Below are 144,179 nucleotides of genomic sequence, written 5' to 3'. Positions count from 1 at the left end.
GTTTTTTATTCTCCTAGTGAAAAAACAAAAACAAAATATTTGATTTTTCACCAATACAGATATTAAATTTTAGAATTGGGTGGAAGCGATTCAAAGTTTTTTATTGGATTTCAGAATGAGTGAATCATTGAGTGATTCCAATCGAAAACGACATTAATGTACCTAGTTGAAAAAGTTTTTGAAAAAATATTGTTCAAATAAAACCAACTGTACCTAATCTTTAAATGTGTTTAAACAAAAAAGTCAGAGATAAAGGTAGTCTTGTCAATTGAGCCTAAATGACATGAATAATTAATTTTTTTTTAAGTTAACCTTTTTAAGTTAATACACTGCACATTTTTAATAAATGCATTAACAAGTATATGAGAGGTAAGACATAATCTGCTATTGCTTTTTTTCGTGATATAAAAAAATTGTTTTTAGATGAATTTTTTTTTAGAGGCGCCACTTGCAATCTTGCCCAGGGGCGCCGGTAGTGCTTAAACCGGCACTGCCTAGAAGGGTGTTTTAAACGATGCACAGAAAGCAAGTTAAATGAATTTAAGTAAAATTTGTAAGTATAGAAGGCCCATATCCATCCTCCTAGGTAAAATACTAAGTGGCCCAATATCTTAAAATGAGTGTTACATACATATTGTATTAAGAATCCTATTAATTTGATCCTTTTATCACAAACTACATAATTATTTTTTATACTTTTACTTTTGCACTTCACTCCTTCAAAATATTAATTTGTATGAAAATTTAATAATAAATAAAAGCAAGCAATTTAAGTTTTGCATGAAAATTCAATATTCCATGGTAAAAAATTTTTGATTCTCATACGATGTATAAAATATATATGCGGTTCAAAAAAATGCAAAAAATTTCCATTCGGTGCAATGGTACCATTTCAAAAGTGTTCTTTCTCGCTAAAAAAACACCCTTTGACCTGAAATTTTTTGATGGACATATTTTATTATTTTTACTTGCGGTATAGATACTATATATCCAAAAGCTATGTATTCGTACAAAAAAAAGTTGAAATAACATTTTTCCATGACATTACGATGGTAGACAATGCCAAAAAAGTGGGTCCCGGAAGTCCGTCTGTCTGTCTGTCAGTCTGTCTGTCTGTATAAGGAGCTACAGCCTAAACGGATGGACCGATTAATGTCAAACTTGGTATGTAGCGTTATTTGGCGACTCTCCAGAGGTGTTTTTGGAATTAATTTTTTTGAACCAAAAATAACGGTACTTGTCATATACCGATTTTAGTAAAATTGAAATATCTCGAAAACGGCTCTAACGATTTTGTTTAAAAAATTAAAATGTTAGTTTTAAGCTAAGGTCTATCTTTCAATGAAAATTTTTTTTTTTTGAAAATCATTATTAACGGTACCTGCCATAGAACCGTTTTTTTTCAAATCCGATTATCTCCGAAACCGCTTATTCTATTTCAAGGAAACTTTTTGTGAAGAAGCATTTGTATAATTTAAATTTTTGGATTTTTAAAAAAAATTTGAAAATTTTGTTTTGAAAAATCAAATTTTCGAAAACGGGACATTGAATTTTTTTGAAATTTTGTTTTTAGATGTTGATTAGTGATTTCTACAAAATGGCATACCAATTTTATTTTAAAATTTTTTTTCCAAAAAATTATTTATAAAAAATTAGTTTTATAAAAAACGGCTCTAACGATTTTGAAATTTTTTTTTCTAAAAATGCATGTTAATATATCAATCAAAACTGCATACTTGTTTTGGAGGGCAATTTAATTTCAGATTTTATTTTTTTTTTTTAAAACGAATTTTATTTTTTCCAAATTTCTATATAAAAATCTTAAAAATTTAAGCAACTTTAACTCTAAGAGCAAGTTCGTGCGACCCAGTCGTGCATTTTTACCGACTTCCAAAAAGGAGGAGGTATTCAATTCGTCTGTATTTTTTTTTTTTTTATGTTTGTTACCGCATAACTTTGGACAGAGTGACTCAATTTTGATAATGCTTTTGTATTGGAAAGCTAGTGGCTGCAATGTGGTCCCATTTTAATTTCGTTCAGTTTAAGCCATATGAACTATTAGAAAACCCAAAAAAAATCCGTTTTGAATCATGGAGTCGGTTTTGTTTTTTTTGATAAAAATGATTATATTTTCTATGGTACCGTAACATGGGGTTACTTTGCTCCGTTTTTTGCACTATTTTTAGAAAACCTCTTAAAAATGGTAGAGACATTTTTGTATCTATTTGTTTTTTTCTTTTAATTCATTGATAAGACATGAAATAATGCATTAATTCTAAAAAAAACATTCAAATAACAGTAAAAATATTTTGTTTTTTAAGTTGAAAAGTGGGGCAAAGTAGTCCAAGGGACGGGGTTACTTTGCTCCACCTGAAGTTTTTAACTATACTGCCTGTATTTAAAGAGCTTGAGCAAAGTTAGTATTGTATTTTAAAAGCCCTGGATCAAAGCTTCAAATCTGTCAGAAAAAAAATTTGTAGGTACACACACAACTCTTTTTTTACAAAAAAAACAAAACAGTCTCTTTTATTTCATCAATTGATTATAAATAAATACGAGTTTAAAGAAAAAAAACAGAAAACTTCATTAATTTAACTAAAATAAGTTTAAAATAAACATGAATAACAATTTACAAACGAAAAAATAGTTCACTTTTAAAAACAATAAAAACATACATAGAATTAAAAACACATTTAATTATAAAAATAAATTGCTCCTGGGGCAAAGTAACCCCAAAACAAACAAAAAACTGCTTAGTCACATAAAAAAAATGCAATAATTATTATTTAATAATTAAACAAACAAATGACAAGCGCAGAGTAATAACAAAATAATATCATAACTAGAATATTTGTTCTTACTTTGTAAATTATCACACAACTGGTTTTACACACCAAATTTTTCACCACAAAAAAAACACGAATTTCCTACCTCAAATTCACAGGTCAACTGCTCCTTAAAAACTGCCGGCAGATGGTCCGTTGCAACACGTGGCAGATGTATATATGTGTGTGTGTATATTACAGTAGCTTCGATAAAGAGAATCTAACATTTCTGAGCGTGAATCAAGAAACTAACTTTTTTCGTCAGTGGCGCAAAGTTACTCCCGCCGGGGCAAAGTAACCCCATGTTACGGTATATGAAACGTGCACACGAAATTTTATCAACCTATCACTTTTTTTCAAGGAGTACTTGGTAATATTTTTACTCTTGTTCTTTAATTATATAACTATTTACAAAAAGTGCAATAACTTATTACATGACGGTCCAGATATTTTAGTATTGACTTTATTCGATAGGTCGTTAAAAATTACCTCGAAATCATGTATTATCTTAATAAATATGTTTCATTAGCTATACTATGATATGCAACAATGCGAGTGAAACACAGAAAAGCTCTTGTATCAACCCTCTTGGATGGAATACAAGGTGGCTAAATATCTCAAAATAACTCTTATATTGAGTACTACCAATGATATAAATTTCATGCTTTTATCACAAAGTGCACGATTTAGATGCTAAGCCGCCTCATTAGTAGGAAATATTTATATTTTATTTTACACAATAATAATATAATATTCAAGCTTCCCAAATGCGTAACAATTTTTATTTTAATTCTTAGAGTTAGAAAAAAAAATGCATTTTTCTATTAGAGAATACAGCGGAGTAATATCGTTGTCCCCATCTTGACTATTTTGAGCCACTTAAAATTGGAAATGCGATGTTTTTAGTTAACATATAAATGAGGCATTTTTTCAGATGTCAAATATACCCTTAACTCAGTTTTGATTTTTGGCTCATACGCCCTTTTTGCTTAGTGCAGTATGGAGCCTGTGTGTAAACTCGGCTACAGGGTGTTGAAAAATAATGCGACTCGCACCGATGACTTCTAAGCAGAGACCAGAAATAACAGTCAAACTTTATTTTCAATCGGTTTCTTTCTGAGAGTTACCACAATACTTTAAATAGTTTCGGTTAAGGTTTGAGATTTATTTTAAAATCATCAATCAAATCAAAAATAAAGGTTATCGGTTGAGATTTACTTTTTATTTTTTTTTAAATATCTCTCAATGGTTGAGATTTTTACAAAAAAATAAATGGAAAAGGTCAACCTTTAACCGTTTTCGCTGAAAATAAATCAAAAATGGTCAATTCAAAGGCAAATGTCGAATATGTCAAGAATGTCTTTATATTGCAAAAATAAATATAAAAGGATTTTTTTCTAAGTTTATGTATTAAATAATTTATGAACTATTTAAATAGACTCTCAAAGTTCTTTAGACCCAAGATTATATCTCTTTTTGTTTAAAGTAAAATCTAAAGACGAAAATGTGTTTTCCACTGTGATTTGAGGCGCTGCGCTGGGACGACAAGCACAACCAATGCAATTTCGAATATTTCAGGAGACCGATGTTCTAAAATCTAGGTGAAAGCGTTCAGCTTCCAGAAGCGTTTTCGCCCACCCACTTCAAACGGCTATATCTCGGAATTTTGAAAAATTATGCCAAAAGGTAGCGGGGACTCTAACCTACATTTGGGTACAACTCCTATCCCTGTAGGTGCACGCGTTCTCAAACCGGAAGAACTTAAAGGTAAAAAAAAAGTTAAGCCCGATTCTGAAAAAATAGGCATGATGTGGCGGTTTAACATGGAAGATGATTTTTTTAAAAATCTGACAATGTGCAAAGCGTAGGCCCATGACACAAGCTATCATTTGGCACCGCTCCCAAAAATTGCTCTCAAGCGGTTTAGCTTCCAGAAGCCTTCAAAGATTCGGGGATTTTTCGAAAAAAAATTTTACCCCAACTTTCAAGCGCGATTTTCTCGGAATTTTGAAAAAAAATCCAAAAACTCGATTATACCACTATCGGGTAGCTGAGAATATAAGCTTTCATATGGCACCACTCCCATGTCTCTAGGAATTGATACATTTGCAGATGAGATTTATTTTTTTCTCTCAGCGAGAAATCTCACTGGTTGACCGAAAGATAAAAAAATACAAAATAAAGGTTTCTCTCAGACCTTGACCGAAAGTTTTCTTTTTTAAAAATAAAGGTTATTTTATGACCTTTATTGAAAATGGCGACAAATAAGAGTTATTAAGGAACCTTTCAAGAGATTGAGATTTATTTCTGATCTCTGCTTCTAAGAGACATAAACACACCAAAAAAAATGAAATATGCTTTCAAAAATTGTTATTTTTATTGAAATAATGTAGATACAAAAATCTATACGCAAACTGTATCTTTTATTTTTTAAACGAATATGATATGATTACTCTTCGGGTAGGCGACTGGTGGTTCATCCTTTGCTAGCCGAGATTATTTAAGAAATTCCTCGTCGTTGTTGGTGAACTGGTTATTAGGTTAACAAATATTTAATGGATAAGAACATTCCATTTTCGATTGTGACAATTCTTGATTGAACTTTAATTTCTTTTCTTGTTGGTACTTCTTGGGCTTTATAATAATTTCTTTTTTAATATTTCTTCAATTGTGATTTCATTGATATAACGTTTTTTGTCTATTTTCCTTTTAATCCAGTCAAATAAGGGTTTAACCTCGGAATGAATGTTAGTAGAAATTTTTTTTGCTCAATATCTTCCTTTTGCCATTCTATAACATATCTCAAAAGTCTAGAAAAATCTCATGTCCGCTTGTCGCGATTTCAAGGTCAAATCGCGAAATGGAGATTTTCAAAATTAGCAAAAATAGGCTATGGTATTATATACACATATGATACATGATTTCAAGGTATTTTTTAATGCTGATTCCAAAAAATCTAAAATCAAGACAATCTGACGTCTCTGGAAAAAGTTATACCTGTTTTTCATCTGTCAACTCATATTATTATAACAGTTGCAAACTTACTGCCGAAAAACCCTTAAAAGTTATGGTAGATGAACCAAATTTTGCATGAAGATTTTAGAATCCATCATTATTAAAAATCAAAACAATCCATTACAAAAAATATATATACCTACGAAATAATGGTATTTTTTTGATGGAGGGGCAAATTTTAGGATATGCACTAAAGAAGATTCTTGTTCATCTTAGGAATAAGTGCTAATAGGCTAATTTTTTCATTTTAATCTTTGTTTGGATATTCTTTAACTACCCTCAAAAATCTAAAAAAATCTCATGTCCGCAAGTCCTAATTTTCTTGGTTTGAAGATAAGGTGCAGATTTGAAAAAATTGAAAAACAACACTTCAGATATTTGTGTCAGATCAACATGAATAAGGTGCATTACTTTTCAGGGATGGTCAGGTTGACTTGTTTGTGAGTTTTGTTGGAATAAGTGTTAAAAAATACCTTAAAATCATTTCGCTTATGTTGGTATACATATACAAATTTAAACTTTTCTTATTAATTTTTTAAAATCTGCACCTTATTTTCAAACCAAGAAAATTAGGACTTGCGGACATGAGATTTTTTTAGATTTTTGAGGGTAGTTAAAGAATATCCAAACAAAGATTAAAATGAAAAAATTAGCCTATTAGCACTTATTCCTAAGATGAACAAGAATCTTCTTTAGTGCATATCCTAAAATTTGCCCCTCCATAAAAAAAATACCATTATTTCGTAGGTATATATATTTTTTGTAATGGATTGTTTTGATTTTTAATAATGATGGATTCTAAAATCTTCATGCAAAATTTGGTTCATCTACCATAACTTTTAAGGGTTTTTCGGCAGTAAGTTTGCAACTGTTATAATAATATGAGTTGACAGATGAAAAACAGGTATAACTTTTTCCAGAGACGTCAGATTGTCTTGATTTTAGATTTTTTGGAATCAGCATTAAAAAATACCTTGAAATCATGTATCATATGTGTATATAATACCATAGCCTATTTTTGCTAATTTTGAAAATCTCCATTTCGCGATTTGACCTTGAAATCGCGACAAGCGAACATGAGATTTTTCTAGACTTTTGAGATATGTTATAGAATGGCAAAAGGAAGATATTGAGCAAAAAAAATTTCTACTAACATTCATTCCGAGATTTACCCCTTTTTTCTCCTTATTTTACTGTATTATTTGTTTAATTTGCTGAAATATCAAAATAAAATATTTCAAACATCAAAATTTGTACACGAAATATTTCTTAGGACCGCGTTGTGAACTTAGATCAGGTCCTATAAATGTGATGAAATGCTCAGGTACTAACTTTTCGTTAGGACCGAGTACTAGTGCTGGGACCTGATCTAGCTAGACCGGGTACTAGGCTGACTTAGGATTCATGTTCATGTGAAGAAATTGGCCGTTAGATATGTGTGTTTTTCGCAGTTGGGGCTAAGCAGTTTAATATAACAACACCTTAGCCTTCTGGCAAAAACATTTATGAGCGTGGTACACTACTTTTTAATACAGTTTTTAAACTATTTTTATTAAAGTTCAAACTAAAAAGTTTAGAATGTTTTAGTCTATTCAATGGACAGATAAGAATGTAGTTTATTTAAAAAAATAAATAAATTATAATAGGGAAATTAATGGAATTGATTTTTCTTAAGAACATTTCCAAACATCCAATGCAAAAATTGGAATTCTTCAGTATTCTATTAAAAACAATAACGACTAAAAATTATAAGAACAGGGGTCTAATATCTAACAGAGCCACGATTGCCACACTGCGTAAAAATTTCGTGGCAATCATTAACGAAAAATACTTAAGAAAAATCCTCTATAGTATTTTTTTTATTTCTCGGAATGACTTTGGAAATTAGGATCAGGATTTCATTTATTTTGTTTACCGTTTGGTCTGCTAAATGAAAACTATCAAATCAATGAATGAAAACGAGTGAATTTGGTGCGTATACATCCATAAGCTTCTTCAAGAAGGCTGTTATACATGTGAGCTTAATTTTACCGTTTTTTTTAATTTTTAACACAAAATTATAATTATTTGCAAAGCCAATAATATGAACTTTTATTGTGCCAAATTTGAACTTTTTAAATTCAAAATTGCAAAAGTAATAGATTTTTAAAGCTCAGAATAAATAAAAAATAAATTCTCTCATTATTCAATTTCGCTTGTAAAACGAAAAAGGATGAAAATGGGAAATTTTTATTTTTGTTTCTTAATCTACAACAAAAAATAGAATACAAAACAGTCATTAACTCAGCGGAGGCAGCCGGAGCCAACATAGAAAACTCTAGTTGAAGACGAAATAATGAGAAAAAAATTCACCACACTCAATTTTTTTTTTTAATTTATTGTTCCATTTAATATAAACAATTCCTATAGTTTTGGAGAGAAGAGATTACAAGCTTTACAAAAATATATAGGGGGAAGTGGTCACCCTTCGTATACGGTCACCCTTCGTACAGTGAGCTTAAAACAAAAACTAAACGGTATTCAAACACGTGCTTACTAGTGTGCATAGACATAGTAGGCGCCGAGCTACTAGATAAATTTTGAATCCTAAGTGCAACGGATTCGGTCGCCACAAGACTTTTAGTGTTTTTTAGTGCTCTGAGTAATTTTTTTATGTACATTTGATGTCATGTTGTGTTTAAGTTAAGTATGTTTTTGGCTAAACAGTAATGAAGAATTGTTGTTTAAAGTGTTAAATTTGTGTTTTAATTATAAATATTGCAAAATCTCAGTACATTTTTTCAAAAATCGATTTTTCTGCATTATGCACAGCTTGGGGAGCATTCGTACAGTCAAACATGGGGCACATTCGTACGCATACGTATGCCCGCCAGTTAATTTTCTTGAGCAGATAACAATCAAAACACGGAGTTACAGTTTTATTGAAATGAAATTTAAACCTCTATAATAAGTTTTTCGCATTCTATAGTAAATTAAGGTTGGTATTTTTATATATGTAAATAATAATTTGTTTCAGAATCGTCGAATCGCGAAAAATTAAGTTTTTGTTTTGTTTTTGTTTTTTTCTGAGTCAAGTTCAATTAATAATTAAATTAATAAGTAATTAATTGTTTTAAAACTCATATTTGGCATTTGACAAATCAAAAGTTAGTCAAGTTAACGTTTTAAATATCCTGTACGAATGTACCCCACGGGTGGGGAAGATTCGTACAAAAATCTATAATCCCAATGAAATGGCTATAACTATTTAAGCCTTTGACTTAGAAGTGTCAAATTTTTTTGTAAAGTGTAATAATATACATATTACAAATAAAGTCCATTTTCTCGAAGCTGGAGTGAGTAAATAAATAACTAATAAAAAATAAGTAAAAACTGTACGAAGGGTGACCACTTCCCCCTAACATTAATAAAGTTTATTAAAAAACTAACGAAATATCTGAGTTCAAAATACCTCTTTTCAAAAATAGCAAAATATAAAATAACAAAATGCGGTGTTTAAAGGTTGTTTTAAGTACCTAGAATAAATACTATGTAGAAAAAAAATACTGTATCGCAAAGAGCTCTATTTCTATATAATAACCCCATCATTAGATTTTTGAAATTGCGAAATTCGTGAAAACCATTTTTGAGACGCTCAACCCCATTTCGTCCCATTGTGCGCCGCCCAAGGATTCTAGCTGTAAGGGCCTTAAGGCAATAAAACCGCAATTCTGTTATGAAAAAATTAACAACAAATAATACTGTTCATTGCAAAGATAAATCAATGGCAAGAAAAGGCAAATACGAAGTAAGAGAATTCAAAGGAAAAAATAATTCTTTAAAAATCAAATAATATGATAAAATGTCGTTTTTTATTATAAACTGCTTGTGCAAGTATTATTTCATTGTTTTTCATTAAAATAAAATAATTTAATTGACGAATGGTTAATGTTTCATAAATTAATTTATCAACAAGTCCAGCCACGTAAAAACAGAAAATAAAGAGGTTTTTAAGAAAAAAGTAGTTTTGGTTCTTTGTTAATTTCTCAAAAAAGACAAGATATTTTTGAATCTGGTTTTCTGTTTTTGTTTAAAAATAAATAATAACACCGAATTTTAAAAACTTAATTAGTACTTAATTACATAAAAAAATTACATTGAAAAAAATTAGTTTGAAATTTTTTTTCCATTTTTTATTTCAAAATTTTGATTTTAAAAATTAATTTTTCAAAAACTATGCCATAAAATGGCTTTGTTTACAATTTTTGTAAAAGATTTGGGTTTTGGCTTAACAAAAAGGTATATAATCAAAGGTATATAATCAAAATTTTAATTCGCATGAAAACTCAATGAAAAATAAAAACCAGCTCTTTGAGTTCATCATTAAAATTAAATATTCCATATTTTGGTTCTCATACTACATATGTATGCAGTTCAAAAAAATGCATAATTTTCCATGTGGTGCAATGGTACCATTTCAAAAGTATTCTTTCCCGCTAAAAAAAAAAAACACCCCTGAACCCGAAATATTTTGATGGACATATTTTATTATTTTTTTCTGTGGTATATGAAACGTCTTTACAAAAATTTTTCAGCCTACCACTTTTTTTCAAAGAGCGATTGGTAATATTCTGAATCTTGCTCTTTAAGTAAAAGACTATTCATATTTCATAAAGAGTCCAATAACTTTTTAGATAGATAGATATGTAGATAGATACAATTCTTTATTTCATAGGATTAAGGTTTTCAATATTATTCTTAAGAATAAGGACGTGGCAATGCTGCCGTCTGCCTGGTATGACATTTCAAAATAAAGAAAAAAAAAAATACATTGAAAAAGTAAAATAATATCTTTTAATTAAACATTTGGCTAATACACATAATTCAATAGTATAATGTTTATTAATTTAAGAATTTAAAGGGGAGCTTAACAATTTTGATGTGATTTGAAACACAAAATACAATTATTTTAAAATTCATACAAACTTAAAACATGTTACCAATTTTAAAGTGATTTGAAACACAAAAATAAATTTAATAATGAAACACCACATTTTTAAAGATTTTGAAGTACATAGTTTGATTTTAACAATTTTATCAATTTTAAAGTGATTTGAAGCACAAAATAGAAAGAAAATAAAACGAAAAATTTAAACTGCAATAGCTGGGTTAACTTTATATCCTCTCAAAAGAAACTATTCCGAAAATTCATTGCATGCTTACAATAGTTGTATAGGCTAGACCAACCTAGAGCACCGTTTAATATTTCGCGCAAACGAATTGGGGAAATAAAGCTCTCATCGAAATGTAACCGCCTTATCTCTTGGAGTATTGGATAAACAGCAATAAGGTGGAGTATGTCTTCAGCTTCTCGTCTATTACACAAACCACAAATTTGTGGCAGATCAGGGCGATGTGGCATACAATTCAGGTTGAGAATTTCTACCCGTGCTCTAAATATGTAGCTTATAGCTTCAGCAGGTAGATCATTTGTGAAATATTTGACTTCCGATTGTAAATGGTGATTGAGATTTTTGTATATATTTCTGGATGTTGTTGAAGATGCTCTGGCTTGATGTTGGATGCAGGTTTTTTCGTCAACCTTAGCAATGATTTTTTCAAACAAAGCTGGCCATTGTTCCACATTTGATTCCGACGGAAAAAAGTTCACTTCATTAGATACAGAAAGCTGGTTAATATAGAAAAAAAGTTAAAAAAAAACCATCTCCCCCTATAGGGTGGGTGAGATGGCGCATGAGTTTGTTTTACGTTTCTATTGCCAAATTCATTGCACAAATGGTTGAACGATGTAAAGGAGTCAAGCACCAATGCATACCGTATAATAGATTGCAACTAGTCGCCTTTTTTATAAAATTTGAACTTGGCTGAATTACTTAAAAAAACATTTTGAGGGTGATATGGCACATGCTAACACTATACTCAATTAAAAAATTCTAGTACGGAATGCGCCATTTCACCCGCAAAAAACTGCGCCATCTCACCTTTTTGCCCATAATTCATATTCGTAAGCACCCATAAAAAGCAGATAGAACTAGAGCTCAGATTTCACACGCAATGCATAACTTATACTCTCTTGAATGTATTGGTGTATCAAGGGCATCTATGATCCCAACGACTCACAAAATATAGGAACAAAAAAAAAGGGCGAAAAAAAAATTCGAAAAAAATCATCACATGATTTGCTTTGAAATTTTTTTTTATTTTTTGTATCACAGATAAAAAAACGAATACTGGCTACTTCGATTCAAAATATTTAAAGAAAGCTAAAAATATTTTTCATACATTTTTAGAGCAATAAATGTAAAAGATATTTAAAGTGCGCCATCTCCCCCGCCGCGCCATCTCACCCGCTTTTACCCTAATTCGGCGTTGATGTCGGCAATCTAAATAGGCGCTTGAAAAAATGCCTTTGAATTCCTTCAAATTCTTCGATAGGCAAATATCCAAACACTTGAGCACCATAGCACATACAGGTGTTGACTGTTGCCTGAAACACACGATATTTAGATGTAACATCCACTTGCTGGTTTGCAAAAAACTTAGGCCACATCAAGTTTAAAGCTAGTTTAGCTTCGGTACTTTTTTCATTAGCGTGCTTTAAAAATTTCAGATTACTTGTGAGTAAAACTCCAAGATACTTGAATTCCTGTACGATATCAATAGGCACATTGTTGAGAGACCATCATTCCTCAGGCATCCTTCTTCTTTGGCGTGCTTCAAAAACCATTATCTTCGTTTTAGTAGCATTTACCTTTTTACATGATGGTCCAGACATTTTGGTCCTATTAATTTTATTCGATCGGGCGTTATAAAATTCTTCGAAGTCATGTATCATATTAATAAAAATGTTTTATTACTTATACTATGATATGCTATAAATCAAGTGCAACACAGATAAACTCTTTTATCTACAAAAAGAGCTAGAATATGTTGAACCCAATCAATTTTCATCAAAAAAAGCAAGAAAATCAATCTTCTTTTTTTTCAATTACCTTTTATTCCACCTAAAATAAATTTTATATCATCTGAAAGCTTCAATCATATTTCTACAATGCTTGCAAAAAAGTAAGAATTTTTTAAAACCAACCATGATTACGGTACTTACTTCCCACACTGGTGTCAGATCTGCACAGGTGTTCTGAGGTATTTCTGAAGTTTTTTAATTTAACATTGTGAAGCCTGTAATAAATGTGCCGTTATGTGTGATATATCAAATGAAAGGTAATATTATCAGCATAATATTAGTAGTTAGTTAGTAGTATCTGCTCTAGATCAAAAGAAAGAACGTGTTGAAAAATAGAACTTTATTTTACCGTTATCTCAAAATTGTGAATAGGAAATGATTAAAATTTTAAACAAATATAGTCATTTCTATTATCTATCTACAGTATAAATTTCATTCATTTGCCTGTTGAAGAAAGAAAAAACAAAAATAGGTTAAAAATGGTCAAAAAACTTCGGACAAAAAAACTTGTTTTTCCCGTCATTCGGTCAAAAATAAAGTCATTTAAGAATACCAATTTTCTGCAGATGTATGCGCTAAAATTAAATGTTGGCTAAAATTAAAAACCCACCTAAAAATACCTTGAAAAAGTTGGGTTTTTCAAAAATTTATATTTCGAAATGCATAGACTCAAAACGAAATCCGTAATAAATCCCTTATCTTTTTTCTAAATGTCTTTTGAATGACATTTTTCAAATTGTCAAAAAAAATTTCCCCTACACTGAAAATAATAAATTTCGTAAAATTACGAAAATCGTTTCATACACTACAATTCCTTGGCCCAACGAAACTTTCGTTGGCTCAACGAAAATATGTAATTCTTCGTAATATGAAAACCTTCATCAAATAATGAAAATGTTTCATACACTTTTTCTACCTTTTTAGTGCCAAAAAATCCAATTTAATGAAAAGATTCATCACTTAACGAAAAATTTCACACTCATTTTAAAGAATAAAAATAAGAATTTTTTCCTTACTTTATCAAATTTTTAATTAAGTAACGAAAAAATTCAAATATAGTAATTTCTATTAGGTATCTATCTACAGTATAAATTTCATTCATTTGCCTGTTGAAGAAAGAAAAAACAAAAAACGGTTAAAAATGGTCAAAAAACTTCGGACAAAAAAACTTGTTTTTCCCGTCATTCGGTCAAAAATAAAATCATTTAAGAATACCAATTTTCTGCAGATGTATGCGCTAAAATTAAATGTTGACTAAAATTAAAAACCCACCTAAAAATATCTTGAAAAAGTTGGGTTTTTCAAAAATTTATATTTCGAAATGCATAGACTCAAAACGAAATCCGTAATAGATCCCTTATCTTTTTTCTAAATGTCTTTTGAATGACATTTTTCAAATTGTCAAAAAAAATTTCCCCTACACTGAAAATAATAAATTTCGTAAAATTACGAAAATCGTTTCATACACTACATATTCGTTGGCCCAACGAAACTTTCGTTGGCTCAACGAAAATATGTAATTCTTCGTAATATGAAAACCTTCATCAAATAATGAAAATGTTTCATACACTTTTTCTACCTTTTTAGTGCCGAAAAATCTAATTTAATGAAAAGATTCATCACTTAACGAAAAATTTCACACTCATTTTAAAGAATAAAAATAAGAATTTTTTCCTTACTTTATCAAATTTTTAATTAAGTAACGAAAAAATTCATTAACTTATGAAATTTAGCATTAACTAACGAAAATCTTCATCATTTTACGAAAATAAATAATTGGCTTATGAAAATTATTCATAGACTAATGAAATATTACATCGGCTTATGAAAGAATACATCTGTTTATGAAAATAAATAAGTGCTAACGAAAAAAAAACATAGACTAACGAAAAAATGCAAACAGAGCGCGCTGTACTTTCGTTTCTTGTGTGCATTTCTCCGGTAGTCGGAGTCACAGTTTAAATTCACAAGAGTCACTTTCATTTATCACGCGGAAAAAATAAAAAAAATGTGTGTACAAACAAAAAGAAAAACAAGAGGTGTTTTTATAAGGAAACGCTCAAAAAGCTGATCCTAACCAAGAGGAGTTAAAATATTTTTTTTTTAGCTAGAATTCGGGCCATTTACCTACTCGAGCATTTTATAGGTAAGATAAATTGTAAACTGACTCCTAATAATTTATGATTCTGTTTTATCTTTTCAAAAATATTAATAACTTCAACAACCGGAGACAAAAAAATGTAGGGAATCAATTGGAATTCCTGTCGAAAAAGACCACTTATTGGACTTCAAAAACAGGACATCTTTCCACACCTGTTTAAAGTGCAACCACGAGCGTCACCATGAGCAAGCTATCCAAGAAAAGTGGATGAGATAGAGGAAGTAAGTATCATTCGATTATTGCTTCCTATATGTTTTATAAAAAAAATATTTTGTCCTTAAAATATTATAACTTTATTTTGTTGTTTTTCTGTTTTCTTTCAGATTCCATAGATGGCATCCTAATGTGCCTAATGGATGGGTTCTTAGTTCCGGCCCAAAAAAAAAATGTTCCAAACAATAACGGATACGATAAAGTTCACTATATTATTCAAAATTTTCAATGTATTTAGGTAATTTATTTTTTGTATTCGATATATTTAATTTAGAATATCTTCTCCCATGATTAACTAGTATTCAACTATAGGTTATTTAATAACGTTTTTGTATATCCAATAGTTTATTTTTTATTGAATTTTTTGCCGCACTTCCAAAAATTTTCAGGTGGAACGGGAGAAAATAGAGTCACTTTTTCGTATATTCTGCCATGGTTCATCGATTTATAAGGGAGTTCTTATAAACACCGGTAAAAATTATTCTGAAATTATATTGCTACACGTTACAGCTCAACTTCAAAAACAATTAAAATAACGTTTTTTTTTTTGCATTTTATAACGATAATATTTAAGGATGTAAAAGTAACGACAAAACACATTGGTTGCGGCGTTGCTATATTTCGACCACATAGAGAAAATACCCTAAACATCTCTTTGGATATATCTGTATAAATTATCGAAAACACAACGATTTAATTGAACCTTGGCACTTCTCTTTTTATCGAGACAAAAGTAAACTCCAGATATATCTGGAGCTAATATTCTGACTTCTTCTCCATAATCGACGATAGTCATGATCTCGGATGGGGTCACAACTCTCCCACTCTACTGCTTCACACTACGGCTCCGCATGTGGGGTTCGCCGGGTTGACCTCAGGAAACGTCGGCAGGCTTCTCGATTTTGAATTGTTCCATGTCTAAGGCCAACTGAATGCAGTTGTCGTTGCATTTGTCTTCTCCATGAGTTCTTAGGCCTGCCTCTTCTTCGCGATTGCGTTGGAACGTCGTATGCAATCGCCTTTTGAACTGGGTTCTCTTTGCTTAAACGGTCATGCTGTATATTATCCAAGATGGTGTTTTTGACGTGAAGGCTTCCTCGGATTTTCTTGCTTCTGATTCGATCAAGCTTTGTTACTCCTGCTGTCATACGAAGCATCTTCATCTCAGCTGCTGTCAGTTTACTCTCATACGTTCTGTACATTGTCCAACATTGTGAACCGTATGTAAGTGCTGGGCGAACAACTGCAGTATAGAGCTTTCCTTTCAGTTTAGGGGGCATTTTTAGGTCACAGAAGATGGCAGAGTTTTCGCGCCACTTCATCCACCCTACACTTATTCAGTGGTTGATGTCGTCATCACAAGAAGCTTGGTTGTTGATCATAGATCCAAGATATTTGAACTTTTCGCACTTGGGAAGTACTGTTCCATTCAGTTAAATACCCACTTCCTTCCAGAACATCCACCCACACATCCAGTGCTCGTTGCAAGGATGTTGGATCTTCACTTATGATGGCTCCATCATCAGCAAAGAATAACTGATTCACTTTTGGATCCGTAACTTTTCCTTCAAGCAGAAAGTCAAGGACTGTAATAAAGAGCAAAGGACTCAGGACGCTTCTCTGGTGCACACCGACTTTGATTGGGAACTCTTGGGTGACTCCTGCGGGGCATTTTACCTTCGTTTTTACTTCCTCGTACATGTCCTTGATCATCCGCACGTATACTTCCGGAACCCCTCGCTGTCTCAGGGATACCCATATCAGATCTCGTGGTTGTCTATCGAATGCCTTTTCGAAATCAACCAACACAATATGCAAATCCCTTGAGGAATAACGGTGTTTTTTCATTCGGATTCTTAAACTCTGTATGGCATCTGTGGTTGATTTACCCGAGACAAACCCGCACTGGTCATCAGACAGCCGTATTATTTTTCGCAGTCGGCCATCCAAAATCCGTTTAACGATCTTCATGGTGTGTGACATCAGCTTAATCGATCGGTAGTTATCACAGTTTCGTGTACCCCCCTTTCCTTTGTAGATTGGGAGAAGGAAACTTTCTCTCCACTGATTTGGCATTTGGTCACCGCTAATGAGTTTGGAGATGAGAATCTTGAGCCATTTACACCCAATGTCTCCCATCTTCTTCCAGAACTCAGAGCTAATATTCTGACTATGGTAATGATACCGATTCGAGTATCACTTCGATTCGTATTATCTCATATCTCATACATCGGATTTGGTAATGAAACTGGAATCGCGTCGTTAATCGTATGTTTCGTTATTTTAGTTAGAAAGTTACGTTTAGAAAGAAAGTTACGTTTAGAAAGTTTACGTTACTAAAATGCGGGTATTCACTTCAGTAACGAGTAAGTTACTGAAGTGAATACCCGCATTTTAGTAACGAATACTTTGCTACAGCTCTAATCACAACTTTGGTTTTTTACGAATGCATAACTTGATAAATAAAATAGGAGGTACCTATACCGCCAGTAAAAATAGTATTATTTCATTTTTAGTTTGAATGCAATTGTGTAGCAAAACAAACTTTTTTTTTTCGATGAAACCGATACTCAATCGTTGTAGTGTGCGCGCTTTCATACATTTTCACACTGATTAAGAGACGACTAAACTGTCGGCCTATAGAAAGTTTGTAGTGTACGGGGGCTCTAATACTCATTTATAACATTATTTTATTTTTCACTATCATAATATCTTTTGTTTATTAAATAAATCATGATTTCATTTGTTTCCACGCGACAAATAGAGATTAGATATTACAATTATTGTGCCGTGTTGCATTTTATCTTTCTATATGCCTAAACACAAATAATATATGGTGGCAATTAAGAATACCTACCTTGCGTAACCATTGTTATTTGAAAAAAAGTGTCACAAACATGTTATTTTTATTTTAAGAGATGTGATCTTTGAAAGCAAAAGTTAGCTTGAGCAAAACAAAATGTAAAAATTATGTTTTGGAAAAAATCAATTTTCTCCGTATATCGTCGCGGTCGCCCGAGAATTGTTTTGTCGTAAACGCCAATTTTCGAATTCTGGGAAATCGCATTTTAAGGTTTGCTTTACTAAAAAAAAACACTGCAATGAAGTTTTTTCAATTTTTAATAGAATTTTTTGTGGAATATTTTCTTCCTATTTTTTTAGTCAAAACTCTCTTATTTGTTTTAGTTTTCAAATTATCATTGTTTATACCCTAAGTACGACAAAATGAAATCCAGTTATCTCAGTAACGGTAAACGATAGAAAAAATCTGATAACAGAATTGAAAAACGCACATTCTTAAGTATATTAGTACACATCCAGTTTAAAAAAGTGAACTTTGGCGTTTACGACAAAACAATACTCGGGCGACGATTATGTTTGTTACAAAGACTAGCGTATTTATTCTTAAACAAAAATATGAATAGTAGTTTTTGCGATAAGTTACGATAAAGCCAGAGATACACAGAAGGAGATGGGAAACTTCTGACGTCATACTGGGTTGCCTACAAGCTCGGCTTGATACTTTTGGCTAAGTGTGCGTGAGAAGATTGAGGCGTATGTAGGTATGCGTGCAAACACTGTGGTTACACTTTGTGTGTATTTCACATTTATTTACGCATACATAAGAAATCCAAATTTTTTTTCATGGCTTCATTATATCTACAACTAAAAACGACTTCTTGCAAATTTCCTATAGCATAGCCCGTAACAATAAAGAAACAATTTATATTGTATATTTAGTTCTATTTTTCATGCTACTCATATGCCTGTTTTAATAAACCCAAAAAAAGACATGCATGTCCTGACTAAACCCCTAGTCCTAGAAAAATGGTTAATACCTTTTTGAAAAGGGTGTTTAATGTGGACAATATTCTCATCAAAAAAATTTACATTAAGGCGATATTTAAGAAAATGGGCTTATAAGTCAACATACACCTATTTTAAATGGCGCCATCTAGCGTCAAAATAAAAATCTTAAAAAACTAAGGGATTTTTTTTTTTATTTTTAAGAAACAGTTTTTCCACTTAGGAACTTGATTAAAAAATAACGAACGTCCTAATAAACCTACATATAAACATATATTTTTTGATTATATAGCTGAATCTGAACGTGTAAGAGTGCGCACCATGATGATGTATAAGAGTGCCCGGGTTATAAGAGCAGTAAATGGATCCAATGCTATCCAAGACTTCAAAATAACTGGCATTTGTCCATATACCAGCAAGAAACAGATAGAAAAGGCAATTCCTACCAAAAATAAACCAAATACAAGTTTGACAATAAGCTAGGCAATGGAAGTAACTAGGAAGTGCTGAAATTTTCTCGAAACCATTAGTCGAAGACTAAATAGAATGTTCCTCATGCAAGGAGTGATGGCTCGAAAAGGCAATATTTATTATGTATGAGAGTATGTATAAGTATGCGCAAATGACCTATTGTGTTTTTTTGTTTTTACATAATGAATTAATACTTTTTTGTTATCAGTTTTCAGTTTTTTTGTTTACTTTGATTATAACCTAAAAAATAAATAAAAAAAAAGTAGTTGAATTCTGTTTGTTATTGTTTTATTTGGTGTTTTGTCTAACGTGCGCACTCTCGTACCACCTTACCCTATTTGAAAAAGTGTTTAGTTTATGATATTAGAGAGCAAAAACAAAGTAACCCCTTCAAGCAAACAGGTCCGACCTCGGTCCGAATCCGCTCCGCCTGAGGCGGAGCTGAGTCCGACTTCGGATCAGAAACTGGTCCGAAGGCTGCTCAAATTAGTATGGAAATTATAATCACCGCGAAGTCGATTGCATATGTATTGGTGTGGTGAAAATCTCCATTCCGAGAAAACGGTGCCGAAGGCGGACCTGAGCCGGAGCAGCGAAAACCTATCAGAAAGAGGAATAAGAAAGGCATGACATTTCGCATTTGCGACCAAAAAAAGAACAAGATTTATTTTTTTTTCACTGAAACTGTTTTATTTTTTATTTTATTTTGGCAAACGAAATTTTCACAATAAATTCAATATAAAATACAATACATTTTTTTTTCATTTTATTTCATTTGATGCTGCTGCTGTTGTTGGTGTTTTTTTAGATACCCAATCGCATGTTTCACCTTCTAGATTTTTCTTCATCATTAGAGATTACATCTACAACACAAGAAGAAACAACATTTTAACCCAAACACTTTGAGCGATATATAAAACATACCTTTTTTGTTTTCCATATTGTTTATAATTTAATAAAATAGTTTATAATTAATAAACTAACATTATACAAACAACGACACGAGACACGACGCGACCGAACACTTCAACAAAAAATAACAAAATGACGCTTTGGCTCTTGTTGGCCTTGTCTTTCTTTTCGTTTTCTCATTTTTCACCACGATTCTCGTTCGACTTTGTGTTCATACACAAAAAGTTGCAAGTGTGTGAGTGCAAGCCCGATTTTCGCGGTCTGAGGTCAGAGTTTCTTTGTTGAACTCAGTTTTCTTGCTTGAAGGGACTTGACACGTATCTGCCAAATTTTTCATTTGACTTAGTTTTTGGTTCCAGTGTTTTTTAGAAGAATTACAGATTTTTACATTTCAATACACTGTTTAACGAAAAAAACGAAATTTGAAAATACTTTTCTGGTGACCTACTACGTTTTGTGGACATATTGAATATATTCAAACAGCATACTTTATTTTTCAAAATATCTCCAAAATTTGGATTTAGGGACAAAAAAGTTTTTTTAAGCCAAAAAATGGTGGCGTTGACGAAAAAAACTCATAAAAGAAACTTTAAAGCGTGGCAACCCCAGCTTGTGGCAAGATTTTAAATGCCAACACTAGTTTATAATTTAAAGGAGGAATAATAAAACATTAATTTAGAACCTATTACAATTTTCAAAAAAAAAGATGGATGCAATTTTTACTTTAAACCTGGCAACCCAAGGGTTGCGGCAAGCTAAGAACAGGCAACCCTGTTTTTTTTTTGTAATCTTTCCATTATTTCCTTTGATATGATCATGATGGACATTTCATCAGAAAATAGGGTAAAGTTGCCTATTTGCGGCCGTCTCCAGTTTCCGGTCACCTTTCGGAAAATCGTTATAACTAGTGATTTCGTAGGCTTTATTCCAAAATTTCGCTCTTATGCTGTTCTTACATACAGGGTGTCCCACAGTCACCGCCCCAAATGAAAACCATGGATTCCTGGGCCCTTGTTCTGTAACTTTATCACTGGAGATAAACGTTTTTCAATGTCTCTAAAATCCATTTTTTTTCCATAAATAAAGCAAAATTTCATTCAAATTCAGAATGTATGAATTAAGAAATTATGATCTGGAACAAAATTTCTTTTATTTTGATGTGATTTAATGGATTTTAAAGCCATTCAAATATTTTATCGCCAGTGATAAAAGTTACAGAACATGGGCACTGAGGTCATTTTAAGTCGAAAAACTTAAGAGGTAATTTTCTCGTTTTCGTCCCGTTTTCGAGTTACCAAGGTTTTTATGATTTTGCTCTCTTGTCCTTTAACTGGCCTTATCTTTGCCAAACTACGTTTGATTTGAAAGATTTTACAACCAATCAAGAATTTATTACAGTTTTAGTTTGTCTCAAAACTTTTTTTTCTCCACAATTTTGCATCAAACACAATTTTCTTCGTTTTTTAAGTTGTTTTTTACACTTTCATATCATTTAAGTCAAAAAAACACGACTTAAAATGAACTCAGGAATCCACGGTTTTTATTTGGGGCGGTGACTGTGGGACACCCCGTATAAATGAAAAGCATAAGAGCAAAATTTTGAAATAAAGCCTACGAAATCACTAGTTATAACGATTTTCCGAAAGGTGGCCGGAAACTGGAGACGGCCGCAAATAGGCAACTCTACCCCATGGTATAAAAAGACAAGGTATGATCATTAGAGCCGCCATCTTACAAAATGGGGTAATAAGGTTTTGACGTTTGGCATTTGGCAAAGTCAAAAGCAACAACAATTTCCAAGACAAATTTGTTTACAACAACAATTTCAATGGGCTGGGCTGTCAAAACCTTAAGTAGCCATAAGTTTTGACAGTTCTCGATACTGAGTTTTTTCTAATGATCATACCTTCTCTTTTTATACCATGACTCTACCCTAAATACCTGCAAAATCGAGCGGTGGGATCTTAGACTATAATACCTACACAGAGAAAAATAGACCACATAAAATAGAACAAAAACAATAAGATTTCTCTATGGTTTTCATCCAAGAAGGAAACCTTATTAAAACAATCGGGTTTTCCTTATTGTTTTAAAATCTGCCATGAAAATATTGATCGCGATTTTTGTTGCAAAAAAAATGAACTTTTCACTCAATTTTAATAAGATTTTCTTAATAAGAAATCCTTATAGAAAAACCTTATTAATCGTTTCTTTTAATAAGATTTCCTTATAAAACATATGGGCCGTAAAACAATAAGGCAATCTGTTTGTTTTTAGGTGGTCATATTTTTCTCTGTGATACACAATTTTACATTAGTGATTTATTTGTGTTTAAGATCTTTTGTATCTTAGTTTAAAAAATAAAAGTTACTTCAATATTTCATGGTGCAAACTTCGGTAATAAAATAAGAGTTATCCATGGAACATTACTGCTCTTCGAGGTTATAGCCTCATTTAAACATTAAAACAATGTTGTAGCTACTAAAACAAAAGTTGAAGTTAAAAGAGAGTTTAGAACCCAATCGACATCTCGGCACACAAACAGACTTATGAACCAATCATTTTGCTGACTCAGCTAATTAAACATTAAACCTGTTAAAAAACTTTGAACAATCAAAAATTCTATAGGCTCAATTACACGCAGCAAATATGTTTAATTGCATTGAGGTTTAGTTTTGGAAATTTTGTTCTATAATGCCTATTTCAAACTTAAGTGAATAAGTTCTTGTTGCAAAAAACAAACAAAAGAGAAACAAACAAAATATTAAACTATTTAAGAAACAAAATATAGATTTCGATAGCAAAATCTTGATTTTTTCTTCTATTTTTTAACTAAATTGAATAAACAAACTTTTGAAATAATAACGATAAGAAATTATATACCATACCGTGCACTTTTATTTATTCTGTGACATTAGTCAGTAGTGATACGTACCTACTGTTCTAACTGTACCACTACCGTATACCCTTCTGGGGTGTGACGTGTGAGCTCCTAAGTCTCTAGAGTAGACATCGAAAATGCTTACAAAATAATGTCCCAGGTATTCTGTCAAAGTCAAAATATAAAAAATTCAAAATTAATGGCGTTTTTAATTGGCAATCCGGAATCGTTCTTCGATTCGAAATCTCAATTGAACAGTTTTTTTTTATTCCGAAGAATCTGAAGCCATAAATAAAAAATAAAAATTCTAAAATAATTTTTTAAACAATAAATTCAAAATAAAAATTTAGCAAGAAAAAACCTTTTTTTAAATCAAATTAATTATTATTAATGAAATGAATCCACTTTTTTTATTTAAGTGATTCATTTGTTTTTTTAAGGTTGTTTGTATCTTAATTAAAAAAATGAACGTTACTTAAACATTTCATGCGGAAAATTTCTGTAAAAAAAGAGTTATCTAAATCCATAGAATATACACTATGTAGCTGCTTTTCGAGGTTGAAGCCTTGTTAAACATTAAAAAAGTATTGAAATTACTAAGACAAAATTGCATTTAAAAGAGAAAACAGTTTGAAGGTGAGGCTACAACCCAATCAACATCTCAGCACACATACAGAGAATTAATCAATTTGCTGACTCAGCTAATTAAACAATAAAGCTGAAAAAAAATCGAACAGTCGAAAATTCTATAGGCTCAATGCTCAGCTAATATATGTACCTACATTGAGGTCTTATTTAGAAAATTGTTCTAGGTATTATTTATAATTGTTCTATTATTTATAATGCCTTTTCGCAACTTGAGTGTATAAGTTTAAAGCAAAACACCGATCAACAAATATATACAATGCTTAACGAAGAACCACTCTATATCAGGGTTGTCCTCTTGATTTCTCTTAGAGCAGTGCTTTTGTTAGGTAAAGGGCAAATTAATGCGATTTACGCTAGCTAGTACATAAATGTTCCAAAAAATAGTTCCTTGATTATAAGTACCTACACTAATATGAAATTTCAGTGATAAATTAATCAAACAAGAAAAAATTTTTAAATTATCAAAAACTTGATTACGTCCGGAGTAATGTGGTTTCTAAAACGAATCAGAGAAGAAATAAGAGGATCCGATGATGCCGAACCCTTGAAATTAGAGTTGGGCACTTTAGTTTATAAAAGACTACTGTATTAAAGAACTTAATTTAGTGAATAGGTAAATATGTAAATAAGAGCGAAAAACATACAAAAATATGCCTATATGTTCTCATGGACAAAATCTTGTAGCTAAGTATGATAGTGCAAGTAGGTATACCTACTCATTTCGGCAGCCCTGTCTGAACATTATTCTTTTGTAACGTTCATAAAACGAACAACGGCTGGAGTTGAAAAATATAAAAATTCACTAATTAGCTAACTAAGTTGTTTTAATGTCCTTTTATACGAGTATAATATGACAAAACTTAAATGTTTATAGAACCAAAGAATTTTTGTAGTTAATTATACTGGCGCAAAATTTTAAACGATTTAGCAAAATGCTAAAGCCATTTTGGTGATTTACCAAGTTAAAAATCGGTCTGCTTTTCGACTTTCAGTAACTTACCAAAATGACCTAAGCATTTTTCTAAATCGTTTAAAATTCTTCGCCACTACCTATGTTTTAAATTTAGTTAACAGTCGTATATTTCATTTCATTTGAGGAACAACTTTTATTATTTTTTTTTCTTGTTCTTTGCATTTCGCATGGCAGAAATAGATATATATCACTTTTAATCTGATGTATTGTCATTGTTATAGGGTAGGATGGTATAAGAGTGCGCGGTCGATAAGAGTGCGCAAAGCGATTTTTTACGATTTGAAAGGGAATACTAGACTGAATGCACTTATTTTGGAAAGATCTAAGTGAGTTTGATCTGCTGTCAAAAATTCATGCAAATGTGTTTGTAAACAGAGGTGCTAGTTAAGTTTAAGTTTTTCAGCTCTTTTTTCTAATGCTAAACAAATTAAATTTTCCGCTACAAAAATCAAAGTATGATATATTGAAAAGCCGATAAAAAGAAAACATTTGAGGAACACGGAAGATTGGTCATAAAGTGCATTGTGAAATACATATACTCTTCGATTATATGTCTGAACGTGTAAGAGTGCGCACCATGATGAAGTATAAGAGTGCGCGGGTTATAAGAGCAGTAAATGCTATCCAAGGCTTCAAAATAACTGGCATTTGTCCATATACCAGCAAGCAGCAGCTAGAAAAAGCAATTCCTACTAAAAGAAACCAATTACAAGTTTTGCAAAAATCAAGCGAATGGAAGTAACTAGGAAATGCTGAGATTTTTTCAAAACCATTAATCGAAGACTAAACAGAATGTTCCTCATGCAAAGAGTGATAGGTCGAAAATACTCTGTTTATTTAAAGATAGGCAGTTTTATTTGCGACTTTTGTCCAAACTTACACCTGTGCCCAGCTGCGCACTCTTACAAACACACTAAAATAGTATACAACAAAAAATCGCCCATGAAAGACACAGCCCGAAATGTTCATTGAGGCGCATGTTAAAATGTTGACATTAACTGTTTTCCTAAATACATATGTACATACAAAAAAGACACGAACCGCACAACAACACATTATGCTCTTTTTCGTTCTAAAAGCTTGAAAAAAGCACTAATCCTGAAAGCTCTTTCAGAAAAACAATAGAAAAAGGAGTAGCTTATGAAGGAAGTTTACCAGTGGTAACTCTTATGTATTGTGAATGGTGAATATTTTTAAAACACAACTTTGATGATTGAGTTTCATTCTGTGCAGGGCTGTCAGAAATCAACATTTATCATGAATTTCATGTTTTTTAGACTAAAATCATGTATTTACATATGTTTTCGTGTCCAAAATTATGTTTTTGTTTTTAATCCAAGAAAAAAAAGTATAACAATCATTTTGTAAACCAACAACCTTTTCGCTAGGTAAACTGTTTATTTTATTTATTTTCAACAAGTTATTTCATACCTCTAATATGAAATTAACCTTATAGGCATAATTATTACAACGAGCACTATTTGCAATGAGTACAATTTATAAACTTATTTATGTTTTATTTCTACTATCCAGTGTTATTCCTCTACGCGTCGACATTGACTGTCTACATTTCTACGTAGACAAGTGTAGAAAATGTCGACAATGTAAACAATGAAGTCGACAATGTAGAAAATGAATACAATTTGTTTCAATCTGTCATTCTTGATGGTAATTTCGCGTGGTTTATTTCAAATTATAAAACGTGTGTTTTTGATTTAAGTTCAATATCGCAATATTCAGTACTTTGTTGTTGAAATATATCTGCTTGAACTCAAAAATAATGGTTTGGTAAAACCATTTAATTGAAATCTAACAACAAATATGTAGAACAATTTAAAAATAAAAATGTATTAAATAAACTACAAAATCATATTATATTTAATTTTAATGCTTGCCATTCAATTGGGATAGGAACGCCTACAAACCATCCAAATCACCAACGGCATTTGAATGTGTGAATGTTAAGAAGGCAAAAAAAGATGAAAAGTTGAAATTAAATTGACTGTCTACATTGTATACATTGTCGACATTGACATGTAGGCAATGATGAATTATTGTCTACGTTGAATTGTCTGCCGTAGACAATCGTGTAGTCTACATTTGTTGTCTACATGGAACAATTCAATTCGTCTGTTTTTTTTTTATGTTTGTTACCTTATAACTTTGGACTGGGTGAACCAACATAATTCTTTTTGTATTCGAAAGCTGCTGCCTGCAGTGTGATCCCATTCCAATTTCGTTCAGTTTCGAAATCCGTTAGAAAACCAAAAATCTAATTTTCCGTTATTGAAGTCGGTTTTGTTTTTTTGATAAAATGGATAATATAGAATAAAATCGAAATTATTTTTTTTATTCCCCGCTCGTTACAATGCGGTTGTTCATGTTTTTACCTCTTTCTGTTTTTTTTTTTATAAATCATGTTTTTTAAACTCAAATCATGTTTTTTATCATTTTTTTTTATTTTTGAAATCCTATTGCATTGTTAACACTTTTTGACCTTTAATATAAAATAGCTCTCATAGAATAGTATAATATATACTTTTGAAGTTATCCTATTTTTGGTGCATTATAAACGAGTAAAATTTATCCGAATGATCATTTTTATCATACTCGTAATTCAATCAGTTTTTAAATTTTTTTTGATAGAAAGTTTAACAAGAATATTTATTAAAAATATAAGTTTTCCAAAGTGGGCACTTTTTTGTATCAGAGTTTCTTCCTCCGGCAAACAGTAAAACAGTTCCCAGTTAGAATAATACTCATCTATCCTATCCTTATCTTTTTAAGATTACTGCCAATGATAAGCCTTGAATGTCTTTGCGGCGCTATATGTCACAGCTACAGCCCTGGGTAGTAAAAAAAAATAACTATTTCTTAGAAACTCAATTTCTCTACATAAAATTTTTAGAGAATAAGAAACCACTCAAAAAGTTGCTTTGTTAGAATAAGAAATAATATTTCAACTAATAACTTTAACTTGTAAATGCAGAATGCATATATGAACCAAAACATTTGATTAGGTAACAGAAAACTTTACAAATTTAGAATGTATTTATGAAAATCAAAATTCGGTCAGTCTTTTCATTATCTACGTTCATGCAGTCACTTGCCTATACGATATGTAGTATACTTTTGGATTTATTTATTTGTACATACCTATGTACATTTATTTTGTTAAAGAACACAAACAAAATGTGAGGATAAGATAGTGAGGAGAACAGAGAACTCCAAAATATTGAGTAGAATATGCCAAGGCACTTCGCTTCACCCATCAGTAGCTTGTTTAACTCTGAAGAGAACGGTTGTTATTTTAGAGATTGAAAAGTCATTAAAATTTATCGATAGTTTGAGAATACTTTTTATTTTTTTTTATAAGGTGTGAGTAAAATATTTTTAATGATAAGATATTGTGAAATTAAATAAAAAACTTTTTCATTTTGTTCAGAGAATTTACAGTTCTAATACAAACAAAAAATACAAAGTCATGGCTGATAGAGACATAGCAACAAATCAACTGCAAGATTATAAGAAAAGTGCAGGTGATACTATTCCAACAGTAACAACAGGAGCTGGTGCACCAATCGGTATTAAGGATGCAAGTTTAACGGTGGGGCCAAGGGGACCAATACTTTTAGAAGATGTCCAATTTATTGATGAAATCGCACATTTTGACAGGGAACGAATTCCTGAAAGAGTAGTTCATGCAAAGGGAGCTGGAGCTTTTGGTTATTTTGAAGTAACACATGATATAACAAAATACTGCGCAGCAAAAGTATTTGAAAGTGTTAATAAACGAACTCCAATAGCCGTACGGTTTTCTACAGTAGGAGGAGAGAGTGGATCAGCTGATACTGTACGCGATCCAAGAGGGTTTGCAGTTAAGTTTTATACAGACGATGGAATTTGGGATCTTGTTGGCAACAACACACCGGTGTTCTTCGTAAGAGATCCAACTCTATTCCCAAGTTTTATACACACACAGAAGAGGAATCCGCGAACACATTTAAAAGATCCAGACATGGTTTGGGATTTCTTTTCTCTCCGACCTGAAACTTTGCATCAGTTCGCAATCCTCTTCTCGGATAGGGGTATTCCAGATGGTTATCGTCATATGAACGGGTACGGATCACATACTTTTAAATTAATAAATGCATGCAACGAGCCAGTATATTGCAAGTTTCATTATAAAACTGATCAGGGTATAAGAAACCTGGACACAAAACGAGCTGCAGAGCTAGCTTCGTCCGACCCAGATTATAGTATTCGCGATTTATACAATGCAATCGCCGCAGGAAATTATCCAAGTTGGACAATGTATATTCAAGTTATGACGTTTGAACAAGCAAAAACGTACAAATACAATCCCTTTGATGTAACCAAAGTGTGGTCCCACAAGGATTTCCCATTGATTCCCGTTGGAAAATTGGTGTTGAATCGCAATCCTACAAATTATTTTGCTGAAGTTGAACAAATTGCATTTGCTCCGTCTCATATGGTACCTGGTATTGAACCATCTCCAGATAAAATGCTTCAGGGAAGACTTTTCTCTTACGGAGATACTCATCGTTATCGACTAGGGGCAAACTATCTGCAATTACCTGTAAATTGTCCATATCGGGTACCAGTAAAGAACTATCAACGTGATGGTGCAATGTGCTTTACTGATAACCAAGATGGGGCTCCTAATTACTACCCGAACTCTTTTTCCGGCCCTCAAGAAAACCAACGTGCTAGAAACTTGCGTCCTAAGTACTCATTGACGGGTGATGTGGATCGTTATTATAGCGGTGACATGGATAATTACTCTCAAGTTACTAACTTTTGGCTGAACGTTCTTTCTTCTGATGAGAGGAAAAGATTAGTGGAAAATATTGCTGGAAGTTTAAGCGGTGCAAGCCCTTTTATTCAGACCAGGGCAGTTAAGAACTTCACTCAAGTACATCCAGATCTTGGATCACAACTTAGCAAAGCTCTTCAGTTATTGTGCTCTGCTAAGATGTAATAACAACGAGAAACGTGGATATATATAATCACAAATACATAATTATATTTTTAAATATATCACATAAATATTTTTTTTTCTCGAAGTAACTTTACATTACCATATTTCTATATTTCTATTTTGTATATATTATTAAAAAAGTATAATTTGGGAGGGAAACATATTTATATTTGGGAATTATATAAAAACGGATGTGGATTAAAAATAAACATTTTCATAAACAAGATGACTTGTGTCTATTTAGTATAATGTAGGTGTGTGCAGTACATGCACAGTTCGTTACTGAGAGAAACTTGTTCGTGGACTTAATTTTTTTTTTAAAACGATTTGTAATAAAAGTGTTCGAAGTATTGAAAGATTTAAAAACTCAGCTCCGAAGTAAAAATAAAAATTGTTCGTCATGAAATTATCTACAACATAAATGCCTGTTACATTTTTCTGTAAAATGAACCGTTTCGGGAGTAGATCGTAAAGAAGGTGACTAGATTGCACTCACATACGAAAAATACATATTTTTTGTTTATTGCTCCATTTTTGAAGTTTTTATCGAAGTATCTTATATTTTTATGGTCTTAACTTATCTTATTAAGTAAATACGGATTATCTAAAAAAGTAAAAATGTACTAGTGTACTGATTAAAACAAATTTTTTTTTGTTCAAAGTAATACCGAAAATATTGTTGGAAATGAAGAAAAAAAAATACTGTACAACTTTCAGCCCTTGATATTAACAGTGCCGGTTTAAGCACTACCGGCGCCCCTGGTCAAGAATTCAAGTGGCGCCTCTAAAAAAAAATCATTTTAAAACAATTTTTTTAAATCTCCAAAAAAACGCAATAGTAGATTTTGTCTTACCTCTCATACTTGTTAATGCATTTATGTAACAATGTGCATTTTATTAAAGTACATAAGCTTAACTTAAAAAAATTAAATATTTATGTTATTTAGGTGTTATATTGACAAGTTTACCTTTAACTCTGACTTTTTTGTTTAAACACATTTAAAGATTAGGCAAAGTTGGTTTTATTTGAACAATATTTTTTCAAAAACTTTTTCAACTAGGTACATTAATGTCGTTTTCGATTGGAAACACTCAATGATTCACTCATTCTGAAATCCAATAAAAAAGTTTGAATCGCTTCCACCATTGAATAACTACACCATTGAGTAATTATTCAATGATCTCCATACAATCGACGCACTGTGCGCCGTGGGACCCGTTTCGTAGTCGAGGTCGGACTCAGGCGGAGCCGATTCGGACTGAGGTCGGACTCGTTTGCTTGAAGGGAGAAATGGAGAAGTGGTCAATTTTTCAAGAATTGGAAGATGAGCTCGGGAGTAGTTCTCGCGTCTAGTTTGAAATAAATGAAAATTGTGGACGATAAGACTAATAAATACCGAAAGTTTAAGAGTGCGTACGTTGCACCTATTTGCAACTATTTAAATCTTCATTTATTTAATTCTTTGAAGTACAATATTTACAAATAACCCATTTCGTGAATACATATTAATTTTGTTTTGACACATAAATAAGACTGTACAGCTGAGAGCTGATTGATAATCTTTTCGGTACAGTTCTGTTCGGATTGGGGTCAAAATCCCGAAAACCAAAATCCCGAACGGGATCCCGGAAAATTTTTCGGGGTTTTGGTTTGGAAAACAATCCTTAGTGTGTAATTAAGGTGTTAACAAGTAAAACACAATATGGGTGTATGATTCCGTTTTGTTTGGGTTTTCGAGATTTAGGGTTTTCTGGATTTTGGGCTTTCTGGATTTTGGATTCGGGATTCTTTCCGTCTCCCTTCTGTTTCTTTATTCATTATTACAGTCTGGATACTCTGCATAAACTATTTTGTCGCGTCAGTCTATTCTTTTCCATATCCGGAACAAATAAAAAACAAACTCCATTTCCATTATTACCAGCTATGATTTAGTGATTTATATATAGGGTTGGAGGAATATAAGGATTGCTTTAGTCTTTCAAAATTGGGGTGTCTTGTTCTTCAAAGATAAACGAAGATTTTGAACACCGTTGTCCTTCGGGAAGCCAAACAAAGTAATCCAAAATTGGGGGGGGGGGGGGGGCGCCTTCATTCTTCAAAAAGTTTAGGACAAAAAATACGAGCGCCGCCGTTGGAAAAGTAAAATAGAAAAAAATTGGGGCGCCTTTGTGAAAGTAAAATAAAACATCGACTTTTGTAAAACTTCGGGCCGCCTTCGGCACCCCTCAATTTTTTCTGACTTGGGTATTATACTTGGCCCAAAACTATCATTCACTTATCACTATGATTATATTATTAAGAAGGCTAATCGAATTCTAGTATTCGTCAGACGGTTCTCTCGTGATATCCATGATCAATACGTCTTAAAACTTTTATGTATATCATTTGTTAGGCCTATACTCGAATATGTATGTGTTTTATGGTCACCATACTATTCAATACATATTAACAGAATAGAAGGTATTTATGTATTGGTTTTTTCACCACGATTTCTTCTTGGACTTTGTGTTCATACACAAAAAGTTGCAAGTGTGTGAGTGCCTTTTCTGAACTCCGTTTTCTTGCTTGAAGGGTAGGATCGTTTACATTTCAGCTCTTACGAAGCTAACATAAGAAGGCAAATAGCTTTATGTCCATCTTTCAGTAGAGTAAATTATGGATCATATATTTAGTATTTATTAACAAAGTTTTCATTGTTCATGTACATATAAGATTTATAACATCTTTTAAAGTTGCACAAGCTTAAATAATGTTAGAGTTTTTTTCATGATTACATTTCATAAACAATAGATAGAAAACAAAAGAAAAAGAAAAGGATGAAAGAAAAAGAAATTTTAGAAGTTATCTGCAAAATATTGAAATGCTCTTTTTGCGAAAGTATTTGTGTTGGAAGAGGAATTTGGTTCCATAGCTGAATCGCATGAACAAAAAATTGTCTCGAGGACTTCAGGTCACAAGGTATTTATGTTTGGGTAAAATCAATTGTAGCGTTCTGTTACTTATAGCAAAATTTATATTATCAAACAGATATATTGGTTGTTTGCGTTGTATAATTCTTTGTAATAATATCAAAGTACGATATTTTATAAGGGCTTATAAGGAGCAACCTGCTATTTTTATGGTGTGACCGGAAATATGATCATATCTTCTTACTTCGAATATATATCTTGTACAGCTATTATATGCTACACTAAGTTTCCTATATGCTTCAAAGTTCATGGAAAATAACTCACAGCTGTACAAAAACATTGGTAGAATAAATGACTTTACTAGTTGCAACTTAACATTTGTTCGAAGATACATACTTTGAGGTAGGGCTTAAGCCACGCAGTGCACCGTTTATTTTTGATACATACTATCTTATTGATATGAAAATCCCAATTTAAGTTATTATCAAAGTATACTCCAAATTTTTTTATATTTTGAACATATTCTATTCTAGTCTCATTTAGAAAAAGAAAAGGGACCGTTTCGTCAGATTTGCTTCTGTTTAAAATCATGGCTTTTGTTTTTGAAGGATTGAGATTCAGCTCATTGACTGCTGTTCACCGTCCAGGTAGTTATTTTTTGCAATTCCTGATTCATTTTTTCAGCGCTTAGAACCTTGTTCAATTTTGGAAACATTTTATAGATTTGAACATCATCCGCATATATAATGATATTCATAATCAGAAAAACATTCTTTTATATCATTAATAAAAAAAGAAAATAATAGGGTTCCCAAAACAAAGCCATGCGGAACACCTAAATTAACCTGTAAGCGATATGAAGTCTGATTGTTTGGTTCCATGAGATTCAGCATCGAAAAATACCCTAAGATTATGTGCCATGACCTAAGATTATTTTTTAAATGCCGCTTCGCTGTTTGCTATTGATATTGTTGATTTGGATGTTTAAGATTCACAATTCTTGCAGAGCCTAGTGAGCGTATTCCAAAATAAAGTGAACTTACTTTCTTAAATAAGAATGATAATAAATTAGAACAAAACGATACCATATGATTGAACTTTCTTCCACAACACGGAACGATAAAGTTTAAAACGGTTAAATGGTTGCCTTCTGACCGTCAAATGCGCTTTAAAACGCATACTTTAAGTGCATATTGTGGCAAGATGGGTCCACAAAAAATTCATAAACCAGACATTTTGGTAAAAGCCAAGGAAGAAAAAATAAGAATCATCGTATTAACTTTCGGGGATGGTTTTATAGGAAAAAATTTCATACATATTTGTTATTTAAGATTGATGTCCTTTCAAACAATATATCGTGGCCCTAGTATTGAAGTGCCGCATACGCCATTTTTACATTTTTGGAAAATCGTATTTTAATGTTCGGAACATTATTGCGAAAGAACTAACAGCTGGCATTTTTTGATTTTTCATCATGATATTAGGCCTGTTCCTTTGGGAGGTGGCAAAGTACTACTACGTATTTATCGCTTATAAGAAAACCTCGCTTAAAAGAAACTCGAACAAAAGCACCGTGTACTTTACCATATATTTTAATGTTGAATTATGTGTTTATAAGAAACACGTTTATAAGAAAAACACTGATAAAAGAAACATTTTTCAAACCACGAACTTTCTTGCTCACACATAAAGTTAGTTGGATTTAAGAAACTTTCAAAAAAATCACGAAACTAAAAAAACATGAACCCTTAAGAAAAATTCAAAGTGCAAATGTCATTTGAGCAGTGTTGCCAATAGATTTATCTGCATTTTGCAGATTTTTAACCCATTCCCAGAATTTTGAGAACTATAAATCTGCAGTGCAGATTTAATCTGCAGCTGAAACTTAACCTTTAAAAGACAAAAAAGGATAACATTCCAAAAACTCCAGTAAAATGTCAATTAAATTAAAGCCAAGGACGAACTAAAACATCATTTATTTTGCCAAAAACTACCTACAATTTTTCCTATTTAAATAATAGAATTGTCAAATCACCTGGAGTTTTTTCATAACGTTCAGTACATTTTTGATTTTATATTGGAAAAACCCCAACAATACAATAAAGCCACACTTCCAGGGAAGAAACTAATGATACAAATTTATCAATTCAAGCGAGGAAAATTACTCTCGAAGTAATTTTTTTAGTTGAAATCAGTTCGAAAACTTTTTCAAAGGGAGTCTCCCAAATTTTAAGAAATCTGCATTGCAGATTTTTTTCGTCATTTTTGCAGATTTTTCCAAATATTTTCATGGCAACACTGTTTGAGTTTGACATTATTTGAAGATGATTTCAGTTCAGTGTTCAATTTGTTATTTGTTGTGTTTGTGTTCTTTATATCCCTGCTGTGTTTGCCTTTGCTGAAAATGTTGCGAAATAATGGCTGTGTTCCTTTGGGCTCAGCAAAGTACTTTTTAGTGCATCTGAATCCATTCAAAGACATTTTTTCTATTGAAGAAATGGTGTTGAATACAACCAGAACTAATTAGCAGTAGATACTTCAGGCCAAAGGAACACAGCTAATATTTCACTTAAAACTAAATTGATACATAATCCTTGAATAAATTAAATCGGGAAAAAATAGAAAAGAAATCTGTGAAAAAAATATAAAATAGCTACATTCTATGTAGTAATATAATTGGATTGAATATTTACGCGAGGATAAGTTTGTGGTACTACTGGGTAGGTATATTTGTATAAGAAACTTGTTTCTTATATCCGTATAAGAAACTTGTTTCTTATATCCGTATAAGAAACTTGTTTCTTATATCCGTATAAGAAACTTGTTTCTTATATCCGTTCTAAGAATATAAGAAACACTCGGTTATAAGAAACAAATATTGTGCAATTTTGGAGTTTCTTATAAGCGTTATGTACTGTAGTAGTTTAGTAGCGATTTTCAATGGAACGCATTTTCAACGAATTCAATACAAATCGTATCTACTAGGGAAGAATAGTATGAACTAGCTTAACCAAAACATCTACTATTAGTAGACTACCACCTCCAATGGAACACTGCTATTATGGTAAAAAATTATCTTTTATATACATGTTATTGGACATCTGAAATTCGTTTTATTTTCAAAATATTTAAATTTGCTTTCAAAATGAGTTTGCCGTATACGCCATGAAAATCAGAAGTTTCTTTTAATTCTATACACGTACGTCAAAAAAAAAAACATAACGTACGTCAAAACAATTCTCAAAATTTTCATAAATTGCATGAAAAAATTGACGTAAATGCCAAAATTTGGCGTTTATGTCAAACAATGCGTGAATATCTCAGCAACGAAAAAAGATGGAAAAAAAAAGGGATAACAGATTTGAAAAGAGCACCCTCGAAAACATAAGATTGTATGCCTAGTTCAAAAAATGCAATTTGGCGTATACGGCACTCCAATACTAGGGCGAGGATATGTCTCATTTTAACGTCCATTTCCCCAGCCCGGACCTATCGCAATTTAAAAAAAAAAGTATTCCAAAGTTTTGTACAAGTTTTGTACAGTTTTGTACAACCAAAGCCGAGTTTTGTACAAGCTTACAACGAAAGTTATAGCCAATTGAAAGTACCGGGCTGGGGAAACGTTTCCTCAGCCCGGATATTTTTAAAAATTGTAAAAAATAAAATTATCTACGAATTTTGTACAGTTTTGTACAACAAAAATCGAGTTTTGTACAAGTTTACAACGAAAGTTATAGCCAATTGAAAGTACCGGGCTGGGGAAACGTTTCCTCAGCCCGGACATTTTTAAAAATTGTATCAAAATTAAAAAAAAAAAATTCTAAAATTATCTACGAGTTTTGTACAGTTTTGTACAACAAAAAGCGAGTTTTGTAGAAGCTTAGTTAAATAATTAGAGCTAATTTAAGTTTACACTGGGTACATATGTACGTACCAAGCCAGCGTTATCCAAAACTTATAAAACTTAAATGCAAATTCCATCAAAGAGTTATGTACAGTATTGTACAGATAAAATGGTACATCTAATTTAATTGCTGATATCAATATTAATTAAATTGATTCGTTCTTAATTAATAACAAAAATCTGCATTGTGTGTCCTTGAAAACTAATTAGAATATTACATACAGATTTCCCAAAAGTATACTATTAATTTTCACTCCTGAACTTATGAATAAACCTCCCAAAGGTATGCAACGCACTATTTCAAACCGGAAATATGTTACTTCCAAAGGTATGCAAGTTATTTAAAATTTTCAAGTTTTTTTGTTTTGCATGTAATGCCCTTTAAGAAGTAGGAAATAGCACTTGTAGTCGATACATAAATCAACTACCTACCATTTTGGGTTTTTTTTTTCAAATAAATAACGTCATGGCCTTTTTTCACTACAGCCCAAATTTTAAATTAAATTGGTAGATTTGACATTCGAAATGACATAATTTGCGAAATACATATGTATATGTATCAATAACAATTTTAATAGCCTGAGGAGTAAAATAAAATAAAAAAAAAAAAAAAAACAAACAATAGCTCAGGGAAATTAGTCAAAATATGGGCATGAAATCGCATTTTTCGCGGGACAAAATTTTTTTCATGAAATGTGTTCGGGTGGTTGTCCTTATCATAAAAGTCAATTTGTTGGCATAATTGGAGGTTGGGAACAGCCGCCATCTTGGAAAAGAGATTGGTATCGTTTTTATTGAATAGCTCCATTGTTATTTATTTTAACAAAAAATGACAAAGGTAAGATTTATTAACAATAAAATTATCTAAGAAATGATATACAAAACAATTCCGTGAGTTGATTAAATAAAATTTTATAGTTGGTCAAAGTGCGGCTTTGTATCGCAAGGTTGGGACAAAATGACATTTTTTCATATATCTGACGAACTTTTGATTTGTTTGGATAATTCTTCAAGAATGAATTGTAGTACTTATAATTACCTATAAAATGAGCCTACAATCGTTATTGTCACCATCGTATTGTAGAAGTAATCTAACTCCGAAACTCTCCATGTACTAGTCAAAAGTAAGAAAAAAGCTGTTTTTTTGCTAGTAGGCCGAGAAAATTTTGGGAGTAGAGGTATAACCAAAATATGTATAAGTATTTTGCAGCCATACGCGTGTTAATGTCGATTTTGAAGGTCTGACAACTCTAATTTTGTGCTTTATACGGTTTTTGGGGGGTTAAATAACGTAAGTTTTCCAGTTAATGGGAATCAGCTAAATTTATACTATTTGAAATTATAAACATACAAGCTGATGCTCTATTATTTTTTTTTTATACGTTAAACCATATAAAGCACAAAATTAGAGTTGTCAGATCTTTGAAATCGACATTAAGACGCGTCCGGCTGCAAAACTGCGTACTTATATTTTGGTTATACCTCTACTCCCAAAATTTTCTCGACTTTGGAAAATGCGTAAAGTATTTTGTTACACATATTAAAATAATTTACTCTTACATTATGGTTATTTGTAGAAATCAATCATTAATATTTTTTTTTTGTGAAGTTTGCAAATTAATCGGTGATTGGCATAAATTAATAAACACTTTTAAAAAATCAAATATTGCATCCAAAAACGAATAAATTCTCCAAAAACGAGACCTATTTAGCTATCGTTTACTTATTGACTATTATTGACGATTATTGAGAAAATAAAAAAAAACAATTTCAATTTCGGGAATCGAACCTCAGACACCCGAGGAAGAGGCAACTACTAAATCACCTAGACTAATACGACTTCTAAAGATACGAAAACTTTTATTTATATAAACTATTTAGGAAATATTGAATCAGAATTGACTTAAAATAGCTTTAAAGCTTCTCAAACTGTAAAACGATTATCATCGATTCGATTATCGTTTTCAAAATTACGGAATCCCTGTACTATGATGTTGTTTTGTTTGTTTGTTTTTTTTTTATTTTATTTTACTCCTCAGGCTATTAAAATTGTTATTGATACATATATTTCGCAAATTATGTCATTTCGAATGTCAAATCTACCAATTTAATTTAAAATTTGGGCTGTAGTGAAAAAAGGCCATGACGTTATTTATTTGAAAAAAAAAACCCAAAATGGTAGGTAGTTGATTTATGTATCGACTACAAGTGCTATTTCCTACTTCTTAAAGGGCATTACATGCAAAACAAAAAAACTTGAAAATTTTAAATAACTTGCATACCTTTGGAAGTAACATATTTCCGGTTTGAAATAGTGCGTTGCATACCTTTGGGAGGTTTATTCATAAGTTCAGGAGTGAAAATTAATAGTATACTTTTGGGAAATCTGTATGTAATATTCTAATTAGTTTTCAAGGACACACAATGCAGATTTTTGTTATTAATTAAGAACGAATCAATTTAATTAATATTGATATCAGCAATTAAATTAGATGTACCATTATATCTGTACAATACTGTACATAACTCTTTGATGGAATTTGCATTTAAGTTTTATAAGTTTTGGATAACGCTGGCTTGGTACGTATGTACCCAGTGTAAACTTAAATTAGCTCTAATTATTTAACTAAGCTTGTACAAAACTCGCTTTTTGTTGTACAAAACTGTACAAAACTCGTAGATAATTTTAGAATTTTTTTTTTTTTAATTTTGATACAATTTTAAAAAATGTCCGGGCTGAGGAAACGTTTCCCCAGCCCGGTACTTTCAATTGGCTATAACTTTCGTTGTAAGCTTGTACAAAACTCGTCTTTGGTTGTACAAAACTGTACAAAACTTGTACAAAACTTTGGCATACTTTTTTTTAAAATTTGCGATAGGTCCGGGCTGGGGAAATGGACGTCTCATTTTAAGCAGTTGGAGGTTTTTTGGGCATTCTCCTTTATAAACAACTATTTTATTGGCTGTAGCTGAAAGCGTGATGAACGGATTTCATTTGATGAAATTTCAGGAAATATCCTTCCTTATTGTTATTATTGGAAATATGTAAAATGATTTTAGAATAGAAATTTAACACCATACAAGCCCGCTTGCTATGATCGTGTTCAATTACCTTTCCAACTGGGTACACGTTTTTTTATCTATTCGGTTAAAATTTATTGGGGTGAGTACAATAACTAAGGCGGCAAGAATTGATAACGTTTTTTTTTGTAGAGGAGTTCAATACAATCATTTTTTACTCCCGTTTATGCGGGAGGGGCAATTTTCTAAAATATGACACAAAATAAAAAAAAAAATATTAAAAAACAACGGCAACACTAACAGTTATAAATGATTACTTTTTCAAAAGCCAGAATTGCACTTGGGGTGGGTGCGAGTTTGGGTACAGGCAAACTTTTTTCAGAATTTAATAGTTTTTCGAATTCAAAACAAACTTTGTACATACCCAACCTTGACCTCACCCCAAATCCTATGGTGTGCCCGAGCAGGGGAGTTGCAGGGGGGCAGCATACCCATCTCACTTTGAAACGCCTTGAACTTCATACTTATACCGCGTCTTTAGAAATTTTTAAGAATTGGTTTTCTTTCAAAATTTAAAAGTTTCTTCGAATCCAAAAGAAACTTTGTACATACCCAACCTTGACCCCACCCCAAATCCTATAGTTACCCATCTCACTTTGATACGCCTTGAACTTCATGCTTCTACCATTTTTATTTATTTTTAAGTATTTTTTTTTTAAATATCGCGTGATTCTTAGGACAAATTTAATGGCCTAAGCGAAGCAACGAAGTTGTCTGAGCGGGACAGAGGATACAAAAGGGAGTTTTAATCTTGAGAGCCTTCAAAGCGGGCCAGGCATGATACTTTAAAGTTAAAAAGCTGTTAATATTGGCGAAAATAGGCAAGAAAATGAAAATCTGATGAAAATGTAATTTTCTTAGCTTATTTCATCTATTAATTTCATATTTAATGTCACAGTCATGAAAAAAATTGTATTCAATGTGTTTTTTCAAATACAATCACAAATTGACTTTGAAATCGATTTTAGATTTTAGTCAACCCGTGACCACGACAAGAGTAACCCTGTCGAAACGTCGGGAAAATAGTTTTAATCGATTTAATTCGTTTTAAAATAACAAAATATAATCGCGGTAAGTCCGAAAAAATTTAAATTTTAACACTTGAAAACGATTATTTCCATTAATTGAAATAACTTGATTTATAAATTAGAATTAAGTGTGCAATTCTGGCTTTTGAAAAAGGTATCATTCATAACTGTAAGTGTTGCCATTGTTTTTTAATAATTTTTTTTATTAATTTTTTATAATATTTTAGAAAATTGCCCTTCCCGACTAAACGGGGGAGATAGACTCCCCCTTCCATAGTGAAAAATGCTTGTATTTGACTGTTCTACAAAATTCCGTTATTATTTTTCACCGCCTTAGTTATCGTACTCTTGCCAATTTTTCGATTTCTCAATGAACCTATTTCACCTGAACTTCACTTTACACAAGTTTTTTTTATTATATTAATATTAATTTTAAAACTGCCTATATTAAGTGCACCAAATTTATTGCTCTTTCTTTAAAATTTTTTGAAAATTGTTCTGAATTTTATTAAGATATTTATCTATTAATAGTCGGGGTATATTTTTCAAAGAACCATTTTTAAGAATATTCAAAGAAGTCTTAGTATAATGGTTAAATAAAATTTACATAAATAAAAATTAGAATTTAAAAAAAAAAAGTTTTTTTCACTAATTATCCTAAAATAGGATACTACATACATAAACATTATAGTAAACAAAATACAAAAAAGACCATTTCATGTCATTGCCGTGCTGTAATTCCATAGGTTCATAAATTTGGAACCAAATACGAACAAAATATTCACCAAGTTTCTAAAATAAAATAGTAGAAATAAATTCGGGGCAAATAAAGTATTGTTCTGAAAAAAATTAAACGAGTTTTCCTGATTTTTTTGTTTCTATTTGCTGTGATTTTTTTTCTTTCCTAAAAGTAGGTACTAACTATCAAAATAATTTTTTTCAAATTGAAATTTGGCGCGAGCCCTGCCTACTTATATGGAAATATGTAGTAGTAGTACCTACTTATATGTTTTAGACATAAGGTGTGTTTTTATTACGATCGGGTTAAACTGAACAAAAAAAGAAAGCAGTCTGAACAATAACACCTTAGCCTCTTAGGCTTAGCTAAGCAGAACGGCAGAGGCGTACGTTGAGTTGCCGTGGCCCCGGGGCAAGACTAAATTTTGGGGCTCCTTTAATATTTGGGGGCCCCTTTGATATAGAATATAAGAACAAAATAAGAAGATACGTATTCGTCCTACTTTTTTTTGGGGCCCCTTATGATCATATGTTGTTCGCTAAGATTATTCAAGTATGTAGGTAACATTATTGGGGCCCTAAGGCTATATATAATTTATTTTTTTGGGGCCCCTGAGCTAATAATTTTTTTAAATGAAATATGTTCATTATGCATTACACTGAAGAATATAATTTTTCACTCTTGTGTCCGAAGTGATTCATGTCAAATATCTTATCTTTTTACTTTCTGCATTGTCTCCAGTTGATGACCTGGCGTGTCGGGGCTTCAGCCCCCCAGGCCCCCCCCCCCCCCTCTGGCTACGTGCCTGAGGCCGAACAAATTTGTTATTCAGTTCCTCAATACCTATTGCACTTGAAAAAGATTGGTTTGCATAAGTGATTCCAGTCTGACGAACATTCCTCCAAAACTTAGAGCTTGACTCCTGAGGTCTAAACAAAGTAGAATAGAAATTCTTTTTGTTCTTTCTAATAAGATAATATGTTACTGCATTGCGGGCTATCATAAACTCATCAAAAATAACAGAACATCTATATCTTCTTCACCTAGCATATAAAGCATCACGGTTATTTATTAGGGTGGGTCAAAATACAATTTTTCGGATTTTCAAAAAGGCTCAGCGATTAAAAGGTGCTAAATGGTTGGGTTAGCTTATAAGTAAAATTTCATTTCATAATAGGCTAAGTGGCTCCGGATTGTGGTTTCATTTTTTGAAAAATTATTATTATCTCATTTCTTATACAAGCTAATTCAGGAGGATGTCCAAAAAAGCTTAAGCGTGTAGGTTAGGTCGGGACAAGAAAAAAATCGTGTTGGAGGGGGTTAATATTCGCCCCCGTTTAGCCAGGAGGGGCAATTTTCTAAAAAAATGATTTAATTAGGAAAACATATTAGGGGTATTCACGATCCGATGCAACTGGTCTTGTATCATTGCAAAAGTGCAAAAGTGTAAAATCTTGCAACACTACAACAACAAAATATACGGATTAAAATTTTACAACAGTCTTGCACTTTTGCTATACCCTAGACCTATTGCAAAATAAAAATACAATAGAGTAAAATTATTTTTGACAGATGGCAGCTCACCGTCGCGTCGCCCATGATAAACAGTTTGTCTTTTTTATTCTGTTTATTATGCTTGTTGGCTTGTCGGTACTCATGTCCCGTAATTTAGTTTCTTTTGATGTAAAATAATTTGTGAAAATTAATTAACCCCAACAAAACAAAGAATTAAATTATAAAGGTATAACTACATTGGCTCAAAAAGTGAAAAAGTACAAAAGTGAAAATTTTCAAATGCATTTTTGTGTAGTTTTTCGGGCTGGAAAATTAAAACTAATGATGCAGAAAGCTTATTTTTTGGTCCAAAAACAATTTGTATACTCTTTTTCACAAAACAATTGCGCTAGCCAGAAAAAAAATATTTTCACTTTTGTACTTTTTCAAAAAGTGGTGTATGTAGTTAAGCCTTAAAAATGAAAAAAAAGAAGAAGCAACAGTGGAGGAACAACCCTGTTAAAAAAAAACATCATGGATTTCATTCATGCTTCAATATTTACTATAGATAAGAAAAGGGGCGTTCACGATCTATTGTAACAAAATAAAATTTTACATTTTTACTAGGCCTGTTGCACCAGATCGTGAATACCCCTATTATTAAAAATCAACGGTTATACCTACAACAACATGTTATACCTTTTTGTTAAGCCCAAAATCTTTTTTTTAATTTGCTTTCAAATAAAGCTGTTTTATAAAACAGTTTTTGAAAAATAAATATTTAAAATCAAAATTTAGAAAAAAAAATTTTTAATCTGCGAACTAATTTTTTTTTTTTCAAAATTATATGTGATTAAGAACTATTTAAATTTTCAAAATTCAATGTTCTATTTGTTTTTGAGCAAAATCAGAAAACCGGATGCAAAAATGTTTTGTCGTTTTTGAGAAATAAAAAAAAACAAAACAAAACTACATTTTTCTAAGACTTCCTAATTAATTTCTAAAACATTATATATCTTTCTTTTATTATTTTTAAGGGGATACCACGTCTCCAAGGTAGAAAATCTTAAGTTTGAATATGTTTCTTTGCATTTACTACATTTCTACCAAGTTTTAAGATCCTAGGGTATTCAGAGAATACTTTTTAATAATTGATATTAATTCTAACAACCCCCCGAAAAAAAAAATTGAAATTGATCAAAAATTAAAAGTTGTCATGCTAACTTTATATAAAGTTAGCATGACAAGCCTTTGTTTACCGATTCTGACCAAACTAAGCGCGTGGCAATTTTTTTTGACTTCACGGCATAAACACGGCAATTATGCGGTAATTACTGAGCCAAAAAAAAATTAACTTTTCAAAAGTTGTCATGCTAAGTTTATACGGGTAACGAAATGGCTTTCATACGTTAATGAAGAACTTTATCAATTAACAATAACTGTCGTATTTTAATGAAGTTTTTCATAAAAATTTTTGACCGAGAAATTATGAATTTTTACATCACTTTACGAAATTTTTCCATCCATTAACGTAAAACTTAATTAAACACGGTGATATTTTTCGTTTGTCAATTATTTATGAAAGGAATTTTCGTTAGCTAACGAATTTTTTCGTAAATTTTATGAATATTTTAATTAAACTACGAAAAAATATTCGTTAGCTAACGAAACTTTTCGTTGTATTAATTATTTTTTTAGTAGATTATACTTACCTACATTCTTTTCGTGGAATTACGAATTTATTCGTTAACCTACGAAATTTTTCATTCATTTTCTTCCCTTAATTCTGGAATAAAAAAACCTGATATTCAGAAAAAGTGGAGCGGAGTGAAAATGTTTAACCATAAAAAAAAACAAATTTTGGGGCGGCTTAGCATCAAAATCGTGCACTTTGTGATAAAAGTATGAAATTTACATCATTTTAAGATATTGGGCTACCTTGTATTCCCTCCGAAAGGGTAAATACAAGAGTTTATCTGTGTTGCACTTGCTTTATTGCATATCATAGTTTAAGTAATAAAACATTTTTATTGACATTATACATGATTTCGAGGAATTTTTTAATACCAAAACGTCTTGACCATCATGTAAAAAGTTATTGGGCTCTTTATGAATAGTCTTTGAGTTAAAGAGCAAGAATCAGAATATTACCAATTGCTCTTTGAAAAAAAGTGGTAGGCTGATATAATTTTGGAAGGAAGTTTCATATACCATAGAAAAAAATAATAAAATATGTCCATCAAAATATTTCGGGTGTTTTTTTTTAGCGGGAAAGAACACTTTTGAAATGGTACCATTGCACCACATGGAAAATGTATCCATTTTTTTTAACTGCATATAGGAACTAAAGTTGTGGCGACATTAATTTGCTTAAGGTGCCAATAATTGGGTGGTTTACCCTATGTATCCATAGTTGAAGCTATGGCAGTCACGTAGTTGAGTTGTATCCCATTGAAACAGCATCAAAATTTATTTTTCAGGTGTCCAAATAATTTTTCGATGGTATTTCTTGTGCGTACATGTGCTGCATTATAACGCATTTCTGGCTTTTAAAATAATGCAGATATCCTGAATGGTGTTATCATTATTTTTAAAGCAGGGAACGCATAGTATCTTAAGGCCGTGTGTGAATTCGGTTAAATATTTAGCAGAGGATACATTTTTGACACTAGGTATTTAAGTGAAAAGATAAATTTTTAGCTATCAAAAATTTAGCCTGCTCTTTACCTGTTTGAATTGTGATACATTTTTGACGGGGCTATATAGTATAAGTCGAAAAACAAAAGAATTAATTTAGATAAAAACTTTATAATATGCGTACTTCCAACACGCGTTGTTCTGTGAATTTTATTTTTCATTCCCATGCACTACCAATTTTTATCATCATCAATAAAAATATTTAAAGAATATTATATTTCAATTGATATACCTACACTCATAATTTTGTATTTCTTTTACAATGTTCTTTCTTTATTTTGAGTTCTCTATTATTTGCTTAAAAAAATACACTAATCCTTCGTTCAAAAATGTATCCTATGAACATAAAAGTTTAACCTACTCTTAGAGCAGGATACATTTTCGACAGCTGAAAATTTATCTTTTCACATCAATAATGTCAAAAATGTATCCTTTGCTAAATATTTAACCCAATTCATAAAAAAACTTTCCATACAATCTAAAAACCTGTACGCTAATTGAGTAAAAATTTTTTCTGCACCTGTGTCTTGCTCCGAATTCCTGCCTTATTTCCACAGGATCAGATGGGAACACCATGAATTGGCCTGCTTCAGGCTTCAGAGTTCAGAGGCCTTTGTTGTATGCCCTCACAAATTTGAAAAGTTCAGCCCTATTCTCGTATCCGTTCGGAGAAATCTCCGATCGTAAAAAAATTGTTCATGGTAGGTATCCGAATCAGAACAAAAATTTAGTCGCATTCAGAGGCATGATTGTCACATAAATTTTTTTGTTTAAAGACACAAAATGTGCATCATTTTATCTACATACATCACGTATTTACGTATACAACTCCCAATAAAATAATGAACACAGCTTTTTTTTTGCATTTGATTTTCTTTATATACCTACGTATATTAGTTGCGTGGTTTTGTTTCAATTTTTTTGTTTTTTTTTTTACGAAAAGGTTCCGCAACTATTTTCTGTCGGGAGGAATCGGAGAGAAAATATCGCAATGAATCGCACAAAATTCAATTCTCGGCGACAATCGTAGAGAGAAAATCGCGAGCAACGCATGAATTTAAATCATCAACGAGAATCGAAGAGAGAAAATCGCAACGCGTTGATTGAGGAAAAATTTGTTTGAATTCAAGATTTTCGACGCACAATTCTTTTTTGGAAGTCTATTTGTCAGTTTGAAGCCTTGCCTCGATACAAAATTCGTACATTTCGTAGAAATCGGAGAAAATTTTGTTCCGATCGTTTACGAGAATAATGCTGTTTGTGTGAGAATAAGTTTTAATTAATCTCAAATTTCAGCTTAATCAGTTCAGGTGAAATAATGTCCCGTATGCAAAAAATAGTAAAACTAGCAATTAATAAGTATAAACTAGGTATTATATGCACAAAAAGAGGATAAAAAAGTTCATAATTTACAATTTTTCAAGTAAAAGCATTTACTATTTTTGTATGCATATCAACCAATGAAAATGGAACCTTCACGCCCTCTCCTACATAAAAGCAGAAACACAATCACGCTTTGCCAGACCCGTCGTCGCGTTACGTTGAGAAATCCTAAAAGCGCGCTTCTGTCACTTTGAACAGCTGATTGAAACATAAAATGTGCTGTCAAATAAAAAAAAAACACAGTCACTCACAAAATTATTGGGCCAAGTCTTTATCTTGATTTAAATGTGGAAAAAATGAAGAAGGATATTATAATGTGTTGAAAAATACATAACAATTTGTTAATTCTTTAATCCTATAGTTATAAAAGCAAAACCAATCAAAATAAATTCTCTTTTAAAGAGAACTAACAATAAAACTCAGTCTACCACATCATTAAATTATTGTTATTTTTTATACGTAAATTGTTTTGATTTAAAATATCTCGATGTCGTTTTTTTGTGCAAAATTTATATATAGAAACAGAAAAGCACACCTAGTATTGGAATATTTTTTTTTTTTTTTATTCACATTTGGCACAACAATTATGTGGGTGACTGTAATATTTATTTGATAAATGTCAGAAAGCGAGCAAAAGTTCAACCTAGTTGATCTTTTGCTCGCTACCTTACGTTTCCTTACGTTTGTCAAAAAAAAGCGTACGTAGAAAAAACGTCATTGTGTGAGGTTACACAGATTTCGTATAGTTGAACTTTTGGCAGTTGTCAAAATCGACGGCAAAGCGTGATTGTGTTTCTGCTTTAAAGATCAAGTTCTAGGTCCACAATTTGTTTTTATGGCTCAGACGATGTTGTTTTCAATGGCATCTAATTAAAAGAAATGAAATTGCATGCTATTTCTGAAGTTCAAACTCATTTGAGTTGTTGTTTTTTTCTCTTTTCAAAAACGATTTTTATATTTTTCTAAACATTTGTCGATAAAAAGTTTTAAAAAATAAGTAACTTGAACTCTAAGAGCTATTCAGAAGTGCATTTTATTTATTCTGTTTTTTTTTTTAAGTAAGTTTAAATGGTTATTGTTGAACTTAAACTGTGGTTTATCCAATGAAATTCAAATAGGATAAACTCGAGTTTTTTTAAGCAATTTAAACGTAAACAGTGTCTAGGAATACGCCCCAAAATGTTTAATAACCGACGTAAAACATAGAAATCGTTTTATAAAAAAACAACTCGTTCAAAAACGAACTCTTTTAAACTATCAAAAACTTTAAATAGAGTGTTTTCTTCTTGAAAATTTGGAAACCTATGTATAGTAATAAATATAACTTTTATTTTTTACAGTCGGTTTTATTTACTTAATATAAACAAACATACATTAAAGCTTTTAGATGTACTTACTTATTAAGTCTTAAGATAATTGAAAAATCCATACCTTACTTATAAATCTAGTTAACATTTTCACATGTAACATACTGTCTTAAAATAATCACAAAAAGATCAGGAGTAAAACATAAAAATTACTATACCTCTTGGTTTATTGTTTTCAATTAACATCCTCATGGTTTTTGGATTTCTTTCATTTCTACTGGTAGTTGGTATTCTCCTTTTGGCAGGTATTGTTTGTGCTTAGCAGCGGATCGAATCAAAATGTGCAAAAAGCATGTAACTAATGCTACTCCCGAAAACATTTGGAAGCTCCTTCGTCCTCCAAATCGTTTGTATACCTGTCCGCCGATAAGTGAGCCTATGGCAAATCCCAAGCCATCGTCCATTCCAGCAACTAATCCTTGAACTGTGGCTGACGTCCCAGGTGGTGCTATAGCAGAAGCATAGGCTACAATACAGGTGTAACAGAGCGCATAGGTGCAACCCTGCATTACCATTTCTATCGGTACTAGCCACCATGGATTTGCTATTAGAGATATCAGTCCAAGTCGAATGAAATACGTAAAAAAACATAAGCTCAAGCAGTGAACGTAACCGATCTTTTTCAGTATTTTTCCACTAAACAAAAATATGGGAATTTCTCCACAAAGACATTCAGCCGCAACAACACAACCTTCGATAAGCTTTATTTGATCCATGTAGCCAGTTTCTAGAGCGACATCTTCTAAATGCCAAAACATGAAATAAATAATAAAAGAATCTATAATTCCAGCGATAGTTGCGAAAACCAAAAATACTGCGATTGAATTCTGTGACAGCAAGCCCCAAACATCTCTGAAGATCGATTCCGAAGACGAGAAGTTTGGCAATTTTAGCTTTGTCACACTAAGAACATCGAACCCACTAAACACTAACATAACTACCAGAGCTGGAGTAAAACTTTTGACAGCATCCACAGTCCAAAAATCCACTACAATTCCAGCTAAAAGAGCCGTAAAACCAAACCCAATAGTTCCCCACACTCTTTGCCCTCCATACTGCATGTCATCTCCTTCAAGAACATCAAAGCAAATTGCATCACTTATTGAGTTTGTCACATTGAATCCAATTGTTCCAAGGCATAAGAGGATTACAAACATCCAAAATGTTGAGGTGTTGTAGAGACAATCGGGTGAGTTCGAAAGGTCAACTTTACAAACCGTCTGAATAGTATCAAATGTCAACAGATTGACTGCCTTGTGACAAACTTTGTTTATCAGTGTTTCATTATTAGTTGTTCGAATGATGTATAAAGGTGCCGCTGTTAAATCAATACCCTCAGCATCACATTGCAGACGGCGAGTGATCTTGCATTCTGCATTATTCACGAATACCTGAAATGGAAATAAAGAAACGTTTGCAATATTTAACCAATAATAACCAATAATAATAAAATTACGTCTGGGTCACATGAACGACAGTGGGTCAAAAAGTTCGCGGAATGAAGGGGGAATAGGGAAAATTATATCGAGTTTGTCATTGCCTTTTAAAAGCAATGTTGTTTAAGTGGCATTGTCGGTTTAAACAATGCAGACTCAATCGAAGATGATTCTCTCCGGAAAAATCATGGCTTCAAGATTTGGGATACGGAACCGAATTTTCTAATCGATTATAAGGAATAGAGTGTCAACATAACCAATGGATACTACAAAAGTAGTAAAGAGGCCATCAAAGTGGACAAACAAAAAGATACCCCCTTTTTCTCTAGAGCCCTTTTACAATAATTGATGCCTTACAGCAGGTATGTCAAACTTGCGGCCCACGACGAATAACTTTTCGGCCCTGTCCACATTTTTTTATAATTTTTTCCAGTGTTAAAGTACACAAAAATCTAATAAATATCCCTGTTTGAGTTTAAGTTTATAATTTAATTTTGTAAGATCACGTGGCTTAAATCGGTCTAAGAGCCGGCAGCATATTTTGGCAGTTTTGATATAACCGAAATTCGAATGTGCACATATCTAGATATGAACCACATTATGTCAACGGAAAAAGTCTGGCAGTGATCTTTTTCAGCTTTCCCTTGCCAGACGCATCCAAAGTGCAGCAAAAAATCAACTTTTGGCGTTTTGGTATAACCAAATAAATGATACACCAAAAAATCATAAAAAATCCCCTGATTTCGAAACTGTGGGTACCGCAAGTTTCTTTTTCAGCTTTCCCCCCGCCAGACCGCTTTAAAGCATTTTTAACTGCATTTTTCTAATAAAAAACCTAATTACTTATTTTCTGTTAGGTATAACCGTATGATGGTAACAAATTAATATTCTATGTCTATTCCAGGTCTAAAAAATATAATTTTTAGCCAGCTGTTTTTCAGCCTTCCCTCTGCCAGACGCATCCAAAGTGCAGTAAAAAATCAACTTTTGGCGTTTTGCTAGGTATTAACCGAATAAATGATACACCAAAAAATCATAAAAAATCCCTTGATTTCAAAAATGTGGGTACCAGAATTTTTTTTTTCAGCTTTCGGCCTCCCAGACCGCTTTGAAAAATTTTGAAATGCATTTTTCTAATAAAAAACCTAATAGCTTATTTTCTGTTGGGTATAACCGTATGATGGTAACAAATTAAAATTCTATGTCTATTCCTGGTTTAGAAAATATAACTTTAAGCCAGATATTTTTCAGCCTTTCCTCTGCCAGACGCCCTTAAAGGTTTCCCAAACAGGTTTTTCCATACAAAAAACACCTAGTTTCTGTTTTTTTCTTATAAAATTGAAATAATATTTTTTTGTTTAGAGTAACCATATGATGGCCAAATATTAACTTTCTCTGCCTTTTCCTGATTTAGAAAATGTAAGTTTAAGGGGTTATATCTAGTTGTAAGTGCAAAAAAACCTTTTTTTTTGTGGATTTTTTGTGAAGAGGCATTTAATTATATAAACATAAAGAAAACATATCAATATAGTAAATTTAATGTATTAAAAGAATTCGCTGTGTATTTAAAAAAATATTGGGTTCCGTTATTTTTGTAGTAGATCTTCTAGACGACCTCCAAAAAAAGGTGTCTGGCGGTGAGCAAAATTTCTCAAAAACGGCTGGAGTAATCGGCTTGAAATTTTTACAGAATTTTCTTAGATACTTTTGTCAGGTAATGAACGAAGGAAAAAGGTTTTTGACAATAATTCGATTTTTTAAGCCACTTTAAAGTGTAAATTTTCGTGAAAAACTACGAATTTTTTCTTTGGAAAGCCACCATTTTGTCAAAAATCAAAATTTTGACTATTAATTCGTTCATTACCTTCATTTATCTATCCTGAAAATGAATCTTTTGGTTTTTTTAATTTTAAGTGACTTGGATCAGAGATATCTTGCTCACCGCCAGACACCTTTTTTTTGGAGGTCGTCTAGAAGATCTACTACAAAAATAACGGAACCCAATATTTTTTTAAATACACAGCGAATTCTTTTAATACATTAAATTTACTATATTGATATGTTTTCTTTATGTTTATATAATTAAATGCCTCTTCACAAAAAATCCACAAAAAAGAAGGTTTTTTTGCACTTACAACTAGATATAACCCCTTAAACTTACATTTTCTAAATCAGGAAAAGGCAGAGAAAGTTAATATTTGGCCATCATATGGTTAGGTACTCTAAACAAAAAAATATTATTTCAATTTTATAAGAAAAAAAACAGAAACTATGTGTTTTTTTGTATGGAAAAACCTGTTTGGGAAACCTTTAAGAGCGTCTGGCAGAGGGGAGGCTGAAAAATATCTGGCTTAAACTTATATTTTCTAAACCAGGAATAGACATAGAATTTTAATTTGTTACCATCATACGAAAAAACAAATTCTGGTACCCACATTTTTGAAATCAGGGGATTTTTTATGATTTTTTGGTGTATCATTTATTCGGTTATACCAAAACGCCAAAAGTTGATTTTTTGCTGCACTTTGGATGCGTCTGGCAAGGGAAAGCTGAAAAAGATCACTGCCAGACTTTTTCCGTTGACATAATGTGGTGCATATCTAGATTATGTGCACATTCGAATTTCGGTAATATCAAAACTGCCAAAATATGCTGCCGGCTCTCGGTCTATATTTATTAAAATAAATTAGAAAGGGAATATTCTATTTAACCTACCAAACTATTCTGGGTCTTGGGAATTTTTTTAGTTTTTGATAATAAACATTTTTACAACAGCATGTTTTGTTATCTAGAATGATTGCATAGTTTATAATTCATGAATTTTATCTGAGTTAAACTTAAAACCGTAAGAAAAATTCATTAAATAACGAATATGTGAACAAGTTATGGCATTCAAATGCAACTAGCTTAGTATTTTTGTACACTTGAAAACTGCCATGCATAGCCGTATTTAGGGGAGGGGTTATGGGGTTTAACCCCCCCCCCCCCCTGAAATTTTTTTTTCAGAAAATCAAAAGATATAGTATAAACAAATACAAGTCTAATGAGTGTAGCACTAAATCTTTTGTGTGTGTATTTTAGTAATTTAATTACAGTAAAACCCGCTTAAGAGAAACCCTCTTAAGAGAAAAATCCGCTTATCTGAAACACTTTTGTCATCCCCAAAAATCTTTTTTCGTTTAAAAGAGGTTCGTTTAAGAGAAAAACCCGCTTAAGTGAAAGAGAAATTGTGACATTTTGCTGTTTCACTTAAGCGGGTTTGACTGTACCTATCTGAAAATCTACCTTACAATCTCTACCAATTTTGTATCGTTAAAGAAGCTGTCGATGAAGTTTTTATAAGGGAAAACAAAAAAGTTTTACAACGTTTGGTAAGGGATTTTTCAAAAAACTAGTTTTTAACTCTTTTATCATTTCTTTTAAGAACCCTTTAAATAACACAAGTATTTCTACAAGGTTTTTGGTGCCAAGACTAAACTATAGTTTTTCAAAGGGTTGTTGAACTCGAATCCGATGACAGAAATATTCGATCACATCTCGTTTTTTGAAATATTACCGTTAAGTCTATTTAAGTCTTTCCGACATCTTTGCTACTGTCCGAGATATCTTCAGTTGCTTGTTACCCACTTTTGTTCAATGTTAAGCTTAAATCCAGTGTATAAACGAAAATAAATGTATTAATTTATTCAGAGAGTGTAGTACCTATGTAAAACATTTCGTTGTATTTTTAGCTTTTTATTTAAAATTGTTTCAAACTAGAAAATTAAACAATTTAAGTTTATAGTTTAATTTCAACGTGAAGTACTTAGCTCATGCCAAACAACTTGGATTATTTAAAATTTTTGGTTTTAAGTATTCCCGATTTAACTTGAACTAAATTGATATAATAGAATATATCAAATTTTTGCTACAAAATTTCAGTGCGAGAAAAATTCCATTTTTCAATGTTATTATATATAAAACTTACGAACTAATTTTTTGTATAAAGCCTAAGAATAGTTCAAATTTATTTCTTTAAAAAAATTTTCTTGCTCGGTAACGCTCGCATTTTATATCAAACAACTTATCACTCTTTGTACCGACTAGAGATGCCGCCGAATATTTGGCTATTTTAAACTTTTAACTAAGAATTTCTCTCTTAAAAAATACTTAAAGAGGATATTGGCAAGTTTTTCGCTTCTACACAGTTCTAATGACCATTTGCTTTAGGGGAATTAAGAATCGACTGCAGTTATATAAAGTTGATACAAAGTATTGTGATTCCTAAAAAAAATTTTGTTCGGTCTGAGGTAACGGTACCCCCCTCCCCCGAAATGAAATCCTAGCTACGGCTATGCTGCCATGTACCTATGTAAAATCTTTTGCGAATTTAACAGTAGGTACCTGTCGATGTAAGCAGATATTTCAGTCATTAAGGGAATCCGTAACAAAAGTGTGAAAACAAAAAGTATTTACGACTTTTAGTATTAGGTAGGAAAGTCTGAACAGATAAAAGTATTAAAGGAAAAAAGTATGCGCGACAAAAGTTCGAAAAATGGAAAACTATTATTTTGACTGGGTTTTGATCTGGCAATAGTTACAAAGAGAATTGAGAATTTGCGAAAACAAATGTGGCGAGAGACAATTCTGATTGGTCAAAAAAGAATAAATAGACGAATTTATTGTTAGATAGGGCTGGGGTCTCAGAAAAAAAGAGAGTAATAGATGTTCATAAGGATAGGAGTAGGAGGTCTAAATTTAATTTTCAGTCTCGCAGCTGCGATGAGCGAGGCAAGGTTGAGTGTGCTCGATTATTTTTTTTAATTAGGGAGAGTGGAGTATTTGTTTGGAAGGTGGACGTCCCGCGGCCAATATATTGTTATTTATTTAGTTAGTTAAGTTAAAATGCAATTTTATGTTTATGTATTTTGTATATTATGTAGATGTAGGTTTGTAGGTACGTTGAATAACAAGGTATGTATGTTCTAAAAAGATAGTGCATGTAGGTCGGATTGGGGCAAGAAAAAATTCGTAGAGGAGAGGGAGAGTTCTATTCCCCTTCGTTTAGACGGGAGAGGTAAGTACTTTTCAAAATCATGGCTTAGCTTGGAAAAAACATTATTCAAAATCAACAGTTATACTCACAACGACGTGCTATCACTTCTTGCAAAGCCAATAATTTTTTAATTCATTTTGTTATAAAATAAAACTGTTTTCAGGAATGATTTTTGAAAAAAAAAACAGTTTTCCAAGAAGAACAAAGTTCTATGTAAGTTCTAATTTTGTTTTCAAAATAGAAAACCGAATCCAAAAATGTTTTGTCTTATTCGAAAAAGTTAAAAACAAAACTAGTGTTTTTATAAGAAAATCTTCTTTTTTTTTGGTTTATCTATCTGCATGGTGGATACCAATTAGCGATTTAAGAAAATACTGAATTTGTTATAGGGTGTTTTCATAAACGTCTGCCTAATTTAGGTCTGCGTTAGTCGAAAAAGTTTATTTTGCTCTTGATTCGATGATTTTATTGTTAAAAAATGTAAATATGTATTGTAAAAAAAATTGAAAGGCAAAGATATTAATTAGGGTGGTGCAAAAAATGTTACTTTTTTCATTTTTCGAAGAATTTAGATTTTAATGAAACAGAAAATTTCTAAATCCTGTTTTTTTATACAATGAGTTTAAATTAATTTTTTTTGTATTAGGGTGGCTCTAAAAATTTTTATCTTCTACAGTTGCTCGTGGAATTCGAAAAAATTCAACGTCGATATTATTTTTACCAAATTATCGATGAAAAAAATTTTTTTTCCATTAGGGTGGTTCATTTTTTTTTCATCGATAATTTGGTAAAAATAATATCGACGTTGAATTTTTTCGAATTCCACGAGCAACTGTAGAAGATAAAAATTTTTAGAGCCACCCTAATACAAAAAAAAATTAATTTAAACTCATTGTATAAAAAAACAGGATTTAGAAATTTTCTGTTTCATTAAAATCTAAATTCTTCGAAAAATGAAAAAAGTAACATTTTTTGCACCACCCTAATTAATATCTTTGCCTTTCAATTTTTTTTACAATACATATTTACATTTTTTAACAATAAAATCATCGAATCAAGAGCAAAATAAACTTTTTCGACTAACGCAGACCTAAATTAGGCAGACGTTTATGAAAACACCCTATAACAAATTCAGTATTTTCTTAAATCGCTAATTGGTATCCACCATGCAGATAGATAAACCAAAAAAAAAAAAAGATTTTCTTATAAAAACACTAGTTTTGTTTTTAACTTTTTCGAATAAGACAAAACATTTTTGGATTCGGTTTTCTATTTTGAAAACAAAATTAGAACTTACATAGAACTTTGTTCTTCTTGGAAAACTGTTTTTTTTTTCAAAAATCATTCCTGAAAACAGTTTTATTTTATAACAAAATGAATTAAAAAATTATTGGCTTTGCAAGAAGTGATAGCACGTCGTTGTGAGTATAACTGTTGATTTTGAATAATGTTTTTTCCAAGCTAAGCCATGTTTTTGAAAAGTACCTACCTCTCCCGTCTAAACGAAGGGGAATAGAACTCTCCCTCTCCTCTACGAATTTTTTCTTGCCCCAATCCGACCTACATGCACTATCTTTTTAGAACATACATACCTTGTTATTCAACGTACCTACAAACCTACATCTACATAATATACAAAATACATAAACATAAAATTGCATTTTAACTTAACTAACTAAATAAATAACAATATATTTGCCGCGGGACGTCCACCTTCCAAACAAATACTCCACTCTCCCTAATTAAAAAAAATAATCGAGCACACTCAACCTTGCCTCGCTCATCGCAGCTGCGAGACTGAAAATTAAATTTAGACCTCCTACTCCTATCCTTATGAACATCTATATACTCTCTTTTTTTCTGAGACCCCAGCCCTATCTAACAATAAATTCGTCTATTTATTCTTTTTTGACCAATCAGAATTGTGCCTCGCCACATTTTTTGTTTTCGCAAATTCTCAATTCTCTTTGTAACTATTGCCAGATCAAAACCCAGTCAAAATAATAGTTTTCCATTTTTCGAACTTTTGTCGCGCATACTTTTTTCCTTGAATACTTTTATTTGTTCAGACTTTCCTACCTAATACTAAAAGTCGTGAATACTTTTTGTTTTCACACTTTTGACGGGTTCCCATTGAGTTTGACATGTCTGCCTTACAGAAATGTGTGTTGGGTTTATTAAATCCCCCACCTTAAAACTTAGATTTGACCCGTCTTTTTTTTATACTTTACGCGCACTAAAGGGAGTTAAATAACCTTAATATGCTAAACACAGTGCGAGCTTCAGGAAAATAGGGAGGGATTGAAAAGGAGAAACCGATGCAGATTAGTTTTAAAGCTCTCGACATAAAAAGGGCAGGGAAAAACAGAGGCGGGTAATATATTCCACATTCGTGTCGTGCGGCTAAAGAAAGTTGGTACGTCCGAAGTTGGGCTCAAGGGTAAACTGATGAGCGCGAGTATTACGGTTAAATTGTTTCAGGGGAGGAATTCAACTAGCTATTTCATCTGAACATTGTTTATAAAAATAGCGATACAACAAGGAGAGACATGACACATTACGTCGGTTGTCTAGGGACGCAATTGTCTCAGTTATCGATCTATCATCTATCATTTTAAATGCATGTTTTTGTATTCTGTCCAAAAAACTCAAATACGTTATCGGAGCACCTGTTCAGATGTGACAATTGTGTTCAAGTTTTGGTCGAATGTAAGCTTTATAGATTACAGCTAGATCAGAAGATGACAAGAATTTCTTGCATCTTCGGAGAAACCTAAACTATCCATTTTTTCCACTTTCTGCCCATATCGACTTTTGATCAGGGGCTTCAAGAGAACAACATACTAAAATTTCAGACAACTTCACCGAGGGCCATTTGCCATACAATATGTGCGGGGTCCTTTACTTTTAAGCAATTAGCAGCTAAATTTGAAATGCACACCTGCAATTATTTTGCAAATTTACAGATTTGTCTTGAGATTTAACAAAATATCAGCGTTTTGCAGTTGTAAACCTACTCCTTACTACAATGTAATACGAGTGGGAACAAAATATAAAAAAGGGTATCTATACTTAGGAGCAAAAAAATGGAATCAAATTTTGCGTTCTGTAAAAACGATAATTGGTCGTGAAGTAATCGACATACATGAATGTTAATGGTACCATTGAAAAGCTTGAAACAAAAGCTTTAAGTCAATGCTAAGAACTCAAAAATCCGTTAGTTGGTTCCATCCATCCAACATAAATGAAGTATGTACGAAAAAAAAAAACTGAAATTAAAACACAAACTATCTGGAAAATTTAACATTTAAAAAAAATTAAGTGCAATTCATTGACAGACAACGCTAATACTATCGTTGGAAAAAAAAGACTGAAATTGAAACAGAGAGTATCTGGAAAATTTAACATTAAAGCCTGGTACGCTGCTCGCGCTAAATTTTAGCTCCCATACAAATTATCGAAAATTTTTAGCCGAGATAAAATGGATCCCATACAAGTTATCGATAACTTGTATGGGAATTTTATCTCAGCTAAAATTTAGCGCGAGCAGCGTACCAGGCTTAAGACAAAAATGAAGTGCAATTTATTGACAGATAGCGGTAACACTATGGTATGCATTTTTATGTTTTTACCAACAATTCAAAGTAAAAAATACAAGCTTTAAAATGAGACCATGAGACTTTGAATAAAAATATTTTATCCATGGCAATTTTTGTTTTTAATATAATATAATTTATTTGATTCCGTTTTTTTGCTCCTAAGTGTAGTTTTTAGTTTTAATTTTTCTTTAGCAAAACATTTCTTCTTTAAATAAAAAATATAGTACTTAATTTTAAACCCAAAATCTTGTTATGTTCATTAAATAATAAAATGCACGGCTGGGGTCGCACGTACTTGCTCTTGCAATTAAAACACTTTTATGTTAGTTTACTTGTAGATTTTAAGAGCTGCCCTTATATAAATTTAAAAAAATTTTTTTGTTGTTGGGGAAGAGCCGACATTTAGGGCAAAATTTTGTTAGATGAAAAAAATACTTTTTATTTGACTTTTTTTGAAAAAAAATAAAAATGCAGTTTTATTGCAATTGCTTTAAATATTACGTCTGCAAAGTTTAATCAAAGTCGTTAGTTTATCAAAATCGTTTTCTAGTTATTTGGTACAATTTAAAAAAATTGTATGGGAGGTACACTTTTTTGACTTTTTTGAGATAAACTAAAAATGCAATTTTATTGCAAATGCTTTCAATATTACGTCTACAAATTTTAATCAAAATCGTTAGAGCCGTTTTCGAGTTACTTGGTATATTTTGAAAAATTTGTATGGGAGGTATACACTTTTTTGACTTTTTTTGAGAAAAACTAAAAATGCAGTTTTATTGCAATTGCTTTCAGTATTACGTCTACAAATTTTAATCAAAATCGTTAGAGCCGTTTTCGAGTTATTTGGTATAATTTGAAAAAATTGTATGGGATGTACACTTTCTATGCGATATATAAAAAAAAAAACTTTCAGAATTCCATAAAAATCATCTGTACCAAATTTGAAGAAAATCCTTCCACCCGTTTAGACTGTAGAAAAGTGTACAGATGGACGCACAGACGCACGGACGGAATTGCGAGACCCACTTTTTTTGAAATTCTCCACCATCGTAATGTTGGTTTTGATTAAAACCTCAAATTTTTTTTCGACACGAAACCAATACTTGCACGTTTTCCTTCACTCTATTTAGGAGTACCTACTCTAAATTTTTACTCTTTTTTCTGGAGTGATAGGACATGATGAGTAATTTTTTTTCGTATTTGTGTGTGGTAACGAAACAAAAATAGCTCATTTCCTTGAAAAATAAAATGCACGACTGGGTCGCACGAACTTGCTCTTAGAGTTAAAGTTGCTTAAATTTTTAAGACTTTTTATATAGAAATTTGGAAAAAAAAATAAAATCTGTTTTTTAAAAAAATAAAATAAAATCTAAAATTAAATTGCACTTCAAAACAAGTATGCAGTTTTGATTAATATATTAACATGCATTTTAAGAAAAAAAATTTTCAAAATCCTTAGAGCTGTTTTTAAAAAAACTAATTTTTTATAAATAATTTTTTGGAAAAAAAGTTTTAAAATAAAATTGGTATGCCATTTTGTAGAAATCACTAATCAACATCTAAAAACAAAATTTCAAAAAAATTCAATGTCCCGTTTTCGAAAATTTGATTTTTCAAAAAAAAAATTCAAAATTTTTTTAAAAATTATTATTTAAATTAGACTGACAGACAGACGGACTTCCGGGACCCACTTTTTTTGCATTGTCTACCATCGTAATGTCATGGAAAAATGTTATCTCAACTTTTTTTTTTTGTACGAATGCATAACTTGATATATAGTACCTATATCACAAGTAATAATAGTGATAACAGACGTACGAATTAAAAAAAAATTCGCAGAAGTTAATATTTTTTTTCACTTCTAATGGACTATTATTTCGTGCTTCATGGAATATTTTGATTTCGAATAAGAGGGGTTACATGAAACTCCTCCCATACTCTCCCATACAAAACTATCTCAAAAGTTTAGCCGAACTAAAATATATTTCAGCCGAGATGTGCGCAGATTCAGTTAGAATATCACACATTCGTTTTCAACTATACAGTTTTTATCTGTCACAATTTAGTTTACGAAAAATTAGTCAACAAGTACGGAGAAAAAATGAAGAAAAGAAAGAAATAATTTTTATTTTTTAATAACTTTTTATATTTTTGATACATTTTATCCTTACATATGAAGCATAATAAGCGTTCGTTGATAAGTTTTACTTTTGGTTTATTTTTCATTTTGCGTCTGACCGATTTTTTCAGCCTAATTGACACACGCTCTTAATTTGATTTTATAATTGTAAAATAAATACCCCATCATATCCATAAAATGGGATTTTTTTATCTGGCATAGGACTTTTTTTTTTATTGATAAGAACACTGACTGAAAAATTCCTTTCAATTTCGGCTTTCAATTTCATTTTGGAAAAAGTGAAGAATTAACGAAAATAAAAGAAGAAATATATCTGGCGGAATCATGGACGTATTATATATGGACTGCTAGTTGCGTTATAAAAATGGATCCACCCAATACAAAACATTTTTGACGTTTCTTTCGGGGAAATTTTGTAAAGTAATGTTCTAGGGATGATTTTCAAAAATTCCCAATGTATAAACGGAAATTTCCGTTTTGTTTTTGTTTTAACTAATAAGGAATTTCTAAAATATATTTTTGACTTCTCTTCATTCCGACATAGAAAATGTGAAGGATACGAAATTATGATTTTTTAGCAGAAATTCCATAAATGTAAGCTCTGCTAAATTTTGGAGAAAATCTCGTATGTGAGCTAAACTTTAATTCGATCTGTGTACTAGACTTATAGATTGATACTACAGCCCAGTTCAAATTTCAAATTAAATATTTTTTTCTATACGATTTGACATTCGAAAATAAGATAATTTGCGAAATTATTTCATTTCGGCTCTAGTTAAGCTATTTAGTGAAAAATTTTAATTTTTCAAATTGATTTTGCGATACTATTACCGACGACCGACTGGTCCCTTGGTTTTGATCTCAAATATCTACAATTTGCAAATATATTTTTCCAAACAAAAAGTACTAACCCTTAACTAAATTCACCAATTTTCATAAAAGTACAAAAATAATAATTTTTTTCTCACTAACTCAATTTTTTGTAAAAAAGACTTAGAGGATATAATATATTATATCCGCTAAGGAAAAAGAGTAGGTATACAAATTGTTTTTTTTTTTTTTAATAAAAAAATAATCTTACTGCATAATTTTTTAAGTTTTCCATTCGGAAAAACTATAAAAAAAGTGGGTACGTTTGAAAATTTTTACTTCTGTACTTTTTCACTTTTTGAGAAATGCAGTTACTTTTTGCAAAAAGTAATGTGCAGTTGGTTTGTGGGAAAAAGAATTCAAATCGTTGCTTAAACCAAAATCGGCAATGATAAGATCAAAACAAATTTTCCACAACAATAAAATTTCCCCCTACCTCAACACTGCACCAAACTGCTCCTCTTCATATAACAACAGATGCCGCTTTCATTTCAACGAAATACCTGTCCTGATGTCACCACTTTCTTTGAGTTGAGTTTGACTCTCAACCAGATGGCTCTAAAAACTTTTCTCGTAAATGTCGCAAGGGGGGTACTTGTCTTTAGTGTAGATAGAATTACGTTGAACCATTTTTTTCGCAACTTTTGTATGAAAATGAAGAGCAACTGGCAGTCCATATATAATACGTCCATGGGCGGAATATAATATACCTAATAGAAAATATATTCATAAAGGTTGTTTTTGTTAATAACTAAAGAATTTGAAAGAAAAACTTTTCGCATTTTTCACTTTTCAAACAAAATTTGAAAATGTCAAACTTCAAATTCATAGGTGTGTGTACAAAACCGTGTGCAAATTGGTGTAAATCTGACTTAAAATGTGGAGTAAATCCGGAGTACTCCGTAGTACTAAAATTACTCCGGAGTAACTTTTTTTTTCACTTTTGTGGAGTGAAAAAAACCTTCAAAAGTGCAAAAATAAGTACTAAAAGGGTACTCTCATTGGAGTGAAGGAAAACGAAATAAATTTAATTTTTTAAATTGCTGGCTTACCTGAGTATCACACTCTCTGAGATCATTTAATGTCAAAGTTAAGTTGAATCGCTCTTTGGCACTTATTGAGTGATTTATAGAAGCTGGTACAAAATAAAAAGCAGCAAATGAAAGTGTCATACCAAGAATGAGAGACATAAATATACACTTTCGAAAATTCTGAAAACACAATATATGTAGGTTAGTTAAAAATTTAATTATTTAAGACAACTTACTGAAAAGTAATCTGCTAAAAATCCGACAACTGGTTTTGCAAGAACATACATGATTGGAAGAACAGATGTAATGTATCCCATTATTTCAGGTTCTATTCCAAGCTGTTTTCCATAAACCGATATTTGTGGAAGTATCGGTCCCATAGCTGTGAATAATTTTATATAAAAAAATAAATATATGTTATTAAAAAGTAGTATGTATGTATGAGTATGAGTTTTCAAAATATTATTTTTATGTTTATGTATAATATCTTCTGCCTCCGGATTGGCCTTGAAACTTGAAAATAAATTTTAAAACTTGTATTTTTAGAAAAAAAAATGTATCACCCTAACGCCTTTATTCTCTTGGATTTATGTAGAACTTTTAATATTCACTGAAAAAAAATTAAATTAAAAAAAAGACCAAATAGTACCAAAGTAGTAAAACACAATTTTAGAACTTTTTATGTTATTTCTTGGATTTTTTGTTTAAGTTTGCCCTTTTTTTTTAATTCTTTCCTATTCCAGAAGCCCTTACCCAATTTGAAAAAAAAATTTTCTACTTAATAGCCTAAAGGTAAAAAATTAAAGTTATTCTATGTTCGTGAAAAAAGTGCAAAAAATACAGTGTTCCTGCTAAGGAGACCGATTTTGGTAACTTTACGTTTTTAATTATTTTTTGAGTTTTTGGATGAAGACTTATGTTTTTTAGTTTAATAATATAGTAAATATTTCTAAATGTTTTTTTTTTATAAAAAAATGTGTTTAAGTTGTTAAAAAGGGGTGTCCATAATTGGCCCCATGTAAAGTAGTGGTTTTTTATTGGCAGGGGGTGCCAATAATGCGTGCTTTGGGACACCAATCATTGGCACTGCCAATAACACTGGTCAACAAGGTTTTTGCCACAAAAACCAAAATATACTTTTCTATATTTCAAAAAGGCCAATAAAATTTTTCTGACTTCAGATTCGAGTTCAGCATATCAAAAACTTCTAGAAAAGTATATCTTGGTTCTTGTGGCAGAAAAAAGTTCAATTTTGTTGACCAATGTAAATGTACCTTTAAGACTGCCAATAATTATACCCTGTACCCGCACAGTGTACCCGTTATAAGTTTCAGTTTGAAAAATTGAGAAAAAGAACTCAAACTGATTGTTAGATTTGCTAATAACATGGAACAGACGATTTGTACATATTTCAGGAACCGTTTTTAACGGATATCTGCATTATTATTCAGGTTTTCGAGGTATTGCAATTTTTTCAAAAACTGTTCTAATGATTTTACTTAAAAAAGAACATGTTATTGTAATGCTGCAAATGAGGCCGCACTTTTGAAATAAGAAACATATTTTTTGGACCGTTATTAACGGTACTTGCTATATAACCGATTTCTTAATGGCTGATTTTCTCGTAAACGACACACCCGATTTCAAGGAAAATGTTTATATAAAAAGGATTTATACTAATATTAAAATTAAGAAAACTTAGAAAATATTAATAAATCGTTTGAAAGTCAAAACTTTTTAAAGGTATGTTTTTGTAGCTTTAAACCAAATTGTATATTAATTATTTTTTTGTTTAATTTTTTGTTCACAAATTTTTAAAAATCTTTAACATTCCCAGGAACTTTTAACATAACAGCAAGTACATACGTGTGACCAGGCATTTTATTTATTATTTTTTGTATAAGTTTTTGTTATATTTAACTGTTTTTAACTAAACTTTGATGAGACATGAAAAGCACTTGTATTTCTTTCAATTTTAAGGATGCCAATAATTGTACCCTAGGGTGCCAACAATTGTACCTAGGTGCCAATGATTGTACCTTTTCGCATACTTTTCCTATTTTAATATTTTAATAATGGCCTTTGTTTATTTAATTTATAAAACATATCCCTAGCTCTTTAAATACGAGAGCAATTCGCAATTCAAAGTGACAAAATGCTTAGGGGTGCCAACCATTGTACCCGTAACGCTATTTAGCTCATAAAAGAGTTGTCCAAAGCTATTATATTATAGCTTGAAAAATTTTTTCAAGACCAATCCGGAGGCAGAAGATCTTAACCGATTTCGATTATATTTAAACCCTTCTTAGTCTTCACCATTCGCAACTTTTCTGCACTATTAGGATTTTAAATTCCAAAAAGTGTTTTTTTTTATCCACTTTAATGTACCTATATACATTATATCTATGCCGTATGACATTTCAATTTTTAATTGAAAAATTTTACTGGAGTAAAGTTGTTTATAAGCATAGTTTAAATAAAAATATATATATACAGGGTGTCCGGTAGAAAATGGATAAACCTGAAATACGAATATCTTCTAAACGGTTAAAGCAATCAATTTCATTCCAAGGAATTTTTTGTAGAACGTTTAAGCCCCTACAAGAATATATCTTGCTAATTTGAAAATAATGAAGTTTCAGTGAATTAGAAATTTTTTAAAAATATAAAATGTTTTTATATTTTTTTTAACTTTGACCTCGAATATTTTTAGAATGGTTAGATTAATGAAAAAAGTTAATAAGACCTTTTTTGTGGAGCAATCAATTACCAACAAGAATGTGTCTTGCGCGTTTGATCATTATAATTTTTCAATTTGTTACAAAATTAAGAACAAAAAACGAATTTTTAAAGATTTTCTCGATTTTTGGACCTCAAATATCTATTCAACGGTTAGATAAACGAAAAAAGTGTATAAGGCCTTTTTTGTAGAGCGTTCAATTTCCTACAAGAATATGAAAAGAAATTTGCTAAAAAGTCAATTAATAAAAAAATTATTTTTTTTTAGTAGAAGCTTGATGTAAAAATGGAAAATTGTAAAGCGGAGGACCTTCCCATTAATATAAAGAGCTCATATTTGGTATGTATATTCTAGAGGGGTCTAGCAATCGATTTTTCGGAGTACCAATTCAAAAAAAAGAATTTCGATTTTTTTGACCCACCCTACTGTATATATTATATTACCTACACAAAAATAAAAAAAAAAAACAGTTTGTAAATATAGGTACCTACATAATTAAAAAATTAATACAAAAACATACCAGCCATGAAGAAAAAGTAATGCGCCTTGATTGGCAAAAGTTTTCCATTTATTTTCACCATTATTATTGCTAAACAATTTTCCTTGAAGAATTTTCTCAAGTTTTCGTCCAATTAAAAATTTTTAATTTCTGAAGTCATAAGCTTATAGTAGGTAAGCTATATCAGTCTTAAGGTTTGATATCACAATTGAGTCCATTCGATGTACTGGAGGAGAGCACTATCGAGGCAAGCCCTTAGATTTTATTAACGAGTGACTACACTTCGTCTTGTATCACAACAAACTGCTTGAATGTTCGATAAGGTTTTCAAGACGGCAAAAATACACAAAATTTCTTGATAAAGCGTATACTAATCAGTATGACAGGCCATCTAGAAGTAAAAAAAAAGAAATGCAATATATTCGAGAAAGTAAATGATTTCAAATAATAAGAAGTATGTAACGCAAAGTATTTTTGTTATTAGGGTGTTTCTTATTAAAAAAAAAAATTGGTATTCGTATGCTCCCAGAGGCTCGTACGGGTGGCTGGTGAAAGCCGCTACCAAAAAAAAACTTTAATAACTTTTTTTCTACTTAATGAATCTGCTTATTTTTTTTATTTTACAGATTGGTTTTTAGATTTTACAAAAATGCATAATAGATAATGGATAATGTTTTCGCAGAATTGCTACGAAAGTTTTCCGATAAGCTCATATGCAGGATCTTACCATTCCGTTGGAACCTCAAATCGCTTGCCCTTACTGCATCCGACTTTTTCTTTTGAGCTTATTGTAAACAGGAAGGCCGCAAAGCAAAATTAACAAATTTGAATGAAATAAAACAATCCATTCGAGAAATATTTGTGGTTATTCCTGTCTAAAATCTTCAAAAAACCACTTTTTTTTAAGGCGCCTCACATGCATTAACGATCATTTTTGAAACTAATTAAGCTATATTTAATAAAATTGAATGTGCTTTAAATGAATAAAAGAAAAATAAATTCCATACACTAAAAAAAAGTTATTGGAATTTTTTAATGTAGCGATATTCATCAGCCACCCTGTATATAAAAAAATACTTTAAAAAATTCATTACCTATAAAACCAAATTATCATTTGATTTTAAGCCAAATATCAACACAATAATTTCATATTTCAATATCTCCTTGAAACTTATTGTGGTTAAAAAAGTTTACTTTTTATTGTTTGGAAAAAAAAAATATGAGCATTTCGTTCTAAAAAGGAAAAAAGAAAACAGGGTTTTGTTCACCTCAAAAACTAAAAAAAAACTAAAAATCCAATGCTGTTAAGAGCACCACAGGTTAGAAGAGGATATATGTATGTATATTTTTTTTTCTTTTATTTTCAACCATATGAGCCTCTCGGAGCACAAAAATTCGAAATTTTTAAAATAGGAACGCCCTTATGGATAGGGTACCCATACATATGTTGAACACAAATCTCTATTAAATAATTTTTATAAGCTTGTTGTTGTTGTATTTCTTAAAGGATCTAATTAAATAACGATTATTATCTTATCAACATGTTCAAGTGCCTATAATGATAAACCAATACGACAATAATTAACGGCCAGACTGCGGCCTATGGTAGGTACTTATCGATGTTTGGATACATAAAATATTATTTAGTTGGTAACAGATGTCATATAAGATTGTAATTAAGGCATCCGCACTGCAAAAGTAGATAAGCAAACATTTCTTATCATACGTGTAGGACTTCAAAGATATAAAGTTTTCTTTTACGATTAAATGTCATGTTTAAGCAAAACCTAATTTGTAAAGAAGTTAATCGAAAATTGATGAAGTCGGAAATAGAAATAGATAGATAGATAAAAACATTTATTTTTCAAATAGTTTTCCTAAAAAGTGTTCGTTATGTTAAAAACTAAATTAATTGTCAATAACTTTTTACGTTAAAGTGTTAAAACTCGGAAACTATACAGTTGGTCAATGGGCAGTGAAATTTCGCAGAATTGAAAATATTTTATTAAAAGTTTATAAATATCCAAAGTAACAGCTCAACTTCAAAAATTTGTGACCAACTGCGATGTTTGTTATTCTTTAAAACACGACTGATACGCGCTTCAAATTCCGATGGATATTTCTGAAAAAATTAAATGCTCTCACTCATTAGATGAGAAATTGGATATCGATGCTAAGACCAATCAAACAAAGATCAGTAATAATGTTTTGTTCTAGATACTCTCGAACCTGGTCGTTTATTACGCCTTTTTGGGCAACACCAAACAGCAACATACTTGGACTAAACCCCGTGCTCTTGTTTTCGATGTTATTAAGGGCGAATTCAATTTTATTTATATGTTTGGTCCAGTCACCAGGTTTCATCTCACTTTCTTTAGATAACATGGGTGTAATGCTTCTGTTAATGCGTTCGACTTGTCCGTTAGACTGAGGTGAGCTGGTAGCGATTTTAATATGCTGAATGCTATATTCCATGCAGAAAACTGAAAACTCTTCCGAAGTGAAACAACTTCCTCTATCAGAAACAATGCGCGTTGGTTAACTATAAACTGAAAAATAACCTTCCAAACATTTAATCACTTCCTTTGTACTAGTACTCTTAACTGCGTATAATTTTGTAAATTTAGAAAACCCATCGACAACTAAAAATATATGTTTTCTAGTATTTCGTACTGAAGAAGGCAACGGACCATAATGGTCAACATGAAGGGTCTCAAAATGTCTGTTTCCTTTTGGTATGCTATGCAAGATGCCTTCCTTTTTTCCAGTCGGTGGCGAGAAGTGAATACACTTTAAACAATTTTGTATGAAGTTTTTAATTTTTGCCTTCATACAAGGAAACCAGTAAGTCTTTTTAAGAAAGTTATAGCACTTCTCGACACCAACATGACATAGGGCATCGTGGTGCGTTTGGATAACATCTCTTTCCATTTGTAAAAGAACATAAAAGAGCACCCTTTTGTTAATCTTTCGATATACAAGTCCATTAATTAATTCGTAAGAGGAGCTTTCTCTTTTTTCCAGCACATCAACCAACCCCTTTATTGTTTTATCTCTTTGCTGGGATGCGGCAAGTGTATGCTCAAAAGAATTAGGCTCAATAATAAGAATGTTATGAGATCGGCTAAGAGCATTAACATGCTTCATTCTCTTGCCATCCCTATGCTGAATTATGTAGTCGTAATCTTGGAGCTCAAGAGCCCAAAGTGAGATTCTAGAATTAAGTATTTTTTTTATTGAGCGTTAGGGTCAATGATCCGCAATCAGTTATTATTTTGAATCTTACACCTGTAAGATAAATTCGGAATCTTCTGAGCGCGTAGATTATTGCCAGAGTTTCCAACTCAAAGGAGTGGTTTTTCGATTCTTGCGCTGTGGCGCGTTTTGAATAAAAGAATATGGGAAATACTAAAATTTAAAGATTTTATGAGCTTTTTTTCATTGAATTTTGTTTTTGGAATAAAATAATTTTTTCAAATTAATGCCATTTCTTTAAAAATCAATATTTAAGCTCCACACAAAATTTTAGGCCAATCGGTTAAAAACTGTAGGAGTTAGTTGGTCGCCCGATGGGAGCACAGGATTTTACTATCATCCTGAACTACGCCGCCATTTACAAAATTTCACCTCATTACAAATTTTCACATTAGTCTATTCTGTTACCTATTGATATACTTAAACAAACTCTAAGAAAATAATGTTTCTCCTTTGTTTTATACACTGATGAAAATGACACTCGATTTCGTGCCTTACAAGGTGTTATTACCCCTTAAATCTAAGAGCGAAAAGTATTTTTTTCCACGGAGTCTATCTAAGAGATCTTCTATCAAAGGAATCGGGAAATTGTCCTTCAGCGTTATTTTATTCAATTGACGAAAATCAATACAGAGTCGCAATTCACCTATTTTATTCTTGGTCAAGACAATTGGTGACGCATAGGGTGAGTTGCTCTCACGAATTATTTTTTTCTTTATCAAATCGTCTAGAATTGTTTGTAATTGTAATTTATGGGAATAAGGCAAACGCCTAGGCGCACAATTGAAAAAACTATTCACGTCAGTTAGCGTTAATTCCATTTCAAAATCTGATTTATCATCAAGAAAATTATCATTAATCTCAAAACTCAAATTATTAACTTTCATTTTTTCTTCGTAACTTAGATTTTCATTAATGTTTAAATGGACGGCTTCATCGCGACTATCACACACATCGATATTTAAAATTTCAGATATATCATCATTAAATTGTTTTTCTTTAAAATCGTTCTTAATGATAATAGCTATCATTTTTATCTTCGAGTTTAAGTTTTATATCGTTTTCATGCAAAAATTCTCTTCTTAAAACTATAATATTCTTCATGCTTTCATCTTTTACTACATGCAAACACATACTAACATAATCATTATTTAATTTAATCTTACAAAAAACCTTACCGAATATGATGAGTTTACTATTATTAATACCAACAAAATTATGTGCTGAACAATCTATAGGTGTCATCAAGAAAGTTGGAATATACTGCAGTTGAATAAAGTTGATAGTTGATCCAGTGTCAATCGTCTTCATTGCATCCATTTTGAGGGTGACAGGTCCACACTCGTCTCTCAGAAAAGCATATTCGAAAATTCCATGGAAATTGTTCAAAAATGAAGATGCTTGTGTTTCGATAGGTGGCTCTGCACTTTGAAGAGCCATGATTGAAGTGGATTGTGGACAATTTTTGGCAATGTGGTCCTTTTGTCCACAAACAAAGCAAGAACCTCTTTCTCGCCGCGGCTTCGGACAATTGGTAGATACATGTCCTTTCTCGTTGCAATTATAGCACTTGACGACAACGTGCGCTTTTGTTGCAAGTTTTGGCTGTGACAGTGGCAGAACTCTAGCATGGTTCGATGTTGATGGCTGTGACTCGAACTTAATTTTTCAAACTTTCTTAAAGTTTGTTTCAACTCTGCGATGCTGTTGGCGGTTAGTAAAATTTGCTTGTTATACATAGAATCCGGAATGCCTTTGATTATGTAGTGTATAACATCCTGCTCCTCGATGTCTGATGCTGAAGCTATTTCTTGCATGGTTAAAACATACTGCTGGAAGTTCTCTTCTTTGCGTTTTTTTCGATTTCGTAGGGCGTTATGTACATCCGTTGCGGTTGTGTACTGGCAAAACTCAATCAATAAAGCTTCCTTTAGTTCACACCATGAACGACAGGATGTGGATCTTAAAAACAGCTTGGCGGTACCTCTTAGTACCGAACATAAATGAAGCATTCTGAATCATTCAAATTGTAGATAAGTTTTGTCTCATCAAAACTCTTGGTCCATCTAGCAACTGGATAATTATCATCTCCAGAAAACGTTTGCAGGGAGTCCTCAATGTCTCGAAAAGAGTACGACGATCTGGTTTCATCTGCTGGTTTGTTTAATTCCGCCAACTTCTTTTGCAGCGAAATTATTTCTTCTTTTCGTCTTATCGCGTCTCGTAAATTCTCCAACTGCTGCTCTGAATTCTCCTCCTCGCCATCGGCATGGTTGTCGACTTCTTCAAGGCCACCAAGAACATTTGGAGGAAACAACTCTTCCATTCGATTTTCGTCTAATTGCGCAATCCCTTCTTGCAATCGAATCCTTAATGTTGCTTTCACTCCATTTGCGACCAAGCCCATATCCGACAACTTGTCCTTAAGACTTTGCACAGTTGCAATTCGTAGAAATTTTTCAGCACGTGCAACCGACATTTTACAAAAAAAATTTATTTCACACCTTAAACTTTTTTTTTTAGCTTCAAAATTAAATTATTAAATCGACACTACAATTTAAGAAATTTTAAAGAAATTGCGAGTGGATTAAATTAAATCCCGCTTCTGAATAGTTGCAAGAACTTTTACTTAAAAAAAGATTGAATAATAAAATTAATAAACGAGACGACTGACTTTCTTCAACAAGCGCTTTATTCAAACTTAACATCTATAACATCATTTCGGATAAGGAAAAGTACATTTCTTGCAAATATAAAAAAAAAGACAACGGTCATTTTAATCATACGATGAAAGCATATTATATTCTAACGTTAGATTTTATATAAAACATCGAATGCACAATATTTATGTATTAGTGCGTATACAGGATGTTCTGGAGTACAAAATAATCGTTAAGAATAGCACATTTTAATTAAATAAATTATGTGTTATCCTACAGTAGTAACGTTAACGATTTCGTTTTTTTTCGAGCAGTACGAAGTGAATTGAAAAAGAATAAGTCAACTCAGATGGGTTCTAAAAACTCACAAAATATCAATTCCCGGTTTCCCGATTTTTATTTTTCCATTGTCAAATAAAAAAAAAAGTATCAGAATATGTTCAGAAAACCACAACGCATAAAACATTAGTTGCACGCAGTGATCTGAAAGAAAAGCCTTAAAACGTTCCACTCTAATGCGCAGATATGCATTGCACGAAATAATTGCAAGTTAACATGTGGAATTTAATTTTTTAGTGACTATTTTCTCTTCCACTTACCATTTAAAATTATTCACGCCTCCTGTATAAAGATGTTTAGTTAGGTTTACTTATTGACTAACTCCATCATAAACACTGATTTTCTTGTTCATTTAATAAGAATTTTAGATTTGAAGGCTAACTAGAGTAGATCCAGCCCTTAGTAAAACATGTAATCATTAAACACGCAATATCAATATAAATATATGTATATTTTGCTGCATTTTACCCATACAAGTTATCAAAATTTTATTTTTAAACTTGTTGTTTATAACGGAGATTAAATTTCAATGTTTATATCTCACAACGTACTGCTTCGTTTATTTATTATATCAGTCCGGTTCTTTTTTAGAGGAATGAATATTAAAATACATAAATAGCAGTATAGATATAACACCGTCAAAAGTAAAAACAAAATACCAAGGTATTCAATTAAAATCGAAGTCAAAGGCAACTCATGATCGCGCTGTAACCCTGTAACTGAACTGAAAGGAAAATGGAATGCAACATGAAAGATAGTAAGTAAGAACAGAATAAAAGAAGCGTTGGACAACTTAACAGCTGGGATAGGAACCCACTACAAAGAGAAAGAAGAAAATAATGCTCTTAATTTTGATCTTGTCAATATCTTACCTATAAATTTATTTACATATTACTGCAACAAAAATATATGGATACTGCGAACGAGATAACTGGTTTAACAACATTAAATATTAGACGTGTTTTATTTTTTTTTGTGATCAAGATCAGATCATTGTATTTATAAGCAAAATACAATAACAAAGCGAAATCGTGCTTTTGTTGTAAAGCTATAAATACAATGATTTGATCTGGATCACAATAAAAATAAAACACGGCTATTTTTGAACATCAGAAATGATTTCGTAGTAAAGAACAAGATTGTAGACAAATCTTTGAGCTCACCAGCACAACATTTTACTACTCTTAAAGAATCTAAAAATGACCTCTGAAACACAATAAGTCCCACTTATAAAAGTTTAAAATGGTTCTCATTGTGCTTCAGCGTGCATTATTCAAGTAAAATATTTGTTATTAGAACTTACCCCCATTTAGGGGCAAGACCGTTTTTTGTTAGATGTTTTCTGAAAACTTTTTATCTTTCGCTCAATATTTTTTATTTTTTTTTTTTATAACAATGAGAGTTCCTACAATAAACAATTAACTTAATGAATAAAGACTTTATTTCAGTTTTAAAGTTGTTTTTTATTGATTTCTAAGACAGTCAAACACTAAAGTGGCGGTCTTGCCCCCACTCCCCTATATTTTAATTTTCTTACCTCAATATAGGCTGATTCAGAAGGAATATGTAGCGTTTTGGGTTGTTGATGAGCGAAATTAAAATATTATTTTTACCTATACCGTGCCATGGTAGTTGATGATTTTTTTTATTATTTAATTGGAAGACAAAAAGTGTTTAAACAAAAGGTTGTCAAATATTCTTCAGTAATCGTCCGAACTTTGTAGTGGCAAGGGCCATGGAGTCCATGATGGGTGTTTGTTCTTTTCTCTTGAATAATATACAAGTTTACCTCGTTAGTAGGTGCATACTATTTTTAAATATTTCTTAAAACTAAAAATCTAAAATTGGAAATAGAACAATTCCTATACAAGTACGTTTTTTCCTTAAATAAAAAGTGGACTTAGAACAAAATATGATGGGACTTAGAACAATCAAGAACACTCGGGCTCATTTTCAAAAGGCTACTTCCCTGTTTTTATTATTCTATGTCCCATTAAATTACATTATCTACGGAATGAATTTTTTTTAACAAAAACGGTTTTCTAATTCGGAAGGAGCACCCTCAAATTAGTAAAACTTCATCATTTACTCATTTTCGGTAAAAAGTGAATTTAGAACAATTTTACTTTACGCCGACCGACGACTTCACTGCACTGCGACCATGTCGAACAATTTTTAAATTATTTTTCTATTTTGTTTTTTTTTTGTGTTAGAAATTATGGACCGAAAATAAGCAAATTTTTAGAAAAACCATAAATTGTGAAATTTTGTGTAGTGTGGCATTGTAGTGAGCATTTTACATATTTTACATAGGCTGCTTTTTGCTGAAAGTTTAAAAGTGAACATTTTTAAACTCATTTTACGAACTTTTCAAGTTTTGATTCCCTTTTTTATTGGAAAATGATAGCTCATTAAAGAGTCGAAAATAAGAAATAAATACAAGAAATGGCGGAACGAAGTCCGCCGGGTCAGCTAGTATAACATAATTTAATAAATATTTCTGTGTTCATAAAAAAAAGGCCCAAATTTGTAAACGGATTCAAATTCAATGATTTTTAAAAAGAGGAGTCCTGGAGTTCCAGCGATTTGAAGGAGTCACTACGACTCTTAAGAGTCCCAAAGGTAACCCTGAGTGGTGTTTTATGCAGTTTAAACTTTGTAAAATTTCTTGATTGACTACCTCTCTTGAGTGTTTTGCTGTTTGCGGTTAGCAGTGAGGAACAAAAACAGCACTAATGCTAAAAAAAACAGCTATATTGGTATGGCTTAAAACATAGATTAATGTTTTGGCTACGACAAACATTATCCATGTTCACACCAATTTAAATCTTCTTGAAGATTCATATTTTTAAAGTATAAGTTAAACACTAGATATTTAGGTATGCTGTTGAATGCGAATTTAATGAATAAAAAATCAAAATACTCCAATAGGTATCTACCTACTTGTTTTAAATATGATGTTTTGTAACAATAATTACCTGTACGAAAGTTTTCTGTTTAAAATCCAATGATATAATTTTATCACATCAAGTACATTGAAAAACGCAATCGAAAACCAGTTTAAATCTTCACTAAACCTTGAAGTTGTTATAACGCATTTCGCCTGTATTAATTACTTGATTGTTAACAAATCTCAATGAATCTCCCTATGATTCATAAATAAAATCCCCCCGTTAGTAAGGTATGCCATGTTTAAAAACCCAAGTTAGTTTTATATCATACGTACATATATGCTATTGGTAGGTAGATATTAAGGTACGTGTTCTTCTAATTTCAAGCTGCATGTTAAGTATTTATAGATATTGATAATGAAGAAAACAAGATTTCATTCTTGATAATTAAGTATTAATCCCATAGACTATAAGAACGCGCAAATAATTCTCAGCTCAGTGGGAACCATTGATTTAAAATAAAACTCGTTTTATATGTATATCTCTCTTTATTCAAGCAGCCAAAACTTTTAAAAAGTATGTGTTGCTTCATATTCATCCTATAATTAGGCGAATACGTCCAAAGGTGCGAAGTGTTTTCTCATTTTCTGCTAAGATGACCGACTCGACGGTGACGACTGATGACACTATAATAATTTTTTAAATAATAGGCAGTCGCCATCGGCAGGGCCTTAAACTAAAAACCGAATTTAGTTCGTGACTTAAGTTGAATTCATTCAGTCAGTTGACGGACATCGTGCGGTAGAGATACATTCTGATTTGGTGTAGCTTTAGACTACATAGATTAAACAGAAGCGTGCTTAATGTTTTGTTAGGTTTTTCCGCATCGAATAGCGGTTTCTTGATAAGAACCTAAGCTGATATTCTTGTTGTGAGCGTGTATGTGTGTGTTGAGTTTTAACAATAGCAACAATTTCAAATACATTTTTAAACAAGTTCCACTGTCGTTCACATGAAAATGAAATCAAAATTGATTTGTTTCTACTGGCTGCATATATTTTGTATGAATTCTGTACTTTCGGATAAGTCATCAAATGATGGAAAGGGTAAGATAATTATAATGTCGTTATTGATATAGACGAGCTTAGGCATATTTTAGATAGTGGGCGTTATTTTTATTAGTTCAAAAATTAGAACCTGACTACTTTAAAATCACTAAACACTATGGAACAAGAAAATATTGTCATCTAAGATGGTTTTTATTTGCTATACCTAGTATTGGCGCATATTTGTGTCTGTGAAAGATCGAGCGGTATCAGTTGTCAATGTTGTTTTAATGTTCAGGTTTTTAAACTGATGATATTTTATATCATCTGCAGATGAGCTGCATGAATAAATAATGAAGTGACTCAAACCGCTTCCATTTCAACTTTAAACAATTTTAATTCTTTCTTGCAAACGGAACAAAGTAAAAAAAAAACCACTAGCAAGCTGTAAGATGTAAAATGTTCTTAGTAAGAAGAAAATTGAATTGGGATACAAAATTAAATCAATTATTTTGGCCAAACGAAGGCAAAAATTGTCAAAATCAGTTTTTCGAGAAATCTAAATCAAAAATGAATTTATTCTTGTTACCAAACGCAAACACCATTAGATAACAGTATTTTCTTCTTTCATAATTTTTAAAACGTGATTTAGAACTATTCAGGTTTTAATTTCTGTAATTATTTTTTTCTTTAAATAATTTTGAATTTAAAATTTCTTGACAAAGTATTTTCATGGCCTCTGTATATTAAAAAATATTTGGTGCGTCCCACCAAGGGAGATCTCTGAGGGCTCAGAGATTTTTCAAGTGAGACAAAAAATCTCAGCCGAGCGCTCACTTTTTTTCGGAGATTTCTGAGACGAAAATTTTTTGGATTCCCGTTTATTTTTCATTCGTGCTGTCAGACTCTGGAATTCTCTCCCATCAATAACAGTGGTCAACAAAATTTAACTTTTTTTTTTGCCACAAGAACCAAAATATACTTTTCTAGTAGTTTTTGGGATGCATCCGAATCTGAAGTCAGAAAAATTTTATTGGCCTCCGTTTTTTAAATATTGCCGTTATAAAATGCTAAAAATCGTCATTTTATTATAAACAAATTTTTTTGCATTTTATAACGGTAATATTTCAAGAACGAAGGCTAATAGAATTTTTCTGATTGCGGATTCGAGTTCAAATGATGGAAAGGGTAAGATAATTATAATGTCGTTATTGATATAGACGAGCTTAGGCATATTTTAGATAGTGGGCGTTATTTTTATTAGTTCAAAAATTAGAACCTGACTACTTTAAAATCACTAAACACTATGGAACAAGAAAATATTGTCATCTAAGATGGTTTTTATTTGCTATACCTAGTATTGGCGCATATTTGTGTCTGTGAAAGATCGAGCGGTATCAGTTGTCAATGTTGTTTTAATGTTCAGGTTTTTAAACTGATGATATTTTATATCATCTGCAGATGAGCTGCATGAATAAATAATGAAGTGACTCAAACCGCTTCCATTTCAACTTTAAACAATTTTAATTCTTTCTTGCAAACGGAACAAAGTAAAAAAAAAACCACTAGCAAGCTGTAAGATGTAAAATGTTCTTAGTAAGAAGAAAATTGAATTGGGATACAAAATTAAATCAATTATTTTGGCCAAACGAAGGCAAAAATTGTCAAAATCAGTTTTTCGAGAAATCTAAATCAAAAATGAATTTATTCTTGTTACCAAACGCAAACACCATTAGATAACAGTATTTTCTTCTTTCATAATTTTTAAAACGTGATTTAGAACTATTCAGGTTTTAATTTCTGTAATTATTTTTTTCTTTAAATAATTTTGAATTTAAAATTTCTTGACAAAGTATTTTCATGGCCTCTGTATATTAAAAAATATTTGGTGCGTCCCACCAAGGGAGATCTCTGAGGGCTCAGAGATTTTTCAAGTGAGACAAAAAATCTCAGCCGAGCGCTCACTTTTTTTCGGAGATTTCTGAGACGAAAATTTTTTGGATTCCCGTTTATTTTTCATTCGTGCTGTCAGACTCTGGAATTCTCTCCCATCAATAACAGTGGTCAACAAAATTTAACTTTTTTTTTTGCCACAAGAACCAAAATATACTTTTCTAGTAGTTTTTGGGATGCATCCGAATCTGAAGTCAGAAAAATTTTATTGGCCTCCGTTTTTTAAATATTGCCGTTATAAAATGCTAAAAATCGTCATTTTATTATAAACAAATTTTTTTGCATTTTATAACGGTAATATTTCAAGAACGAAGGCTAATAGAATTTTTCTGATTGCGGATTCGAGTTCAGCAACCCAAAAACCTTCAGAAAAGTATATTTTGGTTCTTGTGGCAAAAAATGTTTAATTTGGTTGGCCTATGTTGTTTCTAATTCAAAGACCGCTGCTTAAATTTTAAATATCTCGGGCTGTAAAAGAGATATCGAAAATATTTAAACTTTTTTGAAAGAATAAAACCAGTTCTTATAGGCACCGTTACAAATTAATTCATAATGAACTACCCCACATAAAAACATAGCCTCGAAAACAGCCAAAATGACGTTTTTTGACATTTTCTAACGGTAATATTTCAAAAACGGAGGCCAATAACAATTTTTTGACTTCAGAATCAAGTTCAGCACATCAAAAACTACTAGAAAAGTATATTTTGGTTGTTGTGGCAAAAACCTTGTTGACCAGTGTAATCAAATTAATTGTAAACGTTAAAAAGTTTACAACTGCAATTTTTCTTTATTTCTCATCCCTCCCAGTCCAACATTAGTCCTCATCCAACAATGATCCTATTCCTATTCCCAAATCCCAACTCCCACAAAGATTTGCTCATCGTAATTTATCTTTTTTTTTTTTTTTTCTTAATCAATGTTAACTTTACACTATATCTAAGTACTATAAAAGATAAAAGTACTATAAAAGATTACGTACTTGTACAAACTGTTATTGTAAATAAATAAACTTAAACTTAAAAAAAAAAAACAAGATATTAATTTCTCAGTTTTCCTTCTCTTTCTTTAACTTTTTTTTTCTTATTGTTTTGAGGTTTGTTTTTTGGTGGTGTGCAGCTATAAATGTGCTAAAAACATGAAAAATTTAATGAAAACTTGAAGAATATGTTATTATTTTAAGCTTGCTCGAAATAATTTTTTTCACAATTGAGTATTTCAAGAAAAGTTGGAGTTGTTTGAAGTGGCTTTAAAAAAAATTGGATTCATGTGAGAAACTTGTCCCACAAAATTATTTTGCTCTTTTTCAAAATGACATTGAGCTCACAGAGATTTTTTCTTGGTGGGACGCGCCTATTGACAACAGTATTTCATTACTTGCATCTATTGGGCGCCATAATCAATTTTATACATATAGGTAGCCTTAACAAGAAGCAAGTAGCTTCCAAGGATACCTTATTTGTTAAGTTAGGATAAGTAGTTTAGAAGCTTTAATACATAAAATGAGCACATGAGGGATGAGGCATTTCCTGTAGTCACGAATAAAAGCTTAATTTGAAGGCTGACCAGAAGATATATACAAATTCTACAACTCTTCTAATTTTCGCAAACAATTACGATGGTATTTGATATCATATCGTTTGATTTAGGAGTATACATTTTTTTTAATCAAAACAATTATAATTAGGTAATAAAAATATTAAATCTTAAATAGTTTCTTTTAAATGAAACTACTTCTTCAATTTAAGGATATTTTTATTCAGAACGAAAGACTAAAATAGAAATGATTTATGATTCTTGATTTTTATTTGGCGTTGGTTGTTATGATCTTGATGTCAGGGATTACAACTCTCGCTTTATTAGCCTCAGAAATTTGGAGCAAGCCTTTAGGTTTTTTGTTGTTTCCTTTCTGAGACAAACTGAACGCTGGTGAGTTTGCTTTTAATTGTATTGGAACGGTGTGCGGTATTTTCTTGGGAGATGGTAATTTGATCAAGCTTTGTTACTCTTTTTTTATCATACGAAGCAACTTCATCCTCTGATCATAGAACCATTGAATAATTATATAGAAGTGACATCGTGAATAAAATCCGCTATGAATGAGAATTGGCAGCACAGTCGCGTCACAAGATCGTGTATTGGGTTGTTAAAAATTACTTGAAGAAGAATTTCTGGTTGCTAAGTAACCAAAACTATAAAAAAAGGTGTTAATTTGAATATATTTCACAAATTGTAATCATTGTTTTTTTTTGTTTTTGTTCCGGAAAGTTCTAAGAATTACCAAAAAAAAAGTATGTGATTCGTGTACTTTAGTTTATACGGTTACAAAATTTTGTGTAGATTCTACGAAAATGTGGGATACATTTGAGGCAACACCAAAATTTTATTTAAATTTATTTCTTGATGTTCAGGCTCTAAATTTGATTGCATATTTAATTTTGACTCCATAAACTGCAAAACACCATGCACTCGGGCTGTTCAGTTGGAAAACCAAACATCAAAAAGCTCCCTGTTTGAACACATTTGTAAAAAATACTCGTAAACAGACACTTGTTGCCAGATAAAGCGAAAGTTTCTGCTGCAAAAACTTACTTTTTTTGAAAGATATTCATAATTGTTTTCTTTCTTTAAATAAAAACACTTTTTTCCCATCTGACACATCTCAAAATATATGCTTATCGAAGTTAGTACTTAACACGAACAAAGAAGCTTTGATTTGGACTCTCAAAAAAAATTTTAATTTACATGTTAAAAAAAATATGCAGTTAGAATAATTACATTTTCTCTCCTGAATGTGAACCTATCAAAAAAAATATTATAAGTTCTTTCTTTTCTTCAGTAAGGCCGTATGTGAATTGCGTTAAATAGTTAACACCGTGTAAAATTTTTGACACTATTGAGGTGAATAAAAAATTTTCACCTGTTAAAAATTTATAAGGCTCTGGGACCTGGTTAAATTTGAGTTCAATTTTTTTTGCAGATGGTTTTGTTTTGTTTTTTTTTTATTAAAAAGAGCCATACAGCTGAAATTTTTTTGTTCACCTCAATAGTGTCAAAAATTTAACACGATGTTAACTATTTAACGCAATTCTCTTTTAACCGGTAACTACAAATCTTACTCTCATTATTTGTTTTTTTTATTTATTAGTCTTCTGAGGATCTCTGACAACAGAAAATTGAAATTTATCATAAATTAACTGTCGATTCATTCATTCAGACTTATTACCTTTAATTTGGCATACTTGCTCCACATTTTTGGCATTTTTTTTTTTGATTTTTTCCACTAGTCGCCGCACCGGACAAGATTAAATTAAGAAGCTTTTTTCTCTTTATTTTTCTATTTAAGAAAATGTTTTTGTTTTGGTATTTTTAACCGACTTCCAAAAAAGAGGAGGTTATCATTTATCAATTCGTCTGTATTTTTGTATGTTTGTTACCTCATAACTTTGAACTGTGTAAACCATTTTTGATAATTCTGTCTTCGAAAGCTGGTTCCTGCAGTGTGGTCCCGTTTCAATTTTGTCCAGTTCTGATATAAAAGGATTATTTACTACCTACAGTGCGAAATAAGCGCTGATATAATTCTTTTTGGGAAATTCTCCGGAGATCTTTATATTGGCGCGATGAAAATATGAACACAAATAACACGGTGTTACAAAAATGAGGTTTCAAAATATACGCGGGCGGAGACCTATCAGGTTTTGTAGAGCTAGTCGCACTATTTACGAAACGGTATTTGAAAATACCCTAACCACGCCAAAATCTGGAGTTACGGGCAAAAAACGGTTTTTTTGGATCTTCACCCATTGGAAAAATTCTAGCTTCGACAATTTTTTAACCATTTTCTATTTTTTTTACAGTTTCTGATAGAAGATAAATATACCTTTTCAACAATGTATAAAACATGTAACTAAATTTATAAGCTGTCAAAGTTCGAAAATTCCATTTTTTTCGTCATTTGCCCAACTTCGGCATCAATTTAAAGTACCTATATGTTTTCAAAACAACATGTTATTTAAAAAATATATTCTAAAACTATATCTATTTTTCAATCAATCGAGGTATTTTTTATGAAAATCACTTCCAAATTGGCTTAGAAAAAAATTGAGAAAATTGAAAAATTATTTTATCAGATTTTTCTTTTTTCAAAATATTTTTTGTTTTTATTTGTTTTTATTTTTCAATTTTCTCAAAAACTAGAAGACATAGAAACATATAGTTTTCACTGTTCTTTAAGGAATCAATTGAGGCAGTTTTCTGTGTGAGTAATTTTTTTTACTAAAATTCACAGCCTGGACAAAAATGAGTTTTAAAAAAAATTTGTTCGCCTATTTTCAACTTTGAAATCGATTATTTCAAAAACCGTTGGTTATATTATATTGATTTAAAAATTAGAATCAAATGTACAATTTTTCCTTTCGGAAATGGTATCATTTATTACTGTAAGTGTTGCCGTTGTTTTTTAATAATTTTTTTTTATTTTGATAATTTTTTTTAGAAAAATGCCCTTTCCACCTAAACGGGGGGAGATAGACCCCCCTCCCAAGGAAAAAAATGTTTGTATTGAAACTAGAATTTTTTCAATGGGTGAAGGTCCAAAAAACCGTTTTTTGCCCGTAACTCTAGATTTTGGGGGTGTTAGGGGATTTTCAAATACCGTTTCGTATTCAGGGCGACTAGCTCTACAAAACCTGATAGGTCTCCGCCCGCGTATATTTTGAGTGTTACACCGTGTATCTAATTATATAATTGTCTGTGCTGGTATCTTATGCAAAGGAAACATTTTTAAGAGAAAGATTTTCTACTCAGAAGGCGTGGACCCTTTGATGTATTTTTGTATGATTTTCTAAATAATTGGTATCAATGAAATTTTAATTAATTATTATTATTGGCATGTTTTCAAACAACTTTAAAAATTTATAATTAAAAGAAAAATTATCAAGGAAACAATCCAAATTAATTGATAATTAAAAATCCAACATTAGAACTTGGTACACTTTTATATCTCAATGGTTTTTGTGCCATTGTAATTTAAACAGTTATGTTTTTGTTGTGCTTCGCCTTACAGGATTGTGTGATAGCCAAAAAATCCCGGAAAAAAACTTTTTAGTTATCAATCAAAACTACAATAAAAAAAATTCTGTTTATATTTTTATTTGGTCTACTTATATCTGTTTTTGTTTGGGTTTGTGTTTATTTTTTATTTGTTCACATACACTGTGGTGTATACGTGCTCTTTTTTAGTATTTATTTATTTAAAATTAATGTTATGTTAATAGCTGTGTTTTATTTTCCTCGAGATCCAGATCAGATCATTGTATTTATTTACGAAACAATATCTGATCTGCATCACGAGGAAAATAAAACACAGCTAATATTATCTGTTGAAATAATACATTATTTAAAAAAAAATAATATTGCTGAATGAAACGAGAACTTATACGAGCACATTAAAAAAAATTGTGTTTAAATGTGATAGGTATACGTGTTAATTTTGGTTTTTATTTATTTATTTTGCGGTGTGAAATTTTAACCCGCGGGATAAATTTTTTTTTCCGTGGGTAGGTGTTGAAATCTTCAAAAGATTCTATGAGAACCGAAAAACGCGTGCTCATGCTCATAGTTATCTGAGACTCTTACCGCACTAAAACATCCTCCTCGCAATTTATCCTTCTCGAAGTTAAGTTACATAACTTTCCAGTGAAAGTTCTTACTGATGATATTTAAAAATAGCTAAATAACATGTTTTTTTAATTAAATCATTTAAGTAATGGTTCAAATTTTGTAATCAAAAAAAAATATTTTATATGAAATAAATCAAATAAAATCTCTAAAACGTTTTAATTAACATAATTATATTAATCGATGCTGGTATTTTGAAATAAAGAATTTAAATTGAAAAATTTAAATGTACCAAATGGGAAGGATCGTCCTTCGCAAACGTGCGTCGTACTAAGTTTGTCTGGTCGAGAAGTTCTAGTAGGTATTGTTCTATTAGTATGTTCGACTAACAGTTTTCTATGCTTTTGGGCAAAGGTTTTTATTTCTTCGCGAACCGTGGGGATTGCTGGAAGATCTTCGTTTTATATACCGCGGCGCATTTACAAATTATATTTATAATTTATTTTCAAAAGTTTTTTATCTGTTTAAATTTGTACCGCGGGTACAACCCCAGATTTTAATACCATATATCCAGACAGGCTTAAGTACCTGCTTGTAAACTAATAATTTGTTTTCGATACTAAGTCTAGAATGTTGTCCGAGCAAACAGTATAAATTTCTCTTTATTTCATATTTAATTAATCACATTTATTTTTAAAATTGAGTAAAAATATAGTATTAGCACCGTTTACATCTATCCCAAATTCGTAAATAAACAAAAACATGGTGGGTATTTGTAAACATGCCATATTTGACAGTAATTTAAACAATTTGGGGAATATTTTTTATATTTATACAAAAGAATTGCCATCATTCCATATTTGCATTTGAAGATATTTTTCAAGTTGTTTCCTGAAAACATATTAAAATCAAAAGTCAAAAGAAAAAAAGCGTGAAATGGTTTAAAACTACCCACATTGACCCTAACCAAAATGTAAGTAGGTACCTATGATTACACTGGCCCACAATTTTCAACTTTTTAAAAATTTGTATTTGATTAAAAATCATATTCATTTATTTCTAAGAGCTCTATTTTATACACATTTTGGGGGTAATTTCGTACTAATTTTAAAGTTATTCTTTTTTAACTCTGTTTTTTTCGCCATTTTGTGGCTTGGCAAAAGGAATGGAGGAAGTGTAGGTAGGTCGGTAGGGTAGGAAAAGGATGAGGAAGGAAATCGGGAAAGGTGAAAGGAGGTGTTTGGAAAGGGAAGGAAGGAATGTTAAGTTCCAGTGACGTGATCTGCTTGCGTTGCGCGTCATTAAGCTCGCCGGATTGAGGGGGGGGGGGGAGGATCTTTCCCCCGAAACTTCACCTCACATGCAAACAAAAACATAGATCAATCCGAAAACCAAAAACAAGAAATAAAACCATTTTTGACAGATGTGAAAAATAAAAGTTTTTCTAATTTTTCGTTTTTAAAATTTTTTCATCCATTATTTAGTTCTAGCAAGCGTTACCGTTGAAAATTTTTGAAAGGTCACTAAAAAAGTCGCTTTCAGAAAAAAATGGTCGCTAATCTAAAAAATTGAAAAAAAAAAATCGCTTTTTTGTCGAAAAAAGTCGCTATATGAAAAAAAGGGCGCTAAACCGTTTTCATATGTTTTTACATAGAAAAATAAACACAAGTTGTCCTGAAACAAAGTTTTTATTAACAACAACAAAAATAACAAAATTAGAAACTAAAAAGTGGTTGTCTGTAAAAACCGGTTTATGGACGATGATTTTACGTGATAACGTCATAAGAAAACAGGTCGTGTGCTATTGTTAGTAAAATGATCTAAAAATTATTAATTTGCCAACTTTCTTGTTAAAAAAATTATAAGATATAATAAATCTTATAGTAAAGTACTTAAACTAAAGATTAAGACCTAACATATGTATAACTTAATGATTTGTGCAAAAACGGAATAACTTTTTGAATCCTATCATAATTTACAAGAATAAGCTAAATCAAATAGTCTTTTTTCTTTTCTCATTATATCAATTTTTTATATGAAAAACTTACAAAAAAATTACGTAATTAAAAAGTTCAATATTTTTTCTAAAGAATAAAGCCATACTTAGATTTTTACAGTGCGTAAAAGGTAAAAAATCAATTTTAATTTTATAAATTTTATACCATGTATGTGCGACATCTACAAAAAGAGCTAGAATTTTTTGGACCCAATCAGTTTTCATCAAAAAAAGCAAAAATATCAATAATTTTTATCTTCTTACGCCATTAAATAATTTTTTTTAAATTAAAATAAAAAAACTAGACCGACAACTCCACTCTTGCAGCATTATTTTATTTGTTTGAAAATGTTTGAAAATGTTTGAAAATGTTCACATATAATAGTTTAAGAAATCTTGATATCAAAATTAGGAAAAATTATGAAAAATCATTTTATTATTTATTTTTTTGAAAAACCAACGAATGTTTTCAAAACAATCCACCGATTTTTTTATCTGTCCCGGGTTTTGCCCCTAGAAATATGGTCACTAGATTATTATGAAAAATCATTTTATTATTTATTTTTTTGAAAAACCAACGAATGTTTTCAAAACAATCCACCGATTTTTTTATCTGTCCCGGGTTTTGCCCCTAGAAATATGGTCACTAGAGTGACCGCAAGAAATCGATTTTCGAACATTTTGTCGGGGGAACCCCACAAAATGTTCCGCCTTTGCAGATTTTTAGATAGTCATAATTTCAGCTCGATTGGTGCCGACACTCGCTCAAAGTATCAAAAATCACATAACTCAGATGCTAAACTTGTTTAGTTTCACTAATAAAAAAAAATATTGTCTTCAATTTAACAGGGCTATTCTGGGCAACCTCACTGATGCCTCACAAGTCACAATAACCTTATAATTCGAGTTGAACCCGATTTTGTGACTTTTTCGTATTCTAACGAAAACCTCACACTCACAAGAACCTCATAAGGTGAGGTGAGTTTGATTTTGTGAGGTTTGCTTACTACTGCAACTACTTTTTTGAAGTATATCTGAATCCGGGGTTGTGTTCTTGAATCCGATTTGTGAGAGTGGTATTGAAGAGTTCCTTATGGACATTTGGATGCGTTTGTAATTGAATGTCATGCTTGTCCTTTGTTTTCTAGATTGACCTGAGTTCGTTTGAACGATTCGTCTGGAATTCTCGGTCTCAGCAAAGCAGATAGTTCAAGTGTTTGTAGTCCTCCATCGCGACCAATGCGAACCAGACAATATCTTGGCCAGGACTCTTTTAAATGTTTCAAAAATAGTCATAGTCATTTTCGAATAGAATTTCATATTCCTTATGTTCTTCTTGGCGTTTCTTTGGACAATCTTGTTGTTGGATGGTGCCGCTTCAAGTAGAACACGCTGAGAAAGTATTATCACCATTGACCAGAGGATCGTGTTGACATCTCTGTACTAGATGGAAAGTGACTTATTTCGGTCGATAAATTTCGTTTTTATTTTATTCTGAAATTTTATGAGATTATTAAAATGTACCTAAGTAGATTAGAAAATTTACCTTTTCTCCATGTTTTAATTGTTTTTATTTTTCGAATTACAAAATGTTGTGCAATGTGCATATTGTTTTTTTTATCTGATTTGTTTTGATAAATCAGCTGGCTGTCAAAATTGGAAACTCACCTCTTCTTGTGGTGAATTTGCTGTGAGGTTTCTTATGAGGTTTTTCGCAGAATACCAAATTGTGACAACCTCATAAGAAACCTCACAAAAATAACCTCACAAAAAATTGTGACTTGTGAGCATCACAACTCCAGAATAGCCCTGTAAGTTTTCAGTAGGTACTTATGTACCTCAAAAAGAGCTGAAGTGCAAACTCGATTTAAAATGAAACTTTTTTTTTAACTGTTTTAATAAAAAAAAACGAAACATTTAACAGATTTACAAAAAAAAAAACAAAATACTTAATATCGTCTTATGCCTACTTTTCACGAGTCGATTTTAGCCGCACGATATGTCGTTCGACTATGATTTTTCTATAGGGATTGTCACTTTAGTCGCCTGCGAATTACGTTCACACGAGTCGAAAAGCTTCTCCACACGGCAAAAATCGACTCGTGAAAAGTCCCCATTACATTTCTAATACATAACTAATGAAGTTGTTACTAAAAAAAAATGTGTCAAGAGATTTACTTAAAGTAGTTTTGGAAGCATCAGGATACAAGTTTCGGCACTCACTGACTACTTGAAGTACGTATTGTTTTTGTTCCTCATCTTTAGTTAAAAGGTTATTAAAATTGGTTATTAATTGGACTCCTCTTTCTGCCATATCATTTACGACCTTAAGTGATTGCACTTTTTTAAAGCCGTCTTTAAAATGCGGGTTTCCGGGCAAAAGATTTGGAGTTGCTTTGAGAAAACTTGTGTCTATTCTCAATCGGCTGAAAACACTTAAAATTGTTAAAACTTCTTTTAATATTAAAACAAAAACGCAACAGAATTAATACTCACATTTTATTTTAAGTTAATTTATTTAACATACAAAGTAAAATCAGCAAAAAGCGCGAGTTTATTTTAATAAAATTATTGAACTACCAACGAAACGACTCGTGAAGCTTAAACTTCATTAAAAAAACAACAAATATGTATTTTACAACTGCATTTTATTTTTTTCTATAAAAAAAAAAAAACATAGCAGGTTCAACCCCCAATAGGTGCCCTTTTTGTTTTTTTTTAGTCAATTTTACTTTGTGCCTCTATTGTTGTTAAAATTATTATATATTATTATTGGTGATAAAATTATTATATATTATACGAGAAGCATTTCGATAAGATACCTTTCTATAACATAGAAAGTTTCATTTTAAATCGAGTTTGCACTTCAGCTCTTTTTGAGGTAAGTACTGAAAATTTAAATTGATGACAATATCTTTTTTTATTAGTAAAACTAAACAAGTTTAGCATCTAAGTTATGTGTAACAACACTACCTTTAATTTAATATATAAAAAGTGAAAATAAACCCCACTGTTTGGAAGCTAGAGCTAATTTTCTGCGAAAAACAGTGAAAAAACAGAGATTTTTCATACTTTGAGCGAGTGTCGGCACCATTTAGACTTATCCAATCAAGCTGAAATTTTGGGTATCTAAAAATCTGCAAAGGCGGAACATTTTATGGTGTTCCCCCGAAAAAAATTCGACAACAAATTTTTCCCTTGGAAATCCGCTGCCAATTTTGGATTCCCCAGATTTTTCTAGAAATATTTTTATCGAACGTAATGCATTTGAGTTCACTAAGCCTAAAAATCATACTGGTTCCTTTCTAGGAGCTCTAATTTTTCAGATTTTTTCATTTTTCCCGTTTTGGGGGTAATTTCATACTATTTTTTTTTTAAGTTTTTCTCATCACATGGGTTTTTTAAAGTTTTGCTAGAAAAATTTATTACAAACGTAATGTATTTCGGATCAGTAAGTAAAATAACAATCCAAAAAAAAAATTAAATAAAAAATAAAAAAAAAAAATTGTATGAATTTGTATGCTTTTTCATGTATGTATGAACAATTTAAAAACTAGAGCTGCTAGAAAAAAAATAATGCTGTGAGAAATGATCGTTTGATTCAATCTCAATCCAAAATAGAATTTAAAAAAAATAAAATTTTTAGTCTGACTAAGAAAAAAACTAAACCAACGACCAAAATTATCGTGTTTTGTACTCTCTAAATTACAATTGCTTAAATTTATAAAATCGAATATTTTAAGCCTTGTTTATTTATTAAATAATAAAATTTAATTTCATTCAATTACTGTACAAATGTGAAAGTTATCCACCAATTTATAAACGTTGAGCCGATTATGTGGTGGTGATGAAATCGCCGTCAAAAATTTGTCATTAAATACTAAGGCCTTAAATTTATGGACTAAAGCCTTGTGAGATAAAGTACGCAGCTTTATAGCCTTAAGCTTTATTATAACGAATTAAAAACTCTGACAGCTTTAAATCGGTGCTTTATATGGTTTTCGGAGGTTTAAACAACGCGAATTTTCCAATTAATTAGAGTAGGCAAAATTCACTCTATTTCAAATTCTAATAATCATTTTTAGCAAAAAAACAAAACCGACTTCCATGGATCCATAGTTTTATGGTTTTAAAAATAGTTCCTATGGTTAAAATGGAACGAAACTGAAATGGGACCACACTGCAGCCACCAGCTTTCCAATACAAAAAGAATTATCAAAATTGGTTCACTCAGTCCAAAGTTATGAGGTAACAAACATAAAAAAAAAAAAAAAAAAAATACAGACGAATTGAATACCTCCTCCTCCAGGAACTGATGCTCTGTCATTTTTACTAGCCTTGAAGACTTAAATATTGACGATGCGATCAATAGAACTCAAGACTTTGTTTAATTAAAATCGTAACGAGTCGTTTTCGAAAAAAGTATAGGTTTTCCATATTGGTTATGGCAAAGGTAGGAACCGTAAAAAAAATCAATTACCCCCCTAGGGAGTCACAAAAAATACCAACTTTGAATCTAATTGCCTTACTGATTTTTGCTTGACTTAAAATATTGCATTTTTCTCAACGCTTTTCTACTTTTTTTTAAATAGTTCATAAGGAAATTCACAATGCTGCGATATTTTAATTTTGTTTGATATCTTTTTCCTTAGGTGTGTATCAGTGAATTTTTTCTTTTTTATAAAACAAATTATCAAGGTTTTAGGACAAGCTCAACTCCCTTTTGGGTATTTTGTTAGTACAATTGATTGCCCGAAAAAAAAAAATAAAATTTGTATAAATATCGGTGTCACTTATATAATTTATTCAATTCTATTATAATATTATATATTCTTACCTATACCATTCGTTTCTAAAAAACGTTAATTCGAATTATGTCACTTTGTCTTTAAAAATATAAACAGATCCATTATGTCATCGTCTGAAGTTTATTTCAGGAGAAGAAAAGAAAGTCTCACATTCTCAAAATATTTTTTGTATGTTCGAATATATGAAAATAATTATAATATTTTAATGATGTGATTTTTTGTGATTAAGCCAATCTGAATTTCTTGTTTAACTGGAAAGAAAGAACAATGTTAATATACAAGAATAGAAATTTCATGGTTTGAGTACCTACTTTCCTTTTTGTTGTTTATTTGGTTTGTAAACAATTTGTTTTTATATTTCTAAGCATTAACATTTTTTCATACATTTTCGAAATAAATAAAAAAACATAGTAAATTATTATTTGTACTTACAAATTGCGATACAACAAATAAAAAAAAACCATAATATTACGATGATAGAGTGCGAACAAAATGGGTCTCGAAAGTCCGTTAATCTGTCCACATTTCAATCTGCTATTCGTTCAGGATATCTCTCGGTCTGTATAAGGAGCTACAGACTAAACGGATTGTTTTGTGTAGCGGATTTTGAAGGTAGAGAGGTTTTTGAAATAAATTTTTTTGTACCAAAAATAACGGAACCTGTCATCAAAGATTATAGAAAATTATCTTTGCTGTCATATGCCAATTTTGGAAAAGTTTAATTCTTTCAAGAACGTCTCTTACGATTTTGATTTAAAAATTCAGGTAATACACGGAGAAAGCAGACCACATAAAAATAAGTGTACCTATGCCACCCTAAATTAAGCGGATTTCTTAATGGTTTTTGCTAAGATGACTTCCGTCTTAAATTAAAGTGACAAATCATCTTAATTTCTGGAATGCGAAAGTTTAAAAGAAATCGACATTAATTTAAGCGGGAAATCATCTTATTATTATGTGGAAACATTTTAGGGTTCAGGTTACTAGGCGAGTGCCTTACCATCGTGCTATCTCACTGTTGGAAATAAATATGCTAAACTGCAACTTAAGCTAAGGTGTTACAATAATTTAAAATTTTTTTTTTTTTTTAATGAACATTCACATTAAAATGCAATGAAGTTCACCTTTAATTTAAGTGGATTTCACTTATTTTAAGCGAAGTCGTTTTGTTTAAAGGTGGTAGGATTTAAGCTGACTCATTTTATTTTAAGGTGCCCTTTTTTTTCTCCGTGTAGTTTTCAGACAAGGGCCCACTAACCACTTTGCACACATGATTTTGCAACTTTACAAAATAATACTTTCCTACAAAGTATTATGTTGTTGCAATTGTTTTATATTTTTTATAAAAATATCTTTAATTAACAAATGTATCTTTAATTAATAATACAGTATTTACCTAATAAAAAAAAAAATAAAAAAAATTGAATTCTCAAAGGTACATGTTGTTGTGCTTTTCGCTTCTGGAACAAACTTTTCCAAATTTTTACGGAGCTTTAACAGTTCCTTTGCGTTTCACGGATCATTGATATAGAAATTCATATGAATTTGGTCCATCAAAAGCGTCTTGTTTTTTAGTGCATTTTTTCATTTGTTGTCTATTCGTGGTAAATTTTGCATAGTATAGATAATTATGTTTTCGGTAATTTATAGTTTCCCGCGATTAATTCAGTCCTTCACAGATTTTTTAACAGACACACCGAAATTATAACTTGCAACAGAAGATGCACTATTTTCAATGTTAAGTTCCGCCGTTTTGCCCACTTTTTTACAAATCGGAGCCTTAAAAAGTCTGTCGGTCGTAAAATGCATTACCCTACCTTACCAACATTGAAAAAGAAAGTTTAAAAATACATTTTTCCCTCAGAAATTAACACTTTTTATACAAAAAATGCAGCCTCGAAGCATAATACCAACTATATAATTGACATTGACCATCATGAAGTTACATATATATAATATAATTATTAAATGACCATCAACTTCCTTATTTTATGTTTAACCGTTACAGATTACTCTCATCAGTTAGAAAAATTTTCATTTTGTCAAAATACTTTTTCTGACCATTGTACGTAAAATGTACGCTTTGGAACAGTTTGAGTTTCAATAATATACATAATTCGATTCTTAACTATTTCCAACTCAATTCCATGAAAAGAGTTTATCATTTGCAGCCCACTCTGAAAGTAACTTCGCGCCGAACCCTTCCGCAGACCCAGATTTATTAGAGGATGTCGAGGCATCCCACCAAAGGACTTTGCTACCTAACCCGGATAAAGTTATATTCACCGACACCAATCCTGCAAATGGTATAGTTGACGATCGAACCTGAGTACCCAGGAAGAGACTGCGCCGAAGTAAGCATTTACTGTCGTTTGGTCCTCAGAAAATCCAACTTTGCCTTCACCCCTGACGAAAAGCAGAACAGGGGCCAAACAACGGCACACGTTAAGGCCCAACTTTAATAGGCATATACGCGCATGGGCTTATGTCAAAAACATGAGGAGTGGCCATAATGAACCTACGCGCGCATAGCCCTCTGTCATTTTTGTTTTCCATAATTTTTTTTAAAAAACGCGTTGAATTACACAAAAATATTTTTAAAACTTTTTATTCAATTCACAATTCGTTTATCACATCTTTATTAAGTGAAAATTACTCGTAGTTTAATTTTTCCATCCCCCTTGCATCCATGTTGTTAACATTTTATTCTGAGAAACTTAACGAAAGGTAACGAAGCGCGCATATAAGTATATGGCTATCCCATAAGAATTGTGTATGGTCGATAACTCAAGCGGCCCATAGACAAGACACTTGTGCGCACATTTGTGTGCACACCGCACCACAGACGGCACACCAATCATGACACCGATACAAAAAAATCAAAAAGTGTGGTGTGTATGGGCCGCTTCACTCATGCCATTTTGACATAAGCCCATGCGCGCATATGCCTATTATAGTTGGGCCTTTAGTTAACGTATGGTCGCTATACAGGGTGTCCCGGAATGAGATAAAAGTATTTTGGGGGATGATTTTTGGGTATATTCTAAGAATAAAATTTTTCTATATAAACTCTCTATCTGCAAAATTGAACAAAAAAAGGCATTTACAAGTTTGTCACAAAACTCATAGATTTTAATATATTTAGGAAGACCTACACCCTGTAAAATCTTTAAAAAATGTGTTTTTTTGCTGGGTAAGAATTAAAAATTTATTTTTGTTGTTTAAGTTTATATTATGTTTCCACCTACTCTAAATCCGAGATTTAGCTAAGTAGATTTACCATACATCTCGAGATCTATTTTGAATCTACTTCACTAAATCTCAGATTTGGGTAAAGCTGCCCTAAATCTAGTATTTTCACCTACTTTCAATCCGAGATTTAGAATAAAACTCGATAATCATTCTGGTGGAAACGTAGTATTAAGAATGGGGTCCCGAAATCCCGGAAAATTATATAAAATGAAAAATTTGCGCAAATTTTTCATTTTTTATAATTTTTCAGGATTTTTAACTGTATAATTCCTTTAATATCTCTTTGAACATGATTTCAAATTCTTATAGTGCTTTTAGCAGTGTTGTGTTGATTGAGTAAAGTGGAAAAAAATCGTTGAACTAAAATCAATACAATTGTGAGTTTTAATATTAAAGTTATAATTGTATGTTTAAATTGTTATTTTATTTATATTTTATTTTATTTTTCAATTAAAGTTTCAGTGAACAGACAATTTATTTTGAAAAGTTTTTTATCTTTTCTGTTTTATTTTCGTAATTTTGGTTTTTCGGGATTCTGGATTTTCGGAATTTTGTATTTCCGGGATTCTGGAATTTCGGAGAGAATATGGATTTTTTTCGTGACGGCAGAGAGTCAACGAGTTGCCCGATTTTGTTGACCGTGTAATCATAATCATAGTAGAAATCATTGTTTTAATTATTAACGGAAAATGGGTTGATGCTTTGCACAATGTTATTACAAAAGTATAAAAAACACACCCATTTTTATTCTTGGGAAAACCTTTTTTTAAACCCTTAAAAACAACCCTTGTGAAATAATTGACTGTACCTGTCTACTGACTATCTTGTCCGCCAATAAATTTGGAACCTACATATAAATATAAATATATTTGATTGTTATGACCTTTTTTCGAACACACAAGCCGCATAAAAATAGGCAATAGGCATATACCAGGGGTCGAATTACGGCATACGTTCGTTAACGAATGGTTGCTATGTGTCCCTATCGTTTTCTAATAACCAAATAGAGACAGAAATAGTCAAAACGTTAACGTATGATTGTAATCGTGTGCCGTAATTCGAACCCTGCATTTTGTTATCGAGTAAAAAATAATAACACTGTGTTCGAAAATGGAACTTTTTTTTCCGACAGAGGGCTCTCATATCTACTAAAGATAATTCGAGTATGCTGAACACGATGGCGTACTTAGTTTTTCTGGATTAGGTCAAATAAGAAAGATTTTTGCTTTTGAAATTTTGTTTGCACATTCCAAAAATGAGGCTATAAAACACCATATATTTTCTAATTTTTGATTTTTTATCGATGTAAAATAATGAAAAATCTATTTTTTTGGAAGTATTATTCGTAAAAAAAAGGTATTTGAAAAAAAATCTGTCGAAAGACTATTTAAATCATTATTTTCATGAAAAAATTCATCGATTTTTCTTCAATTTTTCTAATATTTTTCGTATTACTTAAATTATAATGCAGCACTCGGTGGCAACGATTTGATCTTGAATTTCAGGATAAAATATGGAATTTTTCAACAAATCGTTACCGTTTATGTTAAAAGTAAGTTGCACTTTTTACCGTGAGATATTTAAAGTTTTTAACTTATTCTTTTTTATAATGAAAGTTGGATATTCAAGAGTATTTTTTGTGAGAGAATGAATCCTAAGGGTTTGAACCTTAAGAAAAAAAATATTCTAGAATATCAGGTAAGATCGGAAGGGGGCAAAACACCCATGGGCTCAAGTAGCTAAAAAAATAAATAAAAAATAGATGACCGTTAAAGGAGTCAAAACAGATAAGCGTGACAAACCCCCTTAAGTTAGAGATGGACTGACAAATATATTATGTGTTGTGTATGTAAGCTCATATAAATATGTTTTAATTTTTAAACAAATTGAAAGAATTTAAATTAAAATATTGATACCATGCCTGATTTTTTAATTAAATATCTACATCTACATATGTATAATATTCCAGAGTACTAACACATAAAAGGTGTCTACATAAAAATGTTGAGTTTTCGCATACATTTGTACCTTTATAGTTAAAAAATGTAAGAAAAATCGACGTTTTTTTCCATAAAATAATGATTTAAATAGCCATTCGACAGATTTTTTTTTAAATAACTTGTCTTACGTATAATACTTAAAAAAAAATAGATTTTCCATCATTTTACATAGATAAAAAATCAAAAATTAGAAAATATATGGTGTTTTATAGCCTAATTTTTGGCATGTACAAACAAAATTTTAAACGCAAAAATCTTTCTTATTTGACCTAATCCAAAAGAAACTAAGTACGCCATCTTGTTCAGCATACTGGCCTTAGGGCCAGTTTGTTCACAGTCGATTATCTTTTAATCAAGGATTATTCCATATAAAAATCCTTGCTTAAAAGATAATCGAGTGTGAACAAACCGGCCCTAAGTGTTTGTACAATGTCTGTCAGTCTGTCATTCTGTCAATCTGTCAGTCTGTCAGTCTGTCTGTCAGTTGTCAGTCTGTCAGTCTGTCAGTCTGTCAGTCTGTCAGTCTGTCAGTCTGTCAGTCTGTCAGTCTGTCAGTCTGTCAGTCTGTCAGTCTGTCAGTCTGTCAGTCTGTCAGTCTGTCAGTCTGTCAGTCTGTCAGTCTGTCAGTCTGTCAGTCTGTCAGTCTGTCAGTCTGTCAGTCTGTCAGTCTGTCAGTCTGTCAGTCTGTCAGTCTGTCAGTCTGTCAGTCTGTCAGTCTGTCAGTCTGTCAGTATGTCAGTATGTCAGTCTGTCAGCCTGTCAGTCTGTTAGTCTGTCAGTCTGCCCGTCTGTCAGTCTGTCAATCTGTCGGTCTGTCTGTCGGTCTACAGCCTAAACGGATGGACCGATTAATGGCAAACTTGGTATGTGGCCTTATTTGGCGACTCTCTAGAGCGGTTTTTTGAATTAATGTTGTTGGACCAAAAATAACGGTACTCATTATATAACGATTTTAGTAAAGTTGAAATTTCTCAAAAATGGTTCCAACAATTTTTTTAAAAAAATTCAAAGTAGTCAATAAATTATAAGATAAGGGGTCTCTTCTGATGAAAAAAAATTGAAAATCCTTATTAACGGTACCTGCCATAGAACCGTTTTTTAAATACGATTTTCTCCGAAACTACTAATTCGATTTCAACGAATTTTTTTGTAAAAAACTATTTATATTATGAATTTATACATTTTTTTTATAATTTTCGTATTATTAAAAAAAATTTGCAATGTTTTTTTTTTTTAAATCGAACTTTTTAAAACCGGTTACCTATTGATTTTTTTTTAAATTTTATTCTTATATTATTTATTCAAATTTTTTTTTTTTCAAAAAATGATTTAGGTATAAAAAAATGTTTTTTTTAAAAAAACTTCTGTAATGATTTTGAAAATTTTTTTCAACTTAAACCCTAAGAGCAAGTTCGTACGACCCAGTCGTGCTTTTCATTTTAGTACGCGTGATGGCCGATTTCACGAAGGTCTTTTAAGCATTTAACAGGCTTTTAAACCTTAAAATAGGATTTTTCGGTTTCACCAAGCACTTTTAATGTTATCAAGCTTTTAAACACCCCTATAAACTAAATGCCCATTTTTGACTCATTAAATTTTAAAAGTGTCATTGAAATGTCATCAGAAATCAGATGTATTAATGAAGTGAATATTGGCTGATTTTTTTGTTTTGTAACATTTTAAATTTAAAAAACAAATTTCGACTTTGCACTTGTTTTCAATATTTTAGTGATTTTTTTTATTTAGAATAAAAAATGTTTTTATATACCTAGGTAACACAACTAACTTTCCAAAAGCATCTATTCTATAGGTATATTTCTTATTACACTAAAGAAATGAAAAACCCACTTTCTTAAATTTTGTTTTGTTTTATTTTTTTTTTGAGAACTTATTTTAATAGAAATTTCCCTAAAATTTCCCCTTTTCAGATTGATGAAACCAAAAAGATTTAAGGGCCTGACAAAATTTAAAGAAATTTTTGTGTTTTCAGTGCTTGTTTATGAAATCGTACATGAGTGCCTAAAAAAATAAACTAGTATCCTATAATTTTGAATGACTTAATCAGCTCCCCATGCATTTTTTTTTTTTCAGTTCGTGTATGCATTGTTGAAGGCCGTGGCAATTACCGAAAAACTCCAATATTCTGTCCGACATTAGAAGCTCAAACTAATATGGAATGCGTTGTTGGGCTTGATCGATTAGATTGTGTGCGACGAATTCACAAAGGCACAGCTCATTTTGGAGTTTTTTCATCTGAGGACCTGGTAGCTGCAAGGTGGGCTAGTGTTGAGATTTTGGTCACAAGTGAACTGCGTTTTCATGATACTCCTTTTGAATACGAAGTTGTTGCGGTTGTTGATAATGAGGCTGACATTCACTCAGTTTATGATTTAAAGCAGTCAAAACTTTGCCACCCAGGGCACGCTCTTGAAAATCATTGGACGGAAGTTCTGGCAAATGTAGGTTTTCAAATTGAATAACAATTATTAACGTTTTAATAACAAATTCTTATATATTTTAGTACTTTGAATCACTTCTCGTACCAAAAACTTGTGATCCTAGCTTGTCCTTAACCGAAGATAGAATCCGAGCAAGTGCCAACTACTTTGGACCAAGTTGCAAAGCGGGTCCATGGGTTACAGATCCCGTTCAGGATAGAATGCTTAAAGGAAAGTATCCATCACTTTGTCAACTCTGCTATGATCCGTATCGTTGTGGAGTAGGAGACAAGCATTGGGGTCGTCGGGGTGCTCTGTACTGTTTAACTAGTGGAGGAGGTGATGTTGCATGGGCGAGACTTGATGATGTCAAAAGTCATTTTGGTTTTAGTGGACTTCAAGCTCAAGCTGATCAATCTGAGTATAGTTACCTCTGTCCTGATGGACATCTTCAGCCATTAAATGCATCAAAACCATGTGTATGGGTGTCAAAACCGTGGCCAGCAGTTGCTGCAAGACGAAGTCATGCTGCACAAGTTCGTCAACTTGTTTCCGGCCTATCTCATAATGATACAAAGGGCTGGAAGAATGCTTTACTTAGTTTGTTGGAGACTTACCATGTGAACATAAATCAATTGGACAACACCATTCCCATTGATGATTACCTAGATCAGGCGACAGCCTTTCAAAGTGCATATAGCTTTCCTGAGTGTAATCCTCCAAGGTCCATAGTTTTTTGCACCACATCAATTATCCAGCATATCAAGTGCTCATGGCTGCAAGAAGCTTCACAAGTCTACGGCATTCAACCAAATATTCAGTGCATTCGCTCAGACAGTCTTAATACATGTTTAGATGATACTATGTACCAAACAGCCGATGTTGTGCTTGTAGATCATGAAACCCGAGTAAGAGCACAAAGAGACTTTAAACTTAAGCCTCTTCTTTTCGAGTTTGCTGAAGATATGCACGAGCGCTATGCAACAATAGCTGTAATTCGCAAGAATTCTGGTTTCGATAAGTTCAAAGACATTTCAGGAGCTAAGGCTTGTTTTCCATCTTTTGAAGGACCAGCACATTTATCGGTTCTGGAAACTATAGCAAACGTAACTAAGCAACCAACACCAATTTCGGAATTCTTTTCAAGACAATCCTGCACTTGGGATCCGCGCATGAAAAACGACTGTACAGAAAGTTATAAGGGTGAAGAGGGTGCTCTTCGTTGTCTACAAGATGGTGGTGATGTTGCATTTGTTAGCTCATATACATTTAAAACTTTTTCAAATGGAACATTGAATTCAACCTGGACGAAGAACGTTGACCGTAAAGCTTTCAAAGTTTTATGTCCATTTGGCCCAAACGGAAAAGCAACTAAATTTGAATATTGTTATTTACATTGGACACCGCGAGGTAATATAATGGTTCACAATGCAACGATCACAAGAAGCAACGAGATTTATAATTCCTTCAGGGAAATGGATCGTTTATTTGGGAGGTTTTATAAATCTCAAACGACACCATTCACTATGTTTGGCCCATTTGATAAAAAAAATAATGTCATGTTTAGGGATAATACAGATGGACTTCGCGGTGCAACGGATTTGAAAGCAGACCGATCGGCACGAGTAATGGAAGATATTTTTGAGAAGTATGTTGCTGAAAAATATCCAGCTAATGGAGCGCCTAGAGTTATACTAGTATTAAGTTGGATTGCTATAGTCTCAGTAGTCATAAATTTGATTCTGTAGTTGATCGCATTGTACAACTTTTATCGCTATAGTATTGCTAGGAATGTTTGAGGACAAAAATTTTCCTAATCCTACACTTCATAGAAAAAATATTAATTGCTCTATGCTACACTTAATGAATTGTGATATTACTTGTAATAAATTTTGTTCAAGATAAAATAAACTTAATTGAATGTATTTTTTGTAAATCCAGTTATTGACGGCGTACTGAGTTTAAAATTTAAACTTACGCAGCCTAATTATTTATAAACCTTGTATAGACAGTGCAAAACACTATACACTCTTTATAAAGTCTTTAAACAGAAAATTGCTATTTATAAAATTTATACAACGTTGCATAGAGGTTGTATAATCTAAACGTTTTTAGGTTGTTTAGAGCCTGAATAAGAATATTTTTTACCCAAATGTCATTTGAACATCACATCAAAAAAAAAAAGAAAGCAGCAACCATTTGAAAATTTTTGGCATTTGATTAATTTGAAATGAATTATTTGCAATAACAAAAACAAAAAATAAGAAATTGGGCACGTTCAGGAAATATTAGGGACTAGATATTTAGGCAACGTCATTTTCTGAACGGAAATTTGCGCAGATTGACTTAATTAGTTTGGATATGATGTTATTGTCAAATTCAGAAATTTACTTAAGAATTTTTTAGATCGCATTGGACAGACACAAAATTTCACTTCACTTTAATAAATAAATAATATTAATTATAACCGATAATGCACTTTTTACTCGTTTTTGACAAAAATAGATTTAATTTTGCTAATGTAACTTTATAATTAAAAACAATTAGCTGTCATGTTGACAAAAAAAAACTTTCCTAAACGTTTAGGGAAAATTTTCTTGCCTAACTTTCCAGTCAGCTTTCCAGTAAAATTACCTAAATTGGAAAGATTTTTTCTGACAGTTGATCAGAGTACGAGAAATTACCTAAATATTTAGTCCCTAACTTTTTTGAACCTGCCCATTGTGTTTTTTGGAGATTTGCCCGCAGTGAATATATATGTGTTGTGTATTCTCTTTTGTAGTTTTTTTTTTAGAAATTGATTCATGTACCTATATCATTTTTATTGGTTCAATTTTTTTGGAACAATTTGTTATCAAGTGAGGAAATGTTTTGTTTTTTTTTAAGAGATTTTTCTTCCTTATAGGTATGACATCGAGAACTTTCGCTCACGTTTTTATTTTTTTGTTTTGTTTTAATTTTTTGTTTATTTTCGGAGCAATTGGAGTTATTTTATCGACAGATGGAGTTGTTTGTCGTGATTAAAAGTACTAATTTTCCAGTTTTAGTACTAATTTGGACACAAACCTAGCATAACTATAATGGATAGGAAAATGTTTTATAAATGAAAAGTTTTGTGACGTTGCATAATAAATAAGACTGGCGATATTGAACAGATACAGCCCTATTTATAAACTCATCAAAGACAGTGCATAGCATTATGTACTCTGTATAATGTCTTAAAACAAAAAATTGTCATTTATAATATTTATGCAACGTTTAATAGAGATTGTATAGGCTAAACGCGTTTTTAGGTTGTTTAGAGCCTGAATAAGAATATATTTTGCTTAAATGTCATTTGAACATCAAATTATTGTCAGAAAAATAAAACACAGCAATGATTTGTATATTTTTTTATTGACGAAATTCTTTCGCATCTTTCTTTTTTTATTTTATAAACAAAAGTGATAAATTTGCAATGAACTTAAATAATAAATAAGAAATTGTGTGTTTTTAGATAAATAATGAATTACAAATGGTGTGTTTTTGGAAATGTTTTCCTCATATTTCTTACGAGGACTTTGTATGCATTTTGTTATCTTTTCATAGAAATTATTAATGTTTAGTTTTTTTATTGTTCTAATCAACTAAAAACAAAACCAGGAATCGCGTTCTGTTTTAGAGGTATTCTTCCTTAGTTATGACATCGTACCTACGAAAACTTTTGCTTTTGTTTGTTTTTTTTTTAGTTTTGTTTTTTTTTTTTTTTTTTTTTTTTATTTTCAAACGAAATGTAGTTAATTTATCGACAGATGGAGTTGTTTGTCGTTATAAAAAATACTAACTTTCAATTTTTAGTACTTATTTTGACACAAACCTAGCATAATTATAATTGCTAAGAAAATGTTTAATAAATAGAAATTTATGTAACGTTGCATAGAAGCTACATAAAACTTTATGTATTGTTTAACTATTCAGCCGTTTAGAGCTGTTTAGCGAAATCTAATAAATAAGGCTGATAGTTTTCTTCTCTTGAATAGCTGATTTGTTTCAATCAAAACTTTCAAAAGCCAGGCCAGCATGAAATTTTGACTTCTTATAACAAAAAGTAAGTACCACATCACAACAAAAACACGAACGTCCTTAACCTTGTTTGGAGTAATTTTTTCTTAATGTTATTAGGTATGTTTGTGCCATCATCTTAATTAGTTACAAAAAATTCGAATATAATTATGATGAAAAATAGCACTTAAAGGGAAGTCTCTCACGAGACCAGTTACATTTCTGTTGGCGCCCCTTGAGTGAACAATATATCTGTACTCCTACATGTGCATCTTTACAACTCACACTAATATAAAAGTGCTTCACTGATTTGGATAAACACCCATTCCTGTACTTCTTAAGGCTTAACTACATACACCACTTTTTGAAAAAGTACAAAAGTGAAAATATTTTTTTTCTGCCTAGTGCAATTGTTTTGTGAAAAAGCGTATACAAATTGTTTTTTAGACCAAAAAATAAGCTTTCTGCATCATTTGTTTCAATTTTCTAGTGCGAAAACCTATATAAAAATGCGTTTGAAAATTTTCACTTTTGTACTTTTTCACTTTTTGAGCCAATGTAGTTGAGGCTTTATTCAATGGTTGTAAATCTTTTTTGCTTGTGGAGTGGACTTTTCATTTTTTTTACTTTTGACTGTCAGATCTGAAGCACACCGAATTGTGCTTTGTGCACATCGCTCTTTTTTGTTTTAATTCGTTTTTGTGTTTTATTTGGATTCGATAATCCATTTGTGTTTTGCAGATATAAATCTGCCATCATAAAACTTAAATATCATCCTAAATTCGCAAAAAAAAAGATTTACAACACTGGGGAAACGTTACCCCAGCCCGGACATTTCTCAAAATTAAAAAACAAAGTATGCCAAAGTTTTGTGTAAGTTTTGTACAGTTTTGTACAACTTAAGCCGAAAGTTATAGCTAATTGAAAGTTTCCCCAGCCCGGACAAAAGTAAAATTTTTTTTATTTGTAAAAAAAAGTACAAATTATTTTCAAAACAACAATCTAAATTTTCTGGATTTTGTATGTTTTCCAGTCGGAAAAACCCTCACAAAATGTTCACTTTTGTATTTTTCACTTATTCTTATACTTAAGGGGCCTCCGGACAAAAGTTCGAACTCAGATTCGAAGATTCGTATCTTCGAATAAAAATGAAATAGAAAAAACTCAGACCTAAGAACATGTTTGAACTTCGAACGAACATCTTTCGATTGTTAGGGGTACAAGAAAAAAAGAAATAGAAAGAAGAAAAGAAGTAGATACGCATACGTGTAGAGCTCGCACAACCATTTTTTTTTAAATCGTTTGCACGATTTACTCTTTTGTGAAGAAGAAGAAGCGGTGAAAGAAAAATTTTGTTTTTTTCTTGAAATAAAAAATTCTGTGGTGAAAAGATGACAATTGTGAGTTTTTTTCCCGCAAAAACAATGCGATGCACCTTGTTTTAACGTTATTGATTTGAAAAAAAAAAATGCAAAATGGTAGTTGATTCATGTATCGGTTGCAAGTTTCATAATGTAAAACAAACAAACTTTAAAATTTTAAATAACTTGCATACTGTTGTAAGTTATTTCAGCATTCGAAATGCTTGCATATTTTGGGAGATTTATTTAAATAAAGCGTTGCATACCTTTTGGAGATTTGTTCATAACTTCTGAATTCGTAGCATACTTTTGAGAAATGTGTATGTTATATTCTAATTAGATTTCAGAACACAAGCAATATAGATTTTTTTTTTATTATTTAAGAACGAATCAAACTTGTATCGACTTTTATTAATATCACCAATTACCCGTACCCGACAAATGTGTCTCTAGGGGAGCAGTAAAGCTGCAATATGCCGTCGACACAGTCAGAGATTGGACCGAAAAATGGCGTATCAAACTCAATGAAATAAAATCTTCACATATAAACTTTACAAATAAAAAGATAAACAATATTCCAATATTCATTAATAATCAAGCTGTACCTTACGCCAATACGGCCAAATACCTTGGAATGACTTTGGATGCAAAGCTAAAGTGGAAAGAGCACATCAAAAAGAAAAGAGAAGAACTAAACTTGAAATATAGAAAAATGTACTGATTACTTGGTAACAACTCTGATTTATCAACCCAAAACAAAATAATGCTGTATAATCAAGTACTAAAGCCTGTTTGGATCTATGGTATCCAATTATGGGGCTGTAAAAAGAAAACAAATACCGAAATCATCCAAAAATTCCAAAACAAAGTCCTTCGTTGAATAGTTAATGCACCTTGGTACATAAGAAATAGCGATCTACATCGTGACTTACAAATAGAAACGGTTACAGAAGTTGTTAAAAAATACGCTGTATCCCATAATCAGAGACTGCAATGTCATACCAATTCTGAAATGGTGTCCGTCTTGAATACTAGAAACCATGTTCGGGATTAAGAAGAACCAAGCCTCATGAGCTTATGGTCTAAAAAAACATTGGAAAGTATTAAAAATTTAAACTTCCTCCAAAGTGATTTTACAAAGTTAAGAAAACTCTGATGTCGATCTCTCAAGATTGGTCCTGATAAAGAGGTGGTTTTAGTGGTTAAGAGTCTCACACTACTTGGTGTCGAATACTGCCAAGTGTCTTTTGAAGATTTCCTCCCGTCAAAAAAAAAAAAAAAAAAAAAAAAAAAATAAAAAAAAAAACAATTACATTAGATGCAACATTTTATCAGTACAAAGCTGTAGTGCATATAAATTTTGTCAGTTTTGGATATAGCTGGCTAGGTACGTATGTACCCAGTGTAAACTAAAATTCTCCCCAGTCCGGTACTTTCACTTAGCTATAACTTTCATTGTAAGCTTGTACAAAACTCAGCTTTTAGTCCAGTCAAAATAGGCATTCAACCCAGACATAATTGGCATAGAGCATTTAAATGTTCATTATTGTAAAATGTCAAAAATCCCCAAACATCCCATGTGTGCAAAAAAGGTTATTCAAGTTTTAATGTCGAAAATGTATGTTTTTTATATATAACTTTGAAACGGGAGGAGCTATAAAAAAAAGTATATACCAGTCTTTGAAAAACTGGTATGGTAGATAATGTGCTCCTTTATATACATTACTACCTTTTTTGTGTTTTTGCGAAATTATACTTTCAAAAAGAAAAAAAATTTTTTTGATTTGTTCAAAAATCAAAAATTGCGAATTTTTGTACCTGACTTCTAAAATATGTTTTTTTTTACATATATTTTTAACCCACTTCATAGACTATATATTTATAATATTCCACAAAAAAAGCTTAAGATATGCTTTAGTAACACTTATCGTTTTAAAGGTAGTTCGCTCAAAAGAGTGGTATAGAAAATATCGTTTTTTGTCTATTTTCGTCAAATTGTCAGTGTTATCTAATAAAATTTTCATAGCATGCGTCGATTTGTTTGTGTATTTCTTACATGTTATAAAACATCATGGGCTATAAAATAAATTTAAAATATATTTCAAAAACTGCATTTTAGAAGAGTTAAGTATAAGAAACTGTTATTTTTGATTTTTGTCCAAATTAAAAATATTTTTTTTTCTAATTACGTCTCTGAGAAATAAAAACTGAATTGAATTATGTAAAAAACACATAATCTACACATGCTATGAAAATTTGGGATTGGGGACAAAATCCCGAAAACCGAAATCCCGAAAATCCAAAATCCCGAAAACCCAAAATCCCGAAAACCCAAAATCCCGAAAACCCAAAATCCCGAAAACCCAGAATCCCGAAAACCCAAAATCCCGAAAACCCAGAATCCCGAAAACCCAAAATTCCGAATGGGATCCCGAAAAATTATATAAAATGAAAAATTTGCGCAAATTTTTCATTTTATATAATTTTTCGGGATTTCGGTTTCGAAAACATTAGGTTTGTTGTTTGTTGTGAAATTAAGGTGTTATTACGTAAAAAACAATATAAGTTTATGATTCCGTTAATATCTCTTTTTTACATGATTTCAAGTTCTTTTTGTGATTTCAGCAGTGTTTTGTAATGATTGAGTTAAGTTGGAAAATTGTTGAACTAAAATCAAAAGAATTATGAGTTTTAATATTTAACTTATAATAATTGTATGTTTAAATTGTTTTTAATTGGTTTTAATTTTATGTTTTAGTTAAAATTTCAGTGAAACACAGTTTTGAAGAGTTTTTTATTTTTTTTTTTTCGGGATTTTGGCCTTTTTGGATTTTGGGTTTTCGGGATTTTGGTCTTTCTGGATTTTGGATTTCAGGATTCTGTCCGTCTCCCGAAAATTAGATTAGATAACACTGACAGTTTGACGAAAATAGACAAAAAAACTATATTTTCTATTTATACCACTCTTTTGAGCGCACTACCTTTAAAACGATAAGATTTACTAAACCATTATCTTGAGCTATTTTGTGGAAAACGGTATAGTCTATGAAAAAAAACTCATATTTTAGAAGCTAGGTACAAAAATTCGCAATTTTTGAATTTTTACCCAATCAAAAAAAGACAACTTTTCGATTTGACTCAGCGTTTATGAGTAATAGTCAAAATACCGTATTTTTCGACATTTGACACATTTTAAAATCACGATATTTTCTAAACGATATCTCGTAGAAAAAAATCTTTTTTTTAGGGAATTAAAAAACCTACAAGTCTTCGATATACTTTTTTTTAAAGCTCCTCCCTTCCAAAGTAATATATGGAAAACCTGCATTTTCGACATTAAAACTTGAATAACTTTTTATGTTCACATGGGATTTTTGACATTTTACTTTAATCGACATATAAATGTTCTGTACCAATTTTCAGCACTATGCGAATTATTTCTGGGTTTGCACTTTGTTATGTTTACTTTGTCTGGACTATTTGGTTGTACAAAACTTGTACAAAACTTTTGCATCCTTTTTTAAATTTTTCTATGCGATATGCACGTCACATCCATATATTTGTGCTGTTGGTTTACTCTAGAAATATTGGGACAGTAATTTTATGAACCAAGTAGTTAAATACAAAACCCACGCCACCTATTCACTCATGAGAAAAATACTCCAAAAATTTAGTAAATACAACAACCATAAGTTTCATATAAATATCAGTAAACTCACCACGAAACAACTGTTACACACCACTCCTTATCGCGCCTGCGTCGTTGTCATGAGTAAAATGTCAAAACATAAACAATTTACTGGCACAAATATACTAACACTTAATTGATTAGTGAAACTAGAAAAGAAAACAACGAACATTTATTTGCAATACATTTTTTTTTACAAAATGTCCAAAAATATTAATAGCAAACTACCTTTGAAAATGGTAAATAAAGATCTTTTATTCAATAGCACATTCAAACAAAAAGCACTCAGATCGAGTTTCTTTCAATCACTCACTTCTTGCACATTATTTGTTAGGTACCGACGGATCACTGAATTAGAAAAAAAAAACTAAAGTCTTATCTCTGTTCCCTCTTGTTCAAGATCGACAGAAATGAATTCGAAAAATATAATTTCCCTTCGAGCTACATTTTATACCTACTCGAGTTGAGTTGAAATGAGATTTTTTATTTGTTAGGACTTGTAAAATGGATTTTTAAATTCAACAAATTTCATTGTTAAATAAAAATAAAATGTAGGATCGCGAAATGCAAAAAATTTTACAGATGTATGTAAAATAGGTAGGTGTATCTGGGTGTATATTGACAGGACCATATAAAATACATATATGGAAGGATTTTATTATTATTTCTCATCTTACATCTAGGTACAGACAAGATACAAATTCTTTTATCTTTTGTGTTTTTTATTTGGTGCTCAATGTTCAATTCGCATTCTCATCTATTGTATGCGATAGGGAGGCTTAAACATCGATAGTCAGCTGTTTCGATAGTATCGATATTTTTCAAAAAAAACTATCGATAGTATCGATACTATCGATGGTTTTTTTTCAATAGAAATCTGCCTGGTACTCAGATCGAGCTTAATTTTAGCCTGGTACGCAGATCGAGCTTAATTCTAGTTCCCATACAAATTATCGAAAAAAAGTTTTCCGAGCTAAAATTTATTCTTTCCAAATTATCGATGATAATTTGTATGGGAGTTTTAGCCCGGCTAAAATATAGCTCGAACTGCGTAACAGACTTTATCAAAAACAAAAAAAAAATATTTAAAATTCAACCTACGTAACATCTGAAATTCAACAAATTTTAGTAACCCAATCACAAAATATTTCGAATTTTCAAACCACAATAAAGCCACTTTTCAATGCGAATAAATATACTTATATAGGTAATGATAAAAGCAAATTCGAAAATTAAAGCAAACTAAACAGAAACATGAACAAAAACAAAACACACGAGTATAAGTTAGGGTGTCCATTTGGGACCTTACTAAAAAGAGAACATTTTCCATTCGAACCTTTAAAAGAAAAGGACTTAGAAGAAAAAAAGGGAATACAAAGAACGTAACATAAGCATTACAAATTTATTTTTCATAAACAGTTACTTAAAAGTAGTGGATCTAGGACACAGGATTATACTCATCAAACAGGATTCACTTTAATTATGATTGAAAATTTGTTTTTTTTTTTTCAAGAAGAACGCCTCCATATTCTCAGTTAATGTAAATCCTTTTGAATGGATGCTTAACTTCTCTAGAGAAGTAAACTTTGGAATAACTTCACAAGTCTCTTTTTTGGAATATTTGGTTTTTAAAAAAACTTAACATAAACCCAAACCTCGCCTCCACGCGATATCTATTCGTGAGTGAAGTCGAGGAGGGTACTAATTAGTATATATTTGCATCAATATATTCTAAGTTGAAATTTTAAAATATGTAGATCGAAAACGAAAAACAGAACATCTCTTTTAAATTTAAATGCGATGAACACTTTACCTTTACTGTGAGTGGGCAGAGTAGAAACAAATTTTAAGGTGGGAGATAATCGTAACAATCTTGAAAAACTATGGACGAAAATGAAAAAGATACTTAAAAGAGGACTTTTGAAAAATAGAGAACAAAAAAAGAATTTTATGAAAAAAGAGAGTGTAAAAAAGATCAGAGTTGAAAAAGAGAACATGTTCTCTTTAAAAGAGATGTTCTGGAAACCCTAGTATAAGTATATGTAGCTTTCCTTAACTCCACTGAGTTTTTTTTAACTTTTTAAGATTTTGTGCTCCTTAGCGAAAAAAAAGGAAATTTATTTTCAACATCACTCTAGAAATAAGGTTAAATCTCGAGTATACTCCTCAGTGGAGTGAAGGAACACGACAAAAGACGCCACACAATTTTACTTTAGGTCAGAGACAGAATGTGTCGCTTTCCTTCTCTCCAATGAGAGTAGTTACCTTTTTAGAACTTATATTTGCACACTTAAGTACTTGACATTTGTTTTAGTATTTGTTAGGCAAGGTTTTTTTCATATAAAAAACAGTTTTAAAATCTACTCTCATTTTCGTTCCATCACTCCAGAAAAAAGGGTAAATCGGAAGTATAATCCTGAGTGGAGTGAAGGAAAATGATATTTTGATGAAAATCTGGTGGTGATAACAATAAAAAGTGTGATTGATAATGACATTTAGAACTAATAATTAATCTATAAGTTTTTCTAAGCTATCGATGTATCGATATTATCGATGTTTAAGCAACCCTAGATGCGATGCAAGAGACGTATTATACAGGGTGTCCCGAAATGAGATAAGATTTTGAGGGATGATTCTTGGGTATATTCTAAGAAAAAAATTGTTCTACAGTAACTCTCTATCTGAAAGGTTGATACCCTTTAGCGATGATTTAAGAAAACGCTTACTTTGGTATGCCTTTACTCATGTTATTGTTAATAACTCCGTTAATACTTATAGCAGCCTGGTACGCAGCTCGCGCTAAATTTTAGCCAAGATAAAATTCCCATACAAGTTATCGATAATTTGTATGGGACTCATTTTAGCTCGGCTAAAATTTTTCGATAATTTGTATGGGAGCTAAAATTTAGCGCGATCAGCGTACCAGGCTTATGATAAAAACTTGATTTTTAGAAAAAATGCTATTCTTTGTACCTGCATTAAAAAAAATGTTAATATCATTTTTAATTGCTCAGATAGTAATTTTTAAATGGAATTATTTTTTTCTTACCCATGATAATTTTTGGCTTCGGGCCGATTTTCTTCGATAAATGTTTTATAAACATAGTGTCTTATAAATTTGTTCTTATGAAGAAAACAATAATGAACAAAAATGTGCTGTACAAGTTTGCCAGAAAATTTATAGATTATAATATGATATTTGGGAAAACCTGCACCAGGTAAAATCTCTAAATCTTTTTTTTGCTGTAGTCAAAAATGGGTACGAATTAAAAATTTATTTTTGTAGTTTGAGCTTATTTCTGTTTAAGACCTATACTCTGTCCTTTACTGTGAGTGGGCAGAGTTGAAACAAATTTTAAGGTGGGAGATAATCGTAACAATCTTGAAAAACTATGGACGAAAATGAAAAAGATACTTAAAAGAGGACTTTTGAAAAATAGAGAACAAAAAAAGAATTTTATGAAAAAAGAGAGTGTAAAAAAGATCAGAGTTGAAAAAGAGAACATGTTCTCTTTAAAAGAGATGTTCTGGAAACCCTAGTATAAGTATATGTAGCTTTCCTTAACTCCACTGAGTTTTTTTTAACTTTTTAAGATTTTGTGTTCCTTAGCGAAAAAAAAGGAAATTTATTTTCAACATCACTCTAGAAATAAGGTTAAATCTCGAGTATACTCCTCAGTGGAGTGAAGGAACACGACAAAAGACGCCACACAATTTTACTTTAGGTCAGAGACAGAATGTGTCGCTTTCCTTCTCTCCAATGAGAGTAGTTACCTTTTTAGAACTTATATTTGCGCACTTAAGTACTTGACATTTGTTTTAGTATTTGTTAGGCAAGGTTTTTTTCATATAAAAAACAGTTTTAAAATCTACTCTCATTTTCGTTCCATCACTCCAGAAAAAGGGTAAATCGGAAGTATAATCCTGAGTGGAGTGAAGGAAAATGATATTTTGATGAAAATCTGGTGGTGATAAGAATAAAAAGTGTGATTGATAATGACATTTAGAACTAATAATCTATAAGTTTTTTTAAGCTATCGATGTATCGATATTATCGATGTTTAAGCAACCCTAGATGCGATGCAAGAGACGTATTATACAGGGTGTCCCGAAATGAGATAAGATTTTGAGGGATGATTCTTGGGTATATTCTAAGAAAAAAATTGTTCTACAGTAACTCTCTATCTGCAAGGTTGATACCCTTTAGCGATGATTTAACCACAATAACAAACAAAACAGAAATAAGCTCAAACTACAAAAATAAATTTTTAATTCGTACCCATTTTTGACTAAAGCAAAACACACATTTTTTAAAGATTTTACCTGGTGCAGGTTTTCCCAAATATCATAAAATCTATAAGTTTTCTGGCAAACTTGTAAAGAACATTTTTGTTCATTGTTGTTTTCTTCATAAGAATAAATTTATAAAACACTATCAGCCCTATTTATAAACTCATCATAGATAGTACACATTAGAGTTGGGCACTTTAGTTCATTTGAGTGATCGATCACTTTAGTTCAAATCACGCTAATGAACTAGTTCTGAACTAGTTCATTTTAGTTCAATTTATTTTAATCAGTCCGGTTTTGTTAGAATAAAAAACAAAATTTGTGTGTACAAATTGTATCCCAACTTATGTAAAATTGACGCATTCTACATAATAAAACAAATACAACCTAAAAATAACAGATATGTACATATTTTATTTTCTATAAAAATTCTCAATTTTGTTCATATGTATACCTACTTGTCGAGCTTTCTGGTTCCTGACAAAAGACTAGAAGAAGTACGTTTTGCTTTCATTAAATGGAAATCATAGTAATGCAAGGACCAAGATGCTACTTGCTTTTTGTTCTTGCTCAGAAACAAGAGTAAGGGGTGCTTGAAGAAGAAACGCTGATACTGGCACAAGCGACCTTTTGTTTTACATCTAAATCTTGAGGTAGAGCAGAAGAACTGATTTCGCTCAACTAAGAATTGGATGCGATTTCATATGCACTTTGGTTTCTGCACCCGTTTTTTAAACGTCTGTCGGGTTAAATGGGCGCTGTCGTCGTATAAGACAAGGACCAAATTTGAAAATTCCCTATACAGATGGGACTTCCTTTTACCCAAAAAAATATATAAAAAAAATGATAATGTAAGGTGAGCGCAAGCTATTTTGTAATGTCATATTACGACTGCTTTAGGTTGCTGTTTAGTTTGTTGAAACAAATCTTTTTCGCTATTTGCGAACTAAATTGAACTAAGTAAGTGAACTAAGTTCACTAGTTCACCAAGATGAACTAGTTCATTGAACTAGTTCGTTCGCGAACTACACAAGCCTAGTACACATCATTATGTACCTACTCTTTATAATGTCTTTAAATATATATAAGAATAAGAATATATTTTGCTTAAATGTCATTTGAACATCACATAATTTTCAGAAAAAGAAAACATAGCAATGATTTGTATATATATTTTCTTGTCATTGAAGAATTTATTTGTTGGATTCTATTTGCAATTAAAGCCTGGTACTCTGTTGGAGCTAAATTTTAGCCGAGATAAAATTCCCATACAAGTTATCGATAGTTTGTATGGGATCCATTTTAACTCAGATAAAATTTTTTGATAATTTGTATGGGAGCTAAAATTTAGCGCGAGGCTTAAGTCAACAATTTGAAAACAACTAAAACAAAAAATAAGAAAGGAGAATGGGCATTTTGAACGTTGAGCGGCCATTAATAAAATTGGTATCAAATGAAAGGACTATAACTTAGGAAAAACTTTTACTATGGACGTTTCGCAGTAGGTATTGCGTTAAGAATGTAAGAAAATGCTGTATTAGTATCGTTAATGCATTATTCAATGTATGAACGACAAATTGGTTTATATTTTTATTTGGAACATAAAATATGATGCTCTGTCATTTTCCCTGAGTCTGAAGTCATTACTCCTGAAAATCCGACCAATAGAACTCATAATATAAGATTTTTAAGACAACCACTTCAAAATTTTGTTCGAAACTTTTCAAACAATTCAAACTAACAAAAAATTGAATAACGAAACTCCCAAAAAAGTCTTGAGACTGTTGTTTTAAAATGCTTATATTTTGGGTTCTAGTGGTTGGATTTTCAAGATAAAGGTCTTTAGATTTAGGGAAAATGAGAGAGTATCGTATTTTGCACTTAAAAGCTGAAACACAATCACGCTTTGCCGTCGATTTTGACAACTGCGAAAAGTTCAACTATAGGAAATCTGTGTATCCTCACACAATGACGCTTTTCTTACGTACGCTTTTTTTGACAAACGTAAGGAAACGTAAGAAAACGAGCAAAAGTTCAACCAGACTGAACTTTTGGTCGCTTTCTGACATTTAACAGACATAGTTACAGTCACCCACATTATTATTGCGCCAAATGTGAATAAAAAAAAATAAATTATTGCAAAACTATGTGTGTTTTTTAATTTCTCTATATAGATTTTGCACAAAAAAACGACATCGTGATATTTTAAATCAAAACAATTTACGTATTAAAAACAAAAAAAAATTAATGATGTTTTAGACTGAGTTTTATTGTTAAAAACAATATATTTTGATTGGTTTTGTTTTTATAACTATAGGATTAAAGAATAAACAAATTTCTATGCATTTTTTAAACACATTAATATCCTTTTTCATTTTTCCACAATTAAATCAAGATAAAGACTTGGCCCAATAATTTTGTGAGTGACTGTGTTTTTTTTTATTTGACAGCAGATTTTATGTTGCAATCAGCTGTTCAAAGTCAAAGTGACAGAAGCGCGCTTTGAGGATTTCTCAACGTAACGCAACGAAGCGACGCCCTAAAGCGTGATTGTGTTTCAGCTTTAAAATACACACATAAGATACAACTTTGAGACAATCTGCATAAAGTGTTATATGCAAAAATTTTATCCGTTTTTGGAGTACGTCACAAGGATAAAACTTCTCCACAATATATGTAAACCTTAACTAAATCAAAAAATAACAAATTCATTCCTGGCCGCGCAACGGAATTTTTTTTAGCTTTTTCTTGTAAATTATTATTGTTTGATATAAATAAACACTCATTTTAAACAAAAGCACAGAACCTGTTTTCTTACGACAATATCACGTAAAATCATCGTCCGTAAACCGGCTTTACAGGCAACCACTTTTTTCAATATTTTAACCCATTTCCTGTTTGGCTACTCTAACGGCCATATTATTCACTCTGGATTTAGTTTGGATTTAAGTTAATTTTAAATCCAATCCATTAAATCTGAATTTCATAAATCCAAGGATTTAATTTTTTGGCCATATTATTCACTCAAAAAAATTATGTGTTTATTCAATAATTTTTGTTTAATTTGCATTTATCTTTATTTTTCCTTCACAAAATACGTGAAAAAACAAACGAACACTGTGAAAATTAATTTTACATCTGGATTTATAAAGTTAAACAGACCTCCAGAGAGCAGTTTAAATTTGTTTGGATTTAACGAGATTGGATTTAAAAAAATTGGATTTAAGATTGGATTTAAGTAGTGAATATTATGGAATTGGATTTATTTTTGACATTTGACATTGTTTACATCCAGATGTATTTTTTAAACTAGTGAATAATATGGCCGTAAGACTGTGTAGTTTTTCACAAAAAAGTAGCCGCGAGATAGAAAACAAATTTCCCCTTTTTTCGAATTTCTGCTCAAAAAATTTGTTCGTACAAAAATCTGAAATCTGTCAAAAGGTAGTGCATTTTCTATTTTTCTTTACTTGTAGCTTTGTCTTTTGTTTTTAGTGTTATTTATTGTTTTAAGTGATTACATCAAAATAAATTAATATTTTATGAAAAAGAAATAAAAGTGTTTTAAAAACAAAATACAAAATGTTGTAATAATTTTCGTTTCTTTATTTAACTTCCAATTGGTGTTGTTGTTTACATTTTTGATTTTGATTTTTAAAGGCAGTTCTTCGGCTTTTGACTGCGAATTATCCAATGTGCTGGTGCTCCTCCTCTTAGTTACTTCTTGTTCTTGTCTAGCTGGTTCTTGTATTTTTGTTTTTGGTGTTCTTATGACAAATCTATGATCCATAAAATGAGAGTTTTAGTAATACTAGGGGTATTCACGTAAACGCGGAAAACCCATAGAAACCGTAGAATTTTCTATCGGTAGAAATGAGCTGTCAAAGTTTGTATGGGAAAAATATTCTGCAAATCATAGAGTTTTATCTCACAAAGGAAACTGGGCACTTTTGTATGGGACGTGGCCCATTGGTGTAACACATTGAGATTATTTTTGTATATGGGTAAAAAGTCTGTATCTCGTGCAAGGTAACTGCAGTGATGCATTTTATGTTCACAAATGTGTGTAATAAAATTCATAAAAGTATACATTTTGACTATATGCTCGATTAACTTCATTCAAAAACATTATAATAATGGTGTTGGAAGTCCAATTTGGCTATTCCATCACCAGTTTTCAAACATGACGCAATGCATTTTTCGGTTTTTAGAACACTTTTGATGGGATAAAAAGTAGTAAACTCATCGAGACCTTTCATTTGATGTACATATGTCTCAATGTGTTACACCAATGGGTCAAAATGCCCAGTCTAATTTGAAACAGAAACCGTAGAAAAAAAATCAATCACCTATCGGATAGGCTCTCTGGGATACCCGTAGGGTTGCCAACCGTACTCTAAAAAAGAGTATTGTACTCTATTTCACGTATGTGTACTCTATAATCTATAACTCTGATAGAGTACGTCAAAATACTCTTTTTTTTACTTAAGGCTGAGTGTACCACCGCATAAACATAAGCATCTTAACGTTTACAAATTGGTGGATAACTTTCATATTTCTAAAGATAGGATTGAATGAAAAAAAAAGAGGCTTAAAACATTTGACCTTATAATTTCCAAATTTGAACAATTGTAATTTAGAGAGTACAAAACACTTTAATTTTTTAAGTTGTTTTAGTACGACCTATTTGTTTTGTGTTTAGTCAAACTTAAAATTTAATTTTTCTACTAAAATTTTAATTTTTTTTTTTTAATTCAAATTTTGTTCTCTATTTTACTTTGTTTTGTTTAAGACCTCAAAATATTAGATTTTTTCTTGTAAAATATCAAGGTGTTTAAAATTGAGTTAACCTTCTTATATATTTTTATTTCGATGAATTATATTGATAACTGCAAAAATTGTAAGCCATATTCTATCTGTTGTTGCCACTTCAGCATTCACTGAGAGAGTATTTTCGGTCCTGAATATGAAATGGCGAGAGGAGAGGAATAGGGCTTCGTTGAAATTGATCAAAAATAAGCTCTTAATGTATATGAATTTTGAATTTGAACGTTTAGTCATACACGATACACATATTTTAAAAAACAACAAACAATTGTTATGTACTGTAAGAAGCAAAAAAAAAATACATTTTCAGGACTTGAAATAAATGGTACTCTTCTTTTTTCAAATGTACTCTTTTTTTTCGTCTCTGAAATCAAATATACTCTATTCCTTCTTAAAAAAGTTGGCAACCCTAGATACCCGTATCTGGAATATGTTTTTGAACGCGACACGCGATTTATGTCTTATTATTCAGATAACCACAAATAAAAAAATGTTAATATTGAAAAGAAAATATTATTTTATTTGAACAAATTAAATTTTTTTTATTGTTGCATAGTATTTGCAAAATTAGATTGACTTTATTTTTTTATTTGAACAAAAGATAAAGATAAGCAATGTATATCGATATTGAAAAAATATCGATTTTAAAGCGTTTGGAAAATCGAATGTAAGTCAGAGTTTACATTTGACGATTTTCCAAATGTTGATTTTTTCTTGCTTTTGTAATCGTGTGAGAATGACAAAGCCATACCGTGAAATACAGTGGCGAGCACATGTGGATACATAAATTTCAAATTTCTCAAATTTAGCTTCTAGATTCTGCGAAATAAACATTTAATTCAAATTACCTACCTATAAAAAATAAGCATGTATCTTAGGGTGGGTCAAAAAAATCGAAATTCTTTTTTTTGATTTGGTATTCCGAAAAATCGATTGCTAGACCCCTCTAGAATATACACACCAAATATGAGCTCTTTATATTAATGGGAAGGTCCTCCGCTTTGCAATTTTCCATTTTTACATCAAGCTTCTACTAAAAAAAAATAATTTTTTTATTAATTGACTTTTTAGCAAATTTCTTTTCATATTCTTGTAGAAAATTGAACGCTCTACAAAAAAGGCCTTATACACTTTTTTCGTTTATCTAACCGTTGAATAGATATTTGAGGTCCAAAAATCGAGAAAATCGTTTTTTTTGTTCTTAATTTTGTAACAAATTGAAAAATTATAATAATCAAAAGCGCAAGACATATTCTGTTGGAAATTGATTGCTCCACAAAAAAAGTCGTGTTAACTTTTTTCATTAATCTTACCATTCTAAAGATATTCGAGGTCAAAGTTAAAAAAAAAATTATAAAAACATTTTATAATTTAAAAAATTTTCCAGTTCACTGAAACTTCATTATTTTCAAATTAGCAAGATATATTCTTGTAGAGGCTTAAACGTTCTGCAAAAAATTCCTTGGAATCAAATTGATTGCTTTAAGCCAGAACTATAATTGGCGGATGGAGTCGGAAGCTACTGTCAATTGTTGTTGTTTTCCATAAGTTTTCATCCGACGAGTGCGCTCGCAACCGCACTCGAGGGATGAAAACTTATGGAAAACAACAACAATTGACATTAGCATCCGACTCCATCCGCCAATTATAGTTCTGCCTTTAACCGTTTAGAAGATATTCGTACCCAAACCAATGCTCACTGATTTCAATAGTTTTCTTATTACCCGTATGCATTGCGAACGCTCCAAAAAAAAGCTAAAAACAACAAAAACTACTCAAAAATACCCCTAAAAACAAGGTGTTTTTCAAAAATTCATATTTTAAACGCAGAGTGTTGGAAAAAAATCCGTATCAGACCCCTAATTTTTTTCCCTCATCTTTCACTTGGCATCTTTAGAATTGTCAAAAAAAAATTTCCTACCCAAAATCATCATTTTGTCATAGCTCCAACAAGTGCAGGTGACGTGAAATAATGCCAAACGAAATAACACCAAATTTCAAATTTGGCCTTATTTCGTTTTTACGTAGTAGTTCAGAGTATCAAATTGGACTGAAAGAATAAATTATAAACTAAGATTTCGATTTAATATAAGGATAAATAATTGTAATTGTAATGAAAGGCTCATAAAAAAATGTGTTTTATTGCATGCCATGCATGCCACACCCCATGAAAGATAAAGGGCTAGTGTAATTAATTTGTAAGAATGGAAAGGACTGACAATTTACCGCCTAGTCCAAACTTTGTCAATTCCCCGCAAAAGACAGTACCACTGCAAAAAACTTTTTATTTTAAATAATGGAAGCTGGGAATCGAACCCAGACCTCTGGCGTCATAGTCCCACGCACTATCCATTGCCCCACGGGGTACTATTAAATAGATATATGTAAACTAAAACGAAATCCAAGTTGACGATCAGATATGGAGACTGAAAAAAATTTTGACGCATTACGAAGGGGTCAATTTGGGGAATCGAAAAATTGGCGCGAAAGGTATTGAGGAGTTAGACAAGAATAAATTGGTTTGGCAGCATTTTGGTGTGACCAACATTGGTTTTTTTACGGTCTGAATGTGTGCCAAAAATACGAGAAAATATATTTTTATTCATTATACAGTGCGATTTAGGAGAAATGTGTTAAAAAGCTAGAGTGTGTAGGTTACGTTGAGACAAGAAAAAATCGTATGTAAGGGGAGGGTCTATTTCGTCCGTTTAGCCAGGAGCGGCAATTTTCTAAAAAATTGACTTTATTTGGGAAAAAAATCAAAAAAAAAAATCAACAGTTTTACCTACAATAACGTGTTGTACCTTTTTGTAAAGCCGAAAACATTGTTTTTTATATACTTTTTAAATAAAGCTGTTTTATGAAATAGTTTTTGATAAAATAATTTTCAAAGTCAAAATTTTGAAAAAAAAAATATTGAACTAATTTTTTTTCAAAATTTTATGTAAGTAAGTACTAAATTAGCTTTCAAAAATTTAATGGTCTTATTGTTTTTAAACAAAAACTGAAAACAGGAAGTAAAAATGTCACACCGTTTTCGAGAAATTAAAAAAAACAAAACTACTTAAAAAAAAAACCTTTTCGTTTTGTTTTGTTTTTACGTGGGTGAACTTCTTGGTAAAATATTTAATGAAAGATTAACCTTCCATTATTCATTAACATTCAGATAATATGAAGACAATAAAATGAGACAGTAGTGGATTGACCCTGAATTAATTCTATTTTTCAATCAAAAGGTATCTGGGAAAAAATATTTCTCTGAAAATAAGGAAATATGATTTTAAGAGTCCTTTTCTATTAACAACTGCTTACTTACATATTTTTTTATGCCTTTTTGTACATTGGGGTGGAGTGAAAAAACCTTTTTTCGATTTTTGCGTGTCCTGTATTATCAATCGTTAGTCCATGATCTAAAATGTACACAACCAAAATTTTAGTCAGTTATGTCAACATCTCGAGGTGGCGCACTAGACTTGAATGAAAAAAAAATATAAATCTTCAGAAAGCAATATATTGTAGAAGGTTTTTTTTGCCAAACCCAGTATGTAGAAAGACTATGTTAACCTTGGTAATGAAGCTGCAATTTCTATTTGTAGGCCCAAGGCAAGAGATGGTTACATAAAACTAAGAAGCAATAAATCTAATTAGCTAAAATTATAAATGTATCTATTAGCAGTCGTTAGGTACTCTTTTTTTCCAAAATATTCAGATTCGGTTTAAAAAAATTCTAGTCTAGTGCGCCACCTCAAGATGTTGACGTACTCGTAACTGACTAAAATTTTGGTTGTGTACATTTTAGATCATGGACTAACGATTGATAATACAGGACACGTAAAAATCGAAAAAAAGGTTTTTTCACTCCACCCTAATGTACAAAAAGCCATAAAAAATATGTAAGTAAGCAGTTGATAATAGTAAAAGGACTCTTAAAATCATACATTTCCTGATTTTCAGAGAAAAAAAAGTACCAGTTAGCCATTTTTTTTTTCAAAACTGAAATAGTATGGACTTTTTTATTGACACTTGGAATCACGGCACCTGGTGGATAGCGCCAAGACCTCAAAGTGATATAGATTATTTTCCGATTTGCCAAGACCTCAAAGTGATATAGATTATTTTCCGATTTGCCGTTCAATGTAGTTTCCATAAGAAAAAAAAAACAAAAAATACCTCGAAAAACATTTATTTTACGAATTAATTTTATATGAAGGAGTATCAATTTATTATTGTAAAATGATAATAATATGTGTTGATATCTAAATCAGGTTTAAAATTTATCAATATGTATAATAATACCTGTGTATTTTGTCTTCAAAAAGTATAAGTGAATCGCCTGAAAACGACAAAAAATACCATACAAAATAGTAGAAATTATTGAATTATTCTTTTATTTGTTTTGCTTTTTCACAAATAATAGTAGGTGAGCACTTTTTTTTATTTTCAACAATTAAAAAAAAAATTAGACCAAAATAGTTTCTTTATTTTTTGTAGTATTTGTTGTTGCTTCCCTGCAATTTTCTACACTTTTTGAAGACAAATTACACAGGTATTATTATACTTTTTGATATATTTTAAACCTGATTTAGATATAAACACATATTAGGTGTGTTTTTTATTACCACCGGTCTTAACTGGACAAAAAAAAACGCCTCGGGGCTTAACCTGAAATCTTGGCAGCACTGTATATTGAATGTTCCGAAAACAGCAGACACAACAAAAATTTAGAGTTGTCATATTTTTCGCTTTCGTCATTTTCTTGTATTTTTCATGTATGTTTTACAAAGAGATACAAAAATGTATGCTAGCAAAACTATTTTAATACATTCTGTAATTCCAAACGTGAGTTTTCACGTTTTTAAACAAATTCTAAACAATTTATGAAAAAATTAGTTTGGTAGCACAGATTTAAAACTCTTCAAAAAGTTAAGCCCAGAGAAATCTCCGGGCTAAACAACTAAGCCCAAGGGGCTAAGGTGTTGTTGTATTTAACATGTAAATTGCTTAGCTCAGACTGCGTTTTTTTTGTCTAGTTAAGACCGGTTGTAATAAAAAACACACCTATTATTATCATTTTACAACAAATACTACAAAAAATAAAGAAACTATTTTGTGGATTTCAGTCTCTTTTTCGATAAACAAAATTAAAAGTATGATATTTGAATAACTTTTTGTACTAATCCAGTAACTAGGCATTATTATCTTTCAATTAAGCCATCCAAACCTAAAAAAATATTTAATGGAATATTTTCTACGAATTTTCAAAGATACATGAGCATGAGAGTAACGCTGGTACCGAAAGGGTTAATTACTGTTTTATTTACTCAGTCATTGATAAACCCTTTCTAAAACCACAATTGTAAAATTAAAATAACCTGCTTTAATTGCAGTTGTACCGCAAACATCAAACAACCAACCCTCAAAAACCTAAATTTAAAAAAAATATGCAACAGGTAGGGCATAGACATTGGAAGAGGTTGTTTTCATTGCTCAAACTGTTCATGATTTTTCTATCACTTTCGATAATTTCGAGTAAAGCCTAGTGTTTATGAACAGTCGATCTGTTTACGAGTAATTTTGTCCGTGGGTATTTAGGATTGGGTATACTCAAGAGTTCAAACAATTTGTATGGTTTTGTTTGTGAATTGTGAGTATTTTTGTTTATGAGTAAGATGATTTACGAGCATATAGAGAAAAAACGATCGAACACGAACGATCATTTTAAAAAATTGAAATTGTTCGAACAGGTTCGAACATACTCATTTGGATCTCTGGTTTCTACTTCAAAGATGGGAAATGGAGTTAGAATTTTTAGTTTATAAATCAAAATAAGTCTACGACTACCATTATAATAATTATAATAATAATTATTAATCTAAACTCTTATGGGTAAACCGTTATATAATGTTTAACTTCATTCGATTTAAAATTGCTTACATATTTCGAATTTACCAACAAAATCGTTTGCGGTTCAACAAATAGTTTGTGATAGCCTATTTTGTGGTTTAACAAATTGTTTGTGAAAGCCTATTTTCCAAAATCTTGTAATGACTGGTCTGAATTTTTCCGCATTCCATTCAAAATTGTTTAAACTATTAGAATTTACTAAAGAAATCGTTTGTGACAACCTAGTTTGTTTGTTATAGCCTTTTTTCCAAAATCTTGTAATGGCTGGTCTGAATTTTTACTCATTTAGACAACTGGGTTGTCACAAACGATTTTTTGATATATTCGGGAGTCACTCATGATTTCTGATCGAATGAGTATAAAAAAGTCCATACTATTTCAGTTTTGAAAAAAAAAAAAAATGGCTAACTGGTACTTTTTTTTAAATTTGTTAATAACTAAAAAACTATCGAGTCACAAATCTTTTTATTGCTGTCACAAATAATCAAAAAGGAATCACAAACGATTGGCATAAAAAAATTCAAAAAGTTGATTTAAAAAAAATTAATATGGCTATCTAGGAGCAGCTGGATAAATGCTCTCTGAGAAATGCATTTTAATTTTTGTTTTTTTTTTTATTATTATTTAACATAATAAATAAAATCACCATCTCTTAATTTAATTAATTCAATAAACTATAGTGTCTTTTATATAATTGTTTGTTTTCAGAAACCTCAATCTCAATCACTGAGTAAAAGTTCTAACATAGCTTCTCCGAATAATCTTAACCAGATCACCAAAGAACCACAGACATCAGCCAAGACCAGTATTTTATACAAAGGCAAAGAGAGAATAAATCGGGTTTCCGCTGAAACCAAAGTAAATCTTTCATCTTCAAAACGAACACCGAGTCGAGATACAGTAATGAAATTGGATAAAAAGACCGAGGCGTCACGGTTGAAAGAATCAACCGTACTAAAAACTCTGGCAAATAAACCACGTTCAGTGCTGGGTAAACAAGTTACACCTTTAAAAAACAAACAATTATATGACAAGTCAAAATCTAGTGGTTCAGTGAGACCTTCCTCAAGCAAACTGAATTTGGCTATGAGCTCTGTTCATAATGTAACAGTTTCTTCACCACCTTCAAAGCGTAAAGAATCACCAAAAGCAGTTATTGATATGGGAGAGCAACGAATACGAAGCAAAAGTAGAACTTTGAGCCCAGAAGAAATTGTCATTTTAAAAGGCCAAACTATAAATAAGGAGTTTCATAAAACTGCAGCAGAAATTCCTATATTGAAAATCAAAGAACCAGTAGCGTTCGAAGTTATTTTTGATAATAGCCAAAAACCTGTTTCCGATGACAAATTTATAAAATGTAAAAACCCATGTCCTTTAGATCAGTGCGAATACTCTGATGACTTTGAATCATATGAATCAGACTTTGAGACCGGTTCTTCATCAGACGTAGAATCTAAATCTTCTGTCTCGTCAAAACCAACATCAATCGAAGATCGTGTGAGTTCATCTATGGATATTGAAACAGATGCCGAAGATAAATCAGAGCTTGATGATGAATCTTATCTAACTCATGTTCCAATAACAGTTATTCACCATGATAAGGAATTAGAACGTAAACTTGATTCTGGAAATTACGATTTAAATTTGAAGAAAGCTCGTGTTGTCGATTCATTAGACAGTTTTGACACTCTCGTGAACACTGAAGAACTGGATTCTGGAATAAGCTACAGTAACATATCTGATATGTCAATTGAAAAAGGATCAATAGTTTACGGTGGATTTAGTCAGTTTTACATTCAGCCAAAGGTTACGAAGAGAGGAACTGAAATTATGTCGAAGATACAATTCGACAAAATTTCCTTTACAATCCTTGACCTCAAACCTTTTCCATACAACATCTATATGAAATTTTTTGGAAGCTCACATACAGTGCAATCTTTTACACAAACCTCAGAAAATCACATGGAAAGCGAATGCCAAACAGACGAAGGCGAGGTACAATCTATTTGGACTCAGCATCCACCTCAATATAATCATGTACTAATTCAAGATTCAACTGAAATTTCTCATTGTACCGGTGAAGCAGTCAATTATGTTGAGAATGGTGGCGTCGTAAATGAATATATTTTTGACCAAACCATTCAAAATTTGTCGAAATTGCGAAAAAATAGACTTTGCTCTGGAGGTTTTGATGGCCACCAGAAACCTATTAACTTTGAGTGTCTTAATAATTTCTTGAGTTCTTCCTCTTCAATTGTTTCACGGATTATTTCCAAGAATGCTCAAGATCTTCGTTTAGCTAAAACCGACCTCCCTTATCAAAGTAAAGGTTTCTTTCAGCTTAACACCAACCTACTTAACGCGTTAAAAGTAATACGTGTTTTTGCAAATATTAAGTTCAGTTTGATTTTGACAGTTCATGAGAGCATTGAAAATGTTTACCACAAAGATTTTTCAAATTTAATAATGGTTTGGGATTGTGAAGATGCTGAAAAGCCTTTGCGTCTACTATCAACGTGGAGTGAAGTAAGTCGAGCTGAAATATGCAATGACAGTTCTGAGATTATTGTTTGTGGATTACGGGATGGAAGTGTAGCAATGTGGGATTTGAGGGAAACATATTCTTTTTGCTCAAAGCTCGATGGACATTTAACACATTTTTCAGCAACTCATTCAATTGCTCCGAGTTGGGGAGGAGTTGATTTGCGATCATTTGATGTGGGAGCGGTTATTGATGTGAAGAGCTTTAGATCAACAAGAAAGGCTTTTGTTTGTGAAGAAAAATTCAAGACTATTCAGGTAAATTTTTTCATACATAATAATAACCCTAATATAATAACCTATGTATAGTATATAGTACCTACAGTAGTAAAAGCGGCTACTAGAACCTCTCTAAAATTGAGTCTATTTTCTTTTTTTAATATAAAGGTTAAAGCTATCAAAAAATCATAAAGTCTTTCTTTTTGTTTTTAATGCGTATCTGTGAGCTTCAATTGAACATTACTAGGGCGGCAGATTTATTCGGCGGCAAATTGGGAGACCGATTTTTTTTAAACCGCATAGAAATCAAAATGATTTTTCCATGACGACTTTCTGCATCTATCTTACAAATAGATTTGTCTGCAACAAATTTTGCCCATGAGTTCTGACTTTCCTCTTTCACTCGTCATTGCACATTCCGAGAGTAGCAAACTTCCATATTCTGGAGGAGAAAAGCTAGTTCGCCGCCTCTTAACCAGTAATCGGCCTCTGCACACTTTGCCCACACTTTGTATAAGTGAAAAGATCAAAATTGTAGAAAATGATATCAACTCTTCCCCCTGAAAACCCATACCTGCCAGTCTTTCTTCTAGTTGGAATCTACTAACTGGATGGTTTGTATAATTTTTTGATTTTTTTCTAATATAATGAATGAATTATTCGAATATAATGAATAACTAATTTTACCGATTCCAATCTTATGTATCGACTACTATTATGTGCTTCATATGCACTTAGTTATAAAAATCGGATGGAATTCTAAAAAAACCCTTCTTTAAACGTGGTATTTTTTAAATGATTCATTGTTATTAAGGAAGTCAAAAACGCACGGGACAAGGCTCATTCTCCATTCTTCCAATAACCATGTGGATTACCGTGATTTTGAACCTTGATTTCAAATTAGGTTTGTTCGTTGTGAGCTCTAGGGCACTCTGGGTCGCTCCGAATTCGTTGTCAAGCGTTATTTGTAGCCCCTTTTTCAACCAGAGTTATTTACTCTGTGTTCGATGTTCGCTCTAAACGCACCCTGAACAACTCTGGGTATTTTGTCAGAGCGTGGAATTCAGAGTTATCAAAATCAAATCAGCTGTTGTCATTAAAAAAAAAAAAAATAGTTTGAAGTGCGAAAAGTTATTTTTTCGTTTGTGGATACAAAATTTGTGTGATAAATATGAGATTTTTCACGAAATTCATGAAATAATAAACTAAGTAAAGAATAAAAATGCCAAAACAGAAATCAGCTGATGAAACTAAACCTCTGAGGTGTTCGATGTAAAATAAAACCCGAGAAACTCTGGTTTTTTTGACTATTGATTGACATCACTCAGAGTGCCCTGGAGAGGGAAAACAACGAACAGACCTATTGTTTTTAATGAAAATCTAAAAAAAATTACAGTAACGTAATAGAAATATTACACGTTACAAACCATACTTTAACGTTCGTATTTTTCAATATTCACGCTCCTTATGAGTTTTCACTAGGGAAACTTTTTTATTCATTTCAATTCAATTCGTTAAATACTAACGTGAATGTTAAATAATCCGTGCCTACCTGCAGGAGAAGCCTCTCAACACACACAACATCTCAAACGAACAGGCGATCAGCGTGTGTGTATCTCCTTTTTCATTTCCTTCCTTCATCCTCAACCAAAACAGTCAGTCGTAAAAAGATCTTCAATAAAAAGGACGTGCCACGAGCAGTCCAACTAAAACCGAATAACCATGTGTTTTATTTATAATTATTTCGAAGTTTAATACAGTCCATTTAATAGTTTATTGTACACGGTCCTTCGACGCCTAATACTGTGCTTCGCGCCTAATGTAAATAGATTATTTAATTTAATTACTAAACCGGTAGTGAGTGCGAAACCACAAAAGAGTTAAAAGAAACAAAAAAAAAAATACCTCTCGGGTACTTAAAAAAAAAGCAAAATACACAAAACAAAATCATTGACAGATTTTGTTTTTAAGAAATTTTAAATAGACGAAAACACAATAAAAATAAATAGTGAGTTATTTCTGCTATGTAAATATGTAGAGCAATGACAGGACAAACAAAGTTGCCCACCAAAAGCGACGAACACAAAGAAGATTGTGTGTAGCAGCAAGAAGTTTAGGTACCTACTTCATATTTGGTTGACGAGTCCATATAAAGACAACTGTGGAAAATTCTCGAAGCTGAAATTCTTCTTCGAGTGCATTTCCATGAAGAATGTATGTAAGTGATATCCATACCATGATTTACATACCTACATATCTACCTTTCATAATTATTAAAAAATTTTTGCTAAACAAAATAGTAGCAGTTAACATTCTAATGCCCACGCATTTACCATAAATTCCGATCGTTCAAGTATCCACATATCCCTAATATATAAGTAGGTACATACATATATATGTGTTCCTCAGAAAAGAAAATTAGGTTGAATCGTATAAAAGAAGACATAAAAAACTACACTGGTGAATGTGTCCATTTACCTACACAAATTCTTTCAAATTCAAACAAGGTTATGGAGAGGAAGCACTTCTTTTCCCCTGCAAATCACATGGACGATCAGAGATCATTTTTGGTGGTTGATTATTGTTTTTTCTATTCTGTACATACCTAGTTCATCTGAATATGTGGGAGTGACATGATAACTCACATTTCATTTCTCCAATGTTTCTTTCGATCAAATAGAAACACATGAATAAGCTTCAGTGTGTGCAGTGCGCACATTACACTTGCTGTTGCTACGCAATTGCGGTCCACGACATAGACGAAATGGATGTATGGATTGCAACTTCCAGGTCATAAATCGTTTCTGTTCGCCTGTTGTTCTTCTTGTGTGACCGAATTTGTTTTCTTCTTTTTTGTGTGCGTGTTGTTGTTTTTTATTTTTTTGCTGTGGGTGGCTAAGGTTCAAATGTTGAAACAATTTATTGTGGTGTAGTGAATCCGTTAGTGTCTTGTTTACTTTTTTTTGATGAGTTTTCATATCCTTTTTATTTTTATTTTTTATATTTTTTTGCGCGGCTTTGATGCAGCTGTAGGACAGCTGTTGAAGTAGAGTTTTTGGCAAATAAAAAATGTATATGTAGGTAAATACTTATAATTCCGTTGGGTGTTTATGGTTGCTTTTCTACAAAAACAATTTGTTTGTTTGTTTTGCATTCGGCCAAATATAGGTTGGTGTGTGTATCTACTTAATGCAAAAGAGGTAACTCATCCAATTACATATAAACATATTACACACACACAGTAGATAGGTAGGTACTACCTACCTACATTTGTACATACATTCATCTGCATAAATATCATAAATATATACCTAATTGCAATGAAATGATCTGGCATTAAAAAAAAAACAAAAAACAAAAATGTATGTCGATACCTAGATACGAAGGTTCGTAGAGTTGTAGGTAGGTACATATACCTGTGTACGTTTGCAGATATGATGCATTTAAATAATCGCGTACAGTAATAAAGGATGAACTTAAGAGTAAAACAAAAAAAAAAAAAAAAAAAACAATTGTCATCAAATTTGTGCGAAGTACCTACATTTTATCTCATTCATTTCATCTTCCATCCTAATTATGAAGCAAACATAGAAAGGGATGGCAATGGCAAGTTTCAGTTTCATCCATCTGATCATTCTCATCACCACCAGTGGGTGATGGCTAATGGTTTTCTGTCTTACTGTTTTTGCTTTCTTTTTTTTTCTTGTTGTAGCTTGTAAGGTTTCGTTATTTTATTGTGGCGCCTGTTTTGGTGTAGTAGTTTGGAATAAAAACCCCGTTAGGTTGTTTTTTGTGTTTTGTCGATCATGTAGGTTGCGTCTCATTTAGTTAGGATATTGCCGTTCTGTTTTTGGTTCAGGTTGGGTTAGGAATTTGTTTTCAGATGGATGTAGTAGGTAGGTACTTGGGTACGTAGGTACATATTATGTATCTCGATCGGAAGTATAAACGATTGACATGAGGTAGCTGGACCAATTGGCAATATCCTCATTTACTTGCTGTTTCTTTTGAATTAATTTTTGTTGTTGTTTATCTGCCTCCTTTTGAGTCGAATTGAGAGGTAGGTACCTATGTTCTTTGATTGTATGGTGTAGCGCTGGCGTGTAGATGGTACCTAGGTGTGAGTGTGAAAAAACTCACTGTTTTTATATGAGATATGTCAAATGATTGCAGTGATTATGGAAACATATCTTTAATTTTGTGGTGAGGTTCGTCGAGAAATAGTTGAATGTATGATAGATTATATGGTTAGAATTCTAATTAATTCTAATTGGAATTCATAACGTTGGAATTTTCGGCAGTTACCTAATCAGTGGAATAAGGTAGATAGGTACTGAAAATAAGTACCTATATGTCAATAAAGCTTTGACCACATGGTATCGCATGCATATTGTTTTGCTCAAATTCATATACATAATTATATTAGAAATGAATAAGTTATGCTCAATGAAAATACTTACATACATACCTACAATTAAAAGATTATATTACGAATAATAAGTAAACAAAACAAAAAAAATATATGTACCTATTGTTCATTCTGTAACCGGAGATAAATTGCAAATACCACATCAAGAATTAAGAATTCGGATGCTGAAATCCGTATTGGGGCGACAACCGATAAATTTTCATTCATTATGGCAAAAAAAAAAAAAACAAAAACAAAATAGTTTTGAATTTTCCAAAAGGATACCTAAAATGCAAACCTTAACCATTTAGCAACTTTTCAAAATTTTTAATTGAATGAAATTATATCTGCGATAAATTATATGTACAAAACAAGACAATCGTCATTGCATAGAGCTACACCTCTAGTGAAATAGGTCTCATTGGAATGACTAAAAGAGCGGGTTTACTTAGGCGGGTGTTTTATATAAAACAATTCAATTTTTAGCAATTTAGCTAATCGCAAAGAGGTATATTCATTAACGAATCAAGAGGATGCAATTACAAGGAAAGATTATAAAACGTTGTAATTTGTATGCAAATATATTGATTTAAACAAAGAGAAAACGATTGATACACCAACAATGTAAGAGTCCATATTCATTATGTACAAATTTAAATCAAAATCATAAAGCCCTCAAAGTTACAAAAAAAAGGGAATATTTAAGGCGAACCAACACAAATCCTAATTAAATCTAAGAGGATAATGCAAAACCCCAAGCAGTGAACAAGGTTATAAAAAAAAACAAAAACTTTTGTATTTTGAGTGTGCGTTCTTACAAAACGCACATTTTTGACAAAAAAAAAGGGTGTTGCCATCGCAGGGTGGCCTTTTTAAAATTTTATATTTTGAATGTACTTTCGCAAAAAAAAAAACAAAAAAACACATTCTTGCACAAAGGTTATTACCTACAAAGTATGACATTTAAACATATATATTTTGAGTGTGCGTTCTTACAAAACGCACATTCTCGCAGAAAAAGTGTTGCCAGTGCAGGGTGACATTTTTAAAATTTTATATTTTGAATGTGCTTTCGCAGAAGAAGCACATTCTTCCACAAAGGTTATTACTTACAAGGGTGATCTTTAATCCTTTTTATTTTAAGTGTGCGTTTTTACAAAACGCACATTCTTGCAGAAAAGTGTTGCCAATGCAGGGTGACCTTTTTTAAATTTTATGTTTTTTGTATGTGCTTTCGAAGAAAAAGCACGTTCTTGCAGAAAGGTTTGCCTACAAGGGTGACCTTTAAACAATTCAATTTTGAGTGTACGTTCGCAGGATGAACCATTTGTTCTTGAGACAAAATTCATCCCAGCGTACATTCTTCCAAAAAGGAAAGCAGATTGCCTTCGAAGGGCATCCTTTTCACAAATCGATTTTGAGTGTGCGTTCGCAGGGTGAATCATTTGTTCTTGAGACAAAATTCATCCCAGCGTACATTCTTCCAAAAAGGAAAGCAGATTGCCTTCGAAGGGCATCCTTTTCACAAATCGATTTTGAGTGTGCGTTCGCAGGGTGAATCATTTGTTCTTGAGACAAAATTTATCCCAGCGTACATTCTTCCAAAAAGGAAAGCAGATTGCCTTCGAAGGGCATCCTTTTCACAAATCGATTTTGAGTGTGCGTTCGCAGGATGAATCATTTGTTCTTGAGACAAAATTCATCCCAGCGTACATTCTTCCAAAAAGGAAAGCAGATTGCCTTCGAAGGGCATCCTTTTCACAAATCGATTTTGAGTGTGCGTTCGCAGGGTGAATCATTTGTTCTTGAGACAAAATTCATCCCAGCGTACATTCTTCCAAAAAGGAAAGCAGATTGCCTTCGAAGGGCATCCTTTTCACAAATCGATTTTGAGTGTGCGTTCGCAGGGTGAATCATTTGTTCTTGAGACAAAATTCATCCCAGCGTACATTCTTCCAAAAAGGAAAGCAGATTGCCTTCGAAGGGCATCCTTTTCACAAATCGATTTTGAGTGTGCGTTCGCAGGGTGAATCATTTGTTCTTGAGACAAAATTCATCCCAGCGTACATTCTTCCAAAAAGGAAAGCAGATTGCCTTCGAAGGGAATCCTTTTCACATATCGATTTTGAGTGTGCGTTCGCAGGGTGAATCATTTGTTCTTGAGACAAAATTCATCCCAGCGTACATTCTTCCAAAAAGGAAAGCAGATTGCCTTCGAAGGGCATCCTTTTCACAAATCGATTTTGAGTGTGCGTTCGCAGGGTGAATCATTTGTTCTTGAGACAAAATTCATCCCAGCGTACATTCTTCCAAAAAGGAAAGCAGATTGCCTTCGAAGGGCATCCTTTTCACAAATCGATTTTGAGTGTGCGTTCGCAGGGTGAATCATTTGTTCTTGAGACAAAATTCATCCCAGCGTACATTCTTCCAAAAAGGAAAGCAGATTGCCTTCGAAGGGCATCCTTTTCACAAATCGATTTTGAGTGTGCGTTCGCAGGGTGAATCATTTGCTCTTGAGACAAAATTCATCCCAGCGTACATTCTTCCAAAAAGGAAAGCAGATTGCCTTCGAAGGGCATCCTTTTCACAAATCGATTTTGAGTGTGCGTTCGCAGGGTGAATCATTTGCTCTTGAGACAAAATTCATCCCAGCGTACATTCTTCCAAAAAGGAAAGCAGATTGCCTTCGAAGGGCATCCTTTTCACAAATCGATTTTGAGTGTGCGTTCGCAGGGTGAATCATTTGCTCTTGAGACAAAATTCATCCCAGCGTACATTCTTCCGAAAAAGAAAAGCAGATTGCCCTCGAAGGACATCCTTTTCTCAATTCCATTTTGAGTGTTCGTCCTTACAAAACGTACATTCTTGCACACGAGTTAATACAAAGGAAAAAGGATAACCTTTTATTTCTTATATATTTTCACTTGGAGTGTACGTTCGCAGGATGAATCATTTGTTCTTGAGACAAAATTCATCCCGGCGTACATTCTTCCAAAAAGGAAAGCAGATTGCCTTCGAAGGGCATCCTTTTCACAAATCGATTTTGAGTGTGCGTTCGCAGGGTGAATCATTTGTTCTTGAGACAAAATTCATCCCAGCGTACATTCTTCCAAAAAGGAAAGCAGATTGCCTTCGAAGGGCATCCTTTTCACAAATCGATTTTGAGTGTGCGTTCGCAGGGTGAATCATTTGTTCTTGAGACAAAATTCATCCCAGCGTACATTCTTCCAAAAAGGAAAGCAGATTGCCTTCGAAGGGCATCCTTTTCACAAATCGATTTTGAGTGTGCGTTCGCAGGGTGAATCATTTGCTCTTGAGACAAAATTCATCCCAGCGTACATTCTTCCAAAAAGGAAAGCAGATTGCCTTCGAAGGGCATCCTTTTCACAAATCGATTTTGAGTGTGCGTTCGCAGGGTGAATCATTTGCTCTTGAGACAAAATTCATCCCAGCGTACATTCTTCCAAAAAGGAAAGCAGATTGCCTTCGAAGGGCATCCTTTTCACAAATCGATTTTGAGTGTGCGTTCGCAGGGTGAATCATTTGCTCTTGAGACAAAATTCATCCCAGCGTACATTCTTCCGAAAAAGAAAAGCAGATTGCCCTCGAAGGACATCCTTTTCTCAATTCCATTTTGAGTGTTCGTCCTTACAAAACGTACATTCTTGCACACGAGTTAATACAAAGGAAAAAGGATAACCTTTTATTTCTTATATATTTTCACTTGGAGTGTACGTTCGCAGGATGAATCATTTGTTCTTGAGACAAAATTCATCCCGGCGTACATTCTAACATGAAACCAAGATGAAGCATTCGTTTAATAGACTAAATTCAATCCAAAAACATCAGTTGAAATCAAATGTTCACCAATACAAAACACCTCAAAAACGTTTGTACATAATAAAAAAATGAGTCTTCCATTAAAACTGCTCAAGAAACGGCAGCTATATCAGATCGATCACATTTTATATCCCATAAAAAAAAAAAAAAAAAAAGGGTTTAGCAATTGAATAATAATAAATTGAAAAAATACAAAGTTTTTCATTCACTTTCAAAGCAGATTCATAAAACAAGCTCAATAAATAAACTTAAGCAAAAAAAAAACAAAATCAAGTCATAGAAAAATTTTTAAACAGTATCATGCAGAACAAAACTGCTAGTACATTTATATCTACATAAATGTATGCATCTTTATTTTTTTTTATTGACTTAAATTTAAATATGATAGATTTATTTTGCAAGAGCAATAAATTTATCTCTATTTTCACTGGGTTTAAAAAAAAAATACCTTTTTCCAAAATTAGTATATGCAAAAATTGAACAACCAGCAATTGCTTATAAACCTTCTAACCTTTAAACCTTTTATTTTGAGTGTGCGTTCTTACAAAACGCACATTCTTTCAGGAAAGCAGATTGCCTACGAAGGGCATCCTTTTCACAGTTCGATTTTGAGTGTGCGTTCGCAGGGTGAATCATTTGTTCTTGAGACAAAATTCATCCCAGCGTACATTCTTTCATGAAGACAGAATGAATCATTTGTTCAAGAGACAAATTTCAATTCGAAACCTTTAGTTCATATTATAAAACAAAATATTAAAAACTCAAAACATACATTATTTCAAACATTTACATAAGGACATTATAATATACATTCCTTGATGTAGGAAGCATGACTAAAAATTATGTTTATTTTCTTTTCTTTCCGAGAATTTCCAACTAGAGAAGTGTCTGGGAACACCAACACCAATCAATTCTCTTGATTCTGTAGAATCAAAGTGGGCAGGGACATCTGTTCATGCGCAGAAAAAACCAAACACGAATGAAACAGTGCAATTGATCAATGCCAGCAAGTAATCATGTCACAACTGTTAACAACAAAAGCAAGAAGCTGGTCTGTCCCAATAGAGCGGCAAATGAAGCATCAGCAAGAGCAGCAAAAACAGCAACACCAGCAATAGCTGCAAGAACTTCAAGAACGAGAGCACAATAGCAACATGAAGGTGTGACATAAAACATAAACAACCATGTGCACAACAATAATAACCATTGACGAATGTAGTTTGCACCGAGCTTTTCCCAGCAGCTCACCACCCTTAATCACCAATTCAAATGCATCAATTTTTCATCAATTTTTCAATACCAAAATTTGAAAATTTAAAAATTTTAAACACTCGCTACGCTCACATTGCTTAGCCGACACTACAAGAAAACAACAGAACATCAAACAAAACATTAGAACATCAATCACAAATAAAGGACCACATCAAATCTCCAAGAGAATCAACAGATTTTTGGTCTGACAAACAGTCAACTATAAGGTCTATACGAGCAAAGATCCCCTCAGTCAATTCTCTACATATGTATTACCCGAATCGACTTGGTTTTTTCCATTGGCATTTACAAACACTCAGGGGCGCCAATGGTTTTCCCAATGTCCTTGAGCAAATGCTATTCGGAAGAAGCCCCCAACGCATCGAAGATCAACAATCATCAAATATTAAACCGAAGGTTTAAAGTGGGCAGGATGTTAAATAATCCGTGCCTACCTGCAGGAGAAGCCTCTCAACACACACAACATCTCAAACGAACAGGCGATCAGCGTGTGTGTATCTCCTTTTTCATTTCCTTCCTTCATCCTCAACCAAAACAGTCAGTCGTAAAAAGATCTTCAATAAAAAGGACGTGCCACGAGCAGTCCAACTAAAACCGAATAACCATGTGTTTTATTTATAATTATTTCGAAGTTTAATACAGTCCATTTAATAGTTTATTGTACAGTGAATATACTTATACCTACATATATACATAATACTTAAAATCTAAATTAATTACTCTAAGCTACTGAAAAACAAAGTTTTGAACTTGTTCATTTCCAGACTCGATAAAAAAGTAAAGTTTATTGAATATTGTTATCAATTGATTGAGGGGGCTATTTGCACCATAGTTCGATCTTCTTAAAACAAAGCACAATGGTTGGCGTAACCTTATACTTGTGCGACTATAACTGAAATCTAACCGACATAGAACCGATGGGGATGATATTGACCCATTAATAATTCCAACAATAAAACAAAATTGCAAATGTTTTCTATGGTCAGTAAGTGAAGGAATATTAATAAATTTGAGTCTTTGAGAGTAAGGGGGAAGTAAATTATCATGCGACCAAGGAAGAAAACGTAGACAGAAACGCGAAAACCTTCTCTGAATTGCTTCAAGTCTTGTTATATGAGTGGCATAGTAAGGTGACCACACTACACAGCTATATTCGAGTATTGGTCGTACAAAAGACACATTGCTTTAGAGCATAAGGGTCGCGGAAATCGCGAACCAAATCTCTTTATAAATCCTAGCATTTTATTAGCTTTTTTAATAATGTAGTTTAAATGATAAATGTAAGCTCAGGATCAAGAATAACCCCTAAGTCTGAAAACACGGGGACTTTACTTAAGTGACATGAATCAAACGAATAGTTAAAAAATAAACGGGCGTGTAAAACTCATAGTTTTACACTTTTCAACATTAAGAACAAGACGATTTTTATTGCACTATTTCCTAAATAAAATTCAGTCTTCTTGTAACAGTAAACAGTCAGAAGTACATTTAATACTTTTGAAAAGCTTAACGTCATCAGCACAAATAAGGACAGACGAATTTTTAATGATCGAAACAAAGTCATTTATAAATAAAATAAACAAAATTGGACCTAAATGGGTGCCCTGAGGGACGCTTGAATTGTATACACTATTAAACCTATTTTTACGAGGATATCCAATTTAAAAAAACTATTATTAAACCCAAGATTGCTTGGTTTTAAGATCAATGTTTTATGACAAGCTTGTCAAAGGCTTTACTAAAGTCAGAGAATATACCATCGACTTGCCCACGTTTTTCAAAAACATCTAAACAAAAGGACGTGAAGTTAAATAAATTAGTAACGGTAGACTTTTTTTTAACGAATCCATGTTGTTGATCACAAATAATTGACGTACGATGAAAAGTAAGATCATTATAGTAGGAGATCCCTTCATAAGCAGATACTTGTCAAATTATTTTGTTTTTGCTATCTAATAGCATAAACTTTATTTCAAATACCTTTCGTGCTGATTTTTAGTGAATTATTTCTCAAACATCGAATTTCACGATTTTGACTTTTAATCGTCCATATCTCGAGTAGCAGATTTTTTACATTTTTGGTTTGTATGTGTGACTTATATAATTTAACAATATCTATCGATTCCAGTATCAATCTTTTTTCTACCACTTTTTGTTGACCGCAAAACCATAAGTTAAATTTAAATTTTGTCAAGATATTTTATTTTTTCTAACTTATCAAATAAAAATTATTTAAAAAATCTTTCATTCTGATTTTTGGTGAATTATTTATCAAATATCGAATTTGAGTGTCATGACTTTAAAAAGACTATATCTCAAGTTGTAGATTTTTTACATTTTTTATTTGTATGTGTAGCTTTCATATATTTATAATATCTATCGATTCCAATTTCAATTTTATTTCTATCACGTTTTGCTTAGAAAATAGATTTTACGCTTTTTCTAAATTTACCTTTATTTACCCTACTCAAAGTTAAAATTTTAAAAAAGTCCTGAAAATAAAAATTTTCAAATTAAATTTCCTATGACATATTTTTTTTTTAGAAGTCTCCCATAGAAAAAATTTTCTGTCCAATTTTTTTCGGGGGAACCCCATAAAATGTTAAGCCTTTGCAGATTTTTAGATAGCTTAAATTTCAGCTCGATTGGATAAGTCAAAGTATTAAAAAACCCTATGCCTTGACAGGATATCGCTAGGCAATCCATGTGCAATTTATTTCCCTACACACTACTTTTCAGAAAATATAACTGTCAACTGGTATAACGATGAGGGTAGGTCGTCCTATGACGGTATCTTAGACAGATAATTTAGCTATAAGCCGGTAGTTCATTATTTCGTTTTTAGGACCTTTCTTGTGCCCAGTAATAATGAATGCACTTTTCCAGATGTTAGGAAAAAGCGAACTTTCTAAAAACTTATTAAAGAGAACACAACGGATATGACAAATAAGAAACACATTTTTTTTAAATAAAGGATGGGACACCTGAACTGAAATGGGGCCTGAACTGAAACATTCATCCTTCATCCAGTTTTATAATACTTTGTCCAACGGTATCTTCGTTTATTTCAAAATTAATAGAATTTAAGTGAGAGAAATTCACCTCAGCAGAAGAAAAGTTAGAATGTTTCTCTGAGTTTAAATCTTCGAAATCTTCTTTAAAGAAGCTTGCAAACATATTTGAGATAACCTCGGGTTCATGACTAGTTGACGATGAATTTATCATAGAGTTTGGGTAGCCGCTAGTTTTTTTCTTACAATTAACAAATTTCCAAAAATTATCAGGATTTGGTTTAGTATCACATTTAATTCTAGAGATGTAATTTTCGTATAAAGAATTTTAATGCTCTGCAAATAATTGTTTTATAATTAAGAATGTTTCAAGATCTTCATCGGTTTTTCTACTATTATATTTTACCCAGCCTTTGTTTCATTTATTTTTTAAGTTTTTAAGATGTACCTAAATCAAACCATTTAACATTTCAATTAGAAAATAATTGATTCCAGTCAACGGTACATAAAACATAACAAATTAAAAAGTTCTATATAATTACATTTACTAAAATTAAATTCAAGTTTGTTTAAAGAGTTTTGGTGAGTGAGAGTGCCTCTTTGCGCAAGGTCAAATGACGCTTTGACTGGAATATTATTAACACACATTTAAATTTGAGGATTTTTCATAGTTTTAACTGATTTTGACAACTACAAAGTTTTTGCTTTTTTTTAAGCCACCAATATATGTTAGGTTAGGTTAAATGGGCTGACAGTTGATGTTGTTACCGTCACACATAGATCAATGTAGATCCCTTGTGATACCCTGAAGTAATTATAACCTCATTAAAAAAGTGTAATCCTATGAATCCTATGGTTTGTCGATCCACTTGGTAGACTTGACAAAGTTCAGTTGCCTAACAGTTCTGATAGTTCTTCTAATTCATTAAAAAAGTAGTTCCCTAAAAATGTTTTTCTAGTGCGGCAGAGTGCTGGATAGTGACAGAGGAAATGAGTAGTGTTTTCCTGTTCGTCCTCATTGCCCTATTTTCTTTTTATGGTAGTCCAGTAGGTTATGTCCCGTTAAGACACCTATAAGGAATCTTAAGGAAGGTTTACTGAGTAGGAAGATCTTATTAAATTTTTTCTCGTCGTAATTCGGCCATAGTTTCCTGGTGTGACCGCAGGTATCTAGGTGGTTCCATCTTTCATTGGTTTTTTGAAAAATATTGTTGACGATATTTCGTTTTATTTGACTTTGTGGTATTCTGATGTTATGGTCTATGAGAGAGGGATCAAGTACTGAGCCTTCCCTTGCAGGCTGATCCCCTTCTTCGTTGCCGAACACATCACTGTGGCCGGGAACCCAGCAGAGTCTTGCATTATGCTGTATACCAAGAACCCTAAGCTCTTTGCGACAGCATGAAACAAGCTTTGACTTGATTAAGGTGGCAGAAATCGCTTTTATTGCCGTTTGGCTATCAATGAAAAAGGTGATGTCAGCAGGTGATATCGCCATCATGGATATTTTTTTAGCAGCATTTTTCACTGCCAGTATGTCGGCTTGGAAGACACTGCTGTAAGGTTGAGGTTTTCTGAGTAGAAACCTGATCTAACCCCAGTGTTCATTTTCGAGCCATCAGTGAAGATGGCGAAAGTCGACTCATTTGAGAAAGGTACACTGTTTTCCCAATGTTGTCTTTTCCGGAAACTGACATTAAAAGACTTGTTGAAGTCTAAGTAAGGGGTCATGTAATCTGTACTTACGTTGTTGCCAACGTAGTTAGAAAGGATCGTAGTATGACCGCTTTGACTAGTACTTTAAATGTTGGTTTGACTGAGTCGTAGGGCACTATTTGCTGCTAAATCTTGTACAAATAGATCTAAGGGAGTGAGGTTAAGGATTGCCTCCAAACCCGTGGTTTGAGTGGACCTCATCACCCCCGTAGTACCAATGCATGCTGTTCTTTGTACTTTGGTTAGGGTCTTCAGGAAATTCCTCTGTAGTTTTGTGCTAGGTTTATATCACCCTTTTTGTAGATGGGGAAGATCAAGGACTTTTTAAAAGAGGGTTCGACTCTTTCTGTTAGTTGGATCCTATTATATATTCCAACTAGTCGGCCTAAATGTATTCGTGGAGCATGAATAAAGAATTTTTTACGGGACCCGGGCGTATCCCGCAGATTTGTTTATCTTAGCTTTGTTAAGAACTTGTAGGATTTCGATATTCCATCAAGTTGTTTATCCCAGGAGTACTGTTGCATGTCTTCCAATGTTACATTGGTCTTAAGGGGAGGATTCAAGAGCTGTGAAAGTGGTCTTTAAAATCACTGCTTTTTATGTTAGGTCCTAGGTCCTATTCTGTGGCTCCTATTTCGTAATTTGTTTGCAATATCCCACCAATCTTGTGTATTTTGTACGTTTTTAAGATTGATACATAAAGATTTATAGTATAGCTTTCTTTTCATTTTACAACTTACATGTTGGTATGTTTGTACTTTCGATCAACTTCAATGTATGTTTTTCTTAGGATTTAAGAGGGATCCCTTCTCCACCTATTAAGCCATTTAAAAGCATTTTTCCTGTAATCATACATGTAGTATCAAACCAGCTTTCCTTAAACTTTTTTTTATTGTGAGATTTCTCTGCTCGCCCACAACATCTTTGATAGTCGTTTTCATCTCTTCTGCCGTCCAACTCTCTGCTCCAAAATCACCTTCTTCTTTTGTTAATATTCTTTTTCCTTTTTTCAATACCTGTTTAAATCTTTTCGATATCTTTTTTATTTCTCGAGATATCTTAAAATGTAGTAAGTGGGTTTGGCTTCATATATCATAAAGGAGATAATGACGGTATAATTTTTATGGTCGATATAACATGCCAAACAACTCAAGATATCTCAGGCAGTAAAAATGAATCGAAAAGATTTAAACAGGTCTTGAAAAAACGAATCAGTTATTATATAAACCGTTGCTAAATATTTTAAGACAATTTTCCTTAAATAAAAGAATAAGGTCCAAAATAGTAAAAAAAAACTTTTTTTGCTTTTTCTAACGGTAGTATTTCAAAAAACAGGAGCTGATAAATTATTTATGACTTCGGAATCGAGTTCAGCACACTGAAACATTAAAAAGAAATATTTTGGTTAAAACAAGTCTTCGTTAAATTTCATGCAAAAGCACTAGCTTTCGAGTTTTTTCAAATTAAAAAGCCATTTTTCACTTTAGTGAACAGTGGGCGAAAATTACTGGTGTTGATTTATCTTCTTATTTCCTATTACCTATTCCTGAAAATTTCATCAAAAACGATCTAGTAGTTTAGATTTTACGGAGTTTTTTCCACGTTCCAATACAAGGTTTCCCACTGTGTGCTCGTTCAGTTGTAAAAAGAAAAACAATCATTGATATTTTTTTTAATGTTTATATCATTATATCAATAATACTATTTATGTATTTATTTAATAAATAATGAGAAGAAATTAGTAATGGTTTTTTTAACCCAAATTTTGTAAATACAGTATACCGACTTTTTGTAGGCATTGAGTGTGCATTTTGTAATTTGCTTCAATCTCTAGTTCTGAGCAGGGTCTACAAATTTTATTTTAATAATTTTTTCGATATTCATCACCAAAAAATAGAAAACGTCAAAAAACAAATGGCATGTCCTAGATGTTTGACTTTTTTGATCGATATCTCGAAAACTGTTCATGATACGCAAAAAATGTGTATGAAAGAATTGTAGAACATGGTAAAAGCTTCTTGTAAAATTTTGGTATCTCGACGGATAGCCGAGTTATTTTCAAAATGGTGGAAAAAGCTCATAGGAAATCTTGGTCGAAAACTTTAAGTTAAGCTTTTTTAAGCATGCCCTACATGCATGTCAAACTTGCGACATTTTTGATAATTTAAAGCCTTAGCTCACAGATTCGAGCCAAATTTTAAGGTCCCATACAAATTATCGATACGATGCTCAGATAAATTTTAGCTCGGCTTAATTTTTTCGACAGTTTGTATGGGAGCTAAAATGTTTTTTATTATGAGTTTGTTTTGAACAATTAAAATTCGAAATATCGTCGGTCTCATGAGAAAACCTCGTAACTCCACTTTTTTTCAAAAATGACTTTTGAATGCCATTCTTTAGAACCCAGAAAATTTGGGGTTATTCCGAAAACTCTAAATAGACTTAAATTCAAATTTTGTACAGCGCGTTTCTTCCCAACTACTCTGTTGTTTGTTTACTCTTTCGTCTCTCCTGTAAAATTTTGATTTTGGGAGTTACGAGGTTTTCTCATGAGACCGACGATATGCTAAAATTTTATCTCGATCTGCGTACAAGGCTTAAGGTTATAATTTATAATGTTCTGATCCAACCCAGCGGTAGCTTAAATCATGAATGCCCTGGATGGCATTTTTTTTTTTTTTTCGTAAAAATAGAATAATTGTCGTATGTTATGGAAATAAAGACATGCCAGTTTTGAGTGTGTGTGTAAGTTCCAAATTTCTATGAAGTGAATATGACCGAATTTTATAAGTCTTTTTCAGTCAGATTTGGGACAATTTAAAACCGCCATATAAAATCGCTTGCGATGCAAGCAGATATTTTTATTATTAAGAGCCTAACTTACATCTTGAACCGGTGAAAAAATTAGAAGCAAAGAAAAGATTGTAGGTATCAGGAAGAAAACATTAGGTAATGTTACAATTCTTCTTTTTTTAATAAATCTGTTTTATAAAAATTCTAGTTTTACTTTTTTGCGGCCCATAAAAATTAAGATATCGCTGTTTTGGCTCCTAGTAACCATTGAGTTTGACATGCCTGCCCTAAAACATATCCAAAATTTAGCTTTCTCGGTCATTTTGCATGTCCAAATGTATATAATGACTGGACTATTAGTGACCTTGCTTGAAGTTATACATTCGGGAGCCAAGTGCACCACTTCCAAGAATGGCTTTAAATTTTTCTTTTCAGTTCTTCTAATTATAATAATTATTACCTTTAATGACTAAAGCAGTACAGCAGCTAACATTTTGTTTTTTTTTTTTCAGTTTGCTTCATTAAACGAAGCCGGGTTTTTGACAATATGGACTTTGGTGGAAATTACTTCAAGAAACTTGGAAATCTCTAAGGACTCTGACAAAAAGTTTGAATATAGTTCTCCATGGGCTCGCGTCAAACTAATTCAAAGTGCAATCTGTGATTTGCGAGAGTACATTGAATTGAAATCCATTTGTAAGCAGAGTACATTCGAGCGTACAAAATCGAATTTTCAAAAGGACGTTTACAACGATGATATTCTGAAAGAACTTGCGGAATCACAAAATAATGCGATACCTTTTGCCCAAGGTCTACGATTCATAAACATAGAATGTGGAAAAGAGCTTATATTCGTGGGTACAAACAGGAACTACATAATTTCTTGTTCGAAAACCCTTAAAAAGGAACGTTTTCGAAGAATTAATATCATTCATAGTGGGTTTTTGTTTCCCACAGCCTTAAAACTTTTAGAAAATGAAAAATATTTAGCTGTTGGATTATCGAATGGTTCGGTTATGATTTTGAATTGTAACCATGAAAAAACATTTGGAAATAACGGGCGGAAGAAATTCCATAATCCGAATTCGACTAGGAAAAAGCAATCTAGATCATATGAATTAGACGACGAGGTAGGCAAGTCTTGTGCCATTCAAAATATCATTAAAAATGAAAGACTCTCGTCTGTGACTAACTTTGTTGACGATGCATATGAATCAACTATGGCAGAGACTACTTCGACAACTCCAGAAGAAATTAAAATGCCTTGCGAATTGAAAATATTTGACGAGCAGGTTTTGCTAAGTGGTTCTGTTTTAAGGAAAGATTTAGTTCAAAAACTGGAATTTTCAAGCGATAGTTTGCTACTGTTTGCTTTATCTGACGGAAATGTTCTTGTTTATGATTTTTGTATTGAAGCTGAGATAAAATTTTACGCAAACAATGCTATTAACAAAAATGTAAAAGAGATTGCAGTAAGCCGAGGACATGCCAATGAGAAATATATTATTCTTTTGGACTATAACAACAACGTTCAAGTTCATTTACTAAAGTAAATGTTTTTTCTTGAGTTTATTTTAAATTCAATTAAATAAAATACATGTATCGTCAAGAGCACGATAAATACGGCGCAGAAAAATAAAAATTGTATTTTTGTAAAAGGGTAAAATACAACCAAAGTTGGCTATGAAAATATAAATAAAATACTTTAAAAAATTATTCAACAATTGCGGCAGCACAAAATTTAATCCTACACAAGAACTCTGCTCTTTGATGATAACTCCTTTGCAATTGGAAGCCGATTTTATCTCTTGATTTTACCGGGAACTGCTTTTTTATAAAGGTGTGCATGTGCATGACTTAAACAGTTAAACTCCTATAGAACTATTCATTTTCTAAATGAATTTAGTACTGTTGAAATTTGAAAATTTCGGGCTTATCATTGAATCCGTTTTTGACATGGAGCTAAGCTCTTACGCAGAGTTTCGACTAAGGCCATATCTCCATATCGGATCTAGAGGGGGTAGGGGTCATGACCATACCTCCGGAGAAAAACAGATAGTTATAAGGCAATAAAGGCGAAGCGAGCTCTTATGCAATAAACAGGGTTACTTTTTGTTATTGACTTTGCTCTAGGAAATGATTAATGGGCATATTTGTTCAAGCTCACTTTTGCTTTC

The 144,179-nt window shown here is 31.6% G+C and overlaps 4 protein-coding genes and 1 long non-coding RNA gene across 7 annotated transcripts; 4 read left to right on the top strand and 1 right to left on the bottom strand.

Moving 5' to 3' along the window:
- Positions 1-14,554: 14,554 nt before the first annotated feature.
- On the top strand, positions 14,555-19,822 carry LOC129906498 (uncharacterized). Its single transcript, XR_008770802.1, has 3 exons — positions 14,555-15,186; positions 15,289-15,416; positions 19,278-19,822. It is a non-coding gene; the product is annotated as an uncharacterized LOC129906498 (long non-coding RNA).
- An 8,312-nt stretch (positions 19,823-28,134) lies between these two features.
- On the top strand, positions 28,135-30,096 carry LOC129905178 (catalase-like). Its single transcript, XM_055980587.1, has 2 exons — positions 28,135-28,248; positions 28,316-30,096. The coding sequence occupies exon 2, from the start codon at positions 28,355-28,357 to the stop codon at positions 29,870-29,872; it is 1,518 nt and encodes a 505-aa protein (XP_055836562.1). The 5' UTR covers positions 28,135-28,248; positions 28,316-28,354; the 3' UTR covers positions 29,873-30,096.
- An 18,337-nt stretch (positions 30,097-48,433) lies between these two features.
- On the bottom strand, positions 48,434-107,573 carry LOC129907563 (major facilitator superfamily domain-containing protein 6). 2 transcript variants are annotated; one of them, XM_055983843.1, is made up of 6 exons: positions 107,404-107,573; positions 107,207-107,324; positions 65,847-66,216; positions 62,823-62,968; positions 62,608-62,766; positions 48,434-49,866 (listed from the first exon to the last, which is right to left on the bottom strand). In XM_055983843.1, exons 3-6 carry the CDS (start codon positions 65,905-65,907, stop codon positions 48,664-48,666), a joined length of 1,569 nt encoding a protein of 522 aa, XP_055839818.1. In that variant the 5' UTR covers positions 65,908-66,216; positions 107,207-107,324; positions 107,404-107,573; the 3' UTR covers positions 48,434-48,663. The 2 variants fall into 2 exon arrangements, with proteins under 2 accessions (XP_055839818.1, XP_055839819.1); XM_055983844.1 differs by lacking the exons at positions 107,207-107,324; positions 107,404-107,573 and adding an exon at positions 72,340-72,473.
- On the top strand, positions 72,657-99,996 carry LOC129907562 (transferrin). Of its 2 annotated transcripts, none has more exons than XM_055983842.1 (3): positions 72,657-72,836; positions 97,739-98,106; positions 98,169-99,996. In XM_055983842.1, the coding sequence occupies exons 1-3, from the start codon at positions 72,815-72,817 to the stop codon at positions 99,831-99,833; spliced, it is 2,055 nt and encodes a 684-aa protein (XP_055839817.1). In that variant the 5' UTR covers positions 72,657-72,814; the 3' UTR covers positions 99,834-99,996. The 2 variants fall into 2 exon arrangements, with proteins under 2 accessions (XP_055839817.1, XP_055839816.1); XM_055983841.1 differs by lacking the exon at positions 72,657-72,836 and adding an exon at positions 75,633-76,076.
- LOC129907561 (uncharacterized) lies at positions 107,328-143,718 on the top strand. Its single transcript, XM_055983840.1, has 3 exons — positions 107,328-107,414; positions 122,905-124,998; positions 142,515-143,718. Exons 1-3 carry the CDS (start codon positions 107,376-107,378, stop codon positions 143,553-143,555), a joined length of 3,174 nt encoding a protein of 1,057 aa, XP_055839815.1. The 5' UTR covers positions 107,328-107,375; the 3' UTR covers positions 143,556-143,718.
- The last annotated feature ends 461 nt before the right edge of the window (positions 143,719-144,179 follow it).

Source organism: Episyrphus balteatus, chromosome 1 (genome assembly GCF_945859705.1).
Source record: "Episyrphus balteatus chromosome 1, idEpiBalt1.1, whole genome shotgun sequence".
NCBI classification, from domain to species: domain Eukaryota; kingdom Metazoa; phylum Arthropoda; class Insecta; order Diptera; family Syrphidae; genus Episyrphus; species Episyrphus balteatus.
The sequence above is the reverse complement of the archived record's forward strand: the minus strand, read 5'-3'. Positions and strand labels throughout refer to the sequence as shown.

Coding starts and splice junctions, on each gene's coding strand:
- LOC129907563 (XM_055983843.1), bottom strand. CDS start 65,907: ATGGTGAAAATAAATGGAAAACTTTTGCCAATCAAGGCGCATTACTTT. Junction 62,767..62,822: donor TTTTAGCAGATTACTTTTCA/GTAAGTTGTCTT, acceptor TTGTGTTTTCAG/AATTTTCGAAAGTGTATATT. Junction 49,867..62,607: donor TCAGAGAGTGTGATACTCAG/GTAAGCCAGCAA, acceptor TTTCCATTTCAG/GTATTCGTGAATAATGCAGA.
- LOC129907561 (XM_055983840.1), top strand. CDS start 107,376: ATGTCCAAAAATATTAATAGCAAACTACCTTTGAAAATG. Junction 107,415..122,904: donor GCAAACTACCTTTGAAAATG/GTAAATAAAGAT, acceptor GTTTGTTTTCAG/AAACCTCAATCTCAATCACT. Junction 124,999..142,514: donor AAAAATTCAAGACTATTCAG/GTAAATTTTTTC, acceptor TTTTTTTTTCAG/TTTGCTTCATTAAACGAAGC.
- LOC129905178 (XM_055980587.1), top strand. CDS start 28,355: ATGGCTGATAGAGACATAGCAACAAATCAACTGCAAGATTATAAGAAA.
- LOC129907562 (XM_055983841.1), top strand. CDS start 75,983: ATGAAAATGAAATCAAAATTGATTTGTTTCTACTGGCTGCATATATTT. Junction 76,077..97,738: donor GTCATCAAATGATGGAAAGG/GTAAGATAATTA, acceptor TTTTTTTTTCAG/TTCGTGTATGCATTGTTGAA. Junction 98,107..98,168: donor GGACGGAAGTTCTGGCAAAT/GTAGGTTTTCAA, acceptor TATATATTTTAG/TACTTTGAATCACTTCTCGT.